The sequence below is a fragment of the Columba livia genome, chromosome 4 (assembly GCF_036013475.1).
Source record: "Columba livia isolate bColLiv1 breed racing homer chromosome 4, bColLiv1.pat.W.v2, whole genome shotgun sequence".
In the NCBI taxonomy this organism is placed as follows: domain Eukaryota; kingdom Metazoa; phylum Chordata; class Aves; order Columbiformes; family Columbidae; genus Columba; species Columba livia.
The window spans coordinates 75809205-75925224 of record NC_088605.1 but is presented as its reverse complement, the minus strand read 5'-3'; the positions used below and the strand labels follow the sequence as shown (position 1 = coordinate 75925224).

At 40.3% G+C, this 116020-nt stretch overlaps 1 protein-coding gene across 25 annotated transcripts; it reads left to right on the top strand.

Moving 5' to 3' along the window:
- The first annotated feature begins 14693 nt into the window (after positions 1-14693).
- PDLIM5 (PDZ and LIM domain 5) lies at positions 14694-115450 on the top strand. 25 transcript variants are annotated; one of them, XM_065062392.1, is made up of 20 exons: positions 14694-14850; positions 17532-17667; positions 48196-48347; positions 71179-71221; positions 74587-74603; positions 76622-76639; positions 76931-77103; positions 77789-77825; positions 80063-80092; positions 81335-81469; positions 82182-82298; positions 84657-84743; positions 85450-85593; positions 86525-86656; positions 91994-92169; positions 103166-103340; positions 107500-107680; positions 108691-108811; positions 112070-112185; positions 112494-115450. In XM_065062392.1, the coding sequence occupies exons 2-20, from the start codon at positions 17572-17574 to the stop codon at positions 112581-112583; spliced, it is 2040 nt and encodes a 679-aa protein (XP_064918464.1). In that variant the 5' UTR covers positions 14694-14850; positions 17532-17571; the 3' UTR covers positions 112584-115450. The 25 variants fall into 25 exon arrangements, with proteins under 25 accessions (XP_064918464.1, XP_021144349.2, XP_021144044.2 ...); XM_021288674.2 differs by lacking the exon at positions 74587-74603 and adding an exon at positions 72895-72995; XM_021288369.2 differs by lacking the exon at positions 74587-74603 and adding an exon at positions 72592-72995.
- Positions 115451-116020: the final 570 nt, after the last annotated feature.

The window sequence follows — 116020 nt, the reverse complement described above, 5'->3', positions numbered from 1 at the left end:
GGGCTTCAACTGTAGCTTTGCAGAGGAGAAGCCTCTTGGTGCCCCATTAAAGAGAAGACAGCTGTGATTTGGGAAAACACTAGGTGTCATCAGTGAGGTTTCTAGTTCCAGCAGCAACATCTGCGTTTGTGCACCCACAGCAATGTTGCCGACAGAGCAATTGCTCAGGATCTCAAGGGGTTTGCAGAGAAAAGCCAGGAAGAGTCTCCAAAATCCCTGTCCCAGACAAGTCTGGCCAAGAGTTCAGGTTGTCCAGTAAAAACCGTGTTGGGATTAGGTTTGATTTTTAAGTGCATGTGGGGCTATTTTTAAAGCCTACTCTTAAGAATGAAAACATTATTAAAATGCCAAGCGAAATAGAATTTTGCCTTTATTTGTTTTTTCAGTTATCTGTTAGATCTTATTGAGGATTTCTTTTCCTTTTCTCTCTGTTGCTCTTTCTCATCTCCACACGAATCTCTCCCTGTTGCAGCACCGTGTTCCTAAAATAAAATGGTAATTACCTTGTTGTTTGGAGGGGCTATTTTCTGTCATTGTGATGTGAACCACAGTGCACCTGCACAGCTCAGCCTCCCCGTCCAAGAAGAACTTTCTGTCCCCAGAGAGGGCAGGGAACTCACTAAAAAACTGATTAAAATACCCCCAAAACATAAATATAAAAGTTACAAGGAGAACAGAGACAAATGCAAGGAGCTGAAGCTGCCCAAACAACTTTCAAAGAGGTTAAAACTCCTCAGGCAGGAAAAGAAATAAAAGTCCTTTTGTCTCTGCTCTGACTTCTTATCCCCTTCTGAGCCCTCCAAACCCAGAGAAGAGAAGAGGGGTTTCTTGACTACAGGAGGTGGCTACTTATGTTCATTCTAGATAATGATGCTTTCTCTTTTTCTCTCCATCCTGGTCATCTCCAGTGTCAAGATTACAAGGATGGAGGTGGCAGCCAGAAAGAGACAAACTCCAAAAAGAGAAAAGTCACTTTATCTATTTTCCACTTCTTTTTGTAGACATGTATTATTAAAACTAAAAAGAACCTTTTCAGTACACTCTAGGTAGCTATGATTTTTATTTTCTTTTATTGGAAATCCACTCTCTGAGCTGCTAGGAATTGAGGGAGTTCCATCTGTTTGTGTTTAGGGACTAAACTCACCACAGATGCTCCAAATCTTCAATCAAGTTCTTGCAGGTGTCAGCTGTAGTGGCACTGGGGACTTCCAAATCCTGGCATCCAGGCACTCCAGCCATAATTTAGGTTCATAACCTCTATAACATCACATTTCACAAGAGAACATGTGCTCTGGGCTAGAATAAAACCTTTTGGCCTCCCCTATCAGCTCTGGCAATATCTCAGAGCCCCTCTGTAAAAGGAGTGTAGCTCAAGTGGTAGCATCTCTACAACTCAGATCTATATTTAAGCTAAAATCTAATAACAGAGTCTGAAAAGTAAATGTATGGCCTAGGACAGTTCCCCTTAGCTGACTGGCGCAAATCCTGCATTAGATGGTAAGAATACACTTAAGTCATGAAAAAAACAAGAAGCTATTCAGGAAATTGCAATGGATGAGGAATTAGCTGTAAGCAGAGGAGATGGCAGCATCTGTGGAAGAGAATGCTGCCATAAATAGAAACAGGCAAAATACAGCTTAGAGAGTTGCAAATGATAAAATAGTTTTCTGTTATGGTTAAGCAGAAAAGCAGGTTTTAAGCTGACCCTGTCAGAAAAAGGACACCGTTCAGCTCTCAGTATAGCCCTTAACTAAAAATGTGCTTTACAAATACAAGAGATGCACAAAAACTATGGGATGCATTAGCTCAGCCACTTTTTTCTCCTTAAAATTTAGCTAGAATAAACTTTTTTTTAATTTCTATTGCTCTGAACTCTCTATCTACAGGGATGGCGTGGTTGCGTCTCACATGCCCCAGCTGGAGAGCAATAGACAATGGAGTGAATCCTACGCATTAACCTACAACCCCCATGGTGTCTTCTCCCCTCCACCACATTCAGCACACAGGTAAGAGGCTTTAATTCTATGATTCTCATCTGCCTCCCCATATTCAGCGTTTCCCTTTTCCCCCCATGTTGTTTCCATGCTTGTGAAAGTAGGAAGTATTTGTGTTCAGTCCTTTGCTGTGGTCGTTCCTTAGGTGTAACTTCACTCATTTGCAGAGGGAAGAAAGCAGTTAGCCACCCTTAAAGGTGCTCAAGATCCTTTTTTTTAAGGAACACCAATGGGAAAAGGGAGGATTTTGTTCAATCCTTTTTTCCCCAGACCCTGGGCCTGCTTGTGAGACCTTGGGAAGAGCCCATAGTCCTTTGGAAGAGGACTCATAACTTAATGTCAGCAGAGTAACGCAACCCAGTCCCCTTCATATCTTAAAATGATCTATTTTTCCTTACTTTTACTGTAAGCCTCAGGGGATTTAGGGATGTATAAGTACACAGCCTAAACATACATTTGAGTGGAACTGGAAGATGAGGGTGAACAAAAAGAGAAACAGAGCCAAGAGGTGTTTCTTAAAGCACCAAGGGTCTGCAGCTCTCTTTCCACTAAGTTACTTTTGTCACTTGGACAGGTTGTTATTAGAATAAAGGTACACAGAGTCTTCTTTGTCCATTACATATAGGCCGCTAAACAATCTTGTCTGGTTCCTATGTAAGAGCTTAGATCAAAAAGCAAAACTACCCCCAGTTTGTATATAAATAAAATAGTATGTAAAATCCCAACGCTGTTAGCTTACACAAACTGTGTATGCCAATCATCCCAAAAATTCTTTCCAAGCAAGCAAATCCTCCATAAATCTAAGAGATAATCAAACACAATGTCTTGTGGTCACCTTACACCTTTGGCTTCACCAAAACATGCCAGTGCTTTGCCAAAATTTGTGACTCTGTTTGCAAACTCTAGCTGTCCCAGAAAGTTTGTGCACCTGAAGCAATGTTTCTTTTATTAAAACTCCTACTTGCTTTAGTTTCTCATTCTAATTTAGTGAGGTTCAAGCCAGGTTTCTAGCCACCAGAATAAAGTTGAATGCAAAAAATGATCCCTACTGGACTGATACATCCTGTATCTTGTCCTTAGCTAGTGAAATTGGTACTTCCCAAAGACAGGGCAAAGAGGGAAAATCCATAAACTAGTAATTTATTCCTGCTGTTTTAAATGTTTCATGGATTAAAGATTATGTTCTATATCACAAATTTTTAAGGCAAAGTGAAAATGTAAAGTTATTCAAGACCATTCCCTTCTGAAAATAGCTGTCCTTCAAAGCAATTAATGTGTGTAAGGGACAAGTGTGTATTATTATTATTCCTGCTAATGGATACAGTAGGTTCTAGTTTTATTGCAGTCTGTATGATATCAATGCATCTCACAAGGTATCCATCAGACTTTTTGTCTTGGCCTTAAAAAAAACCCAATTCACCAATGAGTAATTGCAGCTTTCCTCTGGGAAGTGCAATGCTGCAGGAAAAAGTGCTCCCGGAGCGCTTTAGGAGCAAACCCACATCAAAATTGGCATAGACACCAGCCCTTTGTCAGTCGCAACACATGAAGGGAGATGGTTAAGAGAGCGAAACGCTCCCTAAGGCTGAAAGGACCAAGTCACGGTTCACAAGCCACATCCAGTCGTGAAGAGGTTGGCTGGCAACCACCAAAAGCGCAGGCTGGAATGAACAGCCGAAACAGTTTTCCAGGTTCATTAGTTTTTATTTCTGATTAAGAATGAGGATGGTAGCAGTGAGTTTGATGTGCCAGGCTGCTCTTATTTGGAGAAAACTGATGTTTCAGAAACTACATTTAAGTCAAGAATTTTGTCTAGGGGTGAGAAAAGGATCTGCCTGTATACAAGCAAGTGGAGAACACGCAATGCATTTTCTTTGAATTTGATTTTTTTATGACAAGCCAACTCATGTTACACAGCCCTGTCCACCACTTTCCTATGCTGCTCATACCACCCAGTCTTTTGTAAACAGACCAAATGCCATCCAGAAAAATCAGTGAGGTTGCCTTGTCCCAGCTGCTCTGAAGTTTGTTCCAGGATTTCAGTCCTCTGATGGTTGCAATGCCCAGCTGTAATTTATTCCAGCCTGTCTCCACATTAAGAATACCCCCTCTGGTTATTTATCATCCAAAAGAAGAAAACAGATTTTTGCATTAGCACAGCTAATGGGGTATGTGATGCTTTGTGTTTCAAAACTTGTCCTGAGTAACTGCACGAAGACTCGTACGCCCCTTCTCAACACTGTTACAAAGACTTCCTTTGAAATTTCCCATTTCTTACTGACTTTCCATTTCTTTTGTAGACATACCTATTTCCTGTGGCTTGTTTAATAGCTTCCCAGGCAGTCCTAGATTTTCTGAAGTGCAAGGAGATAAAATCTACCTAATTTCCGTAGTCCAGCAAAGGGACTCTTGTGTCCAGGAGAGGTGCAGAGTGAGCTCTACGGCACCTCTTTTTAGCCAATAAGCTTCATTTTGTCCTATCTTTCATTTGCATCTCTATCTACCTCCGTCATATGAAAAGCTTCCTTACAGTCCTACATAGTTTTGGGCTTGCAATAACTATATTAGCCAGAACAAGCAAATTGTGCAGATGGACTGCAGAGAGATCAGTGAGGCAGTGCGGGGGAAGTTATGCAAGTCTGGCTAGACAGACCCAAAGAAAAGAAAAAACATAAGCCCACACCCTCTGTCTGGTGATCCCGATGACTGAACAACAGTGGAAACACGTTTATTTGCCAAAAAAAAAAAAGAGCTTCTCTGCTCCTTACAAGGAGATGTGTGCGCTCATCCGCGTCTTTGTGGTCCTCTTAAGCGCTTGCACCTCCGGGAAGGAAAGGCTGGTTGAATTTATCACTGGAATGAAACGCGAGTTTCGTGCCATCACTCATCCTTCACCTCTTCCCGAGGTGCTCCCTCCAGAAGGGTTTGTTTGCTTTATGAGGCATTTCGCCCCGGGGTTTTGAGGTTAACGGGACAGATTGTTCTCCGCAGTCAAGTTCTGATTTGTGCAAGAAGGAAAAAAAGTCCCTTCTCATGCTGTTCTCCCTCTGATAAACAGAGCTGGTTAGAAGCATTTGTTTTTGCAGAAATTTCGGTGAGACATGGAAAATGTGCTCTGTTCTCTCTGTAATCAGCTCCTCTCATCTTTTTGTTTTGTTTTGTTTCTTTCTTCTAACAGCAGCTATTTTGAAATAAGTCTGATTACCCTGCTCCTAGCACATATTTGCTTAGGACACTTTAAAGTGTTTTATGCTATGTATGTACTGCATACACAGTGTGTTATTTTCTTAAATCTATCGTCAATTATTTTTCTTTCTTCTGCGCTTCCTGTCAGCTAAACAGAGATAACTGAATCTGGATGTAAATTCTGTGGGTGGAGAGGGAAGGAAAAGAGGAGGTGGAGGGGGAAGGAGCAGCAAATTGTTTTGCAAAATGCCCCTGGGCTGGAGCCATGCTTTTGTTTGAAACCATAGATATATACCGAGTGACTGCTAGGGATAAAAATAACATAATGGTAATAATCTATGAGAAGGCCTGAGCTATAGCTCATGTAACTATTAATGAAAAGCTACTAAGTGCCCCTTGCGACATGTTTGATTCTTGTCTCAGTCCACAGGGTTTGTGGGATGAGGGTGCAAAAGAATTTGCAAATATATTGAAAAGGGGGGAATTGAAGAGAAGCTGCCAAATTAATGTATACTGTGATTAAGTTATAGGGGACGTACCCATCATTAACCAAGCTTTTTGAGGACATTTTTCCCTGCTAGGCTAAGAGTGGTGGAAACCCTGCCCACGAAAGGGAGGGAAAACTATTTTAATAGCCTCTTGTGCTTGCACTTCCCTGGATTGTTCAGATGCTGCAATGATGAACGCGGTAGCGCTTGCAAGTTACTCGGCTACTACGGTGTTGCAAGCTATGTGAGGTAATACAGAAATATTTCATTCATTTCCAGGGACCAGCTCACTGGCTGTTTTCCAGCAGCGCTGTAAACTTGTAAAACTGATGGATCAGTTTCCCAAGGGTCTTTATTACCAAGACTTCTGACTTCTCAGCAACTGGAATAGCCTTGTAAACTATTCAGACCATGCAAGATGCTTAAAATAAACTTACAATTAGTGCTCCCCAGGGTTTTGTGCTGCACTTCTTTTCTCAAAGACTCTTTTCTGTCATATTTAGCACAGGAAAATGAGATGCAAGTCTCTTGGGGCTTATCTCTGTCAACAGGAAAAGGGCACTTCTGAATGAAGTGAAGTGCTACCGCTCCCTTCCTCAGAGGCAAAAAACACCCGCAATGAGTGTAAGTTTGACAAATCTCAACCTTTGGGACGACTTGGATCTGGTTCCAATTAAGCTCAGCATAAATATGTGCACAACTGAGTTTCAAACATAGCTCTGCATGTGAATCAAACTCTGCAGAACAGTGTTGATTTGACTTTTGTCACATAAAATTGAAACTGCTGCATGTGTCTGGTCTGTGTCAGCTGTTCTGCTTTGCTATCCTACTATCCCAGTCCCTCTGTGTCATTCAGGCAACTGGTTCCCAAGTGAAATTGTCTTTTGTGAGGAGCACAGACCAGGCGCATCATCATTACATACGGGATACAAGATTAATTACTTTTTTTTAAAGGGTTGACTTTAGAGACATTCTGGTTTTGAAAGCTGAAACGATATTTAGACGTATAATAATATATATATAACATAATACTATACTGATAACTATACAGTTTTAACCAAAAAGGAAAAATAATAATAATAAAAAGGAAGATTGCCCTTGCATGTTTCTGGATGATAAGAGCTGTGCCCTTCCCCTTCACTTTCAGGCAAATAAAACTAAAATGTGAGCAGAAGAACCACTTTGTTTCCCCGCCCTGCCTCCCGGTGTATAAATAGCAGGCATCTCTGTTGCTGAAGTGCCTCTCATTCCAGAGATCTTTGGCCACCCTCTTATCAAAACAGAAAGGCTGACTTCGCTCTGGCTCTCCCATGATTGATGTCATGTTGGGAACAGGTAACATGACAGCTCCCATTGTCCTTGAATGAGCCACCTCCTTCCAGAGGTCAGACAAACAAGGCTGAAGGTCCAGAAACTCGCTTCAGCTAATTGCTGCCAAAATTCCTTCTCCACAAAATAAGCAGGGGCTGAAGCGGTCACGGGTGACAAATGTTCTCCACAGAGATGGACGGAAACCATCCCGAGCGGGCTAACAAGGGGTATCGAGCTACAGGGCCGGGGAAGAGGCGAAATGCGAGACAAAGCCCAGTGCCAATTTTAAACTTGGGAGCTGGAGCCATAGAAAGTTTCTACTCGATTTTAATGGACTTTGAAGTTTCAGTCGAGCTGATGGTGGAGCTGAACAGAGGCATTAGGACGTGGCTGCCCAATTTAATCCCCATGCTCAGGACACTCAGTTTTATACTGGGCCCTTTATTCGCTCAAAGTTTTCTTTTGGCACCAACATTTCCTACCAGCTTTCTGCTTTTGTATTTTTAGAAATAATACGAGCTTAGAGGCAATGGGAAGTGGCTGAAACTTTTCACTCTTCCCCCTTCTAATTTCACTTTTTTTTAAAAACCTTCCACCAGCTTTCGAACTGTTGCTTTAATTAGTCTCTAATGTATGTTTATCTCTTGTAGCACAGACACCGCAGCTACTGCTGTGCATCCTGGGTCACGCATTCGACATGTACGCCGTGCCGAAGATGACTGATGCCACCCTCCTGTCACTGTCACATTATCGTTAAAATGAAAGCCCAGAGAATTAGGGGCTTGCACCGCTGTGTTTCATGCGAAGAGAAGGAAAGAGCAGGCCTGTGCCCAGCTAATGCTTTGCAGGCACTTCACGCCCCTCCAAAGTACTGTCAGCTCCTGTTTATCCCTGGATTGATTGATCTGACCACAAGGCCCACCTGGAGCTGCACAGATGCTGCGGGCTGCACAAAGCAGCACTTAAAGCTAATTGCATTAGGTCCTGCTTCACTTGAGGTTGTTTAGATATTGTCTGTCCTCTACAGGAATGGGCTTATATGTTTTTCCATAAGTGGGTATTATAAATAAGCTCTTGGAGAACAACCCAGATATCCACAGTTTTGGTTTATCTGTGTTAGGCCACCACCTTGCTGCTAGGAAGTGTGGATGAGAGAAATTTGCCTCTCAACCACAGCTTTTTCTTTCTTTTCTTAATCCGTATAAGAGAATTTTTAACCTCACTTTAACAAACCTTAAAGAAAGACAAAAAAAGGTTAAAATACTGTTTTCCCTGACTTACTTTCTTTATGCAAGGTGAGCAGGAAGGCTGCAGCAGAAAATACCGCAACGAAAAGTACCAGGCAGAAAGGTAGTTAATGGAGTTTATATATGTACATATATATAATTATATAAATATATGACTACAAAATTAAAAGGTATTGGAATTATTCCTGCTTAATATTTTCATCAATGAACTAGGCACAATGACTGCAAGTTTGCTGAGGACTTCTGTGGGTGGCAAAAAATTGGGAAACACTATCAGGAGGGAGGAAATTCTGTAAAATGTTATGGGAAGAACAAAAATGCAGTGAAGTTAAATTCAGAAGCATTTATGACAAAAGGATGCATACGGAGACTACTTATTACTAAGTAGAAAGAAAAGAATCAACTGGGCAACTCTCTGGTACCTCTTGAGTACTGATACGATTTTCCTTGGAGAAGAAGGAAATGTCATTCTGGGACACGTCAAACAAGATGCTTCCAGTGGAAATACTAAATCAGTTCCAGAAGACGACACCACTAAGGTGTCCTCAGAACGCTATGTATTATTTTAATGTCTCATGTCCAAGGAAAATACAGATCTGAACAGGTGTACAGAAAGGCTACCAAGATCACCAGGAGTGCCACGATCTTTCCTTACAAATGAAGGCAAGGCAAGCTCGGCTTGTTCAGCCCAGGAAAAGAAAAGTTAACAGCGGATATGGTTTCCATCTAAAAATACCAGGAGTAAAACAGCGGGGAGGGAGAAGAACTATTTAAACTTGTCTGTGACTAAACTTAGTCTGGAAATAAGATGCAGGTTGCTGGACATTAAAACAAACAGAGGCAAGGACAGCCTTCCAATGGGAACAGCTGGGGCCAGAAAAGAACAAGTGCTTTTCACACGTAAATTCGATTGGGAAGAAACGCTATAGCGCCAAAGGAGGGAAAGGCTTTGGCTCTGTGACATTTTGTGTTTGTGTGACTCTTGGAGCCACCCAGGGAGTGCACAGAGAAGTGATAACTACTGACTGCCAACTAGAGATGCAGGATGCTCTTGGGTACCTACGGTCCCTTCCATTCCTCCTACTTGTCTTGACTCACCTATGGCATTTCAGCCAAAAATCCTGGCACAGCAAGGGTTTCATTCTTCTGCCAGTGACACCCAGATCTATGTGGCAACCAACCTGGCAAAGCCAGCAAGGAATCGATGTTTCCACAAGTGAATCATGGTAATGCAATTCACACATAAATATGCTACTGGTGTGTGCAAATTTGGTCCAGATTCTTAAGATGGATAAACATAAGCGTCTATAGTGTTTGGATTTTTCTTTCCTCCCCATTCTTCTCTGTCAGTAAGGATTAGACATATTTTATTTACTGTGGGAATAGCTATTAACTACTTTAATATTTTTTGTCGTCACCAGCTAAAATAAGATCTCTTGACATGTTCTCAGATCTTACTGCTCTCACGGTTGGTTTCATTATTTCTTTTTTTCCAGAGAAATATAAGTCTAGAGGTGGTTACAAAGACCTACAGAGGTTTCTCTGCATGCAGGGGTTTTGGTATGGATTTACCTAAGTAATGACAACATCCAGGTCAGTCAAGCCAACGCAACAGGAAAGCTATGCCCCGACCTGCCAGGCCAAACTCTCTTCGTGCCACAGCTTGCACCCTTTGCTAAGGCAATATATTACATAAAAGATTATAGGTGAAGCTGTATCTCTTTTCCCATGACATTAATTCATGTAAATAACCGTAGGATCACTCTGAAAGTGTGGCTGTTTACCTGCCAAACCCTACTTAATTGGTGTTTGCTGTGTCAAATGTAGCTCAAAGACATCACTCAGCAAGCCCTTCCTGTGCAGCTGACGGACTGTAATTAAACCACATCAAGCACACATTTCTGAATTAACCGTTCCCTGCCATTAAGGAAAAGGAAATTTAAGCAAGCAGGTCACTGCAGGCAGTAAGAGCACCGGTGACTGAAGGCGTTACTCCCGTAATACGCTTGGCTCTGTCAAAAATGGTAAATACGGAGTCTCATTTATGTTTTATTTTTTCTTCCCATGCCTTGCTGTGGTTGAAGAAGCAGAAATGGCCATGTCAGCCTGGGGTAGGGTAATCCGGTAGTTAAGAAGCTGCGCAGGAATCTGGAAGAACTGGTTTCAATTCTTTATCTGACAGTTGGTTCCTTGCATGTGTAAATGTTTATTGCCTCTGGTCACCATCTGTAAAATGTGGCTAATGCTTCACAGCAGGGCTGAGGATGAAACCTTCCAGGCTGTGATGTACTCAGAAGATTCACATTGGTTTCATTCCCTGTGTTTAACATGGTAAGTATGTAACCTGGAGTTCCTCAAAAGGCTCCTCACGTTCCCCAGAATTAAAAGATTTAGTTGCTGTTTCATTGATTTGGACTTGCAGGGAGGAAAAGTTTAACCTGGAGCACAGGCTGTGGCCTCCTCATAGGTGGTCCTTCTTTTACCTGGGATGGAGGGAATAAATCAGATTTGCCTAGTTTAGGGCTTCTCAACGAGTGACCAGGCTCCAGATGCATCAGCTCAGTCACTACAAAGGAGTCCAGTAATAACACACACTTAGATCCTTTGTTTAAACAGTTCAACAAGATTCTGAGGGACACTATAAATGAGGAGTATTTTATTAGTAAATATTTCCTTTTCTTTAAAAGGAAAACACCAGTAAAGAAAAAATGAAGAAGGCTTGATAAGCTAAAATAAAGAAGAAATCAGGATACAAAAAAAAAAAAAGACCATAAATACATTTATAACACTAGGAGCTTTAATGACTAACTATCTGAAATTGGAAGACCAACGTTGCTAAAGTTTCAATCTGACAAAAGCCATGGGCTTAAAGCTTCATCACGGGGTTTTTTTGGCTGACAACCCTGCTGCAAAGTGGCTGGGGTGGCTGGATCCTGACCCCCCGGCCGGCCGCTCCTCCCGTGTGAGGAAGTCTTTTGGTTAAGTGGAGCTATTGTGGTGGATGAGAGAGGATGTAACTCAGCACTGGGTATCTTTCCAGATCTGGGACAGGAAAAAGAAAAATAAATAATTTAAAAAAAAAAAAAAAACAAACAAAAAACAAAACAAAACAAACCACAAAGCGTGAAACAAACAGAAAAATAAAAGTGCTCAGTTTGGGCTTCACCATGACCTGAGAATTACAGCTTGCCCCCCATCCTATGCAGGCATCCGAAGCTCACTGCAGCTCCTGCCTCTCAGAAACACTCAGAACACATCTAATTTATTTTGTTGTTTGGCCAGAGGGCTATCTTGGCACTGGGAATAAGCTGTAAGGCTATAGATGATATTCACATTAACTTCTTTAGAGAGGTTACTTTGTGCTACATATTGAGTGTAAATATTTACTCCAGCTATATGCTGACTGTGAGTATTTGCATTCGCTCTAGTTCTGGAAGGAAAGCAAAAGTGAAAGTGGCAGTGCAGTAAAAGCACAGCTCAGAGTTCAGTGCCTTAGCACACAGAAGGCTGATGTTAGATTAACTGCTGCTTAATTGAGAGTCATTTCACTGTGCCTTGTTAATCTGTTCATAATTTATGGGCTGTTTTTTCCATTAGAAGTGCCTTTTTTGTACTTCAGGACCGCAGGTGATATTCTCTGCCAGAGTTTTGCAGTGCCCATTATCTGGCACCTAAGGCGTTTCATTAACATTTAAACAAGACTTAAGTGCCTGAGTCATTTTGAGATAGGCTGTATCTGCATGGCTAGCTGACTACTGCATTTAATTAATTTCCAGACTTCTTCCTTCCTTGTTCAGAGGGAAAAATGCGAGCTCTGTCTAAATCCCGCTGGTGGTGGGAAGAACAGGCAGGCCACAGTTCTGGCTACTGCTGAGGTTTCTTGCTCAACTCACTATCTCTTATTTCACTATGAAAAGCTTTTTCTCAAAGAGGAGACTATTTGAAAAGTGACCAAGAAGGGAGAGATCTCGAAATAATGAGTTGCCTCTGATTTCAGTGCCCTGTCTCTGGAGGCAAAGGGAAATAGATTTGTTTTTCACAAGCTGCTCACGCTCCAGAAAAGTGATGATGGGCTTGAAGATGAGCCTGCCAGCTTTGAGCTGGGAGCGCAGTGCCCTGGGTGCGATGGGTGCTGAGGGTGCAGAGTGCGTGCAGTCTCGCCAAGGGCCAAACTTGCTGCAACACCCACTAGCAAAAGTCTCTTGGCAAGTTCTCCCATAGTCCTGATGAGTGAATGTAACGTGGTCTTGAGACGCTGCATGTGCAGGTGTCTTGGGCGAGCTACTCCATCGAGAAAAGTGAAAAAGCTTTTGGAGAACTGAAGTGGAAAGGGATGTTTGTCACTTGTGTGGTTAGCTGGTGTTACAGGATACAAGCAGAGGCTGTGCGCTCTGGTGAACCGGGAGCAGATTGCTGCCCAAACAGTCAGTGCAGGGACACGCTGATCTTGGAGGGGGCATGTGAGTCACCTTGGGAATGGGGCCCTGGAGCTTTTCTACTGTAATAAATAAAACAGCGTGAGAGTGACCTAAGGCCCTTGTGACACAATGAAAAATCCCTGTGTTGGGGAATTTTTACCTCCACGAATTAAAAATCATGTGAGAGAGTCTGTGTGTGTAATGGGGATTTTCAGTTGTGCCTGATTAGAGATACTTAATGGGAAAAGAGCAGAGTAAAGAAGAAAGATTTCCAAAACGGTGTTTGGCTACATTAATGTGGGGTGTAGATACTTTTATTTTTGAGATGTGGTTTGAAATGCATTTGGCCTAGTTATGGTAACTGAGAAGACATGTTGCTCAGCAGGACAATATTAAAATACCTTTGTTAAGCTTCATGTAACCAGAAGGGCTTGACAGGCCCAGGTTTCATGCATCTGGGGCTTGGGTCTCCTACCCCAGCATCACCTCCAGCCTGGGGGCTCCTATTTGGGGTGGACATGGGCACAGCTGGGCCAAACTCAAGCTCCAGGCCTCTGCAGATGACAAAGCGAGGGACAGCGCCTCCTAAATAGAGGCAGAGTGAGGAGGAAGGAACGTGCATTCTGTTGGCTGGTGATAAGTAAGAATTTAAAGCTTTCTTCTGCATTCTTTCTCCCCGGTATGAGGGAAGAGAGGAACTTCAAGCCACACCTGGCTGGGTGATACAGCTAAACATGAAACCAGGCACTATCACTTCATCTTTGCTCAGTTCCTCCTTCCCACAAGGCAGCGGCAGCTCCCGGCTCTGCTCAGCACAGCAGCGCGATCTCCCAGCGAGTCCATCCCACTTCAGACTCAGCCTGTGGATTGTCAAGCCTGGAGTCCCTGTGTTAAATAATCATTCTGCTGGCAGACAAGCATATCGTATAACATAATCTGATCAGGTGTCACCTTAGAACCAGCTCGATTTCTTGCACCCACTCCTATGGAGAGGCTGTGCCAGAAACTTCCATTTGCTCCTTGCTAGTAGACCCTGACTAATTTCTGAGCTGAATTTATTAATGGCCACTTTACAGCTATTTGTTCTTGTGCCAGCATTGTCTTTTAGCTTGGGCAGCTCTTCTGCTTCACCGTTGTTCCCTACTTTGATGTTCTCCAGGAGACAACTGTATCCCTGTCAGTCCTCATGTTACTCCACATTAAATAAAGCAAACTATTTTTTTGGTAAGGTCTGCTCTGCTCTCCCTGCAGCAGGCTACGTGGGGTTCTGTTGAAGAGATTGTGCATTCAATGGGAGGTATCTAGGGGGGTACTTTGGAAGCCGGACCCCTTTGTTTCCCCACTCATCCCCGGGAGTGTCAGGAAGAACTCTCTGGACCACAACTATATCTAAGCAACTGTAAGTAGCGGGCTCAGAAGAAGGTGGAAAGGTACATATGTCTGTACCTTTCCAAAAGTCCTGAAGTACTTCATCTCAGTCTGAATCTGGCAACTTGGGAAATCAGTTGCTTGGTCTGCAAGCAGGAGATAAATGTTCCTAGTTCATGTTCAAAGATGCTTGCTAAACTTTTTCAGCAAGCTGTCTTAAAAGCAGAGTGAGATATCAAACCCCAGAATTATACACTGGTATAAATCTTGCACAGCTCTACACTCACACAAGTTAACTAAGCTGAGACAAATGGTTGTTCCCAATACCGAGAGTTTAAAAGTCTCACAATGAACTTGGCATTATCACCTTTTCCAAATGCTATTGCCTGGTGCATTAGTAATTACAAGTCACCAGCCAGGAAGCTTCACGGACACAAAGTATTTCAAAAGCTGTTTCTATTCAGCATCAAACTGACTGAAAGAAATGTTTTCAAATGTGGAGCCTAGAAATACAGAAGACAGTAAGTGAAGCAGGTGTGTCTTCAAGGTGGTTATTGTTGTTATTATTATAATTAAAAAGATAAATAAATAATAACGAATCGGGACCGCCCCGGGAACGGCTCTTTCGAGCTTCCCCAGCCCGTCGCTCCGCACCGTCCCCTTCCGAGGCCGCGTCCCCGTCCCGCGGCTGCCGGGCTGGGCCGGGCCGGGCAGGGCCGGGGGAGGAGCGGCGAGAGACGGAAGTGAAAACAAGAGCGGGGGGACGGGGCTGCTGCCTCCCAGACGTGCTGTGGGTGTCCTGGCCTCTCCTCTCCGCGCCCTGCACCGCAACACCGGGGTGAGTGCGAAAGGAGGAAAAAAAGGAGGGGTTGAAAGCGAAAAGTCAGCAGGTTGGACGGGGTTTTTAAAGCTCCACGGTGCTTGTTTTATTTTATTTCTATTTTCAAGCGGGGCGTGCGGTTTGCCGTGAGCCGGCGCTGTCCCGCGGCTGTGGGGCTCCGTGCCCAGCGTACCGGGGTGCCCGTGGGGCTGCTTGGGCACAGGGCTTAGGGGTGCCTTGGTCCCCAGGTTTTGTGGCACCCGTGAGGCTGCACGCCGGGGTGCATGTGGGGCTCCTTGGGGCTGTGGGGACACCTGGGACTGAGACCTCTGTCGGGTCCCGCAGTGCCGGGGCACCGAGCAAAGTGGGTGCTGGGGGTACGGGGGGCAGTGCTGGCGCTGCTCCCCTCCAGGCACAGTGCCTCCCCCCAACCCGGGGGGCAAGGAGATCCCCCCAGCCACCCTTGGGGCTCTGTGATCTGGTGGCAAAGACGAGCGTTTCTGCCGGGGTTTTGAAATTCCCCCTTCCAAAAGCAAGGTCCGCCGAGCGTTTGATCGTCTAAACGGAAATTGCCCAATTTCACCCTCAGCTGGTTTGTTTGTGCAATGTTCCCCACATGAAGCGGGGCTGGTGGGTTGCAATGCTTTCTCTTATATGTTGCTCGGGTGTGTTTTAAGGAATGTGTTAAACTTTGAAGAGATTGCCTTTGTCCGCTTCCTGGTGGACCTGTAAGCTTAGAGATTCAGACACGGCAGAATTAAGGGAAAGAAAGGAAAGATTGATGCTGAGAGTGATGGGTGGCATTTCAGCTTGCAGTCTCATCCCTCCTATTTGTAGTTGCTACAAATGAAAAAGAACAATATCCTTTTCTAATGTAACTTAATCTTTTCCTAAATCTGTTATTGTAACTAGCTGTTACTCAGCTTAAAGAAAAAAAGTGCTACACAGGTGCTTCAGTTTGGTAAAACTTTCTGCCTGAGCTGATGAGCTGCATGTGTGCTGGTGGCTGGATGTGGTTTGCTCCTTTGCAGTCTCTAATTTGTAGTGACTTGTCACTGTGGTGGATTTCATTTAGAGGGAATGACAAGAATCCTTGTTTTTATATGGGAAAGAAATCTGTGACTAGTCAAAATCCTCTTTTTGTAAGGAATTCACTGCACAGAGCAATTAGAGTTACGGTTATTTGCTGCAGTGGTGAGTGAGTCCCCTAGGAGTCCTAGCCCAGAATGGGTAGAGGCTTTTTGTTTCTTTTTATCATCTGTTCAGCCACATGAAAGCTTAAGCGGTGTGTGTTTCCTTCTCTGTACACTGGTGCTTGTTGAGTCTTTTAAGGGTGGGTTGAGTCAGAGCTGCCCCATGGCTGGATGCCAGTAGGCAGAGACACTTCAGAAACTGCCCAGGTATCCTGGCACCTCTGTTACCAGCTCCCAGTTCTGCTTCCTAGCATATATATCTCATTCTGCCCAACACCAGCAGCCCCCTTCTGGTTACCCGAGTGGCTATCGGTGTGAATAAAGTTTGCTATTTGATTTAGAAGCAGGTCTGAGCCGTGGATCTCTGTGGCTCTGGGAGGTGAACGCAGAAATGTGTATCGCTGGTGGCTTTCTGAGGGAGTGACATTAATTGCCTTACCCTGCACCCGCTCTCTGATGCTCTGCAAGGCTGAGCTGTTTATAAAAACTGACCGCCTCCAAAAAAACCATAACAGAGCCCCCCTGCAGTGTATGAACAGGTAAAACCGGGCTTTGTGTGCAGAGCTCAGTGGGGTTTTCAGCCCACTTGCTTCTGCTTGGCTGAAGGTCCACCTTAAATGTCCCTCTCGGAGCATGGAATCTGGCTGTGCCCCGGTGTAGTCTTACAGCAGCCCGCCCTGGTGTGCTCCTGCCTGGCTTCAACCATACAAAAATAGAAGGGATCCACTACCTAAGATGTCATTGTAACGTTACTTATCTGAGGTGAAACTGAAGCCCTTATCTTTGACGCCGAACGGCAATTAAGTGCCTCGGTTGCCTTTTAAAGGTAATTTGTTGCCCACGTTTGTGGGGAGGGAGATGCTTGGGTTTTGCTTTGGTTTTGCTGCCTCAGCATTAAGTTGTGGTGGTTGGTATTTTGCTGTAGTTCACAGCTTTCGTTTGAGGGTTGGTTTTAATATCTGTTTTGTCTGTAGCATTGTTCTACCAATAGGAAGCTATGCTATAAACATAAAAAAGTCAAAGGGATTTTATTTTCTTCTGATTAATATCAATGTTGTGATGTTTTGACATAGCTTTGAAACTGTCAGGACGTAATGTGTTTAGAAACAAGCTCTGAGCTGATGACATGGCAGCATATGATATTCATTTTGTTGGAAGTGAATGTGCCAGTAGTGCTAATTTCTTCCATACTTGGATTTAAGGGATACTATCATTTCGTGCTTGTCTCAGCATTGGCCTTTTTTAAGCTGAGCTTTAATGTTGGGTGTTTTTTTTTCCCCCTCCCACAGTGTTTTGTTAGTAAGAAGTAGTTGTCAAACATCTCTGCACCAGAACTTTTTAATGTGAGGAAGAAAAGCACAAGTAATGACAGACCTGGTGTGGCTTTTTCTGTTCTTTTTATACTATGGAGGGGAGCAGAGGCAAAGAAAGAAGCCTTTAAAAGTGGTAGACAGTACCTTGTGCTTTTTATCGTCTTTAAATTAAAACTCTAATCCTCTTCTGCAGGCATCAGGTCTTTGGGTTTGATCCTTGACTACTAAACATCATGAGCAACTACAGCGTGTCTTTGGTCGGCCCTGCTCCTTGGGGTTTCAGGCTTCAAGGGGGCAAGGATTTCAACATGCCCCTCTCTATATCTCGGGTAAGCGCATTTGCCTCTTTGCCTGCATGTGGGTATCTGTTATGCTACGGCCAACCTGCAACCTTCAGACATAAGGATGCAAAGCCATTAATTAGAGATGCTGGGGCTTAACTTGCTCTGTGGCATTGGGGGGTGGGTAAGCTGGGAAGATAAATCTTTTTCTGAAGGCTTCAGCAAAATTGCCGTAGGAAGGACATGTTTGTTTGAAATGGTTGTTTTATCTATGTTTATTTATGCAACAAATGAAAGAAACCACCCTTGAAAACCCCCTCCTTGTTCCCATCCAGAAAACAGATGCAGATGTTGGAGGCTGGCAGGAAACAAGCAATTTTCTGTGCAGTTCAGATGGGAGGCAGCAGGGAAAAATCACTCCTGTTAGCCTTGTTTATCCAGCAGCAATTAGCAGCTTGAGGATCTTGTGGTGTCTGTTCTTGCAAATCCCACTATTTACAATAAAAAGGCACTTAAATGACAGTAGTTGTAAATAGCAGCTCGTCAATACGGGCCTGAGTGAATGTGCCGTTTTCTCACAAGCTTTTGTAGAGTATGTGCTCTGAACTGGTATTCAAAGGCACTAAGTCAAAACAAATGTGATCTTTGTACCCGGGCACTATCCAGTTAGTTTCCTGCTGTAAAACCGTGTTTTCAAGGAAGGTTTGTCTTTCAGTGTGGGCCAAGTTTCAAAGCTGAAGCACTTCACATATGTAAAATACAGGGACAAACTTTGCAGTATTGAATTTATAGGATCATCGGAAATCTCTGGGTGAAGAAACTGGCTTCCCATGGCTCTTTACCCTGGCACCTTTGAATTTGCAGCGTGGAAGCATTTATGTACAAATGGCCCCCTCTCTGTCAACAGGTCTCCTCCCCCTCCTGCATATTCATCTAGTTTAGTGACAAAGATGAATAATTTTTTACACCTGTTGGGACTGTAGAATTGATACTACCCTCGGAGACGGAGCAGGTTTCTATTTGGGTTTATGCATCATGGCAATATTTTTAGCTAATCTCAACTAGCGATTCAAACTCTGACAGTTCATTTAGGCTTGGCTTATCCTATCCACCTGTAGATTATGTTGGTGAAGTTAAAACACAGCTTGGCTCTGCAACATTATTTTTATATGGCTGAAATGGACTGGAGAGCTGTAGAAAAGCCTGTGTACAGATGGATACCATAGGGAAACATATGTTGAAATGAGCCTAGACTACCGCTTTATTGCAGGAATCAAATATGCTGTCGCACAGAGTAGCCTAGAGAAATTGGCTTGAATAGCTACCTATAAAAGCCTCAGTTATGAGATTCCCTAATGCCAAATGACTACAAAACCAGAACATAATGAAAGAACAGGGTGTTTTTTGGACTTTAATTTGTGCACAGAAGGGGGAAGCTCAATATCCAATTCACCTATTATACCTCAGTGCTGCTCCTCAGCTCAACTATTTCTTCTTATTTGCAGTTAAGAGTATGGAAATATTAGACTGCCTGGTGCTGCTTGTTTTTTTCTTTTCCTTTGGATCAAAAAGTGCTTAGTTGTGGTATGCCAATCCAGCTTTGGCCCGATAACTGGAAGAATTCAATGCCGTGTTCCTGGAATGCTAGAACAGCGCGTACCATTCACGCCCCCCAGCCCTTCTTTTCCTGATGAAGCACAAATGCCTTCCTGCATCTGAAGGCTGCTAATTAAATTATTTTAGCAAAACAGTAATGAGACAGCAGAATTGTGTTCTTTGGCAAGGAGGACTTTCTTGGTTTTGTTTTGTTTTCTCGTTTGTCCTCTGGATGCTGAGGGTGAATCTGGCTGTGCTGCTGAGGGCTAATTTCCTGCTTTGGTTTTAAACTCCTTGAAATTAAGTTCAAATAAAGTGCAGTTTATGAAGCATAGAAAATACACAGGTTTCTAAAGCTGTTTATCTGAAAAGCTAATATCTTTTTACTGTGATTTGAACAAGTTAAGATCTTGTAGAGTTCCTTGGAGAAAGTTTTACTAAGTCATATGGCTTGTACAGAATGCAGTTTAAATGGGCATGTTCCTTGTTGCCTCTGTTAGGTGAATCAAACTCGTTTTGTGTTCTTCAGCTGAAATGTCAGATAAGGTGCAACTGGTGAACATTAATATAGGGGTAGCAGTAACATTTGATTTTTTTTCGTAAGCCAAAATATTGTAGACTAGTTGCATCATAACCAATAGCAAGTTGTTACAGGGTTATGTCAGCTGCTTAATATAGGTCTCTTAGTGCTTTGAAGTTATTACATATATAGCTGTACACATTTCTGGGTAAGTAATGTGTGTTGTTATAGCCTTGTAGTTAGTGGCATAAGTCAGTGCAGCAAAAATATGTGAAGTGCTTGCTACGTACAATTTGATCTTTAACCTTCAAGCAGGAATAAAAGGTGGGCTGATCTACGTCTTTTATTAACAGATGGGTGTTAAAAGTGGCTTGGGCCTCCACATGTACTGTAGGGCTTCCAGGTAGTTTATTCTGTAGCAAAATTGCAAACTGTGACCAGTTAGCCTGCAGTGAATAAGGTAGAAATTACCACATAATGCAAACTTAGATTATTCTGAGTTGCTGTTCTTATTTTTTCCTCATGGCATTTTACATTAATTTAAGAAGCAACTGTTCTCCTTATTCCATCAAGACTTATGTTGTGATGCAAAACTGAAAAAAATGGAAAGCTAGAACAGGTGAGGACAAATTACTGAGAGGCGGGGTTAATTGTGTGCTGGTAGCTGTAAAGTAGCTATTATAGGAAATGGCTAAGACTCAGACTCTTTTTCCTGTGGTAGAAAAAGCTTAATGTAATAGAAATAGATATTTGTAATATATGCAGTCATGTGAAATGACGTTTGCCACAATGTGATTGTCTTCATATGAATGAATTGATTGCTTTTGAGTCAACGCAGACTCAGAAGGCAGCTACTTAATAGGCATGCCCATCTCTACCTGGTACATTTGGGAGCCGTTGTCCCAACACTTGGAGTGTTTGCTATACTGCAAAAATTGCATCAGGGGACCTCCTTGGTTCTCTGTTATTTCCAGCTTGCAGGATGTTCTGCTAAACACCAACTGGGTCAATAAAGAATATTGGATAAAAATAATTGCAGCTGAATTATTTTGTTTTTAATCATGCCTGCCAATAATAAGGGATCTGCTGTTGCTCATATCTGTGTAGATCTGTGGTCTTGGATAAATTCTGCTGATGTTAGGGGTATGTCCAGTTTGGGAATAATGTGGGTCTACACTTAGCAGATTTGTTTGCATGAGAGTTTTTCTTTTGCTAAATTTGAATAAAGAAGGACAATTTTGGAGATAAAGTAATCCAAACACACTGCTAGAAAGAGTTCCTGGAGTGGCTCTTGGACATGCCAAGTATTATATTTACAGAATCTGGGGTTAATGATATCTACAACTTGGTTTATTTCGTTTACATGCAACACTGTAGCTTTTAGAACAATACACACTTCTTTAGAGTTTGAATTAACATTATAGTTGCTTTACTTTTTTGGCAGTTGATTAGTTCCCAATGATTAATTAACATAAAGAGAATAAACTCGGTAAGCATGACTGTAGCATTAGAACTGTCAAAACTGCTGTCCTCCACAGATTGAAATAGGTAGTGTTTGATATCGATGATGTGTTCATTATGATGTGTTGACCTGTGAGAGGCTTAGATATTGGTTCTAAATATATGCTTGAAATGTCTGTAGCCTATCAACATTTTTGTGGTGCAGTCTCTAAACAGTGTTTGTCTCATTTTTATGGCAGTATTTACCACTAGAAACAAGGAAATACTGAAGTGAAACTATAGCTTGAGCAGTAGTGTAGCATGTGTGCAATATATACCTTCCCATCTAATGCAAATACATAGGATGTTTTCTTGTATTTAAAAGTTATGTTTTCATTCAATCCTTGTGGCAACTCTATCCATCCTCCTTCAGAAGGTGTTTTGCTATTTGTTTTTCTCCTCCTGTGAAAATTAAATGGAATATGGTGGTCTTGAAATGCTTGACTTGACTGACATCTCTGGTTTTTCTACTACAACTTCATCTTGGGATGAAGTATGAAATGGTTACCCACCTAGTTGGCCGCATGGATGATCAGTTTTGCAGAGTGTTTATTACACAGGGGTTTGGCCTTCCAAATATTTAGAAACAAGCTATTTTAAAGTCATTTACATTTGTGGAAAATAATGTTAATGGAAAGAGAATAAAGGAAAACATTGCTCTGAATGGACCTAGGGCATGTCAGCTTTGATTGACTAGAGCCTCTTGCCCTTGCATTTGTGTGAATTGTTTGATTAAGACACGTGTTGTTTCTAGTGACATCAAGTTTTGAGCAAGTACAAAATTGTTGTAGTGGGGGACTGAGGAAATGGTCCTTCAAGCAGGCATGTGAGCTAGAAGAAGAGCACCAGGACAACTGCTGGCCTGGCCAGTGATAATTGTGTTGGTAACTTTATGCTTCATCCTGGAAGCTACTGAGAGCTACTGACTAAGCCCTAACTGGCAGCTGCTCATTGCTGTGCTGGTTTGATTTGCTACCAAGTTGTGATGGTTTGCACAAAATACAGCTGGAGGTGTCAGAAATACAGTTCTCTGTGTCAGAGAGACCTGCAAAGCTCACAGACCCCACCTGATCCTGCTCCTGGGGCAATAAATGCTGTGTTTTACAGGAGCTATCAGTGCTTATGAAGTTGATGGGAATAGCCAAGGCATGAAGCGAGAAGTGTTATTCTGTTTAATTCTGTTTACAAGATGTGGTTTACTGAAAAAAATAATACTGAGAATGACAAATGAGCCACCAGTGCCAAAGTGTGTATTCTCTCCGCAACAAGTCCTGAAAGAGCTGAGGTTTTTCTTTGTGAACTGAGTGGAATATGGACAATTATAAAGCTCCTAGCTGCACAAGTGCTTTAATACGAGCAGTTCTCTGAAAGTCTGAAGAGCGCTGGTTAGTGTTTCAGTTTGTGTAGTTACCTGCAAGCAACATCCTCCTTCAGGCAGCTCCTCACTTTAACTTGAAGATGGAAAGAGGGATCAGTTGGTACAGACATAATTTCCCATTGCCTCTTTTCCCATTGCTGTTTAACCTCTTTGTGCTGAAAATCAGGAAAAACACTGTGTTTCCCCGTACCATTTGTCTTCCCTCCCTTGTCGATTCTGCTATACAGTTTAAAGCAAGACAGACCATCACTGGAGTGGGGTTGAAGAGAAGGGAGGACATGGGGGAGAAGAGGTAGAAGAAAAGTGTCTCCATCTTGTCTGTTCATGACCTTATTTGTCAGACAAGCTCCTCAGACCAAGTAGGAAGCTAATTTATTTTAAAATAGTTCCTCTGCTGATGTCATTCCCCCAAAAGTGAAGCTGGCTCTACTGGGGGGAAAAGGAACCAAAGGTCTTCTAGCTGAGGGATATCTGATGTGATGGGTGGACGTATCCTTTTTACATTAAAAAATCCTGATAACTCTTTTTTCCCTTTATCGGTGACAGTTTAGTCACGGTATGAGGAATACAAGCGAAGTATTTCATGATGGAAAAACTATAGTATTTGTTTGCAGTGTCTGCTTCTCAAAGACGGATGTAGTGAAAAAAAATAAACTCTGAATAGATGTTGGGAGCAGATGCAGAATTGGCAGTCCTTCCAGAGGCCCAAAAGCAGGACCATTTATCCAATGGTAACTGCAAAAAAATTAGGCATGTTTTCTTTGGGAGTATCTGGCCCTGGAGGCCTGACAACTTCTGTCGACTTCCCCACCGTTCTGAGATGCTATTTTTAGTGTAAGTGTTTTTCTCATTATTCATTGGCCGATGGCTATCAGAAGGCATTGTGAGAAGAGACATGGTGTTGAAAGATTTGTTTGTTTGGCTTTGACATGGAGCCAGGAGATAACATTGTTGGCTTTTTTTTTTGCTTTAAATTTGTTTTTACTTTTTAAGAATAGATTTTGTATGTTATCAATATGAGGGCAAGTATGAGAGAAAACCATCTCTTAGTGTGTAAAACAGCAGTGAGAATATGGGAAAGGTGATATTCCTCCCGCCAGTGATCAAAAAGAAAATAAATGACCCTGAGACTGAGGTTTTTTTGAGCAAATGAGAAACAGAAGTACATTTACTTCCATAGGTGGCTGTTACACGAATAGTGAAAGAAGGAAAGGAGGCCACTGCCAAGGCTGATGCTACCTGAGTCTTTGGGTTAGACAAGTCCTCAGGGTAGTAAAAATAGGGAGAAATTACAAAAGTATCTGTTCAAGTTCCCTTAATATATGAGGTCCCTGAGCAGAATTTGCAGAAAGAGGTATTATTTTAGAAGAATTGACATGTGTGGAAGAAAAGTGCTATCAACTTTGGACACAGAGTCCTTTTGAGGTGCAAGTAGCTTCGCTTACCATGTTGACTTCGAGCCTTGCTTGTGTTCAGGAGTTTATTCTGTCCCACTGCTCTGAGGTCCAATGCTAAAGACAGAGATGATGGGTTAGAGGTTGAGTGTCACTGACTCTGCCGGTCTGGTTTAAATGCCCACCAGCTACTGCTGTAAATGTGTTGTTAGGTGATTGTGGGATGGATGGGTCTAGGTTGGGGCTATGATGGTCTTTGACAAGTCAGTTGGTAGACCTGGTTTGTAATTATGTTATAATTATTATGTAATTATGCAACTCCTGCACCAGCCAGCTGTATAAACCCATGGCCGCTAAACATAGATAAGACCTAAAGTTTCAAACTGGGGAATGAAGACCACCCTTACTGGACAGCCTGTCAAAAGCCTGAATTAAATGACTTGTGTAACACTGCACAGAGGTAATCCCGCCCTATTTTTCAGCTTCTCTGCTTCGTTTATCACTTGCTTTTCAACACTGTCTGTTAATGGTGTAGTGTCTCAGTAGCTTTTAATCTTTTGTCACTTGGAGACAGCGGTGCAGTTCCCATAGCACAGTCTCTTGTGTAAACTGACCCAAGCAGACAAGTAGCAGGGGGACAAAATAGCACGTTATAAATTGAAGGCTGCATTGTGATGCATACCCTCAAAGCAGGTGAATAAGTGCTGTGCCAGTGACATATACTCAGTAGTTTTGGTGTAAAGTAGTTAGCGACTACAGAGCATAGAGACTTGTGCTGTCACTCCCTTATTTTTACTTAGCAGGGGAAACAGCAGTCTTCAGTGTTTTACAGTCCAGAAAACTTGGAGTGAAATTAATAATTCTGTGACACCTGGGTGATTGTTCTGCCTATTTGCTATCAAGCTTCAAGATATACTAAGTGTTGAGTCCACACTAAAAATAGGAAGATGCTCTGCATCCCTTAAAAGATTGGTCTTTTTTCTTCTAATGCAGGCCAGAAAATTTCAAGTACAATAGTTCAGAATGGTTTTCTATCATGGATTATTGTAGTTTGTATCTCATTCAGACTTAGTCTTGTATTAGAAACTTCAACTTAAATGTTTAAGCTTAGTGAAAGCAAAAGCAAGAGAAAATGGCATCTGGCAGCTGAAAGTATTTGAAAATATGCGCTGTTGCAATTGCTGTCAGCTGTGCCTATAACAAAGCCCTGAAGTAAAATGTAATGCCTTTGTGAAGTCCCGTAAGCTAAAAAGTAGATCTTGCCAGGTCTTTAGTAGTCCTGTTGGAAAGGTCAAACGGTTTGCATGTTAACTGGATATGAAAGAAGTTTGACTTAGCCTGGTCTATATTAAGGGATGATCTAATGCAGTATTTAGGTCTTTCCTTAACAATGTGAAGTACCTACCCCTGGAAGGCAACAGAAACATTTTATTTCTGTGTTAATTATTTCATAATTCTTTTGAAGGCTTGAATAGTGCTTAAGATGCTAAACCTGGGTTAATGTAGATTGTATCAGTTTTAGGAGGGTAGAACTCCCTGTTTAAGCTTTTGTATTTATGAACGTAATCAGATAATCTTTGGATATTCTTACACCCATATTTTCCTGTGGAGAAAAAGACCAAACTGTCTCAGTGAAATGTGATGTTGTATTGGTACTAATTTTAACAAGTAATTCTGTAGAGCTAGGGCAAAATGCTGTAAATGTGAAAAATGCAGACAAATAGGGATGTATTTTTGTTGCTAAAAATATTATACCACCTTGGTGGAACCTCTAGCTACAGAACGTTTTTGCTCAGAGCGCTGAGGTATAATTCTGAGTCCAATGCAGATAGTAAGTGAAACTTTTCTTTCTTTCCTGTGAAGTAAGAGGCCAAAGTTGTTTGTTTTCTTCTGAGGGAGGGTGATGCTCCCTTTCCAGTAATTTTTGTCTCTTTGTGGTTCTAGGTTTAGCTTGGCATTGTGAAAGACATGGAAGGGTAGAATAATGGGATTGCATGTCTCCAACTTTCTCATGTATCTAAGTAAGTCCTTCTGTGCTGTTCTGTTTTTCTTTACCTAATGCATTGAAAAGGAGGCAAAAAAAAAGGCAAACAAAAAACAGTGGAGATCTAGAAGCCAGAGAGCTTGTGGAAGTTGGGTTAGACTTGCTTTTATGAGACCAATAGGGAAATGAAAGGCTTGTAAAGCTTTAAACATCAGAGACATCTTTGTAGAGTAAATTCTCTTGTTTCCTGTTGGTTTTCTGCAGCTCCTTGTCAAATGACAGTGTCTTAGTCCAGACTGAATAAGAGTGTTCTCTGCCAAGTCTCTAAGATTAATTGTTAGCAATTATTCAGGAATGAAAAGGTGCCTCCCCCAATATGTATTCTGACAAGCACGGTATATTAAACCCTTAGGGGATGGTGTATTAGTTCTTTGTGGGGGACTGATGGTCTTGGGTTCATGGCTTGATCAGATGTAATTGCAGACAATGACAAGACACAATCAGCCTCGCAAAGGAGAGCGGGCAGATACCTGGTGACAGTACAGTGCACACATGCTGAAGCCAGACATGCTAGGACACGTCTGTCAGTGTACTAAGCTGTGAAAACTGCCACAGAATGCTTATTAAATTACAGCTTTTGTCAGCTATGGATACATTCTATTCTCTCCGCTTTCCAGCTGTCATATTTTGGCAACTGGCTATAAGCAAAAGTCATTGTAGCAGGGGATTACATGAATCTCCTTTGACAGCATATTCAATTTGTAAATTAAATTATTTTGCTATTGTGCAGATTGAGCGTAGCCTGTAAATGCTAAGAAGCCAAGCCTTGGTGTTGCAAAACCACTTGAGCAGGAGTGTAATTTTAAGCATATAAGTTGTCTCTGTGAGACAATTCTTGCTTTTGGCTCAGCCTATGTTGATGTGCATTGCTGCTCAACACCTTACAGCATTTGGTCTTCAAACTGGTGTTACCAGAAGGAAAGAAACATCAACATGCTTGGAGGAGACAACTGACCTTTCCCAGCCAACATTCTGCTTTCTCCAAAATATGCATTAGCTGGTGGTTGTTAGCCATAAGAGTTTGTACGACATCCTGAAGGCTAGATTAGAAACAAACCTTTGGCCAACTAGTCAATCTCCATCACTAAAACTGTAGGGCTAAATCAATTATTCAGTAGCATTTGGGGATGAGGAGTCTTTGTGTGTTAGGTATGTGGTGTTATTTTCCTATGCCTTGCTCTGGAAATCTGTAGAGGTGCTTCATCCCCTTATCTCTCTTTGCAATACGCAATTATTGCACTCTTTAGCACCTCAGAGCAGGTCCTTTGTTGGATAGGTTTGTAAAACTGTCTCTTCTGAAGTATTGACTAAAATAATTGAGCCTATGAGTGAAATGTAGATGAGTACTTTTTTTTTGCCTGGAAGAATAAATATTTTGTAGAAACAAACAATTTGTTTCTAGAGATGCAATTCACTTTGAATGTGAAAACCTAAAGGTGGTTTCCTTGAAGCGTGAACTTAAACCTTGGAGACTTGAATTCTTACAATATCTCTCTGGATAAAAGTATCACTATCCCTCTTATGTCAGAGGGAACGTGATACTCCCTGACAAGTTGAGTAGCTCCTCTGTGTGATTATTTTCTTCCATTGACACATCTACACTTGAACTTTAAAATGTAGAAACTGCTGATTATTTAAACTTTGAATGACATTGATTTGTTTTGATACCTGACCTGATGAAAACTGCTGTTGTTGCAGTTGACATCCAGATCAGTTTATAACTGCCCTGGATGGCGTGAGATTAAATAACTGGAGATTGCTCACGGGAAACTCTGATTGCAGCAGTCAAAGTAAGGATTTAGGGCAAACCCCTTGGTGTTGATGCTTTACTTTGCAACCTCCTGCTGCTGTGGAAGGCTAAACCACTGTTTTTCCACCCCCTCTGCTTCCTCCTTGCAAATGTAAGGCATGGTGATGGAAACAGATGTTTATAAGTACACGATTTTGGGTAGTTGGTTTTGTGGCATGTCCTAATCTATGCCTGTTGGGTTAGATCAGTAATTACCCCATTCCTGCTCTCTGACTTCTGTTGCTCTCTTTAGCAAAGAACTTACCCCAGGGTACTAAACAAGGTTTTGTTGAGATTCTCCTGTCCTGCTTTGCCCTGGTGATGATTACTCAGTACAAGTCAACCTTTGTCCTACCACATGGGCTAATTCCCTTGAGAGAAACTCCTGTACTACTTGGTGGGGGGACTGAATATGGGGGAGAGGTGAGACCTCAAAAAAGAGGATCTCTCTTGAAGAACAATATTTCCCAGAATAAGGGGATAAAGATGAGCTTTGTGGAATGTGTAACTGCTGTGCTTCAGGGGAAACATACACTTGAGAGGGGTGGCATGCAAATAGTTTAGACTTCGATGCAATGACATTTATGCAATATTAGTGTAAATTCTGAGAAATCTAATGCATAACAATGGGCCTTATAAATTAAGAAATACCTCACTTTGGCATTTAAGATTCCTAACCACTCAAAGTGAGTGAGAGTTGGCTTCCTAGTGCTATTTTTTTGAGTTCCTGCCAGATAAGTTTGAGTCTTTCCATTTGTCACCTGTTCTTCTTTTAGCATAAAGAGGAAGCTACTTCTGCAAGAACGCAATTTGTGCAGCCTTCAGGGCTTTTTTCCCCCCTTACTTTCCTGAGCCTGAGGACATCTGTCTTGCTGCTGAAATAAGTCTACTGCGTTTTTGCAGTTAGTCATTGTTTAAAAGAAATGTTGTTCCAAAGCCATTGTTATTTGTGGCATTAACAGGGTTTAGGGTTCAGAAAAGTGTGTGGTAGGATAGAAATGAAGGGAATAATAAGAGTTACATATAAAAAAAAAAAAAAACCACAAACAACCCAAAACAAACCCAAAACCCAAACTATGAAACTCTACAAAACTATTAAAATCCAGTATATAGAATATTTGTCAGAGAGCTCCAAATGACGAAAGCTTTGGACTCTGTACAAGCTGGTATACATATTTATAGGGATATCTTGCCTCTGTTTTGAATTGTGTAAGTACTGCACTGTAAGTCTGTAGCCATCCTTTTCCTTCCAGTTTTTCTTTAGCAGTCCTTGCCAGCCTGTAGAACAACTTGGCTTCTGTGCCCAGCTCTGGGTTTATTTAATCAGAAAAGCAAGGCCATGCGGCAGCTTTTGCTTTATTGGCACAGTTGCAGAAAATGCTTCAGCATCAAGAAACAAACCGCTCTTTTATGCGGCAGGGAGCACTTGGGTACCGCTGGATTCCTGAACGAGGAACGTGCGTGCTTGGTTGCTGGTCCAAAAACCACTGCCGGCTTCTTTGGGGAAAATGGTGTAGCTGGTGTTAGGTGGGAGGTGGTGACATGGGTCTAGAGGTGGCTGCTGGCTTTCAGTCTCCTGACAGACACCTGACCACCCTGGGTGTGTAGACTCAGTGCTGTATTTCAGTTTTTTGCTGCCCGTTGCATGGGGCTGTGTTTTGGAGCCTGCCACAAGGTCGTTGCTCCTCTCCCAGCTTCGTGGCAATGTAGCTCTTATTATTCTCTTAATTTCTTGGCCCTTGTACACTTGAGGCCATTCTGGTTCAGGAGAGCTCAGAGGGTTTAGTTTTCACTTGCCTGTGAGGCTGTTACAATCTGACAGGGCTGAACTACTTTGTAAAGAAAGCAGGAAGTACCTTGGATTGATCTCTGTTCAGCAATAACTGCAGTGTAAGTGTGAAGCATTGGTAAAAAATCCAGCCCAAAGATACCACTTTGGCCATCCCCATCCCTTTTCTTCACACCAGGAAGAAGAGTAGAGGTTGAGTTTTTGTTGAAAGGCTTGGACTCAAATGCAGCCAAAATCAAAGTCATCAGAGAGGCCACACTGTGGTATAACAGCTCCGAGCTTGTTTTGCCAGTTGTCCCGTATGGAGAAAGAAGTGCTTTGAGATCCTCGGCAGTAACCACAGCTGGACCACCTGTAGTTGTCCTTGACCTCTTTTGCTGTCTTCTTGCATGCTGGACTGATATTCCTAAAGCAGCACTTCCATGGGAGGTCAATGGGAAGATTGCTCCAGTTGGGATTATAGAGGAACCCAGAGTTACTCTTGCTGCTGCTGTTCTTGAGTGTGACAGTAACCGATAACTTTTGGAGGGGATAGGTGTGTTAAGCTTCCAGTCCTTTGCACTGATGCACTTGTATCAAAATCTGGATTAAATTTAAATCGTTGAAATATTCCCTCAGTGTTGCATTGAAGATTCAAGAAAAGTAAGTTGAAAAACCCAGCTGAGCTTTAGAGTGTATCTTGGCATTAAAATCATGAGATTAAGAAACACTTCTTATTTCTAGGGCCTGACTCATGGTTTTTGAATGCATGAGGGTGGCAGTGCTAGCTCCTATGGTCAAGTAGCATTATAAATATTTCAGGACTTTAGAACACAAAGCTGTGCCAAATATGTTTCTTGTGTTTGTGGGTTTTTTTTTTCCTAATTTCTGAAACAAATTTTTGCAGCTCTCTTACAACCTGGGACGTGTGTGTAATTAAACAGACAACATGTTAAATCTCCAAGTTTCTGAAAACAGTGCATCAAATCCAAGTATTTAAATTGATTACATAGTGACCAAAGTGTTGCTGGCTGTTTAAAAGCTATTTTATTGCGACATAGTGTATGCAGTTTCATGTATATGCAGTAAAGTGAATTGTAGAGCAGCTGTCTTGCTAGAGACCTTCAGAAACCAACAGTATGTGTAGAATTTGACCCTGTTAGGAAAACAAGTAGGACAAAGTGGCTGGTTATTAACAGTGGTTCCAGCTTCTGGTGGCAGCATAAGCAAAGCAAAAGAAAGGGGGGAGGAAATCAAATGGGGTTTGAATAATCCTTCCTGCCTGCCAGGAAGCCCTTGGTGCCATTAAACTTGTTCAGCCAAGTTGTAGATGAATTGTCCTCTGACAGATTGTGGAAAGCAGTGGGTGGTGGGTCTCAGAAGAGTATATCCAGATGAAAAAGATGGAGGAAGAATACATACACCTATTTCTGTAATTTGTCCTTCATAAGTGCACTGAAGCCAAATGCTGTGCTATGTGGAATAAGCCCTTTAAAAAATAAAGCTTTGAGCTTCCTTTGTCCTTCAAGAATTCAGTGGTTTCTTCTGATCTAGGGGAGACAAGTCTTTAGCCACTGAAAGCTGTGTGTTACTCCAGAAAGCTGCTTTGCTTGTTGTGTTTGCTGCTGTTTTAAAAAGTATTTGTCATGTATGGGAAATCCTTGGGAGTAGGGGATGGAGTGCAGGCAAGATCCCAAGGAAATGTCAGAGTAAGCAGATATGTGGATAATAGTAACCTGAACCTCTCTTGCAGATGTGTAGGAAATAGATAGCTTGATTTATAAGTTTGTAATACTTTTAAAAGGCACTAAAACATCAAGATGCTGGAAGAAGGGATGGAAAAGGTCTGTATCATGTTGCATGGGCTGGGTCCAGTCATTGTAAACTGTATAGGATTGTAATATAGCTAAATGCATGATTTCTCTTTCTGCAGAGGAGAAAGAATGTTTACAATATGTACCTTATGTCTCCATATGCTGTTGTTTAAAATGGGGTAACTGAGAGCAAAATGTAACAAATGTGTAAGCACAGCACTCCACAGTTATCACTGGGACGTAATTGGCCATCTGCATGTCTAACGCATTTACTTTGAAAACTGAATTTCAGTGTAAGAGTGGGCTTTATGTTGTAAGTTAAACCAGCTTTTGGATTTTTAACTGACACACCGTGGAAAAAAATGAAATTAATACATTCCCTTTAAGTGAAACTCTAACCTTAATATCTTTTCCTTTCTTCATTTGGTTAACTCTCTATGTACAGGAATCTGACAGCTGGCATGACGCCTCCGTTTTGAATTGTGCCGTTTAGCGTTTCTGGCAGCTGGATACGTGTGGAAAGCTGTAGAGTGACAAATCTGTTTCTCATACCTTTTGTAGTCTGTTTTTCATCAGATAGAAAAATGTTAATGTGCTCTGAACTTTCCTCCTTTGGCTCACCCGGACAGTAATTTACTCGAGCGTTTACTCAACGTACCGTCTCATCCACAAGCTTATTGGGGCATTTCCTAGGACGCTGCAAATAATTGGGACAGTGCAAAGCCCTGGAAGGGAATTCAACCCATATCCAAAACAAGATCTCCAGCAAAACTTGGAAGAATGCTTTGCTTTATTTGTTGCAACACTGTTGTTTCCTGTGTATCTTTGCAGAGTTCCATAAATTTCTTGGTCAAACAGAAGTCTGCCCACAAAGAGTTACTGCTTGGAAAAGAAAAGCTTAGACAATCCCATTTTTTTCCACATGTAAAAATGTATTTTGATGCTAGTAAATGAATATTTTTGTATGTGATGAATAGAACCTTTGTCTTCAAGAGAATTTTCCTTGCTTTTATTGATGTGTTTTGGCTTCAGAAACCTACAGGCTGTGGCATGGAGCTGATTTGGCTGTTGAGTGAATAGCTGGTGTTTCCTCAGGCTGCATGAGGAATTTTGTGTTGTTTGAGGGCAAATACCTCATTTTAGTCAACTCTGCCCATTGTATTTTAATATCTAAGTAGGTGTTGAATTTTGAGCTCAGGGACATGCAGTTATTGGGATCCATATGCAGTTATTGGGATCCATATGCAGAGTCTGGAGTAGTCGCCTACCGCAAGTCGCCACCATAATGATTTTACCTTCTCCTTTTCTCCTCCACTTGGACACTTAATGCTAACTCTGCAAGCATAAATAGTTCAGCTTGTCAGATTAAAGTTACAGCTTTATCAGCAGGCCAATATGCAGACTTGTTGCAATGTGTTTTTTTGGATTTTTTGGATTTTTTTTGGAGACGGAGCAGCAACACTGAAATGGTGCTTGGAGGTCCCACCTTGGGTGCATGGAAGGACACAAGTGATGACAGGGCCTGGAGGAAAAGTGCGCAAACCTTCTATTCTGATGTTAAAGGTTTTGCTTGGCTAACCTGCTTTAATTGTTTATTTATTAAAAACTTGCAGTGTTGAGCTCAGAACTTCAACATTTTGTTGGTTTTCACTCTGTGAGACTTTTCTTTGCTAAAGCCACGTTTCTCTTTACTCTCCTTCTCCCATTGTGCTTGAAAAGCTTCTCTTCCCCTCCCGCCCCTTGTATAAGATGGTTTTATACTTGCAAATATGCCTTGCCCTTCCATTCCACTGCTGGTTTTGAATGCTGCTGAAACTATAGTTTGTTCTTTTTGTCTCCTCTCCTCCTTTTCTTCTGAGACCTCAAATATTTTTTCACACTGGGGAAAAAAAATCTTAGATTATTTGAGCTGGGCTATAAAAAATAACAAGAATATGCAAGGATTGAAATACAAACAGGCACACCCTTGAGGGCAAGATGAGGTGTTTTCTTTCACCAAGCTCTTCCTCATCAGTGGTTTGCTGAAAAATTTCCTTTGGTAGTTTTTTGAGCTCTTAATGGACTTGGAAACTTTATTTAGGACACTATTTTCTTTTGTCAAGAATGTCTTGAGGTTCTTCAAAAGCCAGTTTGTAAATTATTGCAAGAGTTAAACAGACTCATGTTGACATAAGTAGGCTTTTATGTTTATTATGTTTTATTGTAGGCATCAAAAATGTGTATGTGCGTGTCCTTCAGCATGTTTTATTTTACTGCTGCAGAATGATTAGGAGAGAAATGTTGCAACACTGCGTTTTTTGTTCAAAGTACAAGCGGATCTGTTGCCATCAGGCACTGGGAAGCTGTCATGAAAGGCTGAAGGAGAAATCAGCGGTGGCTTCCTTAGCATGGCTTTCTATTGGTGCACACCAGCCCTGAAACAGAGGTGCTAACAAATATGGTAATGCCTTTACAAAATCTTCAGCACAGCAATACTTCAAAATCTTCTCTCGCTGGGGTCTCAAACAGGGAGCGATGAGTTTTCATTGTCAAATTAAGTGGTGCTTGCAAATAAGGGACAAAGGTGCCCCTTTTTTCCTTTTGGCTGCCATGCTGTAGGTACCTGATACAGCCTGGGGACACCTGGGTGCTTTTCTTATTTCTGCATTGAAATGGGGCTTCTGTTCACAGTTAGAAAACAGTGAAGGCTGAAGCTGTAAATCGGATGTGGAGTCTGTAAATCATAGTGAAATTCACTTGCAAGTTCAGTTTCTTTCATTTGTTCACTGTAAATTTCATCTCTGTTTAATCCGAGACCCTTTGCTAAGCACCTATGGCATTTTTTACTGTCCTGGGATAGTTCTGCATGTCTGGATATGGCAGAAGCATTAATTAAATCCTGTAATTCTTAATACTGTCTGTTCCACTTCACCAGGGAGCTGGAGATGAATCTAAAGGTTCATTTTAAAGCAGAGCTGTAACACAATCTATAGGCAGCGTATTAAAGTGACGTGCCAGCTTGATGTACCATGGTTTTAAATAACTCGCATTCATCTCCCCCGAGTACCAGATGAAAGTTTAGACCCCGCACCACGGCTGGATCTCCCCGTTCAACACGTAGGCTCTGGGGCATGTGTGTCCATTTTGGAGGCTTTCCCCTATCACTTACTCTCCAATGTCTTTTTTTAAATTGGACTTGTGTTTTGTTTTTTAAAACCAAATTAAAGCAACAACTGGAGAGACAAAGCTCTCATTTCCTATGCCTTATCTCTCTGTAGATAAATGACTGTGAGCCTTTTCATTCCTATTCCTTACCACCCTACTCTCATTAGTATCACTAAATTAGGCTAGAGTGATTTTATTTTTACTTCCCGATGTTTCATAGAAGGGAAAGCATTTGACTGAAATTGGATTTTTGGACAACCATATCAAAATGTTTTAACTGGATGATATTAACAATTTAAAAAGAGCATTTAAAGTGATTTCATTAAGCAGAAATAACCCAGGAGGCTTTTATGCCAGTAAAGTTATCGTTCCATCAACCAAAAAGGAGATCAGATTAGTTGGATAAATAAATAAATATGCTTTTCATTGGGAGACAGTGGTGACCTGTTTGACTAGTATTAATTTCTTCATGCATTGTGCCTCAGAAAACTTGAGTTTGTCTGGGATTGCTTTGTAATTACTTGTATTTATGTGGTTCACAATATTTCTCAAAACTCTTTCCCAGTTTTGAAGTGTTTCCTCCAGCATTGCAAGTTTTGCCTTCATGGTTTAGAGAGCTGCTGAGCCACCACCACTGCTCATCCCTTCAGAAAAATACACTTGGTTTTCATTTTTGCTGGGTAATATTGTCAGCTTTTCGATTAGTGTTATGGGGTGTGTGTATCCTAAAGATTAGATTTCCAGGAGAACTACCTGTGACTGCAGGACATTGCGTTATTGAAGTGTCACGTTTAATTAGATAAGCTGGAAGGTTGCAGGTTGGTGAGGTTTGCCTGATCCCACCTTATAAGACCTTCCTTACCTGTGCTGGGAAATTAACTTTCCCGTGTTACTTACCTGAGTTAGATTCAGTGATGTTAATATAAAGCAAGATGCTATGACTAGTCAGGCTTAATGAATCTTTATTTCCTCTGATACCTTCCTTTTCTTCTTGTGTGCCCTTTTATACACAGTGATCTGGGTTGCCCTCCCTTTCCACAGGTGTAATTAGCAGACCCTGATGAATGTGATAAGTCGTTTTGTTTCCCAGCAGGTTGTACTTGATCACTGCCCCTTCTGCTGTTGCTACATTGGTCTTGTACTTTGATCGGAATGATGAAAACCAGTTCTGTCTGTGCTGCATCTGCAACAGGGAAGAAATAACAGCTACTCCATGTTCTTTTATTTTTGTTTGCATCAGTAGCTTGGTCTAGTCTGGAAGAAAAAAAGATCATGTTCTGCTTTAAGCTTTGTTTATTCAGAATTTTTTTTCCCCCTCAATTTAATAATAATGTGTAATAACCCTTTTGTCCCCTGTACACATCTTGTGCTGCTGTCATTTTTATTTGGATTTTATATGCTTTCCATTCTCAAAGGTTTGAGCTTCCTCATTCCAGTTAAGCACTGAGGGCTGAAGGAGTGAACTCAGTTTTCTGAAGGGCTTGAAATGCAACTTCTCAGCAGTTCTCTTAGTGTTATCATGCTCTTCAACATGACTCATTGCTACAAAATACAGCACTGCCGGTGCCAGTCTTTCCCCTTGGCCTTCTTCAGTTTGTTTAGTTAATGAGCAAAGCACTTCAGAGGTAATTAAATGCTTTGTAAACTTCGTGTTAGTGAGAAGTTCCTATAAGTGGAAGAGTGAAGTCCTCCAGATGCTCTGGGGTGGCAAAATACCTGGAGACACCGAGAGTGGCTGAGCTTTATTCATTTTCCTGCTTTGGTCATGCTTGTTGTCCCCTCTTGCTTGTATGGTTTTCTTGCTTTCTTCATCCCTGGACTCAAAAAGCAGTGTGAAAGGTGCTTTAGTAATCTGCAAGAAGGCTTGGGTAGCAGGTCTGTTCTGACAGAGGCTGTATTATTTTCTAAGGTGAATTATTTGCCCTGTTGAACTACTAAATAGTAACTCTGTTAGGGCATTCTTCATTTTTGCTTAAGAAGAGATTGTGGAAGATGTTTGTCTCCTCCTTCAATTTTTGTGCCTGTGTGGCTGTTGTTTGAGTTGGTGACTTGTAGCATAACTCAAAGAAATCACAACACTGTGGTGTACATAAAGGTATTGCATCCTTCTCTGGTTAGTGCTTGAAGATGTTTAAGGACAATCTTATTGGAAAGCTGGAGGAAAAAGAAAAAGCATCTCCAACTAATATATATTGCAGGTCTTTCTTGTTCAGGATTCATTTAGTGCTATAATCAATTGCAAGACTCCTACTGATATTACTAGGAGTTTAGCATGTATGTGATAGAGTTATTTTATGAGTGAAATAAAACTTCAAAGTAAGAATTTATGCATATTCAAATAATTTCAGTATCAAATTCAAGTAAGGATAGATTTTTTTCTGTAACCATGTCTGTGCTAATGTCTGTCTTCATAATTCTTATCACAATGTGCCCTTGTTCTTATTAATGTATGAGAATGCTATGTTCTTAACATACTTAGGATGCTATAATTCTGTTAAGTTGCCATTTAAATCTAGCAGCTTAGAAGACAGAGAAAACATCCCCGTGCTCCTGGAAAAGTGAGGCTTTTAGTGGCTTAGAGGTTTGGGCTGTAACCGAACACTGGCGAGAGGTATGAAACACGTCCAGACCGCCCGGGCTCTGCAAGAGCCGCTCAGGGACATGGGCTGTAAATCTGGGGCCTCCCTTTGGTGGGTTGTATAATTTTAAGATATCTGATGCCTTCAAATAGGTGGCTGGAGAGGAAAGTATGAAGCTGTTAACTTCAAGAAAGACATGATAGATGGCTGTGTGAAGAGCTCGGATCCTTCTGTAGCTTATTTTCACTGTCCCGCTGAACCAGTTTGGCTTTTAGAAACCAGTTGACTAAAAATGATGTATTTATGAGGACAAAAAGCTTTCCCCTAAAATTGGTTTGTTCAACAGGCAGTAAATATGCAAATGGTGCATTTTAGCATCAGAGCGATGTGACCCTTAATGTCAGCAGCTCATATGACATGAGGACATTGCTTGTCAAAGGTCACTGGTTGCATGTTAAGTGTCACTTTCTGCTTCCATATGTGTGGTTATTCCTGCAGAAGCAGGACCAGGGATGCTATTGCAGTTTGGTGATCGATAAAGTGCGCCTTGAATGGTGGTCTTGCGTGGGAAGACATTGGACTTTTCTGATTCTGTGATGGCCTTTGAATAATGTGTCTTATCCTGCAAGGTGATGTTCGGAAATTAAAGTTAAAGCTGGAGCTTCAGCAGTTTTGGGAAGTGTTTGCATTCCCTCAGTACATGGGGCTGGTTTTGCTTTGGTTGGGTTCCTCCTCAAATCACAAGTTTTGCAGCCAAAAATTGGTTTGGGGCTGATGCAGCGAATCACCTTTGAGGATAAGCTTTCAGCAGTGAACATCTCTGATTTGTTATAAATACACTTTCAATTTCAAAACATCTTTTCTATCTTTCTTCTTCTGAAGGGGATGTAATAGCCCATACTCCTGGCTTTCACCAGAGCTTGTGAGTGGCCTATGCAAACTTGAGGTGTGCAAAATTCAGTTACGTTTGGGGTAATATGGTGAGAAAGAAGGACAAGCCATCATGGCCGTCACCAAAATAGTGGTCAAAAAGGACATTATAATAAGGGCCAGAAACTTTGCTCTTCATTTGGTGGAGCTGATGCAGAATTCAAGCAGAAGCAAGCTGAAAAAAACCCCCAACCAACTAGCTAAAAAAAGACCTCAATTTAAGTACTGATTTTTATTTACTTATTTATTTTGTTTCCGTAGATGTGACAAAGTAGTAAAGTTGACAATGAATTTTTAGGGTGGGTTTCTTTTTCTGCATCTTCATTTTGCAGTGTCCTGATTTTAGCTTTTGTACCATAGAGCTCAGAGATCATGACATAGAAATTTCCTTTTCATTTATATAGATGTGTGTATAAAATAAATATTTATACATAAATATTTACTTAAAGAATTTGTGTATAACATCATCTATAGTAATATATCCAGTGTTTTAAATACATATATAAATAAATGTATATATGAAAACCCGGCACCTAGAACTGTATAAACAAATAATGTAAAACTGATGTTTAAAGTCAAGTAAGCTAGAACAGTGTTGTGTGTATAATTATGTAATTTAGAAATGGAAAATTAAATTTGAAATTATGTTTTCATTAGCTTTATTAGCACATGAAGATTTTTGTGTCTTGGCTATATAAACAGGTGGTATGAATTTATGAAAACAGTGTGCAACTCCTTTAAAATGTGTTTCTTGTTTTCTGAGGGTTTTTTATTGGGCTTTTTTATGCAGTATTTTATACTTTGGGGTTTCAGCCAATACGTGTCTGACTTAAAATAAACTACTGCGGTAATATTCTCTTGACATATAAGAGTCAAGATATCCATTAGGAATTACTTATGTCCCCTATTTCTGTTTTATTTCTTTGTGCTAGAAGTTTGTGTTGGACTAATCTAGAGGAGTTTTCTCTGCATTGCATTAAATGAAGGCACGTACATACAGGACTGTGCTTTCATTGATCTGGAGTAGCTCTCAGCACATCAGTGTATTGGGCATAATTGGTTTAATCACTACTTTCCACACACTTCAGAGCACACTTATTTATCGGAGCTGTCTTCTTTCACAGGTTTAAGGTTGTCTTTTTCTTCTGCATTACCAAAGGAACATGCCATAAGCATTAGTGCCTCTAGACTTAAAATCTGAACCCTCTCTTGGTGGAGCATGGTTGAGTTGGACCTTGATGCATTTCTTCTGCACTCATGGAATTATTTCAGTTGGAAGAGACCCTCAGGATCATCGAGTCTCAACCATAACGTAACCTAACTCTGTCACTAAACCATGTCCCTAAGAACCTCGTCTAAACGCCTTTTAGACCCCTCCAGGGATGGTGACTCCACCACTGCCCTGGGCAGCCTGTTCCAATGCCTGACAACCCTTTCTGTGAAGAATTTTTTCATAATATCCAATGTAAACCTTCCCTGGCACAACTTGAGGTCATTTCCTCTTGTCCTATCACTTCTTACTTGGGAGAAGAGACCAACCCCACCCATGCTACAACCTCCTTTCAGGCAGTTGCAGAGGGAGATAAGGTCTCCCCTCAGCTCCTGTTCTCCAGGCTGAACAGCCTGGACCTGAACCCCAGGTCTCTCAGCTGCTCCTTATAAGACTCTTTCTCTCCAGGGAGAGCTGGCAGAGGTGTAAATCCAAGTCCTCGACCTTTTTGGCTGCTGGTTATAATGCCAACAGCATTTGTTGACTTCTTTTAAATTTATGACTCCTAAATGTCACAAAACTTTGGGTGATGGGTTGTGGTAGGTTTTCATGGCTTTTCTTGAAAGTGGACTTTGCTACAGTTTCTGCAGAGTGCCAGCTTGGGATGGCATTCAGGTGAGCAGATGATTTGTGCTCATAAGCAATACTTGCAGTGCCTGAACTTGCCTCCGTTTTCCTTTTCACTTATGCGGTGCAGCTCGTCATTATCTTGATCCTTTGAAGTAAGCCAGTTGTTTCCTACATGTTAATGCATGCCTGGTTTGTTTCCGGATAGGAGAATGTGAAACAGCAGCTGGTTTGTTGCGAGGGGTTCAATTTGTAGTAGTGTCTTTTTGCCACTGACTGTTAGATTTTGTCAGATGAGTTTTTTGGTTCACGCTTTCTCCGCTTAACTCTCTGCTTGGCTTCATTGGTTGTGTTTCCTTCTCTCTACTGCCCTTTGTGAGGCTGCTCTTCATTCTATGAATGGGACTGCAAGGCAAAAAAAAGATTAAATACCTTTAAATTATGCAGTATAATGTATTAATCCTAAATTAGATGTTCTGGAAAGCATGGGGTGATTGCATCGCGTTTGATGCAGGAAAAGCAGATCCCGTTAAGAGGGACTAAATTGTAGACCGTGAAAATATTATGAAAATAAGATGACATGTATTGAACACCCATCTCCTTGATAACCCTGGTAGCCTAACTAGTGGAATTAATTTTATCATCTGTAAATGAAGAAAAATAATCCTGTTTGGGAAAGAAGTACACCATTATATGCACTTTAGACCTTCATATGCATGGCAATTAATTTCTTCTTTGTAAGAACACTTAAGCTCCACTAGAGAAAATGAACTTTTCTTTGTTTTGGGTTAGTTCAGGAGGCCCCAGAAATAAAACTTATATAGTAACTTTCCAAACTCTTTATTCCAAAAGAGGCAGACACTTAAAACTTCCGATGCAAATCGTGTGGCTGCTCCTCAGCAGTCCCATGTATTTTCATACTTTGGTTATGAGCATTAATTTACCAAAAAAAAAAGCCAACCCTATAATTGGAAGAGACACTCCACAGCCTTGCAGTTCCCAAAAGCTAAAGCAGCCATACAAAGTTGATGTTGCATTTCTAGCTACATTTTCATTCAATTTCCTCTTTCTGTCTCTTGGAGAAATTAAGTAGGCAGTAATTTTTACCCACTGGCATATAGTCTTCCAGGGAGAAATCTGGATTAGCTCTGTAAACTCTCCAAACAGAAGAATAATCTTCAGAGAAAAGACAGCCAGTTAAAATAAATAGGGCTCTAAGGCATGCTGGCAGCATGAGAACATGCCTGAGCTCCTTGAGAAAAGGCTTAAAGAAAGCTACTAATTTAGGGTCTTAAATATCTGCAGACATTCTGGCACTTGCCTGTAAATCATTTTCCATCACTTAAGTATTTGGAAAGCATATGTTTTTTGGAATTGCCCATGCTCTTCTTGCAAATAGGGTTTTAGCCACGATGTCTGAATTATTTTGCCTTGGTCCTTTTGACAGCTTATTTTTTGACATTGTGACATTGTTTCTACTCGAAATCAAAACGTTGGTAGTGCGAGGTAATGGTTTGACATGATGATCTTGAAGGTCTTTTCCAACTTAAATGATTCTATGATTAATTGTCTCCTGTTGCTCAGGGGACCCAAAGTGTTGTCCATCCCATCTTGGTGACCATCTCTTTACCTCGTTGTTCTCTTCAACACTTCAAGTGTCTTGTTAAAGCAAGACCAGATGTTTAGTCTTGTTACACGCCAAAGAGTTATGCTTGCACAGAGTAGTTTCTTTATTCCTTGTGTGAGGCAAGGGTGAATTTTGACTCATTTTAATAATTTTTTGAATTCCACTTTTAACTTGTGTGTCAGTACATGAAAACAAGTTTAAGCTACATGTAAAATATGTGAAATGCATTGGAACTTGTTGCTGTACGTGTAGTTTGCTGCTTCCATTTCATGTGGGCAAGTTCAAAAGCAGGGTTTATCTGCTGCTGCATTTGCAGTGGTGATGCTGTATTGGTGTTATGTCAAAAATAAAAGCTGAAGGCACCTTTTGTGAAGCCATTTGCCTCTGTTTCCTTAAGTCCTGCAGCACTGGGTTGTTGTAAGGGATGGGGAGAGGTAGCAGAGATGAAATGAGCTCCTGCAAATGGGGAGCTGCAAGAAAACCATGATCAGTCAAGCCATGAGAAGTGAGGTGGCACCAGCTAATAACCCTTTTGTCATTGGTGTGTCGAAACTGTTCCTGCTTAATAACAACCTGTTCTTGGGCAAGCAAGGGAAGCTGAACGGCTGCTGCTTCTGCTTGGCTCCCTTGGCATTGAAGTTGATCTTTTTAGTGTTAGTTAATTGAAAAATAAGAGCGCATATCCAACAGACCCTATGCATTGTGCAGTTACCTTGTTTTGTAAACTTAATTTATATTTTTGGATCCTTTTGTGCATCAATGCATTTATTTGTAAGAGTACTTAACTATATGTGGTGCCTCTTTTGTTTTTAGCAGCTATCACCCTCTCATGCTCCTCTTAGGTGCATAGCGCTGTGTTTGGTGCATGCAAGGATGGATAGAGAGAGTGCTGGGTGTGTGTATGTGACAGTTTATTGGAAGTGCGAAAGCAAGTTATGTTTTTCCTTTGTGGAGTGCATTAGATGGATGTTAAAGGCTGAAATACAGCAAGAGAAAAGTTTTCAGAAGAAAAAGCAGAGTGGAGAAAGAAATGCAAGGGGTGGTTTTCTGGGTTCTCCACTGGCAGAATAACTGGATGCATGTGGGCTCTCCCCACTGTTTTCCTGCAGGCTGTGATGAGTTAAAGGGCTGTTTTGGGGTGTGTGTGTGTTTCTGCTGTGTATGGACGAAAAGGGACGAAGCAAAACTGGAGGACCTGGGGGAACAGGTAGGGCCAGGGTGGTATATGCTCCAGATGGAGAATTAGGGTGGGTTGGTACTTGCACATTATAGATAATGATTGTTGATATGCTCTGCACACATTAGGTTACAGCTTTATAAGTCAGTCTGGAAGCACCCTTAAAGTTACGGCAAGAAAAAGAAGGGAAATAAAGTTTTACAGGAGCACGTGGGAGTATGGCCTCATGGAGTGAGGTGAGGGTAGGGGGTCCTGATGGTCATATGGAGTAAAAGACTGTTAATCAGAATTTTGGGGCTTTTTTTGTTCTAAACTAATTTTAAGCCCTGCTTGATTTGGGGAAAACCTTCAGCTTATTTGCAGGAGTGTCTCGTAATCCCTTTGATAGCTGGTTGTATCAGCGATTTCCACTGCAAAACTCCTACAACTCAGCTGTATAAATTTGATCTGGACTTTGAAACTGGCATGTATGGTCTTGATTTGGAAGCAAGTACCGAGGCTGGCTGGCTAATCTGTTGGGTATGTGAGTAATATTGCTGTAGTGAAGGCTGTGAGGAATATGATACAGCTCCCCGTTTCCATTGAGCGTGGAGGAAGCTTATTTGCCACAAAGAGCAGGTGCTCCCATGGCTCTTTTTTCATACAGAAGCTACATCCCAAGTGTCCCAAACCTGCTGGGAGTCTGGAGCTTAAGTTGGGGCTTTTACTTCCTTCCTAGGAGGGAAAGAGGTGAGGAAGGGCTTGTGCAATCACCCCTTTAGGGAGGACACACTGGAGCAGAGTGATACCCAATTTGTGCTTTTGCTGCTGAGATGTTGGTGCTGGGACCACCCATCAGGATCCATACTGGTTGTGCACAATGTGTGTGAGGGTTTCTTTTTTTTTTTTTTTAAATATTATTATTATTTAAAATACCTTAATATAGGGAAGGATTTAGACTGAAAGAGAAGAAAGAGTGGTAATGATGCGAAGATCATCACCTGGTTGACTTCTGCTTTGATGATGCATGTCTTTGAATTGAATTGCTGTATCCAGCCACTATCAGAGATGCTCAAGGGGTAAAAATGGAGCTGGAGGGATTTCAGATAGCCTAGGGAGGTGTAAATTGGGAGCAACAAATTACGTTCTGAGAGAAAGCTGCAGATGATGTTGCAAGATGTCTTTGTAATGTTGGGACCATCATTTACTGTCAAACTATAAAATAGCTGATTTGGGAAAGTGGTTGTGATGCACCATCTCACAGTCAGTTGCAGCTGGGATTGATTCTAGGTGGGTGTGGAAAACATAAAAGCGCAGCTTCCATCTCTAGTCAAATAGACTTTGTCTTATGAGTAACTGCAATTTAAGTATTTCACTTATTAGTGTATAAAAGCTAAATAATGGCAGTAAAAAGGTGCTTGTCAGGTTTTCTTCTTAGTCATGCGAGGAAAAATAGATGGTTATATGTAAATTAGAAATGAATTAAGCTACAAATTACATTGATTCAGAGATAGATGCACGTGTATGTGCACACATGAAATTTTCCTGGAAAGGATCTCTTAAAATATCTCATTAAAGCTTGAAATTTAAAAAGTGATTTTTCTGGCTGTTTTTTCTTGATGTTGATTACTGCAAAACAAAGTAATAGGCTGGCTAAAATTTAGCTGAAGGAAACAGTTGTATTCCAGGGTGTTTTGGGCTGCTTGCTTGTAAAAACCTGAGGCACAGAGCTACACTGAGATCACTTTTCATACTGTTGCTTTTGAAGTTGGTCATTGATCAAGGACTGGTTTACTTTTGCTTTATCTCCATTTGGAGTGTATTTTAGAACAGCATTGCAGTTTTGGCATTCTGATGTTTAAAACAAAAAGAACAAGTAAAACTTTTATTTTATTGATCAGAAATATAGAAATCTAATATTACATGGGTGATTTATGTTTATTAAAAAGCATCCTGTGCATCTCTGGATGGCATAGACTGGCTTTTTGCTTTTGATTGCTGCTGAGGGGCTGAAAAGAGGTTTTGCTGCTGGGGCTGTGGGAGTGATTGGCCTCAGCAGGTGTCTGGTCATGAAATGAGTCTCCTGCTGCCTCCCCCTCGTCTCCAAATGAGCTTCCCAGAGAACAAGAGATGTGGAATCGAGTAGGAGGAAACATTTCTGGTTTGGCCATTATTGGAGCTTTAAAGTCTGCTGGTTCACATCAAACAAAGGTCTCATTATTTTGTAGCTGTAATTCATGCTTGATTTTAAAAACTTGCCTCGTTCTGTGAATGAAGAATTAAAACAGCTCAATCAAGGGGTTGGAGAATATTCATGGTGCTTAGAAATTAGTTTGATTCATAGGTAGCCAGTTTTATAATTTTAATGCTATATTTCTCTGTACATACGCCTTGGTGAATTGATTCAATTTGTTTGCACGTGTATCTCTAATAAAGGCATGTTTTAAGGATATGCTGTTTTCCCACTAGGAATTAAGCATCAGGGTTTATGATTTTGCTGTTGTCCATTAGTTTACCAGTCTTTTGGTATTTCAGCACAGGTAACGCTGCACAGGCTGCTTCAAGAAGACAAACCCAATTTCAAAACAGCTTATTTCATGATGGCAACATGTTACAATTACACAAAATTAACAGATGGTTTAAAGAGTTATCAAGTAGCGGTAATCACCTGAAACTCTATGCCCTGCCCTTTCAAGTGGTAAGAGTTTTGTTCACGGGCGGTTTGTGGTTGCAGAGATAGAGGGATTTCAAATTGGGTCCATCTTTTTGATACACCCTGTAGTTTACTGGTGACTGCCAGATAGTTTTACAAAGATAAGGTTGAATTTGCAGTTTAAGAAGAAAATTGCTCATACAGGACCAAAAAAACCCCACACCAAACTGGTACAAAAAGTAGCAATGATTTACAAACACCATTTAAATATTTCCTATATATTAGCATCTACATCTTCTGCATCTAATGGAATTTCAAAATCTAGGAGAAAAAAAAGAAAATAAACAGAGTTAGTTTCCATTGTGACAAGGAATATGGTGAACATTTCTTTCAGTTTTGGTTTGAAAATGTAGTTTTGCATGCATAATCACAAGCATGTGTATGCATTTATTGTTTGTAATGATAACACGCAGAGAGCCTAAGAAGTGTCAAAACTGAGGCTTCTGTGCTATAAATATAAGCAGTATGGAAAAGATCAGATTTCAGGTGTCCTAATTCCTCCTGCTGCATTCAGTGTAGATGTTTATTTTATGTTTTTTGTATACCTGTTCTTGTGATTTAATTCCTCTTGCACTTGTGGTAAAACTCTGCCCTTTGTTCTCCACAAGCCCCAGGCTGCTGGCTGGTTCTCCCAGGGAAGACTCAAACCCTGGCTGAGATTTCCTAGAAGTACCAACCTCCAGGGGTTTGTCACTCTTCTCAGGACCCACTTGCTTTTGTCCCTCATTTCCAGGCTGCTTTTTCAGCCTGGGGTTTTGCTGAGATGATTTTACTGCTCTCTCCCAGGTGTACTTGCAAAGAGTTTCATCCCCAGTAGGCAACAGTTTAAGGGTGTCCTCTTGAAAGCCAGGTGATTAGTTGTGGGTTGATGTGTGTTAGCCAGCAGAATCAAGCAGAAAAGTGTGGTGGTCTTTTATATATATATATATATATATATATATATATTTTTTTTTTTTAATTAATTAATTGTTCTATTTTATACTTCTTTGGATGATAAGGCCCATCCCTCCTCTCCCCAGTACCTTGAAGCCTCTTTTTGAAGTCCTTTTGAAGTGTGTAGGTTGCTTTTTTCATCGCGAATTATGATACATGGACATCATGTGCGTTTGCGTACGTTCAGCGAAAGCTGGATTTTATTCACTTCAGCAGTGGCACCACAAAGCACAGCGATCCATTTGACCTTTAGCTTTTAGTGCCCCGACGTTCCTTTCCCTTTTCCAGACCTTGCTGGCAAATGTCAGCATGCTGTAATGTGTCGCTTTAGGGATCTGTTTATGGCAGGTTCTGCCCATCACCCAAAGGTTTGAGGACCTTCCCTATAAATAGTGCCATTGGTCATAACTTTCTATATGCCTGCAGGGTTCCTTGATGTGTGTTTTGTAGTAACGGGGTCTCTTAGCTCAGAGTTTGTGTAGGAACAACTGACTTGTTGGTACACAAATGTAAAGATTGTGTCTCTGGTATTTCACATTTTTCTACCCCTTTGCAATAGACAGTTATTACCTGCCCTGACTTCTCCTATTGGAGAAGTGAATGGTGACTATACTTTGTGGTTGGTCGTTGTCAAAAGGAATCACAATGAACCAAAACTTATTGTTCCCTGCTGAATGAAGGAAAACAGAGGCAGATAAAAAAATACAGAGATTAAAGGCTTCCTTCTGCCTTCCTTTTAGAAGCTGCTCACCATAGCATGACTGTGGCCCAGGCTGAACTCCGCTTCTGGAAATAAAGAATTAATTCTGCTGTTTGCAGCACCTCCTAGAACACAGTGTTTTCTTCAAGGAACAGATTATCGTGCTTGCAGGCAAAAAAAAGAGTTGTGAGGTTTTGTCTGCACAGCACAAGCAGGGACAACCTCTCTGCTGCAAGATAGGAGATATATCTGGAAACCAAGAGGGAATTTGCACCATCCAGGGTGGCTCTTTACAGCCAGTGATGAGATGATGAGCTGATTGAGGACCAGGGATGTAAATCAGTGCATAGATCTTGCCATGTGTTGCTTTATTTCCGTTCTTGGGAGTGAAGCTAGTTGAAATGCAGTGGCATCAGATGAAAAGATTTATTTATTGTTCAGTCGAGGTCAATAATGTGAACCTTACAAAGGTTTCTGTTGCAAGACTATTTTGTTCAAGTGGACCAAAGGCAGTCGGGCTGAACTTTGGCAGTGACCTTGGTCAAAGAGGCAGACGGCTCAAGAGGCCTTTCTTATTCTGGTCTGAATATACTGTGGGTCATTGGGGGCTATAAACCCACTGAAAGGCAAAACAAAGTCCTGTATCTGGTCTGTGATGTTGAACTTTTGACTTCCTTCTGGTTGCAGCTGGGGAAAAGTCAGCTTCACTATTAGTGAGTCTTCCACACACGTGACCAGTCATTGACAGACACATAAACTTTGAAGAGATTGTTTAGATGGAAAATCTAGAATGGAAAAAGCTGATTTACAGCCTTCCTGTTGTGAAAAAATTTAATATATGAAGAGAGAACTTGGCATTGAGGAAACTGTGTGTCCCTGTCCCTGCTTGTGTCTCATGGTGAATGTGCACAGATTCCAGCCAGTCAAGTAGAAGTGGAATTTGATTTTGATAGGCAATAGCATGCAATGCTTTTCCTGTCACTCAACTGAAATAAGAACAAGAACCTATAAATGGTAATTCACCAGAAAGATAGATAGTGCAGCAACTTCTTCCTCTGAAACAGCACCGTGAATAAGATATTATGGTCATATGTGCAGAAAATAAAAATAGAAACCATCCAAGTTTCTTATTGACCATTCCTGTAATGTTTCAGCTTAACGACGGTGGCAAAGCAGCCCGAGCACACGTGGGGATAGGCGATGTGGTTCTCACCATTGACGGGATAAGCACGGATGGGATGACTCATCTAGAAGCACAGAACAAGATCAAGGCATGTACAGGCAATTTGAACATGACTCTGCAAAGGTAAGATCCTATTGTTTGGAGGATCAAAACACATAAGTGGTTTGGCAAAGTGCATTGAGTTAAGTGGCCACAATTGAACAATATGCTGCTGTAGCCTGAAATGTATCATGACTTACAGCATTTCAGAAAACTGCTTAGATATTAATTATGTGAGTTGGGGGAGACCTCTTCCAACCTCCTGTCACCTGTTCTATGTTGAATGTTCCTCTTCCTTTTGAGCTTCAGTTTTGTTAACAGTTTTAAAATCCCTTCCAATCTCTAACATTCTGTGATTCTGTGAAAATTTAAAACAGGCCTTATCCAGGGTGTTTTTTTTTTTTTGCTCCCTCTCCCCTGACTGACATTGGGCACTTCTCTTTTGGGTCAAGTCCTATGTTGTCATTTTTATTAGCAATCAGAACAATGGATTTAAACAGTTAACCCTGAGTGATATGGATGAAAATACTGTAGCTCGAAGTCACGGGGAGAAGTGATACTACCGTTTATTGAATTTCAGGATACTGCTGTTAGCTTGGGACTCTGTTTTGGGAGGGGTTGGAAGAAGGGAGCAGGATGCTCATGTGTGGATTATTGGAACTGAAGCAGGAAGAGCAGCAGCACAAGGAAGAAATTGTTTCAACTTTCAAGTCTCCCAGTGCTAAATACTGGCTTTTATTAGAAGACGGCTATTTTTATTTAATGGTGTGACAGTCTTGGAGGAGTGTCTTCTGAAGCCATCACATAATGAGAACCATCTTGTTCCTTGATGACTGTTGGTTGAAGCCTGTAACAGTATCTCTTCACCAGTTGCTACCTTTTTGGGCAAATTATCCCCTTTTTAATGAAAGAAGCACCTTTCTCTGAGAATTCATTGGTATAAGAATAAAAGACATGACATGGTTGTGGATCTGACAAACCTCTTTAGGGTGGTGGTGCTTGTTCCCAGCCCTAAGTGACGTGTAGTTGAACAGTTGCGTGAGTGCTTTCTTTTCTAAGAAGCTACAGTTCAGCCCTGCTTGTTTTTTCTTGTTTTTTCCTGTTGTCCGTCTGTACTTTGGTCCTTAACTGCCCATAACAAGGGATTCTCTTTGCTCAGCCTCTGAGGAAAGGAGCTTCTTGCAGTGTGGTTCTTGCCTAGGACATCTTCTCAGGTGAAACTTGTGAAGTTGGCATTAAAGGTTTCTTGATGAAACAGAGGTATTAGAGCAGCTCATCGGAAGAATCAGGCATTGTATCTAGCGTGTCGCTTGACCTGCTTGTCTCCTGGGTAGACAGAAAAGCGTTTAGAAATGCACTTTCCAGGAGCCCACTGAGTCACTCCAGCAGGGGTGTGGGGGTTCAACCCACTTTCTCCTGTCCCCATAAACTGATGGGCAGGGTTAATATCAGATACAGGGAAGGGATAGTGGGTGTGTCTTGGTCAGGCAATAACTTGTCTGAGGCTGCTTCTGGTTGGGTGCGGGGATGAGTGGCTTGAAAAATCTCATTAATCACCGGTTAGCCCTGTCCCCTCCTGTTCTCACCCTCCTACCCAGTGTAGCATCTGACTCACCAGCATCTGCTACCTGAGGGCTGGAGGCTAAGTCAGGCTTAGACTAGCAGAAACCAAAGGAATAGCCTTGGTCCCAGCATCTGGGGGTGAGACAGATGTCAGTCTGCAGTCTTATGGTTTCAGCTGTTTCTAGTTCTGCCCACATCCCATGAAACCAAAGCCCTAGACAGTGCTCTGCCGGTTCCTCTCCTTGTGAAAACTTCCTTGCTCTGATTCAGGTTTACTTTGGTTGTTTATTTATTCTTTTTAGCCTGGAAGAAAGTGCTTTTTGGAGTCAGACTGGCTCCTCCTAACTGCAGATGCTGGTGGCCCATGGGAAGGATGGCTTGAGTCTGTAAACAGGGTGGCAAGATAAACCATTTTATTATTGAGGGATCTCCATAATTATATTCTGCTTATCTTGCCTCTTCTCCCAAAACAATACCAGACTAAGTTAAATATTTTGACCTGTTATTGTTGGTGCGCAAGGTTAAAGAGATGCAGTCAATGCGAAACTATGGCCTTCAAAATGAGTTGCTTTCATAGACAGAAAAATCTAAGACATATATAATTGTTTTACTCCCTCTTTTTTTAAACTTCCCTGAGCTTTTGTCTACTTCCACACAGACTACTAATTGAACTATAATGCAAGAATGTTGAGGTTAGTCTGGAAAGCATTTATAAATTGTTTGATACTGCCCTAGTTTGCTGCTGCTTTAAAGGAACACAATGAGGTCCATGAAAACTGGAAGAACATTATGGCTTGAGCTAATGGCTTTTGCACTGGAACTGTGTTCACGTGCTGTTCTACAGAAGATGTGAAAGAACTCAGTTTGGTCAAATTAGTCATAGGAACCAGAATACATTTCATAAGTTCAATTTGATACGTTTTTGGTGGTAGCACTGAGTGACCTTAATTCATGCTAAGTTGTAAGAAGTACTGTGCACTCATCTATGGATGCCTGCTATACTCTTGATCAGTTCTAATTTGACACAGATTCATGTGGAATATGTGGAAATTATAATATAGTTGTGCAGACATAAGTGTAATGTGACAATAATGGCAATATGGGGATGTCAGAGACGGGGCTGGATGTGCTGTTTGCTGGAGAGGAACTAATCAAAATAATCATTAGTCATTTGAATAAGAAACTTTGAGTCTATGTGGCAAAGGTGAGAGAGGAAATTCTTTATGATCAGCTTCCTTATTATAAATATTTTACTTGATATGCTTATGTACTGCTGGCCAGGTCACTTCACTTCTCCCATTCTTTATGTGCAAAGCGGAAAAAATAAGACAAAGAGGAAGAAAATAAAGGACAAGAAGTAGCTTGTCTGGGTGGCTGGAAGGGGTGTTCAAAGCAATGCCTTCACAAGCTTTACTTAAGGGTTTAAAGCAGTATATTTACAGAGGCAGATGTGCATGTACCTCTTGTGGAAAACCAGTTTAGATGTTTTGTAACTTGTAAGTGAATGTTGGCAAAATATCTGAAGGGAGAATAAAAGGTCCCTTTTTTCCTGTGTAAGGCAAGATTGCAGGTTGGGTTTTTAAATATGGGATTGTTCGCTGTCCCTGGAAGGAACTGGAATTACAGCTGTCACAATTGCATGTCCACTTTGCTTAAATAGAAATATGTAAAATTGTGCTTGCCAGCCTAACATCTGCATGTATTATCAAGTATTTTCAGGTATATGTCTTTAATTAGTTCTGTGAACAAGGTTTGCTGTTTACTATGAAGGTTATAATTTTAAAATTCTGAAATTAAAATATAATTTTGGTGGTTTATTTGCCTATTTTTGATATCAGATATAGCTCAAAATTCCAGGGGAGTTTTTCCTTATTTTTTGTCTTTTTGTAACATACAGTTTTAGGTTTCCGATTGTTGGTTTTTTGAACATTAAATGCGGTTCATAGGGAATTTTTCTCCATATGCATCCCTCTCTCCCTGAGATCTTGCTCTTTTGCACCCTGGTATTTTATTTTCATTTAAAGCCCTTTCCTGGTTCCCATGAGGACAGATGGAAAACAGATGCTTGCTTTTTGGATACATTCTCAAGTTCAGTAACTTAATGTGGACTTCCATAAATAAATCTGTAAGTTGCTGAACAGCTAAGAGCCACTACTGATTTTAAATATTGATTTTGGGGACTGTTTCTCCAGCCTCCTGTGTTAATGATTCTTTGGAAGTGAGAAAGATGCAGAGTTGTGTATTTCTGCTGTTACATGAGATTATGATACCTGTGAAACTTCTGGAAAAAGGTGTCAGTGAGCAATACAGGGATAAAGAAAATACAGAAAAGCCTGGAAAGTGTCCATTTGTTTGTTTTCCTTTTATAATATAGAATTGATTTACCTTAGCACGGCTATAGTGTGCTTTGTAAAGGAATTTCCTTCACTTCTCCCTGTCAATTCAGGAATTTATGACAAAAGGCATTTGGATCGCTGGGCTTAGGAAGCAAAAGGAGGATTCTTAAGGTTGTTTAGGTCTCTCTTGCTATATTGCAGCGTTTCATAAACCTTTTTGGGTGCTGTAGGTCAGCAATTAGCAGTTACTGGAGTTCTGCTTCCAGCTGTTCAATGGATGACTTTAGGGATTTTTGTAAATGAACGTGGGGATTACAAAGCAATAGAACAAATTTGGTGATGGATGTATGTGTTTGCTTTTGGTTTGGTGTTTTTTTTTGAATTTTAGTGGGTTTTTTTCAGGTTTTCATTCAGGAAACATGAAGTCTAGACTTCTAGCTTAAGAACAGCTGAAATTCTCATGATACGAGGTGGGGTAATGGGGAAAAAATGTTATGGATCATTTGATTTCTGTTTTCTAAGGTAATTCTTTTAGGTTATCCATTTCAGAAAGGGTTGTCTGAAGTAAGACTAGCTCAGTATGCCTTTTATGTAGGATTTTTATTGTTCCCAGTCTCGCTTTTGTTAGAAAACAATATAGCACTATTACCATTTATTGCATTGAGAGCACTGCTCTGCTTTGGAAATGCGCAGGACAAGAGCATTTTGCTGTATGAGGAACATGTGTTTGGACAATCTATATGAACAAAATGTATGTTCTTGGTGCTATTTTGAAGGTGGGGAAGTGAGGCTCCTTCAGGTAGACAGGGTTTTAAGAAACTGGAGTCCTTTGCTCCTTAGGCATTGAAATATTCACTTCAATATTTCAAACTCTACAGGCTTCACTTCTGATGATGGTTAAAGCTCATGCTTTCAGGTCTATGAGTCATGCGTTCCTTGGGGTGGGTATTTTGTTTCCATAAACCATATAAGGATGAGCTTTAAGAAAGCTATGGTAAGAATGCATTCGGAAGTCTTGTTTTGCTCCAACTTTGGTTTACTAGTCATCATCATTTCCCTTACATAGGCATTTTGCCTTTAGTTTTGTTCTTCAGTGATTTGTCTTCTTAGCATATAGAAGAGGGTGGTTTGTCCTGTGCTGGTTGGACAAAGGCAATAAATCGGTTGAACGCATTACAACGTCCGAGTATTTTTTCTATACCTGAAAGCGCTTCATTTTTTTGGCTAGAATTCTCATTTCTTGCATCACTCTTCTTTCGAGCACATCAAAACTGAGTCTTGATTAAAGAAATAAGCACTAATGCCAGCATTTCAGCACCTTGAAGCTTTAAAGCTCTCAGTTGAACACTTTTTTGGTTTGTTTTCAGAAAAGAAAGAATCAGCTGTCAAAGTTTTCAGCAGTCTGTAAACTCAAAGCAGTCGAGGTTTGGGGAATGAATCCAACTTAAAGGTGCAGGAACGGATCTGCCTCGCTCCACATATTAAGGTTCCCGAGTCCCTTTTGCTTTGTTTTATTGTATTATTTTAATGGAATTGTGTGGAAAAGTGTTTCCAGAGAAGTGTTTGGGTTACAAAACCAGGTATGCAGAAATAGGAAAATGTGGTAATACAAAAAATCTCCATTAAATACAAAAATATATCACTTGGGGCTGCAGAAGAGAGGCCGGCGTGCCCAGGCAAGGAAAGTAATAAGGCAAAGAAAGTAATACGGCCCTCGGGGTTTATTGGTTAAAAGTGTCTGGTGACTTGTTCCGTATTAATTAAATTAAGCAGCATTGGGGAAAACATTGTCCAAAGAATTGAAAACTAATGAAGATGCTACTTTCTTCATTGCATACAAAAGCATGTTGGTGTATAAGTATATGCACTTTTTTTTCTATTGGAGGCAAGCTAGAAAGCTTTTTCTCCTAGTTTAGCAGCCGAACAGGTTTTGCTAGCTAAGCCATGCCTTTGGAAAGCCTGCCCACAATGTGAATAAATGGAAGGGTACAGCTCTTGCTTCCAGCTGGAACTGAGCATCTTTTGTTGCGCGCAGCACTTTGCTGCATGTCAAGTAGCAATTAGTTGAACCACAAAACGAGCCGCAGCTGAGTGAACCCAATAAAGTAAAGACTTGCCTGGAAGTTCAAAGGAGAGTTGGCTGAGATGAAAATGGAGTGTTGCAGGGTAAAAATGGAGTTCAGTGGCTTTTGCAGGATTGTTCCTACCCCATCCGGCAGGAAAATGGGTGAGGGCTGTTTGAGCAATAGCCTGTGGATCTTAGAGCCTTTCTGGGGATCTTCAAGCTTTAAAAGTTCAGTATTTGTAAAGGCTGCTCAATTTCTCGAGGTACATAAACTATGTAGCCTAGGAACATAAATACAGTAGTAAATACGGGTAGTGGGAGGAGGTCTGCAAGTCTTGTGTAATCGAGTGTCCCACACCGAAAACAGAGGGAAAAGTGTTGGATCCCAGAAGTTCTGTGTTTGTGGTGGATCGAGTAATGGGTTTTGGGGTTTCACTTCCTGACGATAAGTTTTCTACAAGAAAATAAGAAGAAAGTTGCTGCTCTTGGGTGCTTTGCTGCAAAACACGGTGTAGAGTTTCATTGCCCTCTAAAATACACCTGAGAGTTTCACATTTTAATGCTGTTGGTTCAACACTAAAAGTCAAATCCAGATTTCCCTGGTGGGTGTATAACAGAGATGTGTATATATTGATTTTTACGTCGCTGCCACAGCCTCATGTTTTCCAAAGGGACGTGTTTTGGCCTGACGCTGAATAGCATCTGTTTCAGTGGACGCGTTCTGGGCTGAACACTAAGCCTGAAAAATAATAAGAGAATTGAAAACTGTAGGGCTGGCTTTATCTTGGAGGAGTGTATAGGATCAGTGAACCTGTTAGTCTGGTATCCACTCTCTGATGATTCAGCAGAGGAGATGAGAAGTCACCCATGGCTTTGTATCCCCTGGCTGCTTACACAAGAGATGTGGGTTTGGTGATCAACACTTGTAACTAATAATTAAATCGGGGTCTTATGGGCGTTGTTTCATCTATCTATCAGCGTGAGTCTTGTCCCAGACAAGCTGGCAATATCAAGGTGTTTGTGCTGTGTACACATGGAAAGTATTTTCTCACATCAGTTTGATTGTGCTTTCCCACAGCTTTGTGCACAGCACATCCCCACTTTCACAAAACACGTGGTGGGTTACACATGAAAAAAACCTCTTAATGTTCTTTACCCACTTCTATGCACCTTTCCCATTTTTGGGAGGGTCTGCCCCAGATCTGAGCCTTTGGAAACTTTGTGGTTCAAGACGTGAGCTGCGGAGTATCAAGGATTCACCTGACGCATCAGATGAGTCACAGCTGAATCCTTATTCTCACCAGGAAAAAATAAAATGCACTTTGTCTTTGCATTGACTCATGTGCACATTCTTTCACCCATGGAGCTGCAGCAATTCCTTGTCTTGAAAGGACTTGAGTTCCCAGGTGGGGCAGAGCCCCAGAGAACATACCCTGTTTCCCCGAAAATAAGACCTACCCCAAAAATAAGCCCTAGCATGTTTTTTTTCAGGATTTTTGAGGATGTTTGAAATATAAGCCCTAGTTAGAGTTCACAAAAAAGTCAATTTAAATAGTGTCGAGGCAGCTATATGTGTGAAAAAGGTAATAAGTTTTGGAGCAAAAATTAATATAAGACCCTGTCTTATTTTTCAGGTAAACAGGGTACTTGCCTCTTGACCTCATGGTGCTTCTAGTAGAGCCCTTTTGTGTGTGAAAACAATTGTCAGGAAGAATATTATTTTTCAAATTATGAGGAGGCTTTTAAGGAAAAATAGTGTAAAAATAAAAATGTGGGGGTGGAAAAACGCTGAAAATGATGTGGCACATCCTCAGATGTTAAAGTTGCTTCATCTCATTGCATGTCCTCTTGTCTGCCAAAATATAGTATGATGGAATTGCTTTTGCTTCTGATCCGTGGAAGCTTAAAACCAAAAATACTGCAATAAATATATAGGCATGAAAGGAAAATGAAAGTTATTGCAGATATTTTGAGAACACTTGTGTAGTAATTTGCCCACTGAAAACTTTGTTGTGCCTGTTTGAACCTGAACTCAACTGGGACTTTAATGTAATCTACTATTATAAACTGAGTAAATTATTCTTCTTTATTTTCTCAGTTTATGTTTAATTGAACGTGATGCTAACAAAGTATTTGGCGCATGCTTTGTAAAACATTGATGCCGCTTTAAGCTTTTGCTTTTTTGCAGCATTCTTGTGGCCTGTGGAAGCTGAGCAGAGTCTGTTAAAATGGAACTTCCAAATTATTTCAGCCTCTGTTATGTTTAAATTCACAACAGATTTATATGCTCTCATGTTCCTCTTAATGCCTTACAACTTCTAAGTTTATGTGTGTGTATATATATGTGTGTATATATATGTGTGTATATATATATAATATTTTCCACAGTTTTGGCAAGCTTTAATTTGCTAGTGTTTCTAGCTCTTACCAAAGTAAAATTAAAATACTACTTAAAAACCAAAACCAAAAATCCCTGAAGGTTTTACAAGTGAAGTTTTATGTGGGGGTGGCTGAGGATGAAACTTCCAAAATAGAAATGGTGTGATTGAAGAGTCTCTAAGCTATTGTCTGAGAGATGCACAAACTTCATAGCGAATTTATGTCAGCAGCTGGGGCTGTTTGGAATCTGGTGTTTCGTGTTGCTTTCTGTTTGGAATCAAGTCTTCACTGGGCAATTAAATGGGTTTTCTGAGTGGCGATCGCTTTTTCTGCAGAGCCTGTTTCCATTTAAGCGATGACAGATTGCGGCCGTACAAGGGAGAACATCTTGGCAGAAGGGAATGAATTATGGAAATAACGTGAGCTTGAACAGAGGGGACTTTTAACACTCAATGTCTTTTGGAGGGAAAATTACCAAATCCAAGGTAGCGCTGACCATATGGTATTCTTCCTAACCACTAAGCTTCTATGCAAAAAATGGAATGTAGAATACATACTTGAAATCGATTACAGAGTTTAGGAAGCCAAAGTTTTAATGAGCACAGTGACTTCAGAGATAACTAATGCTTCTCAATTACTAACAGATTATTTTTCCTTTACATACAAAGCCACTCCACATGAGCAGACTATAAGTTTCAGTGACACATGGAGTTACTAAAATACATGTACTGTGCTAAGTATAATGTATAACAGTTTTGCAGCTACAAAAATGTGTAATATTTTCCACTCAAGGCCTCTTAAGTACTGAAATTTATGAGTGTGCCTGCTGTCGATAGTGATCTTGGAGTCTCTCGGCCAAAAAAGTTGCCAGTTATCTCCTTTCCAAGTTTTGGAAGGAAGGTGATGGCTCAACAAGTCACTCATTTTCCACAAAGTCTTATTAACCCTTAAGAGCCCGCCCCATTAATGTGATCATTAAATGAATGCTGGGACTGGTGTCTTTATGTTGCATCTCTACAAAGAGCAACATTGAATAACTAAATTATAGAGGACGGCTGTGGGATCTTTGTGTCTTTTACATTTGGCTGAAGGCAGCTATCAGACAAATTTCAGAACCCAAATTTGAAACCAATGAATAAAATCTATGGGTCACTTTTTTTAAACAAAGCAAATGATCCATATTTACATTAGCTGTTAAATGTTTTAGTGACACACAGTGTAGTTGCTGCAAATGGTAAATAATAAACACCTCTTACAGATTCTGCTATGCAGAATGCATACCAGGTGAGTGGCGGTAGGATGCCAGTGCTAAAATTAATAATATATCAATTCACTGTTATTGTTGATCATTTCAAGGGGGGAACATTGGAGAAATCAGAACTACATTTCATTTAATCATAAAGCAGTATAATCTGGTAGATTTATCTTGGTAAGGAGGATGGATTTCTAACGTATTTGTCTCTTTGTTTTTGTATTAGAGATAACAAATGCATCTTTGAATAAAACACAGTTCTAAAGTTTAAAATTTCTCTTGATGTGGAAGAAAAGGTTTCTTTATTTTTAAGAAGGACTTCATCTTCTATTCAGGGTAATGGAGCACAAGGCATTTAGCAGACTTGTGGAGAACCTTTATAACTTGCAGGGCTGGACCTGAACTGTCTCTGCCATAAGCCATTAATTAGCAGATGCAGCACATCTTTTGATCAAGATCTGAATAAAGGACACTGTGAAAATATTCCCTTTGTTTACCTTTCCTTTCTTTTCAAAAGAGAGATGGAGAAGGTTGTAGCGTGCTCTATGGCTTTGTCAGAGAACGTGTTTTCCTGGTGAATTTATATTTGAAAGCTACACCTTTCATTTTGATCGTGGATATTTTTCTTGGCTGTGGCGTGGCTTTTATTCCCCCTTTTTCCCCAATGCATTAGCACTAGAGAATGTCTCCTTGTTGAGGTACTGTGAATAGCCAAAAGGAAGTATGGGGGTGAGCTGGACTAATTGCAAACATTAGATATTTACTCTTTACTACTCCATTCATTGTCTAATTGACCCAAATGACCGTATTCTTAAAAAATGCTAAGAATTCATCTGATCCTTGTGGTGACGCACCATGTTCCTGCTGTCTGCTTTTGTGTGTGCGGCTTTATTTAAAACGCCCCCGAGGACTCTTCTCATGATGAGTCACTAAATCATTGAGTCACCTTTTGATGTTTTCAGCATTTTTCCTTTTTTGGCTGTCTATCAATCTGAGTGGGGTTTTTGGTTTGTGTGTGTGGGTTATATGTGCATTTTTTTGTTATTTTGATTTGTTTTTTTGTTGCTCTTCCTAAAGAGGATCTGTAACATTTATGCCACTTCCAATTTCAGTAAATATGTGGAAATGAAGATACAGTATATGCCATTAATGGTCTAATACTATACCCTGCTTTAGGTCACTGCAGATCTTAAGCCTTCCATAGGTCATTGAAGTATTTTTCTCCTTGTTCATGGATGCTTCCTCTTGGAGATAGCATTTGGGCCAAGAAAAATAATATCGATCCCTCATCTGCCTAACCTAAATGCATTATTAAGAAAAGATGTCTGGACAGTTGAGCTTTTAATCTTTGTCCAAAGAAGTCATCCAAGAAGTGCAATTTACAGTGTGGAGACCAATGTTTCACATCCTGTATTTCCTAGTAGGAAGCAGCTGAGACCCATGACTTTTTCCCCTGAATAAAAAGCCTTCAGGTAGTAGAACGTGGAGTTGGATCATCATAGCTTAGCAGGACACTATCTTTTACTAAACCAGCATCCATGTAAGATTAATTTGCAGAATTTAATTAGCACACAACTGTTTGTAGCAAATATTTTCTGCAGTTAGTGAGCCAATGTTTTGGGGGTTCTTATATTTCAAGTAAATAACTTAAATGTTCTCCCCAACTCCGCTCTCCAATAGCAGATTTTCTTGCTAATACCTTTGAAAGAGTGCGCAGGTTCTGCTGTGTATAACTGGTGGTGATTTGCCATTCACAATCTCAGGTGGAACTTTTCTACTAGTTTCTGGTTTGACCTGTGCAACCCATCCAATACCTTTCTGAAATTTCAAGGGCTTGTTAGCTGCTGTGTAAATAGTGGTGCCATTGACCTTGCGCATTTATTTTAAGCAGTGTTCATAGTTATTGAGTGAAAGATTTAAGGAAACAATGTGAAGTTGGCCACAGTTTATCTTCACTTCTTAAAATAACACAGATACCTCAGAGTGGTGTGATCTTTAGTGACATTTTAATTCTGTTGGCACACTGTGAAATGGCCAGCTGGGGCATCACAGGCAGACTTCAGTTCTGAAGCCTTGCAGATACCATCTAAATGCCAAACTTTTGAGTAGCAGTCATGCATTTATATATAGATTAAACACACAGTAATCAGGAGTGCCTCAGCATGCATGCCACTAATTGCAACCAGCTTCATTAGAACAATGCAGCTGTTAAAACTCCTCTGGGTCCCAGGACACATGTGTTTGTCTGGTCCAAATATTACTTACAGGTATATCCGTATGCTTTTATTTTGAGGATACGGAGAATCATTTGGGATGCATTCATTTGAGGAAATCAGCCCTTGATTGTATTCTATAAAGAGAGAAAGGTAGAAGCAGACACACAGCTATTTGAAAAAATAATCCAACCCCATTCTCATACAGCAAACAAACAGTATCTTGCCCTGAGGTTCTTTGCTTTGGTGTCTGAAAACAGGTATCACTGTAACAAAGTTTTGTGCTGCCTGGGTCAATGATGTCTAATACTTTGCAGTGATACCTCCCCACAGGTTTTAGCCTTTTTTGCAAAATATGCAGTGCTGCTACAGATATGCATAAAATCCTCAGTTTCAGCTCAATTACTGTTGCTTGTGTGTACTGTGTTTGGCTGCTTGTTACTCTAAAGGGGAAAGGATGCCTTGGCAAATCTTGAGACACTTTACAAGGGAGTAGGCGAGAATATTGAAGGGCAGGGCACTGAATGTGTCACCATGAGCTGTGTCTGTCTCACATGTTAGGACAACTCTGGACCTTTTCCATGGAGTCAGCAATCTAGGTTTTGTGAAGAATTACTCAAAGATCTCTTCCCCAAATGATAGAACCAGAGGTTGAGAGATGTCACCTCTTAATTGTCAAAATCTTTTTAGTGTCTTGAGTGGCATAATTTTGTTAAGAAATACATAGTGTTCCTCCCTGCGTAAAGTACACCAAATTTGTCGTAGGACTGAGAAAACAGAGGTAGGTTAATTGATTGCTCTTTGCCTTTTTGTTTCCTATAAATGACTTCATTTTTTATTTATTTATATAGCCAGAGGTGTTTGGTTTGTAGTTGTTACTTCAACTGAAAAGCAGTAAATGTAGGATGATTAATTAAAGATATAGATGAGAAAACTGAAGGTGGCAAACCAGTAGCAAAATGAAGACGAGAATCCTGGGTGTGCTGTAGCCTCTTCTAGCAACCCGGTGTGTAGCTATGAAAATTATTGGTGGTAACAGAGTATTATTCTGTGCCTTTTGCTGAGGTGTGTTTCATGCCAGTGAGTGTTTGAGGATTGGAACATAAAATGAAGAAATCCTTTCACCATGATGAAAACCAGTCTCATCATCATTGCTGTCATCATGCTGTTTATGTCTTGTTTTCCCCTTGGGATTTTTATCTGAGGGAGCCTTTAGCAGCCTCTGATTCAACTGCAAGAAAGTGACGTCCTACAAAGCTGACCAAGCTGTCAAGGTAGTAGGAAAGAATCTCAAACTAGGAAACACAGGGAAGCCTCTGCTTCTGTGCGAGAAGCTGCGCTTGGAAAGCCTGATGTGCTTTATGTGCAGTGCAACTTCCTAAGGAACACAGCAGCATGGATCTGATTTTTGGCTACGTTACCAATTTATAGGCAGCCTGATTAAAAGCTACTTTGGGCTGACATGACTGTATTGTTTGTACTAGAATCATAGAATCATTTCAGTTGGAAGACACCCTCAGGATCATCGAGTCCAACCATAACCCAACCAAACTTTGGCACTAAACGATGTCTCTAAGAACCTCAGCTAAACACCTTTTAAACCCCTCCAGGGATGGTGACTCCACCACTGCCCTGGGCAGCCTGTTCCAATGCCTGACAACCCTGTCTGTGAAAAATTTATATCTAATATCCAATCTAAACTTTGGGACACTGCTCAATATCTTTTATTTTCCTCGCTGTCACAATTTACTGCCTGTATTAGTTATATAAAGAGAAGTGTTAGTAGAGAGGTATCAGAAAGTCAAGAATATGCCGACTCTCCGCAAACTTCAGGCAAAACTTTCTCACTGCTGCTTTTGAGTCCCCCGTTAAGTCAAACGTCCGTTAATTCAATAGCTTAATGAGACTTTCCAGAAAGACAGCGAGCTTGAATAATAGCCGTTTGACCCGGGTCCAAAAGTTTCCTGATGAAAAAGTTTCTTAAGCACTGTTGGTTTCCTTCCCGGAGCCTGAAGTAGCCCTGGGATTTGGCAGCTGCTCAGCAGCGTGAGCCGCGGTGCTTCCTGCACCCCGGCCAGGGAAACGGAAAAGCCAAAGCTTTCCTTAGAATGCGGTTCTTCCTACCTGCGAATTTGAATAGTACGTGGATAAATTTGAGGGTGAAACTTTCGTCCCTCTCTTCAGAAAATGTGGGGGTTTGTATTTGATATACCTGGGTTGTATGAGGTGCTTAATGGCATTTATTTCAAAACTTTTGAAAGCTGATGTGATCCTCCTCCTGTTGCATCAGTGTTAAGAATGGGAAAAGTGTATTTCTATCTATAGGTACCCTACATCTTGAAATCTGCTTCTGGACAGGCAGCTTACCTGACCCAACGATGCCCAAGTCCATCCTACCTCAGTCCGCTGTGTCATTCCCTTCAAAAACACTCATTATCTCATTGTTTAGGTGCCATGAGTGATGTTACTTGTCTCTATTTACACTTTACTTTTTCAAATACACAATATGCCCCACACCTGTTGTTTTCCTTTGCGAAGCACATCTCTCCCACATGCACAGTTATGATGCTAACTTGCAGGCATTCTTTAATTATAAAAGGGTATGTGATGATCTGTCAAGAGACAGTTGTCTCTAAATGGATTAAAAGCAGCTTACATGGTTTAAAAACGGGCTGTGCCCTTCATATGTTGAAAATAGTCCAAGTTGGCTTGAACTGGCTAAATAATGAGAGTGTTTGGTACCTATGCAGGTAACTGTTTAGTTCATTGATTTCAGACAGTTTTGCACCTCTGTGAATGTGGGATGTAAAGAATATAAACAGCAGCAACAACAAAAAGGTAAATATGTGAACTGGCCAGTGTTGTTAGATAAACTGTTCCTAAGCATCAGCCCACAGGAAAAAGTGAGACACTGTTTAAATAAAACCTGTCCTCTGCTGTGCAAGATCATCTCTCAGCTGTTGAGAATCAAAATTGCAGCGTCCTGACTCATCCATAGGGATTTTACTGCCTCCCTCTAGGAAACACTAGAACGAGAATAAATTAAGGGTTGGCTGTTTGGGAAAGAAATATCTTCCTGAAAGGTAGTGGTAGTATCGTGAAAGTACAGCAGCATAAGGAAGATGGGATTTTTCATAACGGTGGGAAAAACAGGGAGGTTTTCAGGTATACAGGGTTTTCTAGAGGTCTGAAACAAAGCTAAATACAAGCTGAGAGCCGTGGCTGCAAGTTTAACTAGATAGGTATCTGTTACACCACCTAATAGGAAGGTAAGTGGTAGCTGCAGTCAAATGTCTATGAATAGCTGAATTGCACTGTTTTTGAGGCTCTTTTTTCACTCCGTTTTTGAAAAATTACTCCCTTTGAAAAATTCCAGAGTATTGTCAGTAGGAAGTCGTGTCTGTGGCACAGAACCACAAAACCCCATGAGGTAATAAAAACACATATTGTGCCTGTCAGACGTTGCTTGCTTACTTTGGTTTTATAGCTGAAGTCATGTGTGCAGCATTGTGAAAAATCTCAACAGGTTTTGTGCCTGTCAGATGTTTTGCATCAGTGATTAGTTGCCCGCAAAAGCGGTTAATTGCTTCATATGCCACGAGCGTGCTGTGAGTGTTATCCCCAAGTTTTTTGAGCTGAAAAGGCTAAAAGCCGCTTTTTCTAAAGATAGACTGTGGGAAGGGAAAACTCTTTAGTAGCTGGATGGGATTATTATTTTTTCTCTTCTTTCAGAGTTGTAAATAACAGAAGAATTACAGCGCTCTGCTTGATGCACCTTCACTTCATCAGTGTTGGAGTTGCCAGTATAGTTTGTTCTTTGGCCAATGTATTGACTACAGGAATTAACTATTTGAGATTGCTGCTGCTTTTTGTTTTTTCTTGCTTAGCTTTTCCAGTAAATGATGTAATTTCTAGGTACAGCCCTTTCCCATAAAGGTGTGATGAGACCTGTTGGCCAGGCTAACTTGGGGTATTCTAGATACAATAGTTGAGAGCTGCCTTGTAAGACTTCTTCCAAATTGAAGTTGTTAGGTATCTAAAGCTATAGTAGACAGCCGCGTCAAGACATAAATAGCTTTTCTCAGCACGTTAGACCTGCAAGACACACTAAGCCAGTGACTCTAAGTGTATAAACATGAACGATACACAGAAATGATAAAGCAAGGACTGTAGTAGTAAAGCTAACTTCTTCTGGAAAGCAAATGTTCATTAAATTGATCCCGTAATAATTCGGTGATGTGATTTGTGGTCCTTCAGCATTGCTGGCCATGGTGGCCACCACATATAGTGGTGTCAGCCACTATAGTGGGGACAGCCTGGGGGAGCCCCTCCAAACACACCTGCTGGGATGGAGATGGTGCAGGGATGTGCTGGCTGGAGCATCCCTGGGGTTGTCCCCATGGCAACTTGTCACCCAGGCTCTGGGCTTGTGCACCTCAAAGGTGGATGGTGATGGTCTCCCCTTGCTGCTGGGGTGGCATAGCAGGGGCTGGATGGGAGAGAAAATTTGCTTATTTAGTGGTGGATCATGCTCAGGAGTTTGACGAATGCTTAGTGGTGTTCCTGACCTTAATTGGAGATAATCAAAACCATAACGTATCCTATCTTTCCATAACAAGTAAAATAGAACAGTTTGAGTGTCTAAATTGCCAGATTCTTCATTTGAGAGAAAAAAAAATTATATATATATATGTTCTTTGGCATGCACTTAAGCGGGGGGGGGGAATCCCAAATAAGGATATATTGGGGACTGAGGAGCTGTTTGTCATGAATTTCCAGTTAAAATAGATATGACTGCAATTTCAAGCATATTTGGACTGTGTTTTAGAGAAAGGAGGTAATTTAAATATCAGTCACTGTATTGTGGAAAGCACTGGAAAAAATAATTTAGTGTTTAGTGTCAAGTCTCTTAAATTATAACCTAGATTTGAGGACAGACTGAAGTCAGCATGAAGTCAAGCAGTTTGTTGAGGGCTTTGGAGGTCTGACTAGGTCTGCAAGTCATTTAGACTGATGCTTTTCATTAAACTGGCTATTTTTACAAGGCAGCTTGCTGTGCTAGAATTAGTATCTAATAAGCACTTCTAAAGAAAATCAGATGTATATGTTCTGCTTTATTAAAAGCCTGACTATAGTTGTTATGTCTTGTTATTTGCACTTAACTGTAATGTGGATACTGTTACTTGGCAAGACAGCTTTAGGAAGGTTTAAAGAAAATTTAAAAAGTGAGTTTATAACAAGGTGTAACCTGATAGAAATGACTACCACCGCTGAAGGTAGTTTATAAGGAAGTCTTATATACAAGCCAATAGATTTCCTATTTATTGTGAGTAACCAAGCAGTGGCAAGCTGGGATTCCTGCCTACCAAACCTCGTCAGTCAGAGATGCTGAACTCTGTATCACTTGTATATAGGCTGCTCTGTAACTTTTCCAGGACAACCAGCAGTGATGTGCTGTGCAGGATTGTAAAGCACCAGCTGTACTTGGTACTGGGGATGTTTTACATTTTTTGGGCTCTGGGCAGATGTGGGCAGATGTTCTCCCCAATCCAGTGCTGTTCATATACATGGGCTCTCCAGGTTTCTAACCCTTATTCCTTCATGGGAGCGAGAAGCAGGTTTCTAAGTCTCTGGGCAGTCAGAAGGTGAGTGAGATAAATTCTGTGGTATTTTTTTTCATAGCGTTTTGTTTGGTTTTTGGTTTTTCTTTAATAGAATAAAATATTATCTGCCTGCACTTAAACTCTCTTTAAAAATGCATTCGGTAGGGTTGCCACAGACCACAGGAATGAGACTATGAGCAGTGGTTGCCTTTGGGAGGTCTTGAAAACAACTAATCCTTTGTGGGTAGGAATACCAAAGCAGAGGGCAGCTTGTTTCTCTCCTAAAATGTCAGCACTGTTGATTTTAACACATAACGATGAAGTCCCAAACCTTATTTAAATTTAAGAGAGGGGACCTGTGTTTGGCTTGGCCAACTATCAAATGGCCAGTAAAGCAAGAACATAATTTGTCTTGCTTTTACCTGACCTAGTGCCTCATTGTAATCTCATGTGCTGAGGGAGTGCATGGGGTGAGGATGTAAAGGTATTATATAGTGCGTAGCAAATGTAAAAAGCTGACATGCACAGTTTATTCTCCCCCTTTAAACTTACTGAGAATGTAGAATCTGTTGAGAGCAGCTCACAAGCTAATATTCCCAGGCTAAATATAATGAAGTAGGGTGTTCAGTGTTATCTCAAGGTACTATTTTGTCGAGAAATAGATACTGCTATTCTTGGGATGCTCCATTAAATATACCTCATTAAGGGATGTGAAGCCCAAAAGTTATATAAAGTGGTTCATGTGACTGAAGAGATTCCTTTTCTGGGATTTCACATACAAATGGAGCATCCACAGAAACTCTCTTCAGTATTTTGTTAATGCTGAGACAACTGTGTCTTATACTATTTGTATTTTAATGTTTGAATTATTATGAGATTACAGCCTGTATTTTGTAGGGCAAGAGGAGAAAGAATACATCTTTAGTGTAAGAATTGGTTTTCAGAATGAGATGTTGCTACCAGGACTCCTTGAGATGGATGCCTGGTATCTGAGATACCATTATGCATCACATCTTGCCTGGGGCAGTGTGGATATTTCTACCAAACTGTGAGAAATGGAGTTGTGTGTTATATTAGTGTATGTAAGGCAACCATTTCTGGTGATGTATGAGTTCCAACGAGAAGCGAGCTTAAAAATGTTTATGCTTTTCTATTGTTGCGGGCCAGAGTGGGGTTGGTAGGAAATGAATTACGTCTGGGACAGAGAAAAGGCTTGGGTCTAAGGAAGAAAGAAATATATTTGGACTGCTCTTTTTTTCTGTACTTTAAATCACATCTGCTTTTGTTTTTGTTCAGATAACCCCTGGTGAAAGTCATGGCCTGTTATATATGTTAAACGTTTTCTGCTTGTCGTCTTTTTTCATGAGTTGGCTAATTTATGAAAAGCAAATGCATTTAGCTTTCTGCCCTGTCAACTGACAAGCTCTCTAGAAGTAGTGAAGCGAACCAGCAGAACTGCAGATTGCAATGGCAAAACTGCTAAAAGATCAGATTTTTGGAAGGAAGATCTGACCAGTGGCTTTTCAGAGCTCTAATACCAGCTGCCAAAACCTGTATTTGGCTTGATCAGCTGGGAAAAAGGAGTTTTGAAAATGAGGGAGGTGGAGCAGAGGCAGAATCTTCCTTTCTTCCTTCTTCCTATTAGAAAGGTCCAGTTCAGAACGACAAATACAAATTTGTGGCAATTCTTCCAGCCTTGAATTTGTTGGGTGGACTTTGCCATGTTGGACTCGATGACCTTAAAGATCTTTTTTAACTGAAAAGGTTCTATGATGGTCTTGGAGCTTCTTGTTGTATCTCACACCAGAGTTTATGAGCAGTCCTTTAAGTTACAGAGATACAAAAACAAGTTTTCCATTGTGTTTGGCATCTGCTTTTAAAGTAATGAATATAATATAGTCCCTTTAATGAGGGGCAATAGGACTTGGGGATGGTGGCACTTTAACTGGGGTTCAGAGGAGAGACAACTCTGACATGTCTCTTGGATTTTAAGTTCAATGAAGCTTTAGGAATTTCTTGGCTGGGGATTTGGTCCTGGTTTTGTGGTTATACACACAGGACAGCTGAGACTTGCCCAAAAATTCATGCTTTGAATCGAATTTACTTCCGTAATGTTAATTATTGGGATTACAGTGTTTTCATTATGATCAGTCTTTGGAGATTTTGTGTGAAATTGTACTCATTGCAGAAACATGAAATACTATAGCTTTAGCTTTAATAATGGGTTTTTCCAGTTGTTTGTAATCATAAAAGGGTTCTATTGAATTACTTGTGTCTTTTTTTTAATGGGTGGCGTTCTTGGAATGAATAAAAGGAGAATTTAAAGAATGAACACTTTTTGCTGGGCATATTGCTTCCAGCAAAGAGCACACTAATTCAGTTTCCTAATAAGGCAATGCTAGAAGTTGGAATGTTTTGAATTGCATTAAGTGTCATGAAAAGTATTCATCGGAGAGGAACGGCTTGTGGTATGTTTAGAGAGCAAATTTGATCATGTTGGGTTGAAATGAGCTGTTTACACAGGCTAAATATAGCTTTTTTTTTTTTCCCAGAAAGAAAAATGACTTTGATGTAGAAGCCTGTGCAAAAACTGAGTGCTTTCATTTTCAGGATTAGGCTGTCAGAAAGTGACGGCTGCTGCTCCTCTTCTTGTTGTCTATAATAATTCATATAAAGCTCGGAACTGTAACCATTTGCCAAGGCCCTTTGTATGAGTTGTTTATAATAAGCATTTATACCAGGCTTTTATGTCTTTGCTTTATTTGTATGTTATTGAAAAAATATTACACAAACTAATATGCTGAACTGCTAACTTTAAATCATTCAGAAAATATTCTGTTTCCAGCCATCCTGCTTTTCTAGTAAATAGTAACAAGGCAAGTGTGTCATCATGTTTTAAAAGCTTTCAGTTATTCAACGTGACCAAACCAGCATGAAGCCCTAATGTGTTTAATTGCTAGGTGGCAAGTAAAGTGCTAACAGCTAAGAAAATGTACAAGGTTCTGCAGTTTAATCTGTTTTTTTTTTTCTGCCGTGCAATTTGGTAGCATCTATCAAAGTCCAAAGAGAAATAGCCCCGGAGGAAGTATTTTCTTAAATGTATGTGTTGGACACGTTTTGCATTTGTTTTTGCACTGTCTTGTCTAACCACTGTGCATTCTTCACATTCAGATCTTGGTGAATCAGTTTGCTGGGTGAGCATTTTCTTTATATAATATGGGATAAATCACAGATCTCAGTCTGATTATGGTCTGAAGTCAACAGGGCCAAGTTAAACTGTTTGAAGTATGTCTGGGACACGCAAATTTATATCCCTGTTTCAAATATGTTTGGGGGAAATGAAGCAATGTTATGCTGGTTGATTCCAGTGTTACAGAAGAACATTGGGAACATTTTGGTTATCAAGCCTTTTTTTCATGCTTTCTTTTCCCTTCATATGACACTTTTGAAGATGAGTTTTGAAGAGTTATTTCTTCAGATCATCTGGAAATAGTGGTTTGAAATAATTTTTGCTCAGTGCTGTACTGATGTATGCAGACCAATCTCATCCATTGTAAACTCGTATTTGATTATTGTATAAAAACAAAAAATCTAAGTATGTTCCTTTTATGAGACTGAAATGTCAAGGTCCAGCATCATTAGCAGAGAGAAGTGTTTTTCTCAAGCATAAAATATGGTACTTGAATAATGAATGTCTTTCTAGATCTTAATGTTAGATCAACTTAATAAATACACAAAACATTCTAAGTTACTTTATTGAAAATGTATACCAAAGATACAGAGCGAGATTAAAGTTTCCTACCAACTCTGGTCTTAAAAAGTAAAGATTTCCATATGTGTTGGCATTGTTTTCCTCTTCTTGTTGCCTTTGTTGATGCAAATTGACAAGTCTGCAATTAGGAGTGATTAATGATGCTCCCCATTGTTTGGCTGGGGGTTGGGCTTGGTGGGAAAGAGGAGGAGGGACCTGGTCCTCAAAGGGGACAAAACTCTCGCTCTGGTGATGGGGACATAATGTGTATCAGCAGATGGTGAAGGCGAAGTGCAGAAGAGGAGCTTTTCATGCAATGGTGTCATGTGTTTGGGTTTTTTTCTTCCTTTTTTTTTTTTCTGCTGACGTTGCATGTGGATTATATGCATCTCTCTTTTTGTTAGTTACTGAATCTGCTGTTGCTGGAATGCGATGAGCTCTGAGGCCCAAATGGCTTTGAGAGGAGGAATGAACGTTTTGAATGTAATCATTAAATAAAGTGGGGGGAGAGAGGAAAAAACATAAAGGAAAATTAAAAAGAAAGGAGTTGTTAAATGGACCAAGTGTGCCTAATTCAAATCTAGCTCTCCGTGGCTGAAACAGAAAAGATGTTTTATACAATCAAGATGTTTTAAGTTGTAGCCTCCATTAGTTCATCTCCATTTAAACACAACCTTTCCTCCCCAGCGAGTTATCTTTTGGAAATGAGAATCCAGCTTCAGTTCAAAACCCTGTTTCGAAGATTTGTCAGAAATCGGGGTTGTGTGATTTGTGGGCAGGGTGTGATTGCTGGTTCTCGGATCATTAAGCTTTTCCAAGCAGCTCCCAAACAAGGCTAGAAAGGATGTGAAATGTGCCAGGAAGCTGCTTTTCTATCGAAAAGCACAAAAAGGCTCAGTGTATGAGCAGCAATATTTGCAGGCAAAATGTTAGTGTGTCAGACTTGTCAGATTGTTTTTCCAAGTGTTTTGTGGGGGTTTTTGTTGTTTTTTGTGGTTTTGTTGTTGTTTTATTTTGTGTATTTTTGCATATAAGTACATCGAATGTGATGCCTTTACCTGTAGCATGTTGCCAGTTCGCTTTAGGTATAACAAAATCTGACAATTCTTTATCTTCTTCATGCTTTCCTTTGTGACACTTCCTTCCCTTCCCACCACCCCATAGTAGTTTCAATGCACCCAATGTTTGGAAGGAATTTTATTGCCATCTACTGTGGACTTCAAGCGTCATTAATGTTACCTTTGAAGATCAAAGACTGCAAAATATTGTTGTATTATTTAACTTTCTGGGTCCTTCAGAAGGATTCTTGTTGTAGCTCTAACAGGAAGCTTTCTGTTTTAAGACTGAATAAATGTTATGTGCTATTTAAAATGCGATTTATCTGACCAGAGCTTTTGAGTTACATGACATAGTTTCTTATGAAAAAAATTGAAAACAACAAGCAAATTGGAGCTGAAACGTCTTAACTGGTGATATGGTATTCTGAATTTATTCATCAAATAGTACTTGATGATAGATGCTGGAGTTCCTAACATTGTATTTGTATAAATTCATCCAGTTTGTTTTTGCCTTTTTCTTGTATTAACAACACTATTGTAGGTTTCACTTGGATACTTCTTGTTTCCTTTAGAGGAAACAAAGTGAAATATTTTGTGTTATCTGTAGGTGAAGATGGTGAGTTGAAATAGGGAAATGCTTAAACATTAGATAACTTGGTTTTTACAATTCTGTGTTTGTTTTTTTCCTCTTCCAGAGTGGCTACTGTACAAAAACCTGATCTTATTCATGTACCGAAGGTATGTTCATCATCACAACCAAAAGATGCAGCATGTGGCACTAACTGTTACCCATCTATCAAACCCTGTTGTTGATATGCACTGTCATCCAAACTTTCCTTTCAATACAACGTGCTTGATTTCCATGTGTTATATTCAGAGTACTGCAGAATATTTGAGTGACTTTTTTTTTCTTCCCTCTTCCCCGAAAGAAAATTAGAGACCTGGCAAATTATTATCCACACAAAAAAGCGAATTAATGTTATCTTCCAACTCTTGGTACATTTGTTTTTTTAGAAAGACATTGCTGAAGTTTTTCTTCTATCCCTACAAGAGAAACAATAGCTGTATGGGGTTTTTTGTGGTGCTGTTGTTTTTACTGTGTATTTTTGTTTTCTTTTTAATGAGCACTGAAATCTTCCTGTGTATTTGAAAGAAGCTTATCTAAATATTGGAGATTCAGAGAGCAACTCCCCTTGTTTTCCTTAGAACCCCAAGGAATTATGTATTCTTGGGTTCTTCTAACATTATGTTCTCAAGCAATAGTTTCAACTCCCTCTTTTTTTTTTTAAGAAGGCTTTTTGCAAACCTGAAAATGCTTAAAAATGACCTGTACTTAAAAATAGGTCACATATTAAAGGTCTTTTTCAACCAAAGTGATTCTATGAGTCTATATAGTATATTACAGCTCTGTTGACAGTGATTTGAAAGGCTCCCATCATTTGGGAACCACAATATTAGAACACAGCTCCCAGGGGGAGGAGGGGGCAGAAAAAATACACAACAGGTTTTTCTGAGTGTTTTGACCTGACAAGGTTATATGAAGACGTTAGTGCACATCAGTGCAAATGGAAAAGTTCAGAGTCCCCAAGCACTGGCCTCTAATAAATGAGTTCCAGGGCTCTGGTTCTGCTCTTAAGAGCTGTATCAACAGACCAGTGTATACAGCGTGTGTGTAATATACACGTGCACATGCCATTGGTGTGTGGAGAATGTGAATATCTTGAGTTGGGTTTGAGAGTTGGAATGTGGATTTTTATAAAGAGCACTAATTTTTTCCACATGAGTTACCCTGTGGGCTTTGCAGCAGAGTGGTTCTTCAGTTTGTCATAAATCTGATTTGTGGGGTGTCTGTTTTGGATATGATGAGAAGAGTTATTGGCATGGGATTTCATATTGATTGTGCATGCATCGATCATTCTCTTTCCTAAAATGCATGGCTCATTTTAATTTAATTTTCCATATATTTCATGGCCGCAGTCTCGGTAAAGCTTGCTTCTGTGCTTTGCTTCATGCTAGGCGGGTTATCTCCTCTGCAAGCAGCCAAAATACCTGCATGCGTTTGGTGTGGTTTTGTGTGTTTCTTTTTTGTTGTTTTCGTCTCGCAATAGGGAGAACCCGCAGAAGTAGTTAAGCCTGTGCCCATTGCCTCTGCTGTCGCGCCCAAAGCCACTGCCACAGCCAGCGTGGCTTACAATAAAACACCGAGGCCGTTTGGAGCCGTAACCACCTCCAAAGTCACCTCCATCCCATCACCATCCTCCGCCTTCACCCCGGCCCAGGCGGCGGCTCCATCCCATACATCTGCCGCCCCGGCCCCGTTTGCTGCTCCCGGACTGCATGTTAATACCAAGCCTAACGCTGAGCAGCGGCCGCCGAGCGCTGCTAAACCTGCAGTTAATATCCCACGGCAGCCCGGTGCGCCACACAATGCCGGTGACGGCGCCCAGGATGTATCTGAGGGGCCACGACGAGGATTCAGAGAGAACCAGGGGGAGAGTAAACAGCAAAATGGGTAGGTGGGATTTATTATACCTTTTTTTGCTGTGGGGGTCTTTCCTCACAGGAAAAAAGCTGGGCTTGTTTAAGGGCTTAGTAAAACGCAGCTTGGAGGAATCGTTCAAGCCTCAGAAGCGAATCTCTGAGGAAGAATTCGCATCTTAAAAGGGATGCTTTGAATGGCCAAGCCAGGCTTTTGGTGGTGATTCTTTTCTCAGGAGTGAAATTACATCAGTTTATGGGGTGTCACAGCTAAACTGAATCAGACCACAAAACACTTCGTGATGGGTTGTATCACGACGTGTTCTGGACCTTACAACAAGCCCAGTATTAATTCCAATGTCCGTGTCTCACTGCGTATTGTGACCCCCCAATACTGAAAGCAGCAGGCACTCAAAAATGCAGAGTGGTCCGTCGAGAACGATCAGCATGTGTTGCAATGGCCAGGAATGAGATGATCAGAAAAACCAGAAGGGTTGAGCGGTGGTTACTATTTCCCATCCCTCCAAGGAAGGGACTGGAGGAATAGTCCTAGTGCCTCTCTCTGATACTTTCTCTGTATATTTAGTGTATGAAGAACCCTACAGAAAGTCAAACGTCCATGTCAACTAAAATACAGAATAAATCGCAGATTCAGTTGAGCTTCTCATGGGAGAAAAGAGACTTCTTTAGGTACCTATTCCCTTTATATTGCAGTACGAATAATTTCCATATGTGGACTCATATAATGCAGTCCATATGCATTTTATATCACACTGTTTTCGTGGTAACTTCCAGCCCATTTTTAAACAGCTGATGGCAGGAGTCCACACTGGACAGAAGGATGAAATCGAGAGATCCCAAGGACTCGCTTGGTGCTGGTAGACTTGTTGAACACACTTTGGCAAACTGTCTCTATCTTTCCAGGAATGCAAGCGCCAAGAGCCCCTAAGGTGGTTGTTTTGGTCTGCTGCTACGCTTAGTTATACTTAGAAAAACTACGTTTCTGCAATGATGTTTAACTATCTCCCAATTTAAAATGGATTCGGTAACATTTATGAAATATCAAGACACTGAAGTTTGGAATAATTGATCTGTGTGAAATAAATTCCATTTTGCTTCTGTGTTTTGTTTTAGCGAAAAAGAAAAAGGCAACTTCAGTCTTTTAAATAGATAGTGCTGCTGAGCAAATGCAGTTCTTCAGACATGGACCTTGTTGTACTCAATTTCCTCCCTTCTTACTGGCTCCTCTGAAACCACATTCAGATGTAAGCTATTGCCATCACCTCAGGATGGGGAAGAAAGTTTATTTTTCCCTTGTTTAGTCCTGGCTTAGGGAGAAAGTGATATACCTTTGCTAGGCTGTGTGCAGTTACACTTTTTATCAAGATCTTCTTGCCAACTCTTGCATGGAAATGTGCCTGCTGCTTAAAACAGGTAAGATATCCGCAGACTCCACTCAGTTTAAGCTCAGCCGGGCTAAATTTTTCCCTTTTAGGTTCTCTTGATGATTGTAAGCTTGACTTACATGATGTATGGCTTTACCAGAGCTTGGATTTGGAATCTCCTGTAATATTTCAAGAAGCAAAGAATGTATTAATACATCAAACACTTTTTTTCCCTTGCAGATAACAAGAGTGACAAAGTTAGTATCGACAGCACTGGAGTTGAATTATGGTCTTTTTTCCGGTTGGAATAACCAGCATGTATTCTTATTTTGCAAAATTAGAACTCTTACAGAGTTTTATATTGAAATTTTGCAAAAAAGCTTCAGCTTTTCTCAGTAACTTCTTGGTGTAGTAAATGGTTTTTGTCTGCATTGGACATGATGTGATCCTGCTTTTCATTGTGTTAAGTTTTGCAGCTTTTTTTCTTATTCCACAAAACATTTGTGTGGTGTTTGTGTGTACTGATAAACTTTCAGAGCGCCTACGGCTAATTTGTGTTAGTAATACAACTAGTGAATGGTGAAATACAGTATAAAAGCAAAAAATAAACCGTTTGAGGACTGTGGAATGAAGGGCCAGATACTGAATTAATTCAACAATGATAAAGAGGAACATCCATATACTGTGATTTGTATGTGTTGAGGATTACAAATGTGATTGAGGTTTTATTGTCTTTTTGCCCCTTGCCTCAAAGTTGAGTTAAGGGAAAGACTTTCTCATTGAATTTTCCTTTGTCTCTGGCACCACCTTGTGGCCTCAATGGGTCATTACTCGTAGACTCTTAAGCCTTAAAAAAATAAGCGGTAGGATCCACAAGAGAAGTCAGCAGGATGTTTCCTTTATAACACCACTTTCAACAAATGTGGGGGGACTACTGATTTCACTGTGGTAGCTGCTAGAATGCAGTCAACTGCATGTCAACAATTCCATTTCCACGTAATTCCACACCTTTAATTACTGCTTTAATTTTCAGATTTTGTTTTTGCTATTAACCATTTTGATGCATTACTTTATTTTTCTCTCTACTACTTGTGCTCCATCCTGGGAATAGCAGAGCCTTTTGTTTCTTTACCCCTTTCTCTTTTAGTAACCTTAATATGTGATACACGTAGTTCACTAATGCTGTGTGTCAGTAAGTTCAATTGTTTGCTATAATTTTGTGTGATACCTTTCACATCATTCTTTCAAGTATTAAGTATTCTTTTAATCTTAAGTATTTACTAATGTATTCCACTGAATGGGCATAATTCTCACTTGTTGACAATTAATAATTTCCATCATTCTCATTCATCTTTTCTACCCTTCTTTACCGGAAATACTTTGGGCGTTAAAAATACAGTGTCAAATTAGTGGCAAAAATAGAAGTGACTTTTGAAATTATGATGTTTGTTTGTTTTAGTATTACAATTTTTACATCTTAGGAGCTAGTTTCATGCAGTTAATCTCCTGTAAATTATGTCAATGTACTTTTAGAGAGTATTAAAGATTAATGCTTTGGGGTAACAAATGTAGAATTTAGGAGTTATATAGTTGTATATATAGACATAGTGTTAATCTTCTGTTCTGTTTTCCTAATCTGATCAGTGCCATTACATGTTATTTACATCAGTTACTGAAAGCAAAGCTTTATAATCCTGTATTCTTGCAGGTTGGCTGGTGCAGGGATTGATAAGAGCACGTAGGTTACAGTGGGGAAAATTTCCAGATGAAAGGATCACCCAGTTTTTTGACTTTCAGATAGGATATCGAGCATCAGTATCTCCATGGGATGCTCCAGAGTGTTGGTACCTGTGATATTTTGGATGGCCTGGTTCCGATCTAAAAGGCTTGGCGGGTACTAGGTGGCCTTAGTGCACAGTCTGTGCTTTGCCTCCTGCGAACCAAGGGCAGAATTTGCTGCTGGACACCAGCTCCCAACTAAGCAGACTGCCCTGCTTTACCAAAGCAAATTCTGTTCTCATCCCTGTAAGGAAATCACCACGAGTTTAACTGAAGTTTAAGTAGGGGAGATCTGTGCTGTGGTTTCGGTAGCAGAATGAGAATATCGCCATTAGTTGGATTTCAATGCCCCTTTTTCCCTCAAAACTAATTCAACAGAACAACTAGTTGTACTTTTGTTCCAGCTTTCTGACTTTCTTTCTTGTTTCTTCTTTTCTTCTTTGTCTGTTTATGCTGGGAAACCTCTCTCTTGCTGTCTCACTCTGTCATCTCCAAGGAAAAACCCACCCAAACGGTAAAGGTTTTAAAGTGCAAATGTCTTTAATACTGTCTTACACTGTTTCAAATGTTCTAACACTGAAACATGGAAAGATACATCATCGTGTTAATTACAAAGCTGTGTTTGGTTCAGAGAACTGAATCAGGTGTGCCAGTAGAGCTCAGCCTTGCACATCTGCATCCAAACACAGAAGCTGCCTTTAAATGCTGTGAAAAGTCCCAATTCTGCCTGTGATTTTTGTAGCTGCCACAGCCCAGGTGGTCTCCAAAGCCTTTTGCTTACCGCTGTCTCCTCTCCTCACCACAGCCCCCCGCGGAAGCACATTGTGGATACCTACACGGAGTTCTACCACACGCCCACCCACAGCGATGCCAGCAAGAAGCGGCTGATTGAAGACACCGAAGACTGGCACCCCCGGACTGGCACCACCCAGTCCCGCTCCTTCCGCATCCTGGCCCAGATCACCGGCACCGATCACAGTGAGTTGTTTGATTTAAACAAAATTCAAGTATTGGCCTTGGGCAGATGGGTGTTTCTAAAATTTTGGAGGGAGAGGGGAATAGTAAAAGGGTTTGGTCCCATCTCCTGGATAATAAATCTAGTAGGCAGAATTTTGGTGAGCTCTCTAAAAGTTTGAGAAGGCTATAGGAGGGAAATATTTTTGTAGAACTTCCACAATTATTAAATAGTTCAGGATGTATGCGTTACAGAGTCACAGAATGTCAGGGGTTGGAAGGGACCTGGAAAGCTCATGCAGTGCAATCCCCCCATGGAGCAGGAACACCCAGATGAGGTTACACAGGAAGGTGTCCAGGCGGGTTGGAATGTCTGCAGAGAAGGAGACTCCACAACCCCCCTGGGCAGCCTGGGCCAGGTTCTGGCACCCTCACTGAGAAGAAGTTTCTTCTCAAATTTAAGTGGAACCTCTTAAGTTCCAGTTTAAACCTGTTGCCCCTTGTCCTATCACTGGTTGTCACAGAGAAGAGCCTGGCTCCATCCTCCTGACACTCCCCCTTTATATATTTATAAACATTAATGAGATCACCCCTCCACCTTACTGGACATTATTCTTGATCGAGTAAAAAATTAATACATTCTGCATAAATCTTAAATCAGTGTCCTTAATGCCTTAGAAAATTAAAAGAAAAATCTGTTTTCTTTCAGTGAAAGAACCTGAACATGAAGGTGCAAAGAAGACTAAGTGAGTTGATGTTTTACATTTTTATTACCTTGCGTTATACTTTGCATGTCTTAATTCTTAACTGATAGTGTTTGCATTTGTGTGACATCCGAGTGTTTTTAAAAGGTTGCTTCTTTTTTTGCCTTCTACTTCAGCATGTAAAAATCAAGGTCTTTTTCTGCACAGACTGACCTTTTAAAAATCTATTGGTGCAGTCCAATATTAATATTTGTGCAGGAGTTCCAGATATTCCATAAACCTGGACTGGTTTGGCTTTCTGTACAAGGTCAGCTTGTTGACGTGTTTTCCTCAATCTAACCAGGCATTTTTTGTGCGTGAGCGTGGGTCAGATTGCCAGGCATGGAAAGTATTTGTGTTCTGGGCTGTGAATGAGGGTCAGCGCTCTCCTTGCTTTGGGATAAGTGGTGTTGAAAGTGAGGACCGACCAGTGGCTAAATTTTAATGGTTCTTGCAGTCAGTGGGAGATTTTCTACTGGCTTTGGCTGATCCAAGTTTTTGAGAGAAAGGAAGGCAATGTGCATGGAGATTGCATGTTCTCTTGTGAAACTGCTTAAGACAATCTTTCTTTCTTTCTTATTTCTCTTCTGTCACTTCTTTCCACAGGGAAAAGGTTCCCATCCACGTCTTTAGCCCCAAATATACAAAATTACGTGACTGGCACCATGAAGTCTCAGCACGTGTTCTTAATGTCCAGTGATTTGACCCAAGTTACAAAAGCAAAATACAAACACTTCTTTCCTTTCTTCTTTCCATCTGCTTTGCAAAAAATAATAATAATAATTGAAAAAAAAAATCAAAAAAAGAACCTATTTCACTAGCCTTACTGCAAGAGAAATTCTTAGCCTTTTCTATACTTTTCTAACACTTTCCTACTGATGTGTAAAGAATGAGATGAAAATGTTTTTGTGCTAATAATCACTAGTTGACAAAAATAATACATATTTAAACCAGCACAACTTGGGTGACTGAACCTCCCAACTTGATGGAGGAGATGGCTGTTGCAGTTCTTTTTTTTTGCCTTAAAGGAGTCATTTACGTTGCTGAGTTTGACTTACTGTAGGTTGCTAGAAAGCAGAAAGTTATGAACAAAAGAATGTGAAATTGTATTACTTTGATTTTGGGGCTGGGGGAAGAAGACAAAGAGGGATTGTATGCGCTTATTTCAAACTATTGTACTTAGTGATTATCTTGGTTTTCACTAGATTTTCAGCAAGTCAATTTTAGAGTGGTTGTAAATGTTTTACCAAGTAGAGCAAGAAGACGGACTGCTTTTAAGCAAATAAAAAAAGTAAATTAAAAAAAAACCTCTGATGCTGCGAATAGAAATACAAGCTCAATATAAAGATTCTGCTGCTTAAACTAGTAATATGTTCATACTGTGGAAAACTTTGAGCAGAATGTTGCTGTGTACCTGTAAGAGCTTCAACACATCCTCTAACAAGAGCAAGATAAGACAGTAATATTTATTTATTTCAGAGTGAAGCTCATAGGCTTTCTTGTGTTTATAAAAGCTTCATGGCCCTATGGTTCTCCTGTAAAATAATGTATTATAGTAGCTACACATTCATTAATTTATGCTTTCTGAAGCTTGAAGAGTATTTTAATAAAAGTTGCTTTTGTCTTAGCTCTGTCTGTTTTTCTTTTGAGTCTCTCCGACTCCTCGAGTTGTCTTCTCATCCTTGGAGCTGTAATTTCCTTGCACCTTCACAGATTATAGTAAGAGGAACAATTAAATCCCTGGTCCTCAGGAGAAGCAATCTAAATTGTGCAAAACTATCACAGTAGTAGAGTTTCTGGTCATATTAAAAACGGGGTATATGTTTGCTGTGCAGAAATCAATAAAATTATTTATTTTTGTGGGGGCTACAGAAGTAAGAATCCTACTAAGTAAATCTCTTGGCTTTTGTACTGCTTATTGAATCGGAGACGTTTCAGCCCAGCAATTCAAAGATGAATTGCAATGTACATATAAAAACCTGATCTTTCATAATTGCTCAATGAGAACCGTTGTGATCGGCTTGTAGTTTGTGGTGAAATTAGTCCCATGAACACATCGATATCCCCTGCAAATGCTTCTGCAGACTTGGGGGGGTTGTTTTTTCGTATATTGCACAACTTGGAGAACTGAAAGGAATAGAGGCCTTTGGAAGCATTTTAAGCTTGTGTTTCCTTTTCAGATGGTTTGTACTGCTGTGCAGTTCAGCAGTAGCTTATGGTATTTGTCATTTTATCTCTAGGAAAAGCCAAACAGAGAATGGAGACTTCAGGTAATAGCCAAGTTATCCAGCACTAACAGTCACTGATGTGGGTACCTAACTACGCACAGCATAAAATACAAGTAGATTTCCACTGGTAATGATGGACCAAGGCATATCACATCACATCTCACACACCGTTTGGGTTAACTCCTTAGGGACAGTGGGGGAAAACACTCACTTTAATAATTTCACTGAAGCCTGTTCTGATGAGAAGTGCCCATCAGTTTGATTTCCCCCCACACGGCTGTCGCGTAACTCAGTAGTGAGTACGGTGTTACTAAACCCAAGTGTTACTGAGTGCACATACACCACAATATAATCACTTGGTAGAATACTGTGTAGTAAATTAGAAGTGTGAAATAGTGTATTACCATTGTTTTGCTGGGTTTAAAGAGTTTTTTATGAATGGAAAGATGGGAGTTTCAGGAGTATCAGTGCAATGAAAAGTCATCTCTCTGCAGTTTCTTTCATAAGGACAGAATGGTTTGACCTTCAAGTATTTTTATGTTTTGGAGATGTCCCTAGGTAAAGAGAATATAATATCTTTATGTTGGTATTTAACTTACCATTATCTTTGTCTTGTCTTACCAGCCTTTATCCCATAGAAGGGTGAATTGTTTTAGTAAGAAATGGAACAAAAAGCCTCTCTGATCCAAAGTACAGAAGCCTCTGTTTTGACTAAGCATAGAGATAGTAATAGAGTCTGTCTGTGGATATGAGAGTCGTCTGAGAAAGGCTACCAAAATTATTAGTTTCCTATAAATTTGTAGGAACAAATCAATAGTTCCAAAAATGTTTTATGAATGTGTGATATTAAGTTAATTTTCTACTTCAAAGATGTCATCTCTTCACACAGTATCCCCATTGCACAACACCTCTTGATGCTAAATTTTGGACTTAATTATTGTTTCCATTTGCATGTGCAGAACACGCCCTTGCTTGTGTCTGATTCCCAGCATACATCTGATCTCTGCAAAAATATTCCGGGAGGTTTTTGATACAAATGAATAAGCTTACATTTAAGAGACCATCTAGAAGAATGAATATGACAAATGATGAAATAGAAACTTCTGTCAGTAATCTACAGATAAATATCTCAATAATATTAAACTTTTCAGGCAGGCATTGTCAAAGACAAGTGCCCTGTGGATTTTTTATTATGTTTTATCCCTAAAATCTTGGTCAGTCCTTAAACAACCTGTCTTAAGTCATGTGTGTATTTTTTTCCCCATATAATAAATATCTGTAAAGCATACCTGCAGATCTACCTAATGGAGCAGGAGCCCAGGATACCTCTATTAATCTGAATAAAAACTCCGTGGCTACCCAGACTTCAGAGATGCCACCTGTGCCAGAATTTCCATCCACATCTTTACCACCTATGAGGTCTGCTCCCTGCTCATTCCTAAGTTTGTTCAATAATTTTCAGCACTTCAGGCTCCCTACTTTATTAAGATACTTAATTCCGCATGCTAACATAAAAAAAAGGGCAGCAACGCCTACTCCTATGGAGAAGTCTGCTCAGAACTTGTGGTTGCGACTGTTTTCTACCTTGTAGTTTATTTCTTTGTATTTCAGTGAGATATCTGACATGCTTTTCTTGATGTAGAGGGCTTGAAGACATTTTCTAGATTTTCTTTTCCCCATCACAGCTGAAAATAATATATATGAAAAATATTGAGGAATATATAGTCCAACTTTCACAAAAATAACACCCTAAAAAAGTTGCAGTAAAAATTGCATGAAACTCCCACTAGCACTTGTATATGTTTCCAGTATTTCCTGAATGTTTTCCTTCACATAACATAATACTAAATATTTGTGTTCCATCTTTGTGTAAATGCAAAATACTTCTTGGCTTTCTGAGTTTATAAGGAGCAGGACACTTCTCAAGCTTCACTAAAAGCTTAACACTTCCTAGGATTATTATGCCTGGTTTTATCCCTCTATTTCTATTTTGGTTTGTTTGTTTGTTTTGTTTTTTATTTTTCCTGAGCCTTCCATGCACAGTGTCTCCTGTTCAGCAAACTATTTCTATGTGGATTAAAAAATCTCTTTCTCTGTGTGTCTCCATTTGGTTTCATTACTGTGAATGGAGTGAAAATGGTGCTAGACCAGAACCTGCGGCTTCTCTTTTGCCAACAGCAGAGTCCTCCCCTGGTACTGCCCCCTCTCCCAGACTTTCTGGACATGTTGCTCCAACAACACCTGGGAGGTAAATAATTCAGAGAGGGTATCTATCTATATGTTTTCTAGCTTCAATATGTCTGTCTTGTCATTCACTTAAAATAAACTTCGTTAATCTGCTGTTATTAGGGATTTTCCTGGAAATGACAGGAGGAGGAGATAAATTAAATAAAGCTGAGCAGATTCCTGAACAGATATCCCGTAGATAGAAGTTAAAATAAGACACGCTATTTAGTGCGTGTCAGGACTTTGTCAGTGGATGTTCACCCCGGCACCTGGATAGAGTAACTTCTCAGTGGTCTCAGCAACTCAAAAGTGAATTCAGATTTCTTCCACACACAGAAAAATCCCTTTAAAAATATAAAAATAACTTTTTAAAAAGTGGATTGTTTTATTCATAACACTGTGCTGTGATGCAATCAAACAGATTATCTGGCAAGTTTCCTTGCTTGGCTTCACCAGCACTTATCTGGTCAGACTGGGAGACAGCTGAGAGATATTGGGTAAAGCCTCACAACAAAATACAATAGGTCTGTTCTGTTGCAATGTCTTTTGAAGGCTTTTTGGAGGTCTGAGAGAAGAGGGTGCCCTCATGAGCTGACATGAGATCAGTCAGGAAGTGATGATGGGTGATGACAGAAGGTTGCTTGGTCAGCAGGTTGGTACCTTCACGGTGCCCTTTGGTTTGAGCCAATGCAGAAAAGAAGATTTGGGAAAAGAAATTTACATCTAGTCTTCCTTAAGATCTATGGCTCTAAGTTTATTATTTGGCAAAATGAACCTAGTGAGAGAGCAGCTTTAAAATGAGCTACGTGAGGTGGGAAAGGTCAGCTGTGTTCATGGTGGTTTAGTATGAGAGCTGAAGTACTTACACGAATAGTCAAAAAAGTAGATGATGAATATTTTTCTACTCAAAAACCTGAGCAGACTCTGAAGAGTTGTAGAAAGGATTGCCCCTGAAGTCTAGTATTTGCTAATGACTGGCATAGATCTTTATTTTTCTCCATCTTTTCTTGGCTGGAGCTCTGTGATTTGTACCACCCACCACTGAGCCACCAAGAAGGAGAAGGAGCTTGCTGAGAAATGTATGAAGGATCTGGTTTTGATTACTAGGTCCACTGTTTATAAGGCAGACTTCATAATATAAATCATAATGCTATTTTATTGTAATTTTAGTTCTTTATTGAAAGCCTAAACTAGTCATATAGCACTATAGCCAACTACTGTAATTTATAGTGTATTATTACTCAATTTCGTGTATGCAATGTCCTCCTGTAAGTTTGCAGTAAAATATTTAAGAGCAATTACAGCCTTTCCAGAAAGTTGCAAAAAGTCATCTTTAAAGGTCATCCTGGCAACTTTAGACCTTGTAAACCACAAAATGTGGCACTTCCTCAGAAATATATAACTAATATAAAGCAGATCCAGTGCCAGCAAGCCTTCAGATTGCTCTTTTATATACATGCTTTTTACAGTCGTACAGGCATTTTTATCTTCTCAAGAAATTATTCCTGATAGTCATAAATAGAAAGACTTGGTGTAAAATACTAGGTATTAATCCTGAGTTTTGTTGTCCACTTTCTGACTAGTGGACAGCCAAAAATATTCTCTGCAGAAATTGTAATCACTGAGGGTGATTTCTTACTCCTTTTCTAGCCACTGCCAAAGCAAAAAGTGGAAATACAATGAGTATGCATTATGTAAATAAGATTTGGAGTCAGCCTGCTCTCCCTTTGGAGCATATGCCCAGAGACTTTGGAAGCCTTACCCAAGTGCACATCTCCTGGTCCTCATGCTGCTCTGGAAGTTTGCAGAGTAATCAGTATTAGTAGTAGCTTTTAGATGAAAGGTAGAAAAACAATTTGGAAAATGAAGTGGCCTTTAGATGGAGTTGGGGAAGACCAGTCGTGGGTTGGAAAGGTGACTTTATTGTCAAAAGTTGGTGACATGGGGTGACTATGTAGTGTCAAAGTGTGGAAGAAGGTTTTTGGGGGAAGGCACAGCAGTGTGTGCCTAATATATGGTGCTTTGGCATTCCACATTTTATTCACTTGGCTTTGAAAGATTAGTCACCCTTTCTATAAAATGTGTGGTTTTGAATTGTCCGGTAGCCTGAAGTTTTTTGGAGAATACAAGCATTAACTTGTGTAGTGATGGGAAATTCAGAGTAGAATATTGACCAAGAGAGAAGGAAAGTGCTTCTCTCAGTAATTAAAAATCTGGGATATAAAACCATACCTGCTTTTTTTTGTTTATTTTATTTTTAACAAGTAAGGAGTGCTTTTAAAAATCCTTAAATGAGCAGTTCCCAAGCTTTAGTGAGCATTGCTAGAGGTGTCATAAGAGTTTGATTAATGACTTGTCTTCTCTTGCTGCTTTTGGGCAGGCATGAAGCATCCTTGCCTCCTTGTGAAACAAAGTCTTTCAGTAAAATCTCCATCTCTCAGTCTAAATCTTCTATAAGTCATACAAGGTAAATCTTTTAAGGTATATCTACAGCAGACTGCTAGGTATAACCCAAGTTTTAAATTCAAGTGATGTATTGTTGTGTAGGTGGAGTGAAATGGTTTTTAAAAATGCACAGCAATTCTGTGGTTATTCTTGAAATTTTAAAATAGAGCCTGGGTTATGGATTCACCATTGTAGAAACAATTTTGGAGCCAGCATATTTTTGCTCTTTTTTTTTTTTTTTGCCTCTTCATGTTAATGAAGTTAATAAGTAGGGAAAAATGAAGCGGGGTGATGAGCGCACCAGATTTTGGTAAAGGTGGCTAAAAATAGAGCTACTGAAGTTAAATCACCAAATATTCCAAAGCTTTTCACATTTATTATTTATGATGAAAAAGAGGAGAAGCTCAATGATCCTCAGGAGACTCAGATGTATCTATATGGTGTGTCCCAAGTTCAGTGGGAATGACCCCGAGGTGTGAGGCAGAATGTGGGATGGGGAATTCAAAGTCTGATAGATGCTAAATGCTGACTTAAGGGAAGTTTTTATTTATGGGTGAAAGCAAAATTGCTGTTTTCTACATTAGTATTCAAGCAGCTACTACATCGTACTGTGTCACTGTGAGCTGGAAACTGACGATAGCTTAACTTTGCAATGGATAATGTGTCTCTGTCAACCTTTCCTGCTTTCTCTTGTTTTCTCCTCTGTTGACTCAAATCTTCTGTGCTAGAAAAGTCCTGCTGGAAAATCCTTTGGGAAGCCCACCCAAGTTTGGACCTGCTCCTGTTCCTGTTCTTTCTCCTTTCATGCAGAGATCAAAAATTAAGAGCATGGCAGCTGCTGCTGTGTCTGCTGCTCTTGCTATCCGGGCCAGGTAGATGTCACCTTTAAAAGGAAAATTTTATAGCTTAGTTTAAGAATGTTCAAGCTCACGCAACAATAAACATTCCCTGGCAGGGCTGAGAAATCAGCTCTTCCACAATAGCGCCGTGGGCAAGTTGTTAAGAGCATGTCCAAGTCTTCCATGCCTTATTTTTAGCTTAGCTCCAGAATGCTGCTCTGAACCTTCATGAGTAATTCTCTCTGATCTGATATCTATTATAAAATTCGGTCAGTAAACTGACTCTAACCATTGTGTTATACAGGTTACAAGGAATAACCTGCATTTTTGAGTTAACTTTTGGAGGTCTGAAGACAATAACTCTCTGAGTCTCAACTAAATCTTTACTGTATCGCTTTTTATAAATACTTACTTAAAGCAGTGGTCTCGAGTTTTTTTTTGATCACGCTTTCATACCAGGAAAAATTTTTTGGCATGCAATATATGTATATTTAGGTATTTCTAGATTATATGCATGTCCTAATGTACTAATATATTATGTACATTATATATGTACACAAAATGAGAAAGTAAAAAGGTGAGAAAAAAAGGAAATAAACGTTATTTTCATAATATTTTCTATTTTCTTTCTTAACAGTAAAAATGTAATAAAGTTCTTATCACACTCCAACGGGTTGTTTCGTGCATCTCCTGCAGTGTGCAACCTCCACTTTGGGGACTCCTTATTTAGATCTAATTTCTCCATTTAGACTTAATTTCATGCATTTTTATGGTTGGACTCTTATGGAAGGTCTTTTCCAACCGAAATTATTCTACAATGAGTTATCCTCAGTTCAGTTTCTCCACACTGCTATAGAATTTATAGGCTTTTCCTAAGGGTTTTTAGGTTTTCCGTGATCCCAGCCAACTTGAACTTTGATCACCTAGTCTGTTGATGTGGTTGGTCTTTTTAAACACTTGCTAGACTCTCGGAACCTAGTGTGTACCGCTCGCTCTTGGATGCCCTGCTCATCACGCCTGTCACTAAACCTCCTCCGCAGGCCATCGGGCCCTCCAGGAAGTCCATGAGTGCTCTGGAGCTGCTGAAGAGCAAGAGGTATCGTCTGAGTGCTGTGCATGGTTCACACTTGGGACATACAAGAAACCAGCTTCCCCGTCGAAGCCTGTTTCTGTCCTCTGCATGCTCGAAGCAGTCTGCCTGGTGTGGTCTTATGCACAAGGTCACCAACCCCAAATCCTCCTGGTTTTGCCTCTTTGCAGGACTAATCTGCACCCTGGTCCTGCCCATGGTGTTTGTGCAAGTCCACCGTGCTAAGCAAAGGTTTGTGTCGCATCACGAACCTCCGAGGGTGATAGGACAAGAGGAAATGGCCTCAAGTTGCACCAGGGGAGGTTAAATTGGATATTAGGGAAAAATTCTTCCCTGAAACGGTTGTCAGGCATTGGAAGAGGCTCCCCAGGGCAGTGGTGGAGTCGCCATCCCTGGAGGGGTTTAAAAGGCATTTAGACGAGGTTCTTAGGGACATGGTTTAGTGACAGAGTTGGGTCAGGTTATGGTTGGACTCGATGATCCTGAGGGTCTCTTCCAACTGAAATGATTCTATGAGGCACTGGTGCTCTAAATAGCTGGCTGGGGAAGAAACAAGATATTCTGGCTTGAAACCCCCAGCTAGGTGAATTATTTGCAACAGTTCCTTGAGCAAGTAAGCAACATGTTAGGCTACAAGGGTGCTCCAGGAACAAAGAGCTGCTATTTTTCAAAGCTCACTTTTAATATATAAAATCAAATAACTGGCGTGCGGTGCAGCAAATAACCATTTAAAAAATTATTTACTGTCTAGACCCTTTGTTTCTGTGCTGATCCTGTTCAGTGCACAGGACTTTTTGTTCTCATTTCCTGACCACAGCTATGTTAACACTGTGGAAAGCTGCTTTTATGTAATGGACTTCAGCCTCAAAGGCGGAAATCTATTTGGTTATTTTACAGGACTATGTATTAAGCTATGCTAAGGAAGAAACAGTTTGTGGGTTTTCATGTACTTATTTGCATTTTCACAAGAGTAAGGACCTTTGGGAGATAAGGCCCAATCATAGGTAGAGCTGAGATCCCCTTGATATAAGAAATTTCTGTTGAGTAACAAGTATTAGATCTTTCCTCCTGTTTCGTGATGCCCATGGTGACCTCAATCACTAGAAAAGGCTGAAGTAGCCCTAAATAAATAGTAGTTATTGGACACAAACAATCTCAAGTTGTCACATATCCACTTAAAAACAAAACAAAGCAATCCCCACCAAACAAACCAAACCAAAACCCCAGAATTATAGTGATAGAACACAACCTTAAATACTGATTTTCTTTTTGCCACTGAATGATACTTGCTAGGAAATCTTTTTTTATGAATGCATCCAAATGGAAAACCCCTCCAGGAGTTCTGATACCTGTGTACTGTGGGTGAAGCCCAGGAGATGCTACTAGCAAGACTTTAGCTGCAGTGTTTCCTTTCTGGTCGTTTAGTAGAGCCAATTATGGCAGTGAACATTAATTCCCTGACTTGCATTTTCTTTTTTAATTCACTCACTAATATACGGTGTTTATGGCATAAGCTGCAAATGAAGGTTGATTGTTACAAGAATTGAAACATTCTCCATCCTGACTCTGAAACTGGCTTTATGTTTATCCATCATTTGCTCACCATAAGGGGAGAAACTCTCCTGGTTTTGAAGGTTTAGTTTTGGAGATGCTTAAATTATGATTTATTTAATATCTTGCATTTCCAAGAATTGGAGCTCTGCCCAAAAATTAAATTGCATGGTAAAAATGCTGTGGAATTTTGCAAGACACTAACAAGAATGGGCATTGACGTGGCTTTTGCTTTATCTACCTGACACTGTGCCACATGCATTTACTTGAAAAGAGGCCTGTGAAATAAAAACTAGTGTTGAATCTGAGAGAATACTTATTCCAAAAGATGCTTTGAATGGTTTCTGTGTAGAACATGGCTTACAGAAGGGTTACTTACATCCTTACCGTACCTCGATATGGAAATACCTCCCCCTTTCTCTGCTTTCTTTTTATTAAATTATTTTGCATTATTTTCTTTTATGCAAGTTATTGGACCACTGCTATTTTAATGCAAAGCTTAAACACCGTTTTAAAAATCTGATTGTACCATGGGTTTTTAGTAGGAGCAGGAACAAAGTCAGCACTCAGCATTTCTTGTCTTCTCTTTCTCTGTTGTTATACCAGAAAGTGCTTGCAAAAAGCCATATATTTCCCACATTCATGGGGTTTTGTCATCATTCTCATACCTCACTTTTTCTTGTATCCTATAAATGTCTTCAGCTAATGTGTATTTTGATACTGGACAAACTACATCATGTGGTGTGTACAAACTGGACTTTTTTCTTGGTCTGTTTTTGCAGTCTGTTTCCCTTGCAACCCCCTTCCAGGGTTATTTGGATTAATCTTCCCATGGATAATTAATTAAACACATTGTGGGTTTTCAGGACACAGGACTCTGAGTCAATCAGGCTCATGTTCCACTGTTGATTCATTCTCACAGTGTTGAAACCCCTTGTCCAAAGCTTGACAGTAGACCATTCGTGTGATGCAAGCATAAGTTGCATTAGTCTTCAACATTAAAATCTTTCATTTTGCCATAAGTATTCATCAGGTGGAGCAGGAATTTAAGAGGTATAAAAGGTTAAAGCTAGAGTTAGAATGTGGGCTTGTCATTAATAACAGTACAAGTGTTTTGACATCAAAATGTGCTTGACCCGAACCTGACCTACAAGTGTCACTTGGGAAGTCTGAGAAAGCTGCTTATGCAGAACTTGGCAAATACGTAAGATTTCTCATTCCTCCGTCAGTTTTCTAGTGACAACTCTGAAAAGCAGATGGGAGCATTCTTCCATAACGTGTTCATTTTCTTGAATTTACGTATATTTTTTTTTGTCTCTTCAAGACATGTATTTTCTAGGTAATACATCTTGGGTTGTCACTGTATAGGCTGCCCAGGGCAGTGGTGGAGTCACCATCCCTGGAGGGATTTAAAAGGCGTTTAGATGAGGTTCTTAGGGACGTGGTTTAGTGCTGGAGTTGGATTAGGTTATGGTTGGACTCAATGATCCTGAGTGTCTCTTCCAACTGAAATGATTCTATGAATATCCTAATCCTAGCAAGTTACAAAATATTATTAGGGCTAATTGTGGGTATTGTACAGCCACTTTGTAGGTGTGCTTCTGAAAAGATACATAGCTATATTTATAAAGATGGATAAAAATAACGGGAATTTGACTGTTTCTCAGCCTAGAGGCACATAAAGTAAAATATCGAGGACTTAATTTTGAAGCATGAATTTGAAGAAGTTTAGCACTTAAAAGAAGCAGGCACGAAGTACAAAGGGTGTCCAAGACCTGTCAGAAGTTTTGCCCAGAGACCAACACAATCCCCTCTGTTACAGTGATGGCTTCAAGCTTTTCCCTTGAGAAGCTTCTCTCTAGGACATGTAAACCACTAGAGGTGGTCAAAAATTACAGGTGGTTTTAGAGCTGGGTTTATCTTTTAGGATTCACTTTGCTAGCAGCACGTCTCGGCATTTATACATTTTTCTATTGTTCTTCTGCCTGAAGGATACCCTTTTTGCTTGTCTTGCATCCAGTTTTGCTTGTTAAGTAGTCTCCTCTGAGTAAAAAGAGCGGCTGGCTTGGCAGGGTTTTCTTGTTTATGCCATGATTTATATGATTTACAATTTCTATCTCCCAGACAGAGGCAGCAAAGACGTGCTAGACTTGAAAAGCAATTTGACAAGAGCTGATGAGTCTTTTGGATGGAGAAGGAGGAAAACTCCTGTTTTTTAGGACCAACAGTGTTTTGAGTGTTTTGAGGAATTCTTAAAGTTGTAACGGGCTCTGTCTGGGGTGGGTTTGATGGGTTACATGTCAGATGTACTCAAGAGCACAGAAGATGATTTCTGCGACACTGAAGTTGCAGATATGTGCTTTTTTCATAGTAGAAACCAGTCCTAAACTACCTGTTTTAACTACTGAGCCTGCTGCTTAATGTCAGAGTGTGTCTTCCTATTCTTTTGCTTTCAGTCTGCAACAGCACTTTTATGCGGTGTATCTCTGCTGCATCAACATCTGTGGTTAAAACAACTTCTAAGTCTTGAATCTTTTTTTATCCCTTACCCAGATTCTAAATATATCACTTATTAACCCTGTAAATCTAGAGACAGAAAAACTCAAGGATATGAACTTGCATTTTAGCCTCCTGGTGTGTTCAAGCTCTTGCACGTCCTATGGCCAAGGTGATGTTGTGGGTGTGCAATGCTTGTGAAATAAAAATAGCTCAAGGACTTTTACTTGACGAGCCTGGCACAATGTATAATTCTGTGAATGGCCCCAGTGAAATATACACGATACACATGTGCTGTGAATTTGTTTTTCTTCAATAGAGAAACGAACACAAGGCTTCTAATGTGTTAACTGATAGATTTCCAGACTGCACAAAATATGTATTTAGAATCATTTTGACTGTATTTTGCAATGGCGTTGAGTTCATTTCCTGGTTTTGTGATCCTCTCAGTTTGCAAATGACCTTCATTAGCAATTACTCCTCTACTTTAAAGACTCTCTATGAAAATATTTGTTTTCAGCTTCCTAAATGCAAATATCCATTATACAAATACTGTTGCACTGCATAAAAGATTTGCTATGATAACTTTCTCATTCTTGAACAGCCTCTGGGACTGAGAAATGAAACATTTTCTTGCTTGCAATATAAATAGTTGCTACTTACACCCTACATGAATTGTGGTTAAGTGCAGTTTTCATCATGCATGTTCTTAAATAGGTAAAAGAGTTCTGCTAAGCCTTGAAATATAAAAGCAGCGGTAGACTGGTCTAAAGAGGCGATATAAAATATTGTGCATGTTGTCTAATGTATAAAGAAACTCATAGCTCTTTTAAAATGCTTAAGCATTTGGGGTGGGGCAGTGGCCCATAGAAGAAAATTGCTTATAATTAAGTGACTTTTAGATTGATGATTTGTATTAAGATCTACAACTATCATCTGACTCTATGCATATTTGCCTACTCTCCAAGAAAGAAACAAAAAGTATTGAAAAAGTCTGGGATTGTACCCAGTTTAGAGTTCTGCTTCAACCTGTATCATGCCAACATTTAATCATTTTAAATGGAAATCGTGAAGGGATTTAGTTGTCTCTGTTGACTTTTGGTGGAAATTACTTAATTGTCCAGTTCTTGAAAACCAGCTTGAAAATAGACATTCCCCAGCATTGTGATGGGTGAGGGGTGATTACGGAGAAGCAGGTGCTGCTCAGTTGTAGCAGGTTGCAGGTTTGCTTCGCAAATGCTGATTTTCTAGCAAGAAATACATTTTATTTTCTTTTCCTCCATTGTTTCTGAACAGCGATTCCCTGGAGCCTGCCCAGCCTGCTGCTCTAACAGCTGTATCAGCAAGGAGCGTGCCCGCCCACCAAGGAAATTCGGAGATGAGACCTGGTCCCACCTTGTCCGCAGCCCCCAAGCCACCAGGACCCCCGGGTGCTGCCAAATACTCGGGTTGGCAGCCCCCAAACCAAGCAGGTAACTGTCCTTGTTTGCTTAAAACCTTGGATTAGCTCAGGAAAATATAGTTCCACGGTGGGTGTAAAAAGCCTATAGGCTTTGAATGGCTATTGGTGTCTTTTGGGTACTGGTCTGTTTAGAGAAGGAAAAAAAAAAAAACTGAAACACAACAGATTCAGTGGTTTTAGTAAACTAGTAGTCGTTTGTAAGCAGCCTCATCAATGTAGTCGATTTCACAAATATGGAATCTAGATGCCTCTGACCTCTGTTGAAAACATATATACCAATGAAATACATATATATATATATATATATATATATATATATACACACACACACCTCACAGTTTCAGGTTGGTGACTCTACACTCAACAGAGTGTATTCCATGCTGTCTCAGGGGTGGGAGTATCAACAGATGTGTTTTCCAAGTGATCATTTCCAAAGTAAGTGTTAATTATAAAAAAAAAAGGACTAGAACATTAGAGTGGTTACGTATTTGATGTTTGTAGGTTCTATTTGAACAGCGGGCCAAGGTATTGCATACCTTTGTGGTATGGAGATTTATTTAGAGGTGGGTTCTTGCAAGGCCAGTTTTTGTAGCTACTTCCTTTGAGTGTAGTTTGATTCTTACCCCTTTAAGCCTACACCAAAGTGTCTTACATCTGGAAGGCATGACATAATCTTTATGAACATGTCTATGTTATATCTGTATTGAAACATGCAATATGTGTAACTGTGTGCCAATATTTTAGTAGTAGTGCATGCAGTAATTTGGGTTAATATCTTAATTTGTTTCTTAAACTGAATTAGTCTTTGGTGCTTGAGTAAAAATTGCAAAGGATCTGGAAATCTGCATTACTAATTAAGCTTTAGCTGCTTATTTTTCTTATAAGAGTGAGATCAGTATTCATGACTCTCTTTCTGACGGGATCAAAGGTGCTAAATAGATTTTGGTGGTCGTGGTTTTCTGCTGTTAAGGGTTTTCCTTCTTTAAAAGTATATCCAGTCCAGAAAAGGAACCACAGAGGCCCTGGCATAAAAATAAAGATAAAAATGAAACATGTGGTGTTAATTCTGTGTGTTTGATAATGGCTCTGGCACATCTGGCTAAATTACTATTGTACCTGGTAACAAATACATATATTTTGTTATGGACGTGCAGTTCTGCTATTGAGCCTCAAGATGGCAATACACTGTCATTTCTATTCTTGCCTGTCAAGTATCCAGTGTATTCTTAAGGACAAGGTAAAGACTTTAATTTTACAACAGGTTAATTCTAGCATTGTTTTACATCTTTAAGTGTCGTTATAGAAAACAAAACAACAAGCAACAACAACCAGCCCCCCTCTTTTTAAAGTTACAATTGTATAGCATGTGTATTTAAGGTAGATATTTGTGGGAATGCCATAATCCTGCATTTTTTGTAAGTGACTGATTGTGCTTCAAGTCGGAGGTAACTCTCTTTCTTACTAAGTGATAAATTTATTTCACTTGCACAAAAGCCACCTGCCGCTTGGGCTTTCAGTCGTACCCCACTCATTTTTCAGTGTGTCGGTAGGTGTTTTATTGCTAAATCCTGCTAGAATGCTTTACAATTAATAAAAGTCTAATGTTTCAAGTAGAGAAGGATTTAGAAGGATGAATTAAATTACACTTGATTCTATACCTCAAAAATCTGTGTGAATACTCTTTGGATAACATTAAAATATGTGTATGGTTTTTTTTTCCCTCCACATTAGAGATACCAAATAGGTAGGTGGAGGGGAAAGAAAGACAGATCATTTTTGGGTTTTGTGTTCCAAAATAGCTTACAAAACTAGCAGATAGGGGAGGCATAAGCATGGTTACAACACCACGTTTTTCTCAGGCCTATGTTTCATAAAAGAAAAAAATACTCAAGGTTTTGCTGTACCTGAGCTTGCTTAAAAAGGCTGAAACCAGCAAGTCCGGCAGGTAAAACTGTTTCAATAGTTGAGATAAAACTGACTAATTTTATATATTTTTTTTCAAATATTGAAGAGAAAGAAAGGCTGCAACTGTTTCAGGGCATGTTTGGACTTCAGTCATTAGTTCTGCTGTGTGTCTGCAGTCTGTGAGCATAACGTTTCCTTTAAAGTCAAGTTGCCAGTGCTCCACTGGCCAAACAAAATTTGGCTTCTTAGGTCATAGCCCTAACAAAATTTTAAACAAACAAAACCCCCTCCTTTTGAGTCTGATTGATTTCATAGTTGAAGTCTGGCTTACAAAATAATTAGAAGGAAGACATAACCTTCTGTAAATGTGTATATCAGTGTGATACTAATATCAGAAAGTTATTTGGAGTGCAGTTTTGTAGCTCTACTAGCACTCACCCTTCTAATGAATGTTGTATGTAACACCGAGTTATCTCTGTAGGAAAGTTGATATGTCACAGGATTTTGTTTGTGTCTGGGGAAGCTGTAATCTGGTGTTTGATGGTTTGGCATGAATATTAACAGTGATTTTATTTATTAAGCTGCCTGGCTAGACAGATAAGTCATTTGATCAGATAGGGTCTTTTAGTTTATTAGCTGGAATCTTCCTTTTGGAGGGGCACCCACAGACATGACTGTGCTGGTCACCCACTGGGAAGGTGACACAGGTTTTACCCCTCTCAGATATTACAGGGCTCCCCAGTGGTTTGCTAGAGGAGATAAGGAATGGCCGCCTCACACTTTCTTTGAAGGGATGGGTTAGAAGCTGGAGAGATAATCACAATAAATAAGATCTTTGGTGCATTGGGTGCATCAGGAATTGAAGATGGGGGGCAGGTGGGGTGTCCGTACTGCGGAGCGGTGGCATCTGCCTGGACCGAGGTTTCCAAATAGCTCGTTTGCTGTCAGCCCCTCTCGTCTGTATTGGCGGCTTTTGTATTGTTTTTTAATTGTCAAAATAAGTCAAATTATGGCTGTTACTGTGTGTTAAGCGTAGAGGCTAGAATTTACAATAGTTCCCACTTGATTTTTGTTGGGCTATGATGTTCTGTTCATCCACCAGAGGGAGAAGCTCACAACATCTCAGCTACATCACCCCCAAGGAACCCCAAGGCATTTTCCAGTTTCAATACCATATGCAAGCACAGGAATGGTTTTCACCCTTCTTGGGTGAACCATAACAGCTGTTTGTCAGCACGCTGTGACACTCCACGGCATCTTGAAAGGAAGTGAATAGCACCGTGGCTAATTGAGACTGCCAGGATAATTTAAGAAAGTATAATTACCTGATAAATGCAGTTACACAAGCTGGAGTTTGGCCAGGAGATGAACTGTTCTCGTGGGAAGTGCAGCAGGATCTATGATGGTCAGAAGCGGTCAGGACATGCAACGCTATGCTTCTCATGTGAAATTGTCTCATCTTTCCTGGTGTCTTCCAAACGCTGTTTGGTGCAGCAGGGAGGGCTGGAGGGTTTGCTGCTTGGAGAGGAGGATTTCATTGCAACCGGTGACCTTAGTTCTTCCTAGGCTTGGTAGCTGAGTTACAAGGATGACATGGAGAGGGTTCGCAATAAAGCGTCCAAAGCCTGCAGTTTTAAGTGACCAGTTAGATGCATGTGCCAATTTTCTTATTCCCAGGGTCTCTCGCAGCCTAATACCACTGGGATATATAATCCCCTTCCAGTAGAGCTGCTCAGCAATTTCAGCATATTCTGCAGTACCCACAACTGTCAGTTGCCTAAACCTGAGCCAGAACATGTGTTAAGCACATGGTCCCTTCAGCAGAGGGAACAGACTTGGGAGCTGACTGTAAGCACAAAAAAACTACTCCCCAGGCAACTTTGAAAAATTCTGCTAGTTCCTTGCAGTTGTTTCTGTGTGTTTGGTAGACTTGCATTTACCATCTCTGGAGTTATCCTTAGTGTACTGTCTTGCTGCATTTTTTTTTCTGTATGCCATTCCCTCAATTATATTAGAACTTTAAAAGCAGAAGAAAATACAAGCCTGCTCCTAGGTGTGATTTGACATCCTGTCCTGCATATACTGACAGTTTGGGTCTTTGTCTCCTTCCTTGCTGCTTATTCTGTAGAGGTTTGCTAAGGAAAATGGGGCAAAACCCATAAACTGATGGATGGACTGTGGCACTTTCTGTCCTTGTCACCTTAGTTTTTCTGTGTTTCTTTTGTAATTATCCCAGCCCCTATCTCAGTTCTGTTTGACCTTACAGGCCACCCTGACTTGCGTAAGTGATGTTGATGGCCCATCAGCTTTGGGAATACTTTATGTGGAAAAGGCAACTGAACTGTTGTGTCAGCATGAGTCCTGCAATTTTCTTTTTAGAACATTCTCATCCCAATCTGTTTCCTTTGTAGAGCAGAGAGGTAAAAACAGGACGAATTATTGTAGGGGTTCAAGAAGCTTTGTGCCCATTGAGGACCACAGTCTGAACTCTAGGGAAGAAACTGGAGTAACACTACAAGTTGTTGAGGCAAATCCTTATATTGTTGTTAAGGCCTCTGCTAGAAACAGTGACAAAAATATAAACAGTTGCAGTATTTTTCATTGAAAAAAAATTATTAAAGATTGCTGCTCCACGGTGCAGGCACTATGCATAAAGCCAGAGAGCCTTGTCCGTAAAAATGGTATGATTGACAGGTTAAAACACAAAAGCTTCCTGATCCTGGTGTATGGACTGTTATTCTTATTAATTTTTCATCTAATCTAAGTGATTATATCGTCATGTGACAGCAAACTACAAGAATTTATTCTTACAAGTTAGGTAATGTGAAGTCACTTAGCCAAGCAAAACCCATTGTGAAACCCTAGTCATTTATAAATGTCAGCCTTAATTTGATGGTAGTAGAAAATTGTAACTCCTGCAGACATGGTAAAAAAATGAATATGTTTCCAAAACTCGAGTGTTTATGTTTAAGAAGGAGCAGATAATAGAAGTGATGTAGAGAGGTCCCACCTACTTGTTGGAGGCAGAATGACCTGGTGTATCTCACTGTAAGATCTGCTGAATAGAAACTCAGCTTTCTCTTAACAATTTTCCTGTGATTTGATGATACTAAATCCATGTGGCTATTGCACCAAGCTGTGCACTTAAACTAATTGCATACACAAATCATATAGATTCGTGTTTCTTTCTCTAGTCATTTAAACAGAGGTGAAGAGATTATTTGTCTCTCTGGTTATTTCACACCTATCGAGTGGGAACATTCACTGGCTTTCAAAATTAGATGCTTGTCGTCTTTGATTTGTTAAAAAGCAGCTAGCCTGTTGGTGGACTGACTCGCCAGATCAGTTCCCCTTCATTAGTGCAAACAGCCAAGAATTATGCCTAATATTTGTTCAACAAATGAAAAGTCAGTATTCCTCTGCTAAAGTTAACTTCAGCTACGTGAAACTGACAGGTAATCTGCATAGTCAAGCTGTCGAGGTTAGAACAGGAGCTAAAAGCAAAATGTTATCTGCAGAAAGCCACCAAATAGGTTTCTTAACTGTCCCTCCAGAGCAAAGAAACTCTATTGTACAGGGCTTCATTTTCTCTTTCTCCTCGAGACATGTTTTCGGTAAAAGCTGTGCCCGTTGTGCCAAATTTGTGCCGGTATGTGATGTAATGAATCACAAGGAGACAGGCTGAGCAAGCCAAACCCACCATACTCATTTTAATTAAGACGCTTTGCAGCCGGAGCCTTTCCAGTTGAAAGGCTGGTCACTAGTGCAGGAACCAGCCCCCCCAGTTGCAGGGCTGCTTGAAATCGGGCCGGGGTGGCACCTGTTGTGATTTTCCATGGGGTGCATACCAGCCTTCCAAGGCATTTAAAGACATGATAATGGTTTAATCCTTCCTGTTCTGCCTTTAATCAGTGGCGTGGGTTTAGCTTTGACTGCCCTTCTGAGACTCCATAGGGAGCAAAAGGAGAATTGCTGAACACAGGGGTTTGGAGTTTGGTTTTTGTAGTTGGTTGTTGTTCGTTTTATGTGTGTGTTGTTTTTTTTTTTCCCCTCCCCTCTTGCTTGTCTTGTAGCTTCTCCATTGAATTGTGCGATTTCACACGGGGCTGGGAGTGGATGAGGTGTTACATACAGCTAATGTAACGAGCTGACGGCCGAGCTTTGCAGACACGTTGCTTCATCCGGCCATCTGTTTGGTTTGGAGAGAAGGAATAGGAAGATTTCTTACTGCACAGATATATTAAGAAAAGTCAGAAAATTGGACGTATGAAGCTTTATATTTTCCATTTATAATACAGTAGTTTGATAGCAGCGTATAAATCACTGGGTTAGAACACTTTAAAATGAAGTTCTGGCACTCCCAGCGCTTAAAGTAGCATTGTTATTTATAGATATTACATGAAGTCTGATGTTATGTTTAAGTGAGCGTTAAACAGTTCAGGCTGTTGTATTGTTGCTACGCACCGGAGAACCTCTGTCAAAGTGACTTTGGCACTGCCGCGTATCTGCCTTTCTCCCTTTGTCTTCCAAAGCTTTCGCCAGTGTTTGCAGTTATCCATGTGCTCAGCGATGGAACAGCCTATTGTTAGTCTAACGAGGGCAAAGTCACACTGGGATTTTTGAAAAAAAGAGGAAAAAAAAAGCCAGTTCTTTACCTTGCCTAAAACTTTGTTAAATATTAAACTAGCCCTTCCAAGGAGTTTAATGAAAGCAAACACTGAGGGTTTGCTAAACTTAAACCTAATAAAGTAGGAAGTTAATAGTTGGGTACAGAGTGTTTTCAGTTATAGAAAAGCCAGCGATGACAATACACCAGTGCAAATCAACAGTGCTTTAGAAGGTTTAATTAAAGAGAGGGAAGGTGAAGCGAAGCCTGCAAAAGCCCGAAATTTGGCCACAGAGACCTTTTCATGACTTAAAGAGAAATCAAACCTCTCCGGCAGTCAGGGCAGAATAGCTCCTGATGGGGTGTATAATTCTTGTAATTATTTATGGATTATAATGTATAGTTCTTCAGCGTATCTACAAAAGTTTTGCTGTCCATTTCAAGCAAAAAAGGTGACACCCAGAAAATATGTGGTGAGAGGCAGCTGGAGTGGTTTCCTTTCCCATCTCCATGCGGTCATCATTCCCAATTAAAAATGTGGGTGCACCTTGCCAGATCTTGGCTACCAAGGCATCTCCCCAGCGCTCTTTGAGAACAGAACATGATCCAAAATCATGTATATAAAATTGAAAAAGCAAAGTATAAAGCACAAATGACAGGAGTGCTCACACTGATTGCCAGGAGTTGAGAGGTCTTTGCTTAGATTGAGTGTAATAATTTGAACCTACATTATTATTACTAGTGTGCCCTGGTGAAAGCTTCTCATTGCAAGAAAAAACACCTGTGTAAGTTTTCTGGGCCTGGTGTTTTTTTTCTTTACATTGTGTGGTTGTGTTTCAATGTCAAAGATTTCCAGGGGATTAGGGAAGAGAAAGGAGAGGAGGAAATTGTAGGAGCTCTGTGTGTGTTCCCTTCCTCTCTTCTTGCAGTTCTTGTCCAGTAGAGGACTGTTAAACTTGCTGTTTAAGTAATAAGGATAGTTGGAAAATATCAATATTCATTCTAGATGAGCAAACAGACATAATACTTGAAATTCTGTAGCTACAAGAGGTGGAATATTGTTGCAAAAAATACTGAGAATTCACATAGATTTTAAGTAAGAAACTAATAGTGTGGTGTTGTGGTTTGTGGTGGTGGTTTTTGTTTTGTTTTTAATAAAAAAATAAACCAACCAACCCAAAAGGCCAACACCAACAAAAGAAAAGCTTTGTGGGTTGCAGTAGATGTAATGAACCTTTGGTGAAATGACTGGACTGTTAAAGGCATGTTGGTGGCCTCTGGAAGACACGAGTAGGCAATAAAAGGTGTCCCCCAGCTGGTGTTCAGATGGGAATGAGGGAAATAAAAGACTGAAAATAAAAGACTGGTTAACAAAGAAACCAGTAGAATAAATGTGGTGGAATAGCTGTTACTGTACTTTACTGATGTATTTTCTTTGCTAAGAGTATGGATCTAAAGATAATGGAAGCAGACGGATGCCTCTTCTTTAGAATGAACAATCTGAATTGAAAGGAATCAAGGGAAATAACTGTGCAAGACCTATAAGGGCTTGATGTGAATACCCGCAAAGAGAAAAATACCCTTGAGAGAATGGTGTGGGGACAAACTGTGAGCATGGGCAGGAGCTTCCTGGCTTAACACCGGCCTCAAGAGATGCTGGAAGAAGAGAGTATTTAATTAAATGCTCTATGGTCTTGCTTTTTAAGGATCTTTGACCAGAAGGCAGCCTTTTCTGTTTCAGTTCTCAGCTGCTGATGGCGTTTGCAGTGATCAATTAGATACTGTTCCTGTCACAGTAGACCAAATAGTGATGTAAATTTACAAATCACAGTCAAAAAGCCTTTTGGAACTTAGTTCTTGTCCAGTTCCCCAAAATATTGTGGAAAATCTAGAAGCATCTGAAGGCTTGGGGGTTGGTTGTTATTCCCCTTATTCCGTTTGCATTGTGGCTGTGATCCTGTGGGAGCCCCATGTTGGCTGGGGGGCTGGGTGTTGAATTGGAGTTCACTGATTTTGATGGAAGTTAAATAAGTGGGTCCATTTGCCTTTGCTGGTCCTCAACACTAAATGCCCAATTGCTCCTGCTTGGGCCACAGCTCTTGCTCAACACGGTACTAATTTGTGTGGTTCATTAAAAAAGAGAGTTTCTGTTTTAGCATAGGGTCATTTGTAGATCAAAGTTATTTCCCAAAATGATGGTCTAGCTCCTTCTCTCCTTTTTCAGTGCTTTGAATAACCCAGAAATGACTGGTCTGTCTAACAGCTCTGCAGAGAAAGTTTATGTAGACAGATTCTGCTCCTGGCCAGGAGTAACTTTAAAGTTGGGTAGTGTTCAGAAAAGCATAATTCATAAAAACAGCATTAACGAAAGCTGTAATGAGAGCAAAGAAAAGGGAGTAATTTTGGTGTTTGTAGTTTTGTTTTTCCTTTAAGCAAGCAGAAGGACTTTTTCAAACAACTACACAGTTCAAATGAGCTAGCTGATGTGTCTGAATGGACTTTGGGATTCAGCAAATAACCCAAGCAGAAATTAGCAATATACTAGAAGTGGTGCTGCAGTTTGGTTTATGGCCAAAGCAGCCTTCAAACAGGTTTGGTTTTAGTGTGTATTTTTGTCTTCTCGTAAAATGGGACCTGAAAATTAGAAAGCCATGTGTGATGACAGAGGAGGAAAGTGCTATTCATCAAAACCACTTTTGTTAATGTCTTCAAAGCTTTTCTGCCACCTTTGCAATTTTTGTCTGTTCCTGTTTTCAGTTTAACAGGCATTTAAAATCTAAAATGAACTACAGTAGCAGAGCGACTTGTGCAAAATCAAGTGTATCTATCCCTAAATACTTTCTACTCAGGAATGCTGAATGTTTCTAGAATCAAAATGTTATTTTTTCTCCAATATATTGTAAGCTAATTAATTATACATTAAACATAATCAACAGTCTTGCATTTAAAACAAACAACCACCACTGGTGAACTGGTATGCTTTTTGCTACTTCAGATACTGAAAAGGATCCAAATATATGTCAGACTTGAAATGACCCGATTTGAGAAAATTTGATGAACCAACCATTTAGACAAAAACAGGTGTATGGCTGTATTGCTTCTTCATACAGAGCACGAGTAAGCAAAAGTAGGTATTTAGCTTGTATCTGTGGATTAATACCAAGCATAATTATAGTACAGGAGTATTGGTGTTAAAAAGGACTTATCTTTCAGCTTTGCCTTAGCCTACATAAATACACATGAGTAGAGGGGGGTTTGTTAACTCATGTTCACTGTAATGTTTAAATGTGTATTAAATTGTGTAGTGTGTGGTGATCTTACTTCTGTAAGATTAAACTAATTCTTTTGCAAAGCCAAATAGTGATGCCCAGGCCTTGTGTTGAAGAGCTGGATCCTTGCAACAGAAGCACCATCCTCCATTGTCTGGTGTCTCTGTCATTGCTTGGTTGTTTCTCTCTGAGCTTCCACTCAGATTTTATTTTCACTTTTTGATTTACAAGGTTTAGTCTGGCTGCACTAAAGCCAGGACAGCAAGTAAAACACTCACAGTTTCCCTTTCCTGTGATTACAAACAAAAAGCTATGGAAATGTGTGGGGGGGGGAGGTTTAGCGTACTTGGAAAAAGAATTCTCTGCTTGATGGGAATAACTGCTCCTATAAACTCACGTTGCTGTAACTTGTATGTTACCAAGGTATGTGTATCAATAGAGGAGAAAGAAAAGCAGAGGACTGTTTGTTTCTTCATTACCCTTGGCAACAGTATCATCTGTGCCTTTCATTTTTGTAAATGGATTTTTCGTACTCCGTGAAAGCTTATGTCTGTTCCGTGACTCTGAAAGTCCAAGCACAAATGGAAGCCTGTGGATGGATGTATACATTTCTGAAATCATCAGGTTTTTATTTGTGTCACAACTTTTATGAAGAGGATGTGAACGTGACCCTTGGAGTTCTTCAGATTGGCAGTATCTAGTGATCTAGACCAATGTTTAAATTCAATTAGAAATAGGTTTTCCTTATACAGTACTGTATTTTAAGTTTCTGTACATGCTGTATGGAATGTGTACTCTTGTTTAACCTGTTAGTAATGATGTATGATCTATTGCACTCACTGTAAAATGTTTTGAGTATGTATGTCATACTCTCCCATCTCTGTTCATACACTGATATTCTTGGCTTCAGCTTTTGTATCTAAAGCAAAATAATGCCTTCACAGGTTGTATATTCTTTCACCGAACTTCTTCAGTATGTTGAAATTTGTCCACTAGAAGTTAGCCAAGAGCATTCTGTGTTATTTCATAGACATTTCATAAAATAGCTGGGACTTACTTGCTAGGGCAGGAAGGGAACACAAGTGCTTTTTAGTTTGTTCCTTTAAGCAGGCAGGTATACAGTAGACAAAGGTGTCAGGCAAATGTTGCTGGTTGCTTGTATTTCAAGATAATTTACTTGGTACTGAAAGATGCTCTTCTAAATGCTTTTGGCGCTCTTTCCCCAGCTACTGCCAGTGGATGGACATCAAACAATATTAAACCACCTGGAACAACTGCCCCGAGCGAAAAATCTGCCACAGCACCCCAGCTAAATGAGCGAGACACGTTGGTTCAGAGGGCAGAGCACATTCCAGCAGGAAAGCGCACTCCCATGTGTGCACACTGTAATCAAGTCATCAGGTTGGTATCTGTTTGCTGGGTATCCTCTTTGCTGCGTAAAAAACCTGCCTGGATGGCCGCACCCCAAGAGTTGTGGTGAATGGGGTTAAATCCAAGTGTCAGCCCATCACAGGTGTTCCCCACTCCTGAGCAGCAGCCTCTCCTCTTGGCCCTTAAATCATTTGCTTCTACTCCCCACTTAGCCCCTTTGATCACCATTAAAAAGAAGATGAGCTGCTGACCCTGTAAGTAGGGGAGTGTATGGCTCTGTGGAACAAACTTTGCTCCTTAGTGGATGCATGAGGAGAAAGCATGAAGCCCCACTTGACAGTACTTAAGCCATTGTCACCTATTGTAAGTGACACCTCTTCATGAATAGTAACTGATACCCAAGTCTAACTTATTTGTAATTTGCTGGTGGTGTTTAAATCCTTATATTTCTTCATATGTTAAATGCCACCTCAGTTATGAAAAGCAAGCATTGTTTCACTTGAGAATTAGCTGACGTTTATTAATCAATGCCAAATATGTCTCATGTTCACAGCATACAGTGGATCTGAAAGACTGCAATGGCATTTTGAATTCCAGTTTTAGCATAATTACAGATCATGCCCTTAGCGGTACCATTACCTGTGAAAAGGTAGGAGGAGGATCAAGTGACATGGCATTGTACATCTGTTTTGAAGCCAAAATGCATTGTGGAGTTGGTTACTTTATACTCAGGCATAGAATAACCATGGCTGGTGGAGCCAAAACCATTTCTTAGAGACATCTTATAACTTTTTAATATATCTTTAATTATTTATACAGTGATGGTCTGAAGATTCCAGTTTTTTCCAAAGCTTCGTTAAGTAAGCTTTACTTTCTGTGTCTAAAAGAATCAAAGCTGGAGGAAAACTGAATTTCCTGCTTCCCTTCAACATCTCCTATACAGGAATTGCATACTATGGCATTTTCAAGTGAGGAGAAAAAGAAACTTCCCAGAATGCAGACTGCACTATGGTTAACTGGAAAGCAATTGGCCTCTTTAGCAGATGTGCAAATCCTTTTGATCTCTCTACCACCAGATTTCAGTTCTGGCTTGCTATCATAATAAAAGCCACATGAGAAGCTGGATTATCAGCATACAGTGGATACATCATGGCCATACTGATGAAGTTATATTTAGTTAGAAGTGTAAAGATGGTGAAATTGCAGTTATATTCCCTGTACATTCCTTACTTCTTCCAATTTGCCCATGCGTCTTTGCTACATGCAGAACCCAGATGTTTTATGTGGCTACCCAGTTTATGTACCTGATGATTCTTTGGGCCTTAAGATTCTATAAATACTTTAGTAAATACATCAGAATCCCTTTAAAAATGAAAAAAATCAATACTTTTTGCCTCCATCTGTGAGTTTGCTTTATGTAGTCTAGATGGCAATGTCAGAAATTTTTTCATAAATGGGTAGCATGTCAAAGTAGCCTGGGATAGAGTTGCATTCACAGCGAACTGTAGCCAGTTGGATCATCCCATATCTTCGGATGGAAGGAACATGTTTTTTTACTACCACCTTTAAAAATATGTTCTAGTTGACAGAGGCATGTAGGATTTTTTATTCTTGTGGGGTTTTTTTTGTTTTTGTCTTGTTTTAAATGGGGAACGAAGGAGGAAGCCATTGGCACCCATCTTCCTAGCATTTATGCCCTAACTGCTTTGCATTAGGTTGTCTGCGTCTGGGCATGTGGTCCCCTTACTCAAATCAGGACTTCAATCTCCTTTTCCAATTAATACAGCAAATAAATACCTTTCATTACTGGAAGCTATCATTTCGATTGAAAAAAAGCATGCAGAGACCAGGAACACCTCCAAGTTCTGAATATCATGTTTTAGTGTATTTTCCGTGGCAGGTGTTTATTTTCTTTTTCTTTCTTCCACGTGCATTGGGGCAGCTTTTAAGAGTCTGCTATCATTAAGCCGCAGTGTCAGCTTGACATGTTTAAACTATGGCCCCGATTAAAAGTAAAATTGTATTGAGAAAGCGTTCTTCTGGCCATGCATGCTAATGGAACCCCTCGGAGACATTGTGCAGGGCACGGCCACAGCTGGCTGGGGACTTTGGGATAGAAATTTGGTGGATGCGCTCTCAGGCTGTTCCCCATCCGTTTGGGTTGCCACGTGCTGTCCTGCATGGCTAATCTCAACATGTCAGAGCTGTAAACTCTGGAGAACTTAAATGCAGCAGATGTTGTAAAAATTCCTTCCCCTCCCGTCCCTTGGTGGACTTGCTTTCCATCGCAGAGCTAACCGGAGCGAGGGGCCAGAAACTCAATCCTGCCTGGAGCCTCTTCGGTGTCAGCCCCTTGTTAATGAATCTGTTAAATTAGCCCGTGCTGACACGGCGCACTGAGAGCGCTTTGTTGCACATGAGGGCTTGTATTGTTTGATCAGTACATAACCAAAAGGGCATCGATGTAAAAAGGTGCTTGTAGAGCGGCAGGAGAGTATCGGGTTAGGTCGGTGTTTGCGCTGCTCAGGCATCCGCTGGGAGCTGAGCTTGACCCCGGCTCCCTCCTTGAAAGGCTGTGAGCTGCTCTCCAGCAGTTTTTTTGCTGCTTTCTCTCCGATAATCAGAGGCAAATAGAAGGAACTCTTATGGATTAAATAGTTTCATCATCTCTGAAGGTGTGCGAGTTGTCCTAAATGGATGTTAGGAAAAAATTCTTCACAGAAAGGGTTGTCAGGCACTGGAACAGGCTGCCCAGGGCAGTGGTGAGGTCACCATCCCTGGAGGGGTTTAAAAGGCATTTAGACAAAGTTCTTAGGGACATGGTTTAGCGCCACAGATTGGTTAGGTTATGGTAGGACTCGATGATCCTGAGGGTTTCTTCCGACTGAAATGATTCTATAATTATCTTTAGCTTCTCATCCTTTTGAAAATATGTAGCATCTCCAGAGAAAATGTAGAAGAGAAGTGGAAATAATGACTCCTACTCTCAATGAAGTTGCCCTCCCTCCCCTGCCTGTTTATATGCCCATCTTGGAGTCAGTATAACCATGGAAGCAAATGTTAAAGTTTTTTCTTCTCTGATGCTGTTGCTTTGTTCATGTGAAAATCTTATTTTGCACAAAAATATTCTTGTAGCTTATTCAATTTCTGAAAAAATGTTTAACAACAGGATGGTGATATTAGTACCTTACACTTATTTATTTATTTATTTATTTATTTATTTTAGTGAAGTATTAGCTCAGAAAAAAAGTGATGCATTCCGGAAAGAATGGCATCTTTATTGTCTTGCAAAAAAGGGCAATCTGGTGAACTTGAAACATGAAGTTCACCTGAAACCTAGATTCTGGAAGGTTGAATGTTGGTAGGACCTTGGAGGTACCACATTACAGTAATTATATTCATTAGAGAAATTAACATGCTGCATATGTTTTCAGATGAAAACAGATCGAATGGTGTGTGATTGGGATTTATGAGTAACAAACTGAGAATTTTGTATTGACTGAGGAAGGGGCAGGTTTATCTTGTCTGTTAACCTTGTTGCATTAGCCAGACAAATGCTATTAAAAGTATCATTATTTTGTCTATGCAAATTATAGAGGAGGCTCTGTATTGGAAGAAAATGATTCTGTTTTAACCAGCTTCTGAAAGAAAAGTAAAAAAAACCAAACCAAAACAAACCCAACGTGCTACCCCCCAAAAACAATCCCCCAACAACAGAGATGGGTTATCCTGTAGCAAACTTATTAGATAAGGACAGCAACTGAATTTTTGTCATGCAAGAAACTGATGTTATCAGCTCTTAATGGAGTCAAGTCTGTTTGAACATTTGTGGCCTCTTTACAAATACACACTGAAAGAGAGCTGATTGTATCGCTGAGTCAAATATCTCTGCAATAGATGGAAATAATTTGGATTGTAGGGAACATCTTTCTTCTCTCTTGCAGCCACTTCAGCACTGTATTTAATGTGGCTCTAAAATAAGATTTCTGAAATGCAAGGAAGCAAAGACAATTGGTATTTATTTGGTCAGGTGTTTCTGGCAGATAGTTCAATGGGAATAGACAGAGTCAACATGTAATGCTTAGAGCCTGGAGGAGGAAAGGGGGATGGAGCCGTATGCGTTTGTGAACAGCTTTTGTAGGAGCCAACCCAGGAACGTTTGCTGACGAAATCTCTTCTTTCTGATCAGAGGACCCTTCTTGGTGGCTTTGGGGAAGTCGTGGCATCCAGAGGAGTTTAATTGTGCTCATTGCAAAACCTCCATGGCTTACATTGGATTCGTGGAAGAGAAAGGGGCGCTGTACTGCGAGGTCTGCTATGAGAAGTTCTTCGCCCCTGAGTGTTCCAAGTGCCAGAGGAAGATCCTTGGGGTAAGTGACCAGCGAGTGGCCTGGTTTTCAGAGTGAACAATAACCACAGTGTTCAGTGCTTCTCTGTGATGAAATTCCCTTTTATTTGCCCAGTTTGCATTTTTCCAAACATACTCTGGCATAGTTTTTCAGCTCCCATCACATACAAAACATGTCTTTGACTTTTCTAATATTGAGCCCTTTTGTTCTCTCTGAGAAAAGGTGCTGTAGTTTCCTTGCCTCTTCCAAGTTCAGCTCCTGTTTTCAAGAGGCTGTTCTGTAGCTGTTGTGATTACTGGATTTTCTCTAGCAAAATGCTTTTAATTGGCAGCTTCTTACAAAAGTGTAAATGGGGTGGGGGTGAGGGTAGAAATACTCTTCCTTAGCAAAGCTGAGCATTGAGGAACACGCTAGTTGACTACTAGTACTGAAATATTCCAAATGGCAACGTAGATAGAAAGACACGTTTATCCTACTTGGCACGAATCTTGCTAATTTGAGCCTGGCAGCTGAGTGTCCGCTGCTTTGCTACAGACAGTGATGTGTCTGGGCGCTTGTGTAACTGGGGTCACGCAGGGCTTTGGCAGCACAATTCTCAACTCATATTTGGCACTTTAGTGTCTTCTAAAACACCGCAGAGCAGTTGTAATTTTCTATGTGATGCCTTCTGATTAACTCTTCCCAGACTTGAGGAGATGTCAGAGATGCTGCTTTTGTTATTTCAGGGGAACGTGATGGGTGAGATCCTAATTAAAACTGAAAAGGTGAACGAATTAGTTAGTAAATCTGCCTAACTCCACACTGAGCCTTCCAAAAAATGAAAGGTTGCTTGTGACAAATAAGGAGACGTATCATAAAACAAAGCACCTCATTAAGTTTAACATCGGCAGAAATGGTTTCACAACCCATTTTCAAAGGAGCAGTAGGAGACAAAGTATTCTTGAAACAAATCAAGTGTGGAGGCATGGTCACCACAATCTAGTCATCACATCAAAATAATGTGTTAATAACACTTTTTCTAATCCCCACAGGAAGTAATAAATGCTTTGAAACAAACTTGGCACGTTTCCTGCTTCGTATGTGTGGCCTGTCATAACCCCATCCGCAATAATGTCTTCCACTTAGAAGACGGCGATCCCTACTGTGAGACGGGTAAGAAGCAACACAACCAAGTTTTACTGCAGCTGTGTGGGAAAGCAGAGCTTAACAAGGTTGGGAAAAAAAATAACAATTCCTTTTTCTCAAGCTTCGTTTCAGAAAATGTGTCCCAGCAAATTCATGGAGCCTTTATATGTCATTTCAAAGCACCAACAAACGTTGTAGACGCTTTTGAGTTTGCAGCAGAAGTTAGCGCGAATTTCTTCATCAGTTTCAGCAGGAGCAGAATTCTTATCACTAGTTTTGCTCGTTGCTCCTGTTAAGCCTTCAGATATATGTGTCGTTTTAGGGTGACATTCTGGCTGGCTTTAAAATAATCTGGAGTCTGTGTAAATCTGCTTATTTACTAAACAAGCAAATGCCAGTGGAGTAAGTAATGCGTTTTACTCTGAATAGCCTTATTCACAACTGGGAGGCAACTTCCAAGAGTAAGCAGTGTGCCCAGGAAGTTTTTAGCAGGATCAGTGATAACATCTGTTGAACATAAGCTTGGGATAAAAAAAACAGCCTGTCAGGGGAAAAATATAGTGATATGGTTATAGCCCTTGAAAGCCTGGTGAGCAATATTACACGAGAGATGTGACTTAGATGCTCAGAGGGCTTCTAGTTTGATTTTTAGCACTTCTAGTCAATCATATATTTTTGATTCATATGAACAGTTTTTATTTATATTGGTTTTCTAGTTTGCTTGAAACTTTCTATGTACCCTTCTGGGCTAGGAAAGAGATAGCATTTGTAAAACAATTCCACAAATTGGAAAAGAAACAAAAGCGTATCAAAATTGTTTGTTTTCATGCTGTTTACATTTGTGTTAGAACCATCAGTGGGACCTTTTCTGTGTTTTCCTACTACTGTAAGGAGCATTGTGGTTAAACTAGAGGTGGAAGTGAATTGAGCAGGAAGAGATTGAGCATGAAATCCTGGTGACCTGTTTGGAGCTGAGATTTCCTCCTGATTTGATCCCACAGTTGTTTGCAGCAGGTGCTGGGTACTGAAAGGGTGAGGAAAACGGGCAAAATTTATCCAAAATTTCTCTGTCAGAGTGGGTTTAATGAGGTGTTGGCAGATACAAAAGGACGCAGTAGGTTATTGCTAACTCAGTGACACGAGTAGGGTGACATTGCTCCTGTTGAATTCATGGAGCCACAGAGGAAGTGGATCCATGATCAGCATCCTCCAGTGTGACAACACGGTGAAATTTCATCCTGAAGCAATCTGAAGCCCCTAATCTTGAAATCATTCGATGATTCAAAAATAGTACTGAAGGAATCGATAACTCCCCTTTGGGTGGAAAGCTCCTGATCGAGTTTGTTCTGCTAATATTGAATTCTTATTCCTGCCTCTGAATGACCTGTATGTTGTGGGGTGCATTGATTTGTGCTACTGTTAAGGCTCTTGTGCAGAAATGTGCCCTTTCCTATACTGTGAGCAGGAAACACTGGGGTGAAATGTCAAGAATGCTAGACTTCTTGCAAAGTTTGTTTCTGAGATGGAATGTTGCTAGCACAAGTTAATGTAGACACATTCTTTGAGGTGTTATTGGCAGTGATATGTTGTAATGGCTCTGGCTCTCTAACTAGATGTTAATTTGAGATATTTTCATTCTTCAAAGACTTTCAGTCCAGCTGGAGTTAACAGTCTATGACTAATTTTAAATAAATAAGGAGTAAATGTCATTGCCAACTTTCCCTCATCCTAGTGCAATGGAGGGTTCTAATTTTAAATCTGCATTTGAAATTATCACAGCATCAGCTATTAATATTAAGCGGGTTTAATCTGCGAAACACTCTGGTTTTGGATGTTGATGCTAAAATTAAAGTGCACATATCTATAACTTTGAACTCTTTTTTTCAAGTGCAGAGTTAGAAACCTACTTTTGAAAATGTGGTGTGCAGGAAGCATTGATATGTGGCTATATGAGAAGTCTGCCTTGGAAGGCTTCTGTGGTATCGCAACTCAAGAATGCAAAAACAAAAGAAGGCTGATGCCCTTCATTCTGCCTTATCTACTACCCTTTCTTCAGAAGAAAAGCCAATAAACTTATCAACACGAACCACAGGCTAACTTACAAAAGGCTTTAACTACTGGCACCAGGAAAATATCAGTAAAAGATTCTGGATGAAATCAAATGGCAAAGAGCTGAAGCAGTGTGGTCATGAGACTGTGTCCTTCAGGGATTTTGGACAGAGGTGTTCTGCCCTTTGACATTTTTATTGTCTTTTCTTCTGCTTAAACACTTGCAAATTCATGCCAGTACATGGATTAATGGAGGCAATCGCTGGAGCTTTTTCTTGCCACTGGCAGCCTTTGCTTTTCCAGAGCAATTGCATTCCCCATCCTGCTGAGATGCCTCCTAGGATGATGCTTTTTGAGGTCGTCATGCAAAACACTGCCATACTAAACCAAAACAGGGCTCTTCCCTTGTGCTTGACATGTGATAAGTGTCTGTTGGCTTTGCAGCAGCAAGCACTAGAGCATCAGCAGCTCTAAAATCTAGTAGAGAAATAAAACCTCCTTGTACCTCACTTGCCACTCCTTATAAGGCTACTTGAAAACAACCCCTGACACCTAATTTGCCTGTCAGAGCCAGAGTGTTACTAGTAAGGATGGAGTCCAAAGCTTCATTGTGGTTGTCACTCTGTAGTTCATCTTATGAAGACATGGTGTTGCATGATATTATGTGTTTGGCATGGTAGCCTGCTGATGCCACATTCTCTCATGTTATAGCACTGATGCTGTTGTCTTCTGTACAGGGGAAAAAATGGGGTGTTAAATAGTTGAAATAAGTGGAAAAGACCGAACAACTTGGGGTGAAATTCAGGTCTCTGCTCTCTGAGACTGCTGGAGGAACTTTACTCTGCTGACACCTCCAGAGCCACCAAGTCAGTCTGGTGCCTACAAAAGAAAGGTGCAAATACTTTTCAGTGATTCCGGTCACTAAAAATCACTCTGCCACCCTACTGACACTTTTTGTTAAATGCAATAATTATACTGGCTGAAATCTCTGGGTTTTGCTTGTGTGTTTTTTGTTTTATAAGGAGCCATGTAATAAACTCCAGTGACGTGATACAAATGGCTGGAGTCTGTTTAGGAGAGAAGCCTAATGGTTGCATGATTTTGTGTAGTGCAGTGTGGGCCAAATACTGTGCTGGAATGTAGGCAGGAGTTAGTTACTCGCTGAGGAGGTTTGTTGTGTGAATGGTGTCACTTTTCTGCATGCGCTTCATATTTCAAATATGTGTTTGTTTGCAGATTACTATGCCCTCTTCGGTACTCTCTGCCACGGCTGTGAATTCCCCATTGAAGCTGGAGACAGGTTTCTTGAAGCTCTGGGCCACACTTGGCATGACACTTGCTTTGTATGCTCAGTAAGTAAAGCTGCTCTACATTTTAAACAAACCCACAGCAGCAGTGCTTGTGCTAATCCAACCGATATGGGACTTAACAGCTACAACCTCTTCCAGTCCTCCCAGCTCAAACAAAAAGCACCTTCCCAGTTATTTGGAAGGTGTGTTGCTATTGTGAGCCTTTGACACCGGTCCAGAGGAGCTGGTCTGGGTTGCAGCTGTTTGTCCCAGCATTTAACCCTTGACGTTTATGTTGATTTGGCATTCTGAATAACATTTGGTGTAATTCACCCATCTGAACTGAGGAATGTTTTTTAATCCCATTTCAGGTATGTAGTGACAGTTTGGAGGGTCAGACTTTCTTCTCCAAGAAGGACAAGCCACTGTGCAAGAAACATGCTCACTCTATCAACATCTGATGCTTGGAGCTCATCTTGTGTAACAAACGTGCTGAGCAGAAAGAAAGGTTCAAATGTCCATGTTCAATAATTGGTTAAAATTATTTATATATGATTTTCTAGAATGAAAGTGAAATGTGGAAACTTGTGGAGGGGCTTGTACATTAATTTTTAGAGTGTTTATCAGTTAGGTTTTCGCTTCATAAAAAGATAGGAATCTGGAAGTGCACCCATGCCAAACAATTAGAGTGCCTTTACCTTTACACTTGGCACATTACTGCATTGGTTTCATGATTTTATTACCACATTTATATCTGTTTCAGTATAAAAAGTGAAACATCTATAAAAATAAATACCTGATATTAGAAGTCTTGGTTTTGCTGCTGTTCAATGAGCGGAAGGAGATTGACTTCAGTGATCCAGATCACTTTATTGTGCTGATGTTTTTTAAAGTGTGTCTAGAAGTATTGCAGCTAAAGTCCATTAAAAGGAACTCAAAGCAAAGATAAGGTTGCACAGAATATTTAGCTCAACAACCGATGTTTTTATCTGATACTCATATACATGAGGCCTCCTGCACAATTTACATATACCTGTGCTTTTGGCTGTTGAATCTCTGATGGTTCTGCAAAGGACAGAGATTTTTCAGAGAGCAGTTTAGTGAGGTGGTGGCTATGCTGGTGAACAGGAATAATGTAGAAGATGCTACTTCTAAGAAAACATAAATGGGATACTTATGTGCTTAATTCATGTACTACCAGAACAGTAGCCAAAAAACTTGTTAGCAAAGTTATGTTTGACAGGACAGAAACGTCAGATCACATCTTAAAAATAGGGGAACACAGACTTACACTCTTACATTCACAGTTCAGGTTTTAGGTAGTTTTAAGTGCCTTGGAAAGGGGAAAATGCACTGAATCTGCAGGTAGCGGTGTTTTATATCCAGAATGTGAGACTCTGGTGTTGAATGAGGGAAACTGCTGAAGCGCAACTGAGGACATTGTTTTTCTCTCAGAACATTCTTTACTGTGTAGCTCATGAATATGTACATTGGTGATGTGCTGGGTAGCGTACCGCAAACTTACTTTCTTGCTCAGCTGTTATGACTTTTATTAGCTTAAGTTTTATTTCTCTATCTTTCTCCAGATGTAGGGAATGCATTGAGTTATCTCTCAGTTCTTGCAGGGGAGCAGAGACAACAGTGTCATTATGAGATGTAGCCACTTTAGTGGCTTGATGTGAATTTTGCCTCCGTAGAGAGAGTCAGCCCAAGACAGGTGCACCAGCTAAGTCCCACTTAACTGCAAATTAGGGCTTAAGTGGTATGGAGCAAGTGCAGGCATATACTCTTTCCACCAGACACTAAAATAAACCATTTACTGATTTTGTTGTTGTGGGTTTTTTTTACTGTTAAAAGGACAGGTTTATTAATAAAACCATGGGGATAATCACAAAAAATTGCCATGGTTGAGTAAAGCAATTGTAACAAGGAATGTCAGCAATAGAGGGGGAAATAAAACCAAAATTGCTGTACTGAAATATGAAAAGATAATTGGCTTTCTTATTAATCCAGTGAGACAGGTTCACGTTGTGTTTCACTTTATTTCCTGAAGTTGTTTTTCTTCAATACTGCCGTGTTTGGGTTTTTTTAACTTCTGGTGGTACAGAAGAAATGGCATAAAGCTGTTTAAAATGTTTACACTCTTGTAGATACACCCTTTTGTGAGTTTGGCTGGAAATTGAATGGGCAGAAGCAGACTGGACAAGATATGGCAATATACGAGCCAGGCTGCTTTTGATATTGGGTGGAATGTGGAGAAATGGGACCTGGAGTCCAGGTTTCATTTGGTCTATATTGCACATGAGTGAGGAAGGAGGATGGGAATGCACAAAATAAGGCGTTCAGTAATTTCTACAATTCAAACCTCACTATTTTAACGTAGGATAGAAAGTTTTCGGTTTGTCTTTGACATTAAAATCAAGTTGAATTTTGTTTAGCTTCATAATTTTAATTAGAATTTTATTTCTTAATCCATTTGCTCTACGGTTTAACATTTTGCAGTCGTTAATATATTTGAGGACAAAAGCCTGGATGGTTCCAGTAGTATTGCTTCATTTAGCTGCTTTGCCTTTTAATTTCTGCTTTTATCTATTTGTCTAAAATTTAAAAGGAAGCATAGAGTCACTGATATAGAATGAATATTTAATGGCTCTATCAAATTATATAAATCAACTGAAAGGAACATAATTTTTATCATTATTTTAATAAGTGAGATTTTAGTAGAGCACTTTATAATAATGCCATATATCTCACTGAATATTTATTATCTTTTTGTTTGTTTGTTTAGGACTATTTCATACTGGTATCTTTATATTTTGTTTTATTTGTAAGTCTGCATATTTACCTTTAGAATCTTTTGGGGTGCGACTGTGTATATGTGTATGCATTTATATATACTTCTCTATACATGCACACATACGCATGTACATTGAGAGACATATATATATATGCACATATGCATACGTATATTTGACTGCCGGCTTGACATAACAAAAATCAGCACCGTTCCAGATTTCATGAGATTCCCAAGTATTTTTCATATCATATATGTATAGCATTCATGTTTTGAGGGAATGTTAGAAAATCAGGAGCGACAGGTTAGTAACCTGACTACTGTAGTTTTTCTTATGCATTTTCAGTCAGTAATTATTTTTCTTCCAAAACTGCCTGTAAAAGAATTGGATTGAACTCTGAAGGTAGAAGGTCTTTTAAGTGAATAGTTGAATCACGATGACAGTTTCAGTATATTGTAACTAAGTAATTCAGAATTATCTGTAAATACAAATGCTTAATATAACAATGCAATAAACTTAAAAGCAAAAGTTGAGTTGTGGTGCAGTGTGTGTTGGTCTGTTCAGCTGTGTATCTGTTTCTTCATGGAGCTTCTCACATCATCCAGCCCTATGAGTGGCTTGGCAAACAAGAGTAAGGGGAACTACATCAATTCACAGGTTACTTGTTTGACTTTCCTTTCCCCCTCCCCGCCCATTGTTTTACACTCAGCAAACAGCTGTTAAATCTTGGTGATTTCCTTCCTTCTGTATAATAGTCTTTGGCATGAAATTTTGGCTGTTCACATTTGAAAAATTAATTGTCATTAAAAACCAAAACAAATAAACCCCATGCAAACCCCCATGCTCTTATCTGTCCTCAGTTGTTTTGTGGCTGTTGAATGTTTTAATTTTTCTGCATCATAGTCAGTAAAAGAAAGTCATGATAGTACACATAAATAGATATAACATAAATTACTTGTTCTTTGGGGGTTTTTTTGGGTAGAATTGAAGGTTTGCTTTGCAGAAAAAGACTTGGAGGTCCTGGTGGACACCAAGTTGACCAAGTGAAGTCAGTCCACCAGCCTCCTGGGGTCCATTAGGCCAGCAGATTGAGAAGGTGACCC

What these genes read in the sequence shown, in the direction of transcription:
- PDLIM5 (XM_021288369.2), top strand. Translation starts at nt 17,572, where the DNA reads ATGAGCAACTACAGCGTGTCTTTGGTCGGCCCTGCTCCTTGGGGTTTC. An exon ending in ACATCTTTACCACCTATGAG is followed by an intron (nt 81,470 to 82,181) that starts GTCTGCTCCCTG and finishes CTGTGAATGGAG; the next exon opens with TGAAAATGGTGCTAGACCAG. An exon ending in ACACTTGCTTTGTATGCTCA is followed by an intron (nt 112,186 to 112,493) that starts GTAAGTAAAGCT and finishes ATCCCATTTCAG; the next exon opens with GTATGTAGTGACAGTTTGGA.